Consider the following 121,417-nt stretch of genomic DNA (forward strand, 5'->3'; position numbering starts at 1 on the left):
ACAAGAATAACCTGGATGAAGGGGTCGACAGGGTAGAGCAGCTGGGCTGGGCTGTGAAGACGCAGAGAAACCTGAGGAGAGAAAGGAGACAGAGAGAGGCAAGTGGTTGGGATGAGCCGTTCAGGGGAGTGAGAGGAGCAAAAGGGCTCTCCAGACTCTGGATGTCCACAGGGTGCCCGGCCTTCCCGCATCCTCTGAAGAAAGCCCGCCTTCATCAGCCTGTCTCGTCTGGGCATCTGTTCCCCACAGCCTAGAGATCCAGACGGGGTTACCCTGAGAATGCCTGTCCCCAGGCGGGAAGACCGATCCTCACTGCCTCCAGGCCGAGGGAATCGCCTTCTCTCATCCCTCTCCCTTCCCATTGCTGGGGCCCCTTGACGCTCACTCCCGAGAGTCCTGCCTAGAACCGGGCACCTTCACCAGCCCTGGTGTCCGAGGGGCGGGCTTTCAGGGCAGAAGGACCTTCCAGATCATGACCAGGAGTCACTGGGCAACCACGGTTCGGTGACACCTACAAAGCGCGCTGACTGGGAGTGTCCATGGTGCCCGGGGTCTGGTAAATTTGGAGCCTGGCAGATTAGGGTTTGAATCCTGGCCCCAGCAGCCTCCTAGCTGTGCCGCCTGCTTCGTTTCTTGGCCCTTTTGTTGCCAGTGTCATCCGGGACCTGCCGTGTGCTGGCACCTAGGAGCCTCCCTGGATGGTCCCACGAGTAGGACCCTGTCTTCCAAACAAGGAAGCCATGAGAGAGATTGCGCCATCAGGGACAAGTCATACAGCTGGTGACAGGGGGTCAACCCGGTGGGTCCAATCCTGAGGAGCTGGTTTTGCCCAAAGAGAAGAAAAAAGTCTTGTGAGAAACCCTCATAAAATGCAGTGAACATGCTTCTCTACACAGAGGAAGAGAAGGTAGACCTTCGACAAAACTGTTCTTCCCGTGTTTACAGAGGAGCTACGGCGTCTGGGATCTGCTTCAAAATCATCCACTGCGGCGCGTGGTGATGAAACGAAACTGGATGAGCTGATCGTTTCCAAGCTGGGCATTGGCCCGCGGGCGAACATTACACCGTCCCCTGTCCTTGTGGTTACTTTGGAAGTTTTCATAATGAAAAGTTTCTTTTAAACGTAGCACGTAGGAACTCGGCCAGAGTTGAGAAGCCATCCGCAGAGGATGTCAAGGTGCAGACGGTGGGCACCCACAGCCCAGAGCCCCTCCCCGGCCCTGCCGACCATGCTCCCTCCCCGCCGTCTCCCTGTTGACTCCCATGTGGTCCAAGAACCTCAGCTCTGAGTAATGAATGCACCCCTCGGCGGGACATGTGTTTCCAATCATTCTGCTCAGCAGTGAGTCACCACTGACAGCTGCTGCCTGTCTCAGCTCCCACCCCTCACCTCCGGATCCGCCATGTCGCCGGCCTGGCCCTGCCCCAACTCTGCGCTCAGCCGGCAGGACCCTCCTGGACCTCCTGGACTCTCCTGCCTCTAGGCCCTCACGCCGGCCGGTCCTTCCACCTGGAGCAGGGCTCTGCCTTTATCCGGATAACTCTGACCGACCGTCAGGTGTCATGTATCCCAGGCCACCTGGACCTCGCCGGTGCCCTGGCGCCTCCGTCCAGCCCCCGACATGCCTCGCCATCGTCTCTGTCTGTATTTTCACTAAAGGGGGGGGGTCATGCTGTAGGAGGGAAGAGGCCACTTTTGGTCCATCCATACCCCCGGCACCGGCACGTGCCTGGTGCTCAGTTGGGGCCAATACAAACGCATTGAATGAATGAATGAGCGATAACTTTAAGAAGTAGGCAATCATGGGGAAGGCAGAAGTGAAGACAAGTGACTCGCGAGAGAAAATGCAAGGAGTTTGGGGAGTCCAGGTAATGGGCCGTCTCCGTCTCTGCCCCTCTCTAGGGTGACGGCTCTCCACACAACCCCAGCTGGGCAACCCCGTGGGAGGAAAATCACGTGCCACCTTGGGCTGGCATGGGGAGGCGGGATCTGAGGCCACCTCCAGGCTTGGTGGGGCAGGTGGAGAGCGATGTGTCAGGTGGGGGACTGGTGAGGGGCACTCTATGGGGAATATGAGTGGGACCCAGAGCACCTCCACATCTGCAGGAAGGCCAGCACGCTGGGGTGCCGAGAGGCGCAACCCACCCAGACCCCGCTGCCCTCCTGGTGGGCATCCGAGCAACGTGGCCCCGCAGCTGCTGGCCTTCTCCCAGGGCCAGGGACCGCCGGGGCAGACCCGGCGCTGTGCGGAAGGGGGAGGGAAGCAGCGGGACTCGGGGCAGGACTGCGCAGGTGATCTCGCTTCTACCCGGGGCTGGGCAGGCCCAGAGAGACGCGGGTCCCAGGGAGCGAGCCACGGCCTTTGGGCCCCTCTCCCCCGTGCAGCTGGGCCGCCATCTCCTAGCTGAGGAGAGGGTGTGCGTGCCAATACAGAGCGAACAAGCCAGACCCCAAACTCCAGAAACCAGCTGGAAAGGGTGGTGAGGGCCTGATGAATCACTTTCCAGGGAGCCGGGCTTCTCCTTGCCTTTCCCCCGGCTCTGTATGTCGCCTTCTGACGTCTGCTGGTGACCAGAGCCACCCACACCCTGCCCTCTGTCTTGTCTGGCAACTTGGCTCCCGGGTGAACGAGGGCCTTTAGGAATTCTGTCCCCTCGCCCTCGCCCTCACTCTGACTGCACTGGAGGGCGTCTAGGGGCTGGGACGCACTCCATGGGCTCCAAAGCTGGTCCCGGAGGGAGGGAGGCAGGTTGGAATCTGAAGGGGACAAGTACCTGCACTGGGATGGAAGGAGCTCGGAGCTGCTGCCCACAAGCTGACCTCACTGGGAACTTGAAGCATCCCCAGACTAGTGAGATGGGGGGTGGGGGGCAAAGGGGAGAGCAGGAGGAGGCGAGAAGGCAGGAACACAGAAAGAAAAATAGGACTGGGGAGAGAAAGGAGAGAGAGAGGAAATTCTTGGGCAACGTCCTAATCATAGCCTTGAAATGAAATTTACTGCTGCACTCAGCATGGGACGCCAGCCAGCGCGGCCAAACCAGCCCCCCTTCTGTTTGGATTAGGCGATGACATCATGGCCGTGGGCCGTCACTCCCAACACCAAAGGAAGAGCAGGATGGCGGGTCGGGAAACCTGAGCCTCTTGCCTCTGGCTTCCAAGGAGGGGAACCTGAAACCAGGAAAACTCAGCCCAACCGTCTCCTGCTGAGCGGGGCAGCCGGTTCCCCAGCTGTCCAGCCCCTTGCTCCTGGCCAGCCCGCAGCCCCCAGAACGCCAGCTGAGGCTGCCGCCTGGAGAAAGCCAGGGATGGAGGAGCAGTGGGTCCCATCTCTGCTCGCTGGCCCTGCTCCCTAACCCGCCCTTGAGAGGAAGCACATGACCGCATGCCCAGAGCCAGAAGGAAATGGCTTGGGCATGAGAAAAAGCAGAGCAGTGCCCCAAAGAGAGCCACTGCTCAGAGTCCCTCTTATTTCTCTGTTTTTCATGGAAATGAAGCCTACGGGGGTGGGGGGGGGCTCCGCGGAGAGCCCCAGTTCCGGGAGAGGTGGGAGGCAGACAGGTGGGGACCTGGAGGTGGAGGGGAGGGCAGAGCCAGGTGTGCGGACCGCAGGGACTCCCGGGCCCCAGACTGTGCAGGAGCGGCTCCCTGACCCTCCTCGCTCCTGGAACGAGGGCCGGGCTCTCCCTGAGCCCGCCCCTGCAGGACTGGAGACCCTCCTGAGTCACAGGGAGGCAGAACGTGGCCACCGGGAGAAGAGGCAGTGTCTTCTCAGAGTCCACGCGCGGTGAGGTCCGAAAAGGCTTTCTGGTCCAGGGGTGAAACCACAGCTGGGCCAGAGCCACCTCCCTGGAGGAAGTGTTTATGCCCCGCCGTTGTCTAGGCAGTCTGCTCTGCGTAGTTCAGATGCGGCCATCTCTTCAAGCCAAAGACTTCATGGGCTTCCTGTGCACCCGCAGGACAGCCCCTGTCCCTCCCTCCTTCCTTTCTGGAATCACTCTAGACTGGAGCAGAGCAACACGGGTGGCGTTGGGGTTGCTGCCCGGTCTGTGACGGCTGTGCTCTGCATCGTGTGGAGCAGCAGTTGAGATGCAGGCAGGTTTGCAAGGTGCACACCCTGGCTCAAGGCTGCCTTTACCCGGGGTGGGGGGGTGCCTGCCTGGGAAGGCAGGAAGGCTGGCTGACAGGTGCAGAGGCAGGGAGGGAAGGAGAGAGGCCAGGTCCAGCCATCTTAAAGGTGCTCTATGGGATGGCATAAACGACAGCCACGGACACAGCCAGAGAATCTCCGACGGGAGGCCCGAGCCAGGAGCGCTGTGGGTGACTGCGGGTGCGTTCAAAGTACACGCCTGGAGGAGCTGTGGGGAGGACCGGCTTTAGCAATGCTGTACAGAGAGATAGCCCTGTTTCAGCCCCAGGCGCTGTCTGTTTTAGGGTTAGACCGTCATCTGAAGTCTGCTTTCCCTGTACAAGGAGCAGGATATGACATCTGTCCTTTTACCTAAGTTCCTGCCACCCGGAGACCCGCCACTAGCTTTTTGGTGAAACCTTGTTTACACATCCATCTCCCACTATGAATATGTTTAGTTTCCCATAAATGAAATGTCATGCATGCTGTTTGCTCATGGACACTTTTGTAGGGGCGAGATAATTAGATTTATTTATTTGTTAATGGAGGTGCTGGGGATTGAACACAGGACCTCGTGCATGCTAAGCACGTGCTCTACCACTGAGCTCTACCCTCCCCTCTGCTCATGGAAACTTTTTTAAAAAACATCTTTTTACTATTTCTTTCCTCCTCTCTCTCTGCTGAGAACCAGCGTGGACATCCCACAACCTGTTCTCCGGGGACCACACGGGAACAGCATCCTCTATGTACATCACCGTCTGCTCTGCAGAAACAGAACCTGGTCTCAGCACTGGGTCTCAAGACCAAGGATTTGTGTCAGTTTTCCTAGGTAGGGGTTATCAATAGGGAGGTTGTGCTGCCCAGGGCACATTAGGCAATGTCTGAGGACAGTGTGGTTGTCACAACAAGGTGGGGGGTGCTATCGGCATCTCGAGGGTGGAGGCCAGGAATGTTGCTCAGCCTCCCCACCGTGCACAGGATGGCCCTACCAGAGAAAGATCTGGCCCCGAAGTCAGCAGTGTTGAGGCTAAGAAGCCAGCCCTGGCTGAAGAGGATTAATAATGAAATAAGTGAAATAAAACAAAAAGCAAAACATCCTTTACTGTGTCCATGGCTGAGCAAGAAGATGCTCACACTGACTGCAGTGACCTGTGGCCCATCTTCATGCCAGACATGGCCCACTCTTTCTTACTCCCCCTCTTGTCATCTTCGGGATGTCCTACAGTGAACCCCTGCCACGGAACCTTGGGGACGGATGTCTGGGCTGGGCGGCACCGCCCGCCGCTGTAGCCATGAATCTGATGCCCATTTCTCTCTGAGGGCTGAGCATCAAAACCCCAGGCACATGGGCACATCCCCCACTTCCTCAAAGGGCCCCAGAACTGCCCAAGACACTCCCCCTCTTTCAGGGCCAGATTCCTGAGCCTGTGGGGCCAATTTTAATGCCTGGATATATCGTAGAGCATCTGGTTCTTTGGAAGCTGGGGAAAGCAGCGTGGCAGCTTCCGCTCCACTCCGGCTGTCTCCAAGGAAAGCATACTCCATGAGCAGGAGGAAAGGGCTCTTCTCCAAACTGGGAGAGTGAATCTAGTGAGAAGGGGCGCTTCCAACGTGCGCCCCAGTGCTGGGTGGACACACGTGGGTTCAGCGGGGCCTCCTGCCCGAGGCCAGCAAGGTCACTCTGATTCTGTTGACCTGAGAGGAGGGAGAAGGAGGTGGCAGGGCATGTCCTCCTGGCCCTGGACCGTGTTTACTCGGCCAAGCCCAGCCCGGGACGTGTTTGCTGGGTGTGCTCCTGCATGGGTGGGACCGCTGACAGCTCTGCTGGGCTTGGCCTTGAGAAAGTCTCTCTGGGAAGGAGGCAGGGGCAAGGTGACTGGGCCTGGTGGGAAGTAGTGGCCCCGGAAGTGTGCTCTGAGGGTCCTGGGGACCCCCTCCCCAGCTAGCCTGGCAGATGCTACCCCCTCCTGTCGACCCTGAGTCCTGCCGGGAGCCACAGATATAAACCGCGGTCCGGCAGGCTGTGGTCAGAATGCACGTGGGGGCCGGGCCAGGGTCTCCTGTAGGGGCCTCTGTTGGCCCACCCCTAATTTCAAGGTAGGGGAGGCCAGTGAGGAGAAAAGCCTGCGGGGGCGGGGTCCTCCTTCATCCTTTCCTCTCTTGCCTGGCTGTGGGGCATCCTGACCCCGACCTCCTCCTCGGGGCGGAGGTCGGAGCTGCAACCTGAACTGTCCTGCGTTGTTGATGCTCTTGGTGGTGGAGCAGGGGCGTGTGAAAGCGCATCTGTTGACACTGGAGCCAGAGCCTAATCTGCTTCCTCTCTTGAGAAGATTCCTTATCTGAGGCCCCAGTGCCTTTGCTTTTGAGGTGGGAAACTGCTAAGTAGGAGCACAGGCAGAGGGTGACTGGGAGGAATGGAGACGCCGGGGGAATGAGGCTGGGCGCCCAGGAGCCAAGGCCATCACGGGCACCAGATGGCTGGCCGGCCAGGGTGGGGTGAGCTTTCAGGGGGCCGCTCTGTCCCTTTACCTGCTGTGCCATCATGAGAGTCATTTAACATTCAGCGTCTGAGAGCACCCACCACATGCACCAGATTTTAGAGCCTTTGGGCAGCCAGGCCCAGCAACCCACTAGGAAGGGAATTTTATTACCAGCGTGTGGATGGAGAGGCAAAAGGTTTGGCGAGGCCAGCGAGGTAGCTGGGCGGCGGCGTCTCTAAGTCACACGTGAGCCCCCTGCCCCTCCACCCCCATCCTGCCTGGCCTGGCACAGAGCCCCATCCTTTCAGAGGGGCCTGCTCTGCCCCTCTGCTTCAAACCCTCTGAAAGCTCTGACCTCAGAGTAAATTATGGTCCCCTCCAAGCCCCTCTGAATTTCCCCCCTGCGTCGTCTCCCCTCCTCTCTCTCCTCATTCACCACCTCAGGGGGCTTTGCACCCACCATTCCCAGGGCCCGTTGTCCACTTTGCAGAGGCATGAATGCCCTGCTCTTAGGACAGCGTCCACTGTCGATGCTCCAGTAAGCACGGCTGATGGGAGGAAGGAAGGAAGGCCGGCCCAGGCCCTGTATTTCCTGCCCTGGGCAGCGGGTGTGGACTCCACTTCCCTTGTGCACCACCGTCAACCTGCCTCTGCCATATTTCCTATCCTCACTCATAATTGCTCATTTATGTATCTATCTTGCCTAAAAGGCCGAGAGCCCCTAAGTGATCTATTTCTTTCATACACTGACACATTGATTTTAGCTTCTGTCAAATTCGGCGGCATTTTGTTCCACATGGAACAACAAAGAATGAAAGGAAGGAAAAGGCTATAGGCAGCCAACGTGCAATAATCTTCCGAATGAACTGTACTTAAAAAGTTAGCATCAAACGTCATTTCACGGAGGACATGACTCTATTTTACAGCAACAAAGGCTGAAAAAGTGACTCTGGGTTTGTCAAGGTGCTAAAAATAACTGCTGTCTATTTAACTTTTCTCCAAGTTGTCTGTTTCAAAGTGCAGATAAACAGAAAGAAGCCGTTTTTCCATTCCTTCAGTATTTTCCAGTTTCATATCTCAAGTCAGCACCACACAGTTTAGCAGGCAATTATTCTTTAATTATGTCATTTTGTTTCTCGGTTTACAACTCCCCAGCTAGATTACAAACATCCTGTGGGCAAGAATGAGGCCCCATGTGATACAGTGCCCACCACAGAAGGGGCTCAGAGACAGGCAGACAGGGACCCGGCAGTCACACTGCCCGGGCAATCCACACCTCTAAGACTCTCCGCCTTTCTTGGAACACAGAAGTGTTTTGGGAAAAGTCCTTCAGCTCCCACATTTGTGGGCTAAGGGAGGGACCTGTGAGCAGAGCCCAGAAACTGCCTTCATCCAATCATAGTGCCTCCTGGGCTCCTGGGCCCACCCCCAGGCTCTTGCTGGCTGGTCAAAAATATGGCCAGTTTATATAAAATCCTGTTTTGTTCATAGTAACCACTGTCCCCTCCCCCCTCCAACTCAACTGGTCAAGCACACTTAAAATTCTAAGGCCTCCATTTGAAAAAGGAATCCTCGGTAAGTTTCCCGAGGCCACCCAGCCAGAGAGGGCAGGGAGAGAAGCGGCAGGGAACGACCCCCTCTCCAAAGCGCACATCCTTTGGCTCAAGCGCCGGCTAGAATCTAAGGGACCCCAGGAGTGGAAGGCAATCCGGGCCAGGCTGGAGGGGAAGGGGTGGTGGGTGGGCCGCCTGGTGCCCTGGAGGGGTGGGCTTCGAGACCCAAGCGCTGAGTCAGGGTCCACTGGGAGCTGTCTGCTCCGTAGCGCCTACTCCTCGACCCACCGCCCAACATCTGGGGACCTGTGAGGCTGCGGGGTGCGGCCCCCGGCGGTGGTAAGCCAGGTGCGCAGCGGAGGGCCCTGGCCGTGCCAGGCCGGGTACAACAAAAGCAGGGCTTGGGGGAGGGCCGGGAAGCGCGGGAGGCGCGCGGGGAGGGGGCTCTGGGAGCTCCCGGAGCCGGCATTGGCCGCCCGCCACCAGGGGGCGGAGCCGAACAGCCTCCGAGCGCAATAAAAGGCCGGCTCGGCCCGCGCCCGCGGCGCACGCATCCATAGAAGGCGGTGGAGCAGTCGGTACCCGGGCCGCGGCGCGATCGCTCGCTCGCTCGCCCGCCGCCCCCCGCCCGCTGTCGTCTCCGCGCCACCAGCCGCGCCCCGCGCCCCAGAGCGAAGAAAGTTTGTGTGGCGAGTGCGGGCCGGAGCAGAGGGCGCGCCCGCGAAGCGTCGCCGAGACCCGCGCGGCCCCCGCCGGCGAGAGGGGAGCGCCCCGAGCCCAGGCGGCGGCGGCGAGCCCGAGCCCGCGCCCCCCGCCCCCCGCCCGCCATGGGCGCCGCGGCCCGCAGCCTGCGGCTCGCGCTCGGCCTCCTGCTGCTGGGGACGCTGCTCCGCCCGGCCGACGCCTGCAGCTGCTCCCCGGTGCACCCGCAACAGGCATTTTGCAATGCAGATGTAGGTAAGGACGGCGACCCCGCCCCGGCCCGGTGCTCACCTCCCCCGCGGGGCGCGCGGGACCCCCAAGGTTTCGCCGGTGCCCCGCCCGCCCGCATCTTGCAGGGGGACCCAGCGCCCGCCTCCCAAGCCTCGATGCCTTCTAGAATCCTGCAAGTTGACGCCAAAATCGTACTTTCTTTTTCCCCTTCCTTCTCTCCCTTTCTTTTCCTCGCTGCCGAGATGCTTCTCAACCTCAAAATTCCACCGAAATTCCGCTGCAGCTCCAGCCCCAGTAAAGGGAGCCAGGGAACGGATTGGGTTTTGGCAGGCAGAGGGCCCTGGGATGCTGGCGCCGGGGGCAGGGAGAGTGGGGGACACAGCGTGGGGGTGGGGAAGCCTCGGCCTTGGTGGGTGGAAGGATTGAGGACCCCAGGAAGAAACTTTCACAGGTGAGACGGCAGTTGGGCTGTTCTGGGCTTGGAACTGGGTAGGGAGGGGCTGCTCTACCTGGGCCTCTCCTCCAGCCCCATGTAGGGTTCACCAGATTCCGCAGGGGCAGGATGGAAGCTTCCTTCCCCTGGGCAGGTTCCCCCTAGGCCCGGAGGGGCAGCAGAGCCCCAGGGCAAGCTCCTTGCTCCATGTCCTGCCCAGGAAGCATGGCACACAGGGTCTGGCAGAGGGGTCCTTGAGTGGCGAGTGCTTTTTCAGGACATCCACACAAACAGGGGATTTTGGTGACTGGAGGTTGCAGGTAGGGTTGTAAGACTGCGTAGAGTTCCCCCCAAAATATATGTTAAACCCTCAGGACCCCCGAGGGAAGGAGGAGATGGTTATTTGTCCGGATCCATAGAGGGGCAGGGGACAGAAGTGGGGAGAAGGCAGCAGAAATGGGAGGAACCAGCTGGGCCCTGGAGGTTTCCATCCAGGTGTGACAGTTGCAGGCTTCTACTGCCGCAGTGACAGTGACTATGACTGACTGCCAGGTTTTCCTGGGGGTGGGTTCAGTTAAACCACTAGGACAGATGCACAGCAGGTGGGCCTCTGCAGCTTCCTCTGACTTCCCAGCAGGTTTTCTTTTCTGCCTGTAAGTCACAGCCAACCCATCACCCTGTCTCAGGCCAGGTATGCTGAGTCCCAGCTGCCCTCTCCTGTGTAAACTCAAAGCCTGGGTCTCTGGGTTTCCTCCGTGGCAGCCACGCCCCTCTGATCTCCTACACTTGGCTCCTGGCCACAACCCAGCCTGGCGGCAGGCCTTCAGGTGCTCCTACCTGTGTGCACCCCGGAGCTCAGGCCACCTGCGCTCGGGGCGTGGTGTGTGCTCGCAGGGAGGTTGCCACAAAACCCTGAATCGGGGATGGGGTGGGGTGGGGACTAAGTTCTGTTCTCCCATTTGGGTTCGGCGCTCAGCAGGATTTAAAGGGGAAGGAGAGGTTGCTTCCCGTGGGGGAGCCAGAATGGGCCCGCCCACAGGTGTCCCCTGGGAGTCCAGGCCTGTCTGGGTCCCATGCTGAGAGACTGTGCTTCTAGGGCAGAATCAGGCCCAGAAGGAATCCTTGGCTTAGAAGGCTCCCAGGCTTGGCTCACAGCAGGAAGGGGCTGGGCCTTGGGACCCCCTGACAGCCCTTGGCTGCACAGAGAACGCCCAGCCAGCCACACCCATCCTTGCCCAGCATCCGCGGGGCAGCACTGGGGCTGTTTTTGCTTTGGGTTTGGATCAAGGGCAGCAAAGGTCAGGTTCCGGGAGTGTCCGCAGGCCTCAAGGCTCCTCCTTGCTTCGCGCATTATCCTCTCTCCCCGGCTCCCTGGCACTTGTGCCCAAACCACCAAGATCATGTGGAGACAGAACTTTTAACCCCAGCCCAGCCCAGCCCTGGGGTCCCCCCTTGCAGAGTCCAGTGCACTAGATTCCCGTGGCTGCTGGAACAAGGGACCACGCGCTGGGGGGCTTAGAACAGCAGGAATTGGTTCTCTCTCAGTTTAGGGGCCTAAAGTCCAAAATGAAGGTTCTGGCGGGGCAGATTCCTTCCGGAGGCTCTAGGAAAGAACTGCTCCAGGCCCCTCTCCAGGTCTCTTCCCACAGCTTATAGACACATGGCTCCAATCTCTGTCTTTACACGCCACCTTCTCTGTGACCTCTCTCTCCTCTTATAAGGACACCAGTCCTTGGATTTAGGGTCTACCCAGTCCATGATGACCTCATCTTAACTTGATCGTATCTGCAAAGACCCTATTTCCAAATAAGGCCACGTTCCCAGCTTCTGGGTGGACATGAATTTTGGGGGGGATGCTCTGCAAGCCAGGCTGTCACGTCTTGTTCCACAGGCAGCCCCTTTGTGCTCAGCTGACCGGGGATACCTTGCTGAGACGTCCCAGGGTGCAGCCCCGCGTGGCCGTGGGTAAACCCCACAGCGAAGGCCGCGGCCTTTCCTCGTCCACTTCCCCTTTGGGTGGTGCAGGTCCTTGACTTCCTCGGTAGTGATTCCCTGCTCTGGCTGAGAGCAGAATTGCCTGGAGTCTGGGTCCCTTTGCAGATATAGAAAGTCTGACTCAGACCTCAGCTTTTGTAGTTTTGAAGCCCCACGGGTGACTTTGTGCCGCCAGGGCAGTGGCCCAGAGGTCTGGGGAGGGTGGTGGCCTGGCACGTGTTGGGGTCCCTAAGGACTGGCCTTGAATGCAGCGTGCGGGCTCCTTTCGCTGGCGGCTGGATGAGGCTGGCTGAAGGACTCGCTGTCTGTAGGAGGCAGTTGGCTTAGGAGACAGGCGCAGTTCTGCCTGCCTGCGTGTGGACCCCTGGGAGGCGTCTCCTTCACTCTTGCAGCCAGTAGGACTGGAACTGTGGTTGACAAAGTTACTACAAAGTTACGGGATTTAGAATGAAGGGATGGAGGAGGTGGCTTGGTCTCCTCCTGGAAGACCCTGCTCCGTGGCCTTTTCCAGGAAAATGAGGACAAGAGGGAAGCACTTCATGTCTCAGCGTGGCTCGGATGTGCGGCTGGCCCGTTTCCCTCTCGTCTGATGGCGCCCCTCGCCATCTCCCGCAGGGCTGCACAGCTCCAGTCGTCTGGCTGGAGACCAGCTCTGGGCTGGTACTTCGGGCAGTGCCACGGTGCGGGAGCCTGGAGTAACTTAGCCGACTGAGCGGCTTGGCAGACCCAGGCTGCTCCAGCCAGTTTCTGGAGTCATAAACCCAGGAGCTCTCTGGCCCCAGAGAATAAAATCTCCCCTCCATCCTAGGCGGCGGGGCCCAGAGCCGCTGTGTCCCAGAAGCACACCCGCGATGCCATCTTTCTGGGGGTGGTCCCATCTCCAGACGCTGCTTTCCACAGACCCTCTGATGGTCTCCAGCACCATTTGGGGCAGGGCCCACAGCCAAGGCCACATGCTGGTTGCCAGGGTGCATGGGCTGGCCTTGGGCACACCCTGATGGGGGCCAGATAGTGGCCACCCAGGAATATACGCCACAAGTACTCAGAAATGGCAGCGACCTCAGCAAACACATGCTGGGGAGAAGCAAGGAGGGAGATTCCTGTGAGTTGAGTGAGGCCTTGAGTGCACAGGGGCGGGGGCGGTGCCCTTGAAAGACACTGTTGGCGACTCGTTTTGCAGAGTATGTAATCGGTGTGTGTTTTGTACATCCTGGTCATCGTTATCAGTGTCCCGGTTTCCACGAGCTGTTACGGAGTGGCCGGCTCCGCCCCAGGGGCTGTAAGGAAGGTGTTTTCTACCCTCAGGAAGGAGTGCTGGACACTGGTGCCGGGTAGCGTGGACGCAGGTGTAAGACTGTGGATCAGGTGGGCAGAAGCCCTGCAGACCCCGATCCTGACCGCCAGGTCGTGGTATAAAGCAAGTCAGACACCACATGCTTCTGATAAATAATTAACAAAGAAACTGTGTCGCAAGGTGAAAGGCATTTGTGGATCTGAAGAGAAATTATGGGTTGGGGGGGGGTGGGTGGTGCCGTGGGAGGCACTCGGGTTCCTGGGCTGGGTTTCGGACAATGTCCCCGGAAGATGTATTCTCCAGGGTTGGGAGACAGGCAGAGAGAAGAGATGTGTGAGGGCCTGCAGGCTGTGCTGCGGGCATGACTGTGGCTGGGAGACACTGCTGGTTCCTCCCTGTCTGTGACCTGAGGCCGTGGTGCCAGCCTGCAGCCTGGGACCTGCTCCATCTTCTGCAGCCTGTGGTCCTGGACGCCGGTCCTGGAGCAGCAGCTGGGTTTGGGTCCTGCCTCTCCTCTCCCCCCCTCCTCAGCTGGGTTGCCAGCTGCATCCCACTGGTGCAGGTGTAGACAGTTTGGGCAGGGGCACGGGCTGGGGCACACAGCCACCCTAGTCCTGACGCAGAGCCATGGATCCAGTGCCCACGGGGCTGTGGGAACAGATGAACCCCTTGGGTTCCAAAACAGCTAAGAGATGTGCCTGGGGGAACCCAAGGTCGTCGGAGGATGGGAAAAAAACAGCAAGAAAAAGAAGCATGAAGGAGGTCAGGAGAAGGCAGACTGAAGATGGGGTGTAAGTGCCCCCCAGCTCTTCCTGTTCTGGACACCCTCCACCCTGCAGCACTCACAAACGAGGGCCAAGGGCAAGTGGTCTGCTGCCTAGGGCGGTCTTTCTGGAAAGAGAAAAGCAGAGTTGGGAAATCAAGGTTGGAAGCATAGCGAACCCTAGATTGGAGGACGGAGCTGGGGGAATACGTACCCAGTTACGGTAAAGTGCATTGTTTCCTCGTGCCAATGGACAGGCTGCCGGGAAAGGTGAGAGAGAGTTCTAGGTACAGAGCAGGCTCGGGTGCAGGAGGGCCCGAGGGAGGGTAGGACCAAACTTCTGGTTTATCACGGTTGAGGGGGAGGGGTTCTGCGTTCCAGCCCAAGGGCTTGAGGTGAGGCATGAGGGATGTGAGCCTGTGGGTGACAGCGGGCATCGCCAGGGAGGTGGCTGGAAGACAGGAGTCTGAATCGGCACCCCGTATTGGACCCTGGGGGCCCAGAGTGTGGGCGCTGACATTGCTCAGACTCCCCAGGGGATTCTGATGCCCACCAAAGCTGGCACAGAGCAGTCGTCTCCAAAGGGGGTACCCGGGACAGTCTAGGTGTGAGAAGAGAATGTCACAGATACTTAGTGTCCAGGTTGGCCACTGCGTTTGTGCACAGCTGGACACGAGCAGGCAGGTTTTGAGAGTGCTTGGCTGCACTTCCGTTTCATTGCTGCAGGGTCTGGAGGCCGTGCGGACCACAGGGTGTCAGAGTCGGGGTGGGGGTATAGGAGATGCCCCAGGATGCTGGGGGGAGAGGCAGCCGAGGGAGGGGAAGGGAGGAGGACTTCCACACCGAGTGACGTTCAGGGCCGCCCCCGTGTCTCGGGGTGGGTGGAATGCAGCTGGCTCCCCCTCCCGGGGCCCCGCCCCCCAGGACTCCTGAGGCCGGGGCTGGCTGGGATCCCTGGGGCCTCTGGTACCCCCGTCACCGCATGGATGTGTAGCTCCAGTGGAGAAGTGACAGACCCAGGAGAGCCGCGTTTTGTAGCTGGCAAAATTGAGCCTCTCCCTGGGTCTGTGTGTCCAGTTGGCAACCTAGGTTAAGCTTCTGGAGACCCCAGCAAGGCAGACTAGGTGAGTGTTTGCTATAAAAAAATCAAATTGAGGTGTAATCTCTGTAAAGAAGGGTCTTAACCTGGGATGTATGGACCTCTGTCCAGAGATGGGAGGCACTCTTGAGCCCTGAAACTGTAGGCAAAGCTGTGTGTGTGTGTGTGTGTGTGTGTGTGTGTGTGTCTCTGTGTGTGTTCATGGCCGTGTTTTTCTGGGGACTGGGGCTGTGGGGCTGTGACTTCCCCTAGATTCTCAAAGGGATACGTGACCCCTAAAAGGTTTTGGCCTGTAGTGGGGAGTGGGAGACACAGCAGGAAGGGTCTTTGGAACAAAAGTGAGGGCAACCTTGAGCGCGGGCGCAGCAGCAGAGCCTGGAGCCCGGGGGTGGGGACCAGGGAGGTCTTTGCTGTCTCCCGAGAGCTATTAGATGTGGGAGGGGGCCGGAGTGGGAAGGCAGCTGCGAGCAGAAGCGGGGTTTTGAGGGGCTCGGAGTCATCCAAGTGAGCAGAACAGGCACCTGCACTGAGGAAGGAAGGACCCGGGAGACAGAAGGCAGGAGGGAGGGGGCGACTGGAGGGGCTGCCTCTGGGATTTGACCTCGGTGCCAGCGGCCAGGTATCGCCTCATGCGATCGCTGTAGAGCTGCTGGGATACAGTGACGGTGGGGACTCCAGCTGTAAAGCTACAGCAGACAGTGGGGATGTGTGAGGGGGCCTCTACAACCCCACGACTCAGTCCGAGGGAGAGATCTGGGGCCAAGTGCCCTCTGCCTCTCCTTTTGGAGTTTCTCCATCTCCAAAGAGGAGATGAGCTAGGGGTTATGGGCGAGGATGACAAGAAAGGACAGAGGGGGAAGGCCTCGGACGGTGCCCATGGGAGGCATTCGGGGCCAGAGGTGGCGGGGGGGAGGAGGTGCATCCGCTCTTTCTGTCCTGGAGGCTGTGCTGGACGTGTGGTCCTCGCCCAGCCCTGAGGGCTGACCGTGGTTATCACACAGGTAGGGGAGCTTGGAGAGACACATGCTGGGCTCCGGTGCCTCCAGGGAGCTCAAAGGGAAACCCTGACAGTTCTCAGAAGGGAAAGTGACCGTGACAAATGACATAACAGCAGCTGTCGCTATGAAGCGCGCAGTGCTTGGAACTGTGTTCCACACGTTCCTGGTGTTACCACCTGTAATTCACAGTTGTCATTCACAAAGCTCCCCTTTCTCAGAGGGTCAAACTGAGGCACGGGCTGATGGAGTCACTTGCTCAGAGGCCCACAACTAGCAAACAGAGTAAGAAGAGTTTTAAAATGAGAGGAGGCTTCACAGAGAGGAGGCTGAATGTGGGGATTCTGATCCCCCTTCACTCGGAGGGGGTGGTCTCTGCAGAGCGTAAAGGATGGAGGACCATGGAGGGAAACTCCTGAGAGCTGATCTTGTTTGTGAGGTTTGCCCATCAGCTGGAGAGGAACTAAATAAATTAAGCTCTATCCTGACAGTAGAATATTAAGCAGTCATTTTAAACAGTATTATGGATTCGTGTTTAATGACCTAGAAAAATGTTCAGAGTGCATTAAATTTAAAAGCCCAGTTACAGTCTGTATGCTTCAACGTTTTAAACGCTGTCCAGTATACTTTTTTAAATGCACAATGCGTAACTGTAAAAAGGCATCGAACACATACCCAGGTTAAGAAGTCACTGCCGCCCAGGACCTGTTCACCCTCCTGGCCCCAGCCCCCTCCTTTTCCTTAGAGAGGTAACCACTGTGAAAATTTGCCGGCTTTATGTAGTTTGACTGCTTCTGTCTGTAACTCTGTCCCTTTTTCCCTTAACTGTGCATATGCATAACATGGAGAGAAGAGTCTGGAAGGATGTCTGTCGAAATTCAAGGCAGTGGGTGAGAGCCAGGGTGATTTGTGTTTCTTTCTGCTTGTCTGCATTTTTCTAAATTCTCTGTGATTAACGTGTATTAGTTGTATAATTATTTTAAAGTTAAAAGGTGACGGGGAGATGGGGGGTGAATGTCTTCAGGAGCGGGGAGGCAGAGAGAAGGTTGCAGGTGAGAGGGTGTGAGCCCTGAGCCTGGAGGGAGGGGATCACATCCAGGGCTGCCTAACTTTGATTAGGGAAGGGTTTATTGCTTCTGGGAAAGACTTACCATTTTTCTGCCTCAAAGACTTTTGCTTTTTATCAGCTTTACTGAGGTATAATTCACATCCTGTCCATTTATTTACACTGGACAATTCAGTGGTTTTTAGTGCAGTCATGGGCTTGTGCAGGCATTGGGGTGTGTGACATTCAGAGGCTCCCTGAGCTGGGCGTATCCGATGTCTCCGAGGGGAAACTCGGGGGCGCCTTTCTGACTGGTGCTGCCCCGAGGCCGTGCCCTGCAACGGGGGGAGCGTGATGCAGTCGGCCTCCTGGAACTTTGCTGGCCTTTCAGGGCTTGGCAAACTACTCACCCCCGGCCTCCGATTGCCTGTCGTGGGATGAGCCACGCCCGGTCCTAATACAAAGTCTGCAGCTGCTTTTGAGCCACGAGGCGGCATAGCGTGGTGGTTAGCTACCACCTGGCCCTTCATGGCAGCTTTCCCCACCTCCGAGCGTGCGCGTCCTGAGCCTGGCTCGCCTCTCACCTGGTGGCCTGCCCCTGCTTTCCAGCAGCAAGGATGCTTGCGGGGTATCATTCTCTGAGCCACGGGCCTAAAAGAGGGCAAGAACCCAGCCTTCTGTTGTAGAACATTCCAGGGGGAGGAATCGCTGGGGACCAAGCCTGGCTTGGGATGAGACTTCATTTGGCCTCTTCTGATCTTGGGTGGGCTTCCCGGGAGTCCCCAGAGGGCAGATAGTCTTCAGTTGTGAGTCTCTTAGGTAAAAGCATCGATTGTCTGTCTAGGGCTTCTCAGGGCAAAAGGACTTCCTCGCTTCCCACGAGGCAGGCGGTAGGTCAGGCAGGTGTCCTGCCCTGTCTGGGTGGGGAGCAGTCGGTGACTCACCGAGGTCGCGCAGCTGAGGACTGGCGCCAGGGGTCTAAGGAGCCAGGTCCTGGCTCAGGTCTCTGGAAACAGGTCGGACGTCACAGCTTTGGACTTTCCATTACTCTGTTCCGTGTGGCTCGGAGCCTGGCTGCGCTTGGAAGGGCCGATTCTGGTAGGGATGTTTTGTCTTAACCTGAGCAGTGCAGGAGCTTAGAAGGGCCTTTTGGCAGAGCTGATCAAAGACTTTAAAAATAACGTCTCCCCTTTGGTCAGGCAGCTCTGTGTGCAGGAATTTTTCTGAGGGAAACGAGGCCGCAGGCTCGTGTTACAGGGACCCTCACCTCGTCCTGTTTGTCTCAGGGAAGTGTCAGAAACTCGCGGACATGGCAGCAGGGCACTGGCCACATCACAGCCTCAGAGGCTGTGCGGGGCCCCAGGGGACAGAGTTTCTTACTGAAATGTAAAAGGTTCAGAGAAAGGAGGGGAAATGAGATGTTCTCTTGCAAGTGTCTGTTTTCTGATTTCTCTCTGTTGAACTTGAACGATACGTGCTGTTTTTAGAGTCAGGGTGTGCTGAAGCATGGGGCTGATTGCAGTCAGCGGTGGGAGGGACCCGGACTTTGAAAGCTGGGCTGGTCCTGGCTCAGTGGTGGAGGAGGCCCCGTTGAGCAGACAGGTTAATCCAGAGCGGGGAGCTGCGTTCTAGGAAACCCTGAGGTTTTGTCGGGAGAGCCTGGGCTTGGGAGAAGTGGCTTCGATCCAGAAGCAGCCTGGAGAGGATGGTGGTGGTGCTGTGCTGGGACATTCCGGAATGCCATCAGAGGCCCCAGCAGCTGAGTTTTCAGCCACCATGTCCTCTGTGCCCCCGTTCCCACCCCGCCCCCACTCCAAGCTTGTCCCTTTCTGTGGGTGGGGGTGTACATGGTCTCACTGAGAAGAGGCTAAGGGACTGGGGGACGGGGTGCTCTGGGGAAGGAGAAGTAGACATAAGACTTTGTATCATAGGGCCAAGAAGAGAGGCCCTAAAAAGTGGGGTGAACTGTGGTCGAGAAGTTCCAGTGGGGAGAGCTCCTCCTGCCCCACGCCGGGTCAGGGACCAGGTGACCTCCCTCTGCGGGGCCCTTCCGCCCACACAGGCTTTTGTCCCTGGATCAGCATTGCCCCCTAGAGCTCCAGCTTCCTGCCTCTGACATTCTCCTCTCAGGAAACCAACCCCCGAGATTGGTTGCTTTGGTATCTTGGGGCCAGCATCACATTCCCCAGACTGAATTTCTTAACTGTCAAATTTGTGCAGATCGCCCTCAGCCCTAGACATGAGGTCAGGCATGTCCCATTTCTTATTTGGGGCAGGGACCCCAGGCCAGCAGTCCTCCCCACCTCCCTGCCTCAAGATGGCTCAGCTCAGCAGCGGCGTCCTAGAGGGGCTATGTTCCCAACCCGTTGGGGACAGGTGCTCTCCCTGCAGGAGGAGTGGTGGCCAGCGTCGTTGGAAGCCCTGACCTTGAGGTGTGACAGCTCAGAAGAGCGAGGAATGCTGTCACCGTGTTGCCAGGCTGGGGAAGGAAGGATTTTCTGCCTGCCAGACCGTCTTTAAACACCAAGAGCGCGCATCTGCCAGGCGTCTTCACGGCGCCCCCAAGTCAGCTGTCCCTTTGCTTGTCAGCCCAGCCTTTGCGTCAGATCTCTGTGATGGGTGGACCCACAACCAGTGTCCTGATGGGTGCTTGCCCTCTGGCTGGCTTGTCACTGTCCCTGACTTCAGCCCTGGTGCTCTGATGTCACAGCACCCCAGGTCTGAGGTTCCCGTGGCAGCGGCTGCCAGAGTTCACCAGCTGGGGCAGGTGCTGGGCACTGGCGGAGGTGGGGAGCTGTGATTCCAGCCAAGCTTGGTCAGTGGGCCCCAAGACCCCATGCAGGCCCCTCTGGGTGGAGGTTCCTGTGTCCACCCCCTGGTCCCCTGTAGGGGTGGAGTTCTTTCTGTGTCCAACTGTTTGGTGAGGCTTTTAAGGGACCCTGGGGAAATGGACCAGTTAGGGTGCCCAGGCCACGTGTCCAGAAGGCCAGTTTGAGAGTCCCTGCACCATGGGGCTCTGTGGATATGGTTTGATCTGGAAGGATGGGTGGTGGACACTGGTGGGATGGGCTTGGGGGGGCGTGGTTGTTTGAGGGGTGTGGGGAGAGGCCACTGCACAGCCAGAACAGCTGTTGTTATTGGGGGCCGCTGACCTAGGCAGGGCAGCTGCAGCCGTAAGGTTTGCGGGACAGTGATTGGCATTGTCAGGAGACATCTAATAAGGCACCAGTTGGATCAGTCATAAGCAGCCCCCCAGCTAGCCTGGTGTCGCCCACAAATTCAGAAGGGTCAGTGCCTCGAGTCTGTCTTGATGAAGCTGGCTGGGGAGGTAACAGACACCATGACCTGAGCTTGTTCTCCGAGAAGCTGGCTGCCTTGCCTCTAGAACCTTCCCGGCCCTGGGTGTGCACCAGGAAGATGGTTGAATATGCAGATTCACAACCCCCACCCCGGGATTCAGGTGGACAAACCTGCAGTGGGGTCTGGCCAGGACTTAGTCTACCAGGACCCGCTCCCTGCCAGGTGATTCTGACAGCTCGTCCAGTGCCCAGCCAGCCTCAGGAGCCAGCACTCTGGAACTTAGCTGAGTGAGGATCGGGAAGTGAGCAAAAACAGAGGCTCTGGGCAGCCCCTTGGGTGTCACAAAGCTATTTTTAGAGTCCAGAACTCAGGAAAATGGAGTTTAAATGTTTCTGATGTTTGTTTTTTCTGGGCTTGGCTTGGATGCCTCCAGTGATGGGTGTCTCACTACTTAACAAGTCAGCCCAATGATTTCAAGACAACCCTGTAGAAAGTGCTGTTTTCCACCCAGCCAGTTTCTGCCTCCCTGTAATGTGTTCTCGGTGGTCTAGTCCAGGCATCTGGAGACACGCACAGTAAGTAACCATCCTCTTCCCCAGACGGTTCACCAAGCATTTGGGTGTTTCTAACGGTGATGAGTGCTAGCATCTATGCAGCAGGGTGCTGCTGTTACTGTCCCCCTTTTACAGGTGAGCAAACTGAGGCACCTGGAGGTGAGCTTGCCCTGGGTCACACAGTCAGGACTCTGAACCACCAGAGCACAACGTTCTGGACTTTCCATCACTTGCAAGCCCCACTCCAAGCATTCTTGGTTCCTTAAGGCTTTTCTTCTTATGACCTGTTTTTGATCGTTTTTGCATTCTGCTCCTGAACTCTGAAGCTGCAGTCCCTTCTCCCAGGCCACTGCCTGCCTTTCCGAATCCCATCTGGGAAGATGCGTCTCTCTTATTCAGATTTTCTCCTTAGTGAGTAAAGGTGGAGTTTTCCTTTGCTGTAGGTTTCCTAGTAGGTGAGTTCCTGAGCATTTCAATAGTTCTATTTTGATTTGGGAAACATCCCCCGACGACCTTGTCTAGTTAGACGTTGCTGGATGTGCACACCTCTTCTCAAGTTAGGTAGACACTCGTCTGACGGTCAGCTCCTCCTGCGTGAGGCGACCTTTTGTGTCGACGTCTCTGCGATGCTCAGAGCCAGAGGTGGTCCTGAGCGCTTCCTGGGCCATCCCGGGTGAGGTCTAACCAGCTTTGCGTCTTGGGAGCTGCACTCTCCCACTTGGCGCTTGCAGGGTTGGATTTGGGGACCCACGCACGGATCGTAGGTGTGTTCCCAGCGCGCTTTGCTTTGATAGGCTTGGCCGGGTGTTCAGGCCTGTGAACTAGCCGAGCTGTGGCTTGCGTTCCAGCTGGTTTTCGTCTCCTCGAGGGTGGGTTTGTGCGGAGGGTGTCACATCCAAAGCTGACGCCCGGGATTTAGACGCTCAGGTACTTGACTCCTGGAAAGGCCGTCAGGGCCCCAGACTAGATTTACTCTTTAGACGCGATTTTGAGACGCTTCTTTGTGTGACTGCCAGCCCATAGCAGTTTAGAAGCCATACAAGGAAAGGAGGGGATGATGCCGTCAGACACACAGCAAGTTACAACCAGGGAGGAGGATGTAGGAGGCTCTAAAAATTCAACCTAAAAAAACCAAATTGTGTTCTGAGGTCATTTAGTTTAGAAGAGCTCTGTCATATACATATGTATGATGTGTGTGCGAATATATATAGTATATTCATATATATATATGACAATTTGGAGGGTCCTGCATATCTTAAAAGCCCTTGAAGGCTTCCCTATATTATAGTTTTAAAGATAAGCCAGAGTTCTCCTAAAAAGTTCAAGTTATGTCTGTTCTCTGTGCCCTCTCAGAAGACGGAGAGATGTTTAACTTTACATGTGAAGGAGTGCACTGTAATTATAAGGGAGTGTCCTCTCTGGCCATGCCAGCTGATTGGGAGCCCTTTTGTATCTATTTTTAAATGTTTCAAAGAAAACATGCTCAGCTGTGTCACCGGGTGCGGGGTCCGCGGGCCTCGTTGCTGCAGAAATCGGGACCACCTCGGGAGGAAGGAGGAACCAGACCTGGGCTGGGGAGCTGTGGGTGGGATGGGGGGTTCTATTTGAGGAAGAAGAATGGACATGAGCTCAGTGATGGTACTGGACCTGGGTGGGGGGCCTTCGGGGTGGCAGAGCCTGGCCAGCCATGTCCAGCTGGGATGGTGGGCCAAATCATGAGCTGCTGGAATGTTCCCAATCCTGCAGGCCAGGGACTGCCCGCAGACTTTGGTGAGATGGTTATCTGAGCACGTTCCTGGGCCCCTCCCCACCGAGGCTGGGAAGGGATCGGTGAGGGGCAGGACCCCAGAATCTGCATTTTAACCAGCTGCTCCGGTGACCGGGATGCAGGTGGCCTGGGACTGTGTCTGCAGACTGGCTGGCGTGGACAGCAGGGACCATTGTATATGCGGAAGTGACCCCCTGGCTGAATTAGACAGGTGGCCGTGGCCGCAGTGCCGGGGGGGAGGGTCCATAAGGAGCCTGAGGAGGAGGCTCAGGTGAGACCCTCCGACTGGACCCCAGGCCTGCCTGCCATTGGAGAGCGGGTGCCGCACAGCCTCCATCGTGGTGTGATCGCCGTTCCTCCTTCTGGGCGTGGGGTGCCCCAGAGTCTCCTTAGGGGATCAGAAGCTGCTGTGGGCCTGGTGCCCCACTGCTGCCGGTGAGGAGGGTCTCTCCCTGGCGGCCCTGGAGGGGGTCTGCCTCGGCTGAGAGGTTGTCTGAGCTGCTGCCCAGGTGACCACCACGGGCTGGCTCCTCGCGCCGGGGACGCGGACAGGGAGAGGAAAAAGGGCCCAGTGTCCGCTGGGGGCTGCGGGCGGCCAGCCGGGTGTCCACCTCGCCCTCCCGTCTGCCACTCTGAGTGGGGCTTCTGTCTGTTCAGGGTTGCGGCTTCCCGAGTGGCTCAGGGCACAGGCCAGCCTGGCCCGCGATGGAGGAGCAGGATCAGAGGACCAGAGGGAGAACCCAGGACGCTCAGAACACTCTGGTCTCAAGTCAGCGTGCGGGGAAGGGCTTGGCGGTGAGGGTGTGGGGGAGCTGGGGGCCGGAGGAAGGGTGCATCTGTCGGTTTGTTCAGGGTCCTCATTCCCCAACCAGGGAGCTGACTGTAATTCCTGGGCTTTATCCTCAAGGTCACGATCCAGGTGTTTTAAGTTTTCATCATTTGCATGTCCCCTCGGGGCGTATCGGCGTGACCGAGTGGGTGGGGCCTCCCGGAGCGCGAGAGGCTCCTCCAGGTCTTGCTCATCGTCACCAGTTAACACGGGGCGAGAGCCAGTGGCTCCAGGCGCAGAAATAGACTTCGGCTCTCAAGGTGCAATTGTCCCCGTTCTCTCCAGCTGTCTTGCAAGGCAGACGAAGGGACAGTCACAGCTTTCTCCCTCTCCCTTGCTGGGACTCCCCTGTGGCCATTTCCAGGGATGAGAAAAGCTCAGCCTTGGGCATTTGGGTCCCAGATTCAAACCCCTCTCCTGCCTGTGGGCTGGGACAGTCACTCCGTTTCTGCACGTGTGTCATGGTGTGGGGGCACGCTCCCATGTCTCCTGCTTGCACACTGAGGGGTCCAGTTGCTGGGTCATGTGATGAATCTGCATTCACCTTTTCCTAAAACTACCAAACTGTTTTCCAGAGCGGCCGCACCATCTCTGCATTCCCACCAACAGCACGGGAGGGTTCCGATGTCCCCATGTCCCCACCAGTGCTTGTCACTGAAGCAGTGTCTCATTGTCACTTCATTTTGCATTTCCCTGATAACTGTTGGTGTTGAACATCCTGTTTTGGGCGTTATTAGCCATACATAAATCTCCTTGGGTGACATCTGTTTCAGTCTTCTGCCCGTTTTTAAACTGGATTATTTGTCCTCTTCTTACCGAGTTGTAAGAGTTGTTTATGCAAACTGGGCTCAAGTCCTTGGTGGGGTGTGTGGTTTCCAGACATCTCCCTGGCCACGTCTTGTGCTTTCATTTAGGAATGATGTCTTTTGAAGTGCGAAGGTTTTTAATATTGATGATGTCAAATTGATCCATTTCTTATCTTGCTTATGCTTTTGGTGTTGTATCTCAGAGGTTTTGGCCCAACCCAAAGTCATGAAGATACACTTGTGTTTCCTTCTAAGCAGATTCTATAGTTTAAACCTTAAGTTAAGGTCTGTGATCCATTTTGAGTTAATCTTTGTACGTGGTGTGTAATTCTGTATATGGTGAGATGGGGGTCTGACTTCATCTTTTTTTGCATGTGGATATCCAATTCTCGCAGCAACATTTGTTGAAAACAACAAAGAAACTATTCTTTCCCCCAACTTTCTTGAGTTGCTGTGGCCCTTTCGTTGAAAATCTCAATCAAAGTTTAATGCCCCAACTTTCTCTTTCTCTGTCTTCTTGCTTGTCATGGTGATTGGCAAATGGGTACATATAATATTAACCGCTCTTCCAAGTATGTGACTGCGTGATCAGATTCACCCAAAGCCGGCAGCAGTGTGCCCAGCTGAGGTCGGTCAAAGACACTGTGGTCGACCCGAGGGGCGGTTGCCACTCGCCTGCCGTGTGATCTGGTTCAAGTTTCTCGGTGGTTCTCTGCCTCAGTCTCCCCACCTGTGAACCAGGGGTGCTGACAGCTCCTTCTTCCCTCAAGGGTTACTGTTAAAAAAAAAGGAAAGGATGAGCGGAGCAGTTGACGTCAGCTGTCCCGCTGATGCAGCGGTGCTTTCTGACGACCGCCGTCACTTTGGGTTAGAAGGGCTCAGCCTGGCGCCATGCAGACTGAAATGAAAGGCGGGAAGGGGTGCCCACATAGGGGAGGGGCCTCCGCGCAGGTGGTGGTGTCCAGGAAGCCGCTCCTTTAGCCCAAATCCAGCCGTTTCTGCCGTCAGCTGCAAGTGGCAATGGACTCCATGCCTTCGGGTGGAAATGCAGCCCCTTCTCTAGGACAGCCTGGTGGGCATGTGTTCCTGTCCGCCGCCAAAGAGTCATGAAAAAAAAAAAAAAAACACGACTGGCTTAACCTCCTCTCTGTTGGGTTTGTGTGGGTTCCTGGTACAGACGCACACACTTCTCCCGCACGCACGCACGCACACACCTCTCCACCCCTTTCCCGGCAGGCTCCCTCCACTTCTGCTTTCATCTGTACGTGGCTCCCCGTCCAGAGGGCCAGGCATTTTCATGCCCCACCTGAACCTTAACTTGTCTGCTAAGGTGGGGCCTGACCCTCGGCACTGGTGACATTTGGGGCCAGGTCGCTGTTTGTCCTGGGGCCATCCTGTGCATCACGGGATGTTCTGCAGCCTCCCTGGCCTCTACCCGCTAGATGCCAGTAGCACCCCCTCCCTCCAGGTGTGACAACCAAAACTGTCTCCAGACATGGCCCCCTGGGAAGCAAAACCACACTCTCTTGAGAACAGCTGCCCCACAGGGTCTCGGTCAAGGTGCATGAGACAGAAATTGGGAGCCGGAGGATAGGCCCTCCGGGTGGGTGTTGGGAGAGTGTCTGTTCCGCACTCAGAGCCCGTGTGCCTTGTCTCCAGGACCTCGCTCCCCTCGGAACGCTCTGGGCAGCACTGTGTCCTCCTGCCCTGGTGGGTTTGAGTGCAGCGGGCGTGGCACCCACGGCCACTTGGCCCCCAGCGCCCTTGAACCTCCCCTCGTGGCTCACACCACCTCCCCTCTGAAGCTGTGCCTGCAAAGGTCCTCGACATGAAAAGAAACACAGAGAGAGCCGCTCCGTGGAGCCCCAGCCCCGACGATGAAGCCTCGCTTTCGAGGCAAAAACACAAGTTGCTGCAAGTCCGAGAGAGGGGAGACGTGCCTCTGCAGAGAAGACAGGACCTCCAGCAGCAGGAGAGCCAGCTGCTCCAGCGTTTGGCCCAGGTGTTGGGGGCAGAGTCGCTGGGGGCCCCAGACCAGCAAGTCCAAGGCCTGGAAAGGCTGTGGTTGGCACATCTGCTGGGTGTGGGGGGCGGACGGGCCGAGGACTGTGAACTTGACTTGGAGGGGCTGGCCCAGCGGGGAGCAGCCAGGCCGCCCAGGGCTGGGGGTAAGCCCCGAGCGGCCGTGCGGGCCGAGAAGAGTCACAGGGAAGAGCTGGTCAGACGGCAGCCCTGGCGTTCCGTGTCCCGGAGGGGAGCAGTGGACCAGGAGAGGCCGGGAGCCTCCAGGGCCCCTGGCCTGACTCCTCCTACCCCGGCCCCCCCAGAGAGGAGAAAAGGGAAGCGAGGGCTTTCAGTGAAGACTGGCGGGGGCCACCGTCCCGTGGACCCTGAGCTGAGCAGAGGGTCAGACGTGGGGAAGCTCTTGGCTCTGGCAAGGGAGATCATGTGCCTGGAGAAGTGGGGCAGAGAAGCAGCCTGGGACGGCAGGAGGCTGCCGGGGAAGGGGTCAGCTCTCCCCGCCCAAGGCCCGAGAACCACCTGTCTGCACCAGAGTCCCGAGGGCCCAGCCAGCAGCCCGGAGCAGCTGTGGCCGGCTGGCCGGGCCCACAGGAGTGAGACCTCCTCACTGGCGTGCCCACGCAGGTTCAGCAGCAAGAGCAGGTGGCAGAGAGAGCTGGAGTTTGCCTTCGAGGAGTTGTTTAATACAAACAGAAAGCTGAAAAAACACCTGAGCTTGTACCTGGACCTCAAGCCCAGGACAGAGCAGAGCCCCAGTGAAGAACAGGGCTTCTTGGGGATGCAGTCACGGAGCAGGGAGAGCCAGAGAGAGAAGAAAGCCAGAGACCCAGAGGCAGACGTTGTGCCGGCTGGAGAGCCCATGAGTCCAGCGGGCGCGGACGCCCACCTGACACCATCCAAAACCAGCTTGAAAATGTTACTAAGCACACTGGAGAACCCCAAATCCCATAGGATGGCCAAGTGTGTGGTGCAGAATGACAGTACACAGTCTCCCGAGGCAGGAATGTTGATGGGCAGAAAGAACCTGTTCTCATGTAGCCCGGAATCCGGACAGGAGCTGCCCAGACCCTGTGAGCTTCACCCACGAGGACAGGTGGACAGAGCGGGCCTGATAGTGGCGAGGCAGAAGCAGAAAATGCAGATGAAGCGTCAGAGACCAAAGCAGCTGGAGCTGCTCAAGCCATTCGAGCACCCGAAGGAGAGCTTGGGGGCCGATCTCCAGACGGAGCCAGAAGGTGGGAGGAGGGAACCGAGACAAGCCAACCTGGCCCGTCTGAGGCCCGACTCCCGTCCCGACCCGGGGAAGGAAGGAGCGTATGACTGCAGCCCTGCGTCCCCCTCGGCTGGCTTCGTCGACGATGACGGGCACAGTCAGATGATCCGTGACCTCCAACAGCACATTCTGGAGCAAAACAAGTTGCACAAGCAGTTTCTTGAAGAAGCCAGGAAACGCTTGCAAGAGTTTCAGAGACTATGTTAAAAACGAGAGTCCTGCCTGCAGTAAATACATCGCTGATAACTGGGCGTTCTGCCGGGCCTGGTACCCCCGTCTGTGCTTGTATTCGCGTTGTCCGCTCAGAAACCCATAGCCTCTTTAAAAAACGGGCCATCAGTCGTCCTCCCGTCCTTTGGAGCGAGTTCCCCTGCAGGGATTGTGCCGAGTCCCAGTTCTGCCTTTTAAAAACTAAGTCCTGTTCAGGACGGCTCCTTAGCACAAAAACAGGAACCGTGTGGGGCGCGGTGCCCGGGTCTGGCCAGCGCAGCCGAGGTGTGGCCCAGAGCGGAGGCTGTTTTCATGTGCCACGGGCGCAGATGGAAACTCCAGGTAAAGTGAAGTGCTTCAGATGTTTCAGCCAAATAAACGCTGGACTTTCGGGGGCATCCAAGGTCAGACAGGCACACTTTCAAAAGATACATCATTTATGCTGAGACGTTAGCAGAGAGATTTAACTAAAATCTCTTAGTCTTTCAAGCCAACCTCATCTAATAGAACATCACTTAGTAACATTCGTGTAATTTTAATATTAGAAAATGGGAGGGAGGGAGAAAGAAAGGAAGTGGGGGCTGGGAGGAACAAGAAACGGGAAGTGTTCCCGGTGATCCAGCCCTACAGTCTCCTTCTGGGGCTGGCAGTGGTGGGGGGACTGGGGTGTCTAGTCCTTTTCCGGCCCCTCCCCACCCCCCAGCGTTACCTCTGACCCAGCAGCCTTGGCCGCCAGGAGACCCTGCGCTGGGTGGGGTGTTATCTGTCAGTTGCATACTCAGGGATTGGGATGGGATGGAATGGGATGGACAAATTAGTCTGCAAAGAGCCGATAGTAAACACCGTAGGCTTTGCTGGCCAGATGGTCTCTGTGGCAACAGCTCCCGCCTACAGTTGCAGCTGGAGAGCAGCCACAGGCAGCACGTAGATGAATGGGTGTGACTGAGTTCCAAGAAGACACCTTATTTACAAAAATCGGTGGTAGGCAGGCTTTGGCCCTGGGGCCAGGGTTGGCTGACCCCTGACTTCACATATTGAGCAGAGCTGGTGCCTCCCTCCCTCCCTCCTTTCCAGGACCTCAGATGCACCGAGACTGACCCTCCTCAGTCACGATGCGCTGGCATCGTCGGCCCATGAGTAGCCTTTTGTGATGGCATGTGTATTTTGTAGACAATATAATGAACAACTGAGAGCCCATCACCCAAACCCAAGATCTGGGCTGTTTGCTGAAAACCAGCTTCTCTCTGTGTGCTACTTCCTTTTCTGTGCCCTGTTCCTCCTCAGCGGGATTGCAGACCTGCTGAGCCTGGGGTTGTCCCTGCACTTCGCTACACACACGCATGCACGCATGCGTGCACACACACACACACACGCACGCACTATATTGTTCAGTTTGACTTGTGCTTGAACCCTATAAAAAAAAGGTACCATATAACGTGTGGTCTTCTGGGAGCTCTTCTGGATCCAACATAGTTAATACATCCGTGTCACACGCAGGTGTCATTTTTCCCGAGGTGACACATCATCACGCGACTGTCTCAAGCCCTGTTTCCTTAGCTGCTTCTGTTTTGGGCCTGTTCCCCAAAAGAGAACTACATCCCTCGTGCACTTGGATCAAAAGTGCCTTTGGAAGGTCTGAACACAGCATCTGGGACACGGGTGTGGGAGGGGTCCCGTTCTCACTTTTCTCCCCATTCTCATCCCCCCCCTTTTTTGGCCCTGGGTTGACCATATGCTATTTTTCCTTTACAAATACTGAGTGGCAGACACACTGCCCCACTTGCTGGAGGTGAGCCGTGAACAACATGCACGTGGGAGTCTAGGGCTTAAGTAGAGGATACAGGTGACAAGTGATGCCACGACAGATGGTGCTGGAGGAACACTCGGGGATGTGGGGGCCCTGGCCCGGCTTCATGTCTCTGAGCATCCAGCCCACAGCCCCCAGACGTGTCCACTTGTACGAGACGGTGATGGCGTTCCATGGGTTTTTCTGGTTGTTTTAACATCAGTAGCTTGAGTGAGGAACCTTCCGCCAGCTCACGTCTCCGGCATGTGGGTCCCCGCTGTCTGTGGCCTTTCCATTGTAGGTGGAGAAAATGTTCCATCCTGGCCCGATTTCTTTCTCTCATCTGGTTCCGGAATGTCACGGGGCCAGGGCTGCAGAGCCACTCCGCAGTTTGATCTGAGCCCAAAAAGATGAAGGTGGAAGTCCTGGGGCCAGGAGAGCTCTGTCACTCCCCGGCCGGATGAAGACTCCCGGCAGGGAGAGGTGTTGGCTCCCAGCCAGGCCTCAGCTGGCATTCCCGTCTGTAGCTGTGGGGTCACCTCGGTCTGAGAGGGCGGAGGGGGTGTCGTGGGATCACCAGGTTTAAAACCGTGGCCACGATGGGACCCAAACGTTGAGTAATGAGGTCTTCCTGACTCGGCCTGGAAGCCACAGTCAGATGATGGAACAAGCCTGCCTTTGAGTGTGTTATTTTTGTTTCCACTTTCAAAGGTCGTGTTTGGTGGCCCACATATTCTCGGGGAGGAATCGCCCCTTCTCGGCCACCCTTGAGCTAAAATAAAAGGAGGTGTGGGGGCTGGGCAGTGAGCCGTGGTGGAGGGTGAGTCATCTCTGCCTGGACAGTCGCTCCCACGCTGTCCCCCGGCAGCAGGAGGAGACCCCTGCCCTTCCTACCTGTCCTGCAGAAGGCTCGAGAAGGGTGGGAGGGGTGCCACTTGCCCAGGCCATGGTGTGGGTGATGAAACAGGCCTCCAGGGCACCCTTCCCCCCCGAAAAAGCTGGCCCTCCCATGATTCCCAGTGGAGATATGGCGGGTAACTGCCGTCTCTTGGTGGGATCCAAGGGGTGGGCAGCCCCTGTCGTCACTCCGTTGGTCCCTTTGACACAGCTGGATCATGGTGCCGAGGGCCCTGGGGCTGCGCCAGCTGAAAGGTTCCCACTGAGTCCTGCTGGGAGGGTGAGGACCTGCACGCGGTGGCTCCATGCAGGGTCTTCCGTCTCCCTGAAACGGGCTCTTTCCCTTTGAAACTATATCTTCTAGAACTTTCCCCTGGTTTTGTTGTTCTGCCCCACGTTTGGGGGCAGCTTCCTGTTCCTGTTTCACTCTGTGTCCTCTGCTCCCTTCCTCGCAGGCCTGCCTCTGAGCCCCTCCAGACCTGGGGCCCTCGGGAAGGCCTCCGTGGCCGACCTGCTGGGGGACTGGTCCCATTTGTCCAAGGTGTCTGCTGGGGAAGGCGGCGCTGGTGAAGCCACGAGGTCCGCTGTCCACAGGCAGTGCAGGCCTGCCGTGACCCACAGGTGCCTGGACACGAGACACAGGGACAGCAGTTCACCCGCAACGACGTGGCCACTCGTGCCCTGGCTAGGGCTGTGGGCGCCATTGATCTTGGATGTGACCCCACGTTCCATGCATGCTGCTCTGAGGGTCCTCACACCTGTCCCTTCCCCGCCCAGCCAGGTGTGAGATCATAGTGCCTATGATAGTATCCAGAACCTCAGAAATATAAAATAATGGGGAAATAGGTTTTTAAAGTTGGGTGTGGGGTCAGGGGACCCTCTGACTTGCAGTGGTTTTTCCAGTGAGCAGAAGATGGCCGCAAGGTGTGGGCGGCATCTTGCCTCCACCCGCCGCCCTCTGTGACGGGACGGATGGGGTCCGTGTAGAAGCGCAGCCATCTTGGACAGCTCCTGCCGCAGCCTGGCCGCGGCTGGAGGTGCGGCGCTGGGTGGGCGGCACCCTGCCCGCTGCCCACTCTGAGGGGCAGGTGGGCTGCCACCTGGAGGCCTATTTGCAAGGCTGCACTAAGGAGGAGCAGCTGAGAAACCAGGGCATGAGCCGCCCAGCCTGCTCGCTTCGGTTCCCTCCGCCTTGGAAGCTGGGAGTGTGGGCCCTGGGATCCCGATTGCTCCGTCCCAGCTCCCGTCTCCTGAACAATGCGGTGGGTGGGGGTCAGCCCAGAGACCACAGGCCTCTGTGTCCCATGCCCGGTCACTGCTGCTGCACTGTCCGTGCTGCCTGGGACCTGAGCCACGGGCCCGGCATGCATGTATTCGCTCCCCAAAATGAGGCAGTCTGGAGGGGGAGACCTGCCGGGGTCACAACCTACCAGCGGCAGCATGAGGACAGGACCCTCGTCTGCTGTCCCTCACTTCACGTCTGTCCATCCAGTCCCTTCCGCAGCCTCTGGGTGGGGAGGGGTCCCAGAGGGGTGGCTGGGGGTTCTCTCAGCGCCCCTCCAAACTCCCCCTGTCTCCTGCCCGGCCCAGCCTTGCCCCTGCCCCCACTCCAGGCTCCAGGCCTAGGGTTTACAGGGCTGAGCTTGGCTCCTCTGCGGGGTCTTGGCGGAGAGAGTGCAGAGCAGCAGTTCCCTGCACAAAGCCGCACTGTTCTCAGCAAATCCTCCCAGCATTGGGGTGCATTTTTTTCGAATGATTCAGCAGCACGTGAATGGGAAGGGCCCAAGCCCAGCGCTTCGGAGACCATGACCAAGGCCTCTGGCATGAGATCCCGCTGGGCCCACGGGGAGAGGGGAGGGAGGGTGGCAGGGCTGGAGTTGGGGGTCCTAGCAGGGTCCTGGGGGGTCGGGAGGGTGTCTTGGCAACAGGACAGTGAATGCTGCAGCTTGTCTGCGCCCTGCCAGAGCGCGCTTAGAGACATCTCCTCCTGCTCCCAGGGGGCCCAAGCAAATGGCCAGGAAATGGAGATGGAAGAGCTGGTCTCCATGGAGACGGGGCAGCCAGTGGACAGCCGCTCACATGTATGTGCCAGAATGTGGACTAGCACTGGGCAGGCCTGGCAGATCCCCAGGTTCTGTGCTTGTGGGCTGCATGGCCTGGGGCTGGGGGGCACTGCTGTGTCCTGTTCTCTGTCCTGCAGCCCCCCACGCCCCACCCCACCCTCAACTCCCTAAAAAACATATCTGCTCTGAGCAGTTGTCATTCTAGGCATTTTTGACTCCGGCCTATTACGCTGGCCAAGTCTTGCCCTCACCCTGGACAGCACAGCCCTGCCCTGACCTCTGTTAGCTCCTGGGGTTGGTGGGGAGGTTTGAGGGACCTGAGGGTGGGTCTGGTCTTTCTCAGCTGCTGCGAGGATGGAAGAAACCCTCGGTTCTCTGCCGCATCACAGGGCTGTTTTTAATTACTTCATTTCCCTGAAAGCAGCAAACTTGGAGGAGGTCTGCTCCACCCCTGACCGAAAGGGACCTGGCGTTGAGGCCAAGGAAGGCAGAGCTGAGTGCCTGGGGAGAGCCCCCACGCCTGCGTCCACCAGGGGCACCGGGGAGGGTGGGGACTGGGTAGACAGTGAGACCAGAGGGGCAGGTGGGGCTGGATGCTCCCACGGCCTTCCGGCGCCAAGGCTGATGCCACGCATTCCTTGTGACATCTCCCAGGCTGCTCAGCCACACCCCGTGTCCACGTGCAGTTCTGTAGGGAGGGGCGTGGCCCTGAAACCTGGGGACTCAGAGCGGTCCGCAGTCCATGGGAGCACGACCCGCTTTCCGAATCAACATCCACCTGCCGCCTGCCCCTCCAGCCCATGAGTCTACCCCCGCCCCACCTCAGAGAAGCAGAAGCAGTCTCATCACAAAGGGTCACGTCTTCACTCTGCCCCCCACAGCCCGCTGCGATGATTCAGTTACAGGCAAGCACTAGGGGTCTCTCCGTAATCCCAGGCAGGGCTCTGAAAAATAAAGGCATCTTGTTACAGCTTTCGTAGGGCAGAACTGCAGCCTGTGCATCTGAGGTGTCGCTGCAGGAAGTGGGGCACCCCTCGCTTTCCTGACTCTGACCTTGAGGGTCAGTGGTGGCTGGAAAGGGGGCTCCCCCATCCACCCTTCTCTGGGACTTGGGACAAGTTCATCCAAATTCAAAGGCTAAGGGGCCTCGGCCAGGTGGACCAGCCCTGCCATGTCGCTGTGTCCAAAAGGGACAGGAGACCCTCATCCCAGGTGGCTGCCGGGGGATGTCACTGCACATGTTAAGTGAGGGCTTGGGCAGCACTGTGATTTGAGTGTGTGGATGTCTACACTAGCGGCACCCCTTCTCTGGCGAGTCTAGACAAGGGCGAGAAGCCCTCTAGCACTCCCCCAGTACCCCGGCAGCGCAGAGCACCCCTGGAGGGTGGGCGTCTGAAGTCCCACCTGGAGTGAGTGGGGGCTGGGTTTTATCTGGGGCGACATCGATTCTTATGGTTGGTGTGTGATTCTTCCCAGAGACAAGGACACGGGCCAAGTGACCCTCAGAGGACACTGGCAGTGTGGGCTGCAGTGACCTCATTTGCATCTAAGAAATGGGAGTCCTCAGCCGCCCCTGTAACCGACCATACGCAGTGCCCCCTTCCAGGCACAGTGGCAGAGCGCCCCCCACTCTGGATGGGGGCCAGGAGGGTCTTTGGCAAATGTGCTGGCCAATCAGAGGCCTCCCCACCCGCCCCCCACCCGCCCCCCACAATGAACGGCTTTGAGAGCATGTGTCCCTCACCGGAGGGACCACTGGGCATCTTGCATAGGGCTGTGAGCAGGGTTGGAGAGCGGGGGGCACGGTCCCTGCCAGCACCCCGTCTCTGGGCGTCCCTCCCAGGTCTGGGCGTGGGCCAGGCTCGGAGGGGACAGTGGGCCCTGCTGCCGCTGAGCCAGTGTTGCCGGCCTGAGTCAGTGCGCACACGTGAGGCTCAGATGGTTCGGGGCCGGATTTTGAACTTGTATTTAGACAGGTGTTCTTCCGAATCCTGGAGTTTCCCGCGTCTCTTCTGGGCAGACCCCTGGCTTTCCCCTGCGCTGGGAGCTCTGCCTGGGTGGACCCTGGGGGCTGGGGAGCTAAGGGGGTGTTGGGCATGTTGGGACAAGGCCGTGAATGTCTGAAAGTCAGGGTCCTAATGCCCACGAGCTCACCCGTGCTCTGGGGCTGGGAGCCCAGCCAGGCCGTGTGGCCCCCCGGGGGAAGGTCCTGCGGGATGCCGTCACACATGTAGCACGTGGCCTTCCTCCAGGAGCAGCTGGCCCGTGGCAAGATAATCAGGGTCAGTCGGTGAGCATGAAATACATGACCTTCTGAGAGGCAGTTGTCATTCGTGGTCCAGCCCCCCCATGGGCGATGCTCCTGGCTTGTCCTTAATCTCCGTTGCCTCCCCAGTACGATCCGAAGATACAGGGGGGCCCGGATGTTGGTGGGGGTGGGAGAGTGGCTTGACTCGACTTGGGCTGGTCGAGTGTGCTGCTCTCCTGGGGCGGTCCTGGCCACACCGTGTGCCGGGGACACCCCAGGTCTCCTGCAGCCCCCTCCCCGTCCCCTCCCCCAGCACCGCGGCCCCGCCTGGCCTCCGTGGGTTTGGCATGGGCTGTCGACATCTCTCGGAGTCTGAACGCAGCCTGTGTTCCTCGGACTGCCGTCCGCAGCCTCGACTTTCCACCCGCCCGTTCTTTTCCGTCCCAAATCTGGCGGGGTGGATGAGGGATTGTTTTTGCAGGCTCCTCGCGGGGGAAGTGACATCATCTGGTGTCCACGGCCCGAGGGGTGGGGCCGGGGGCTCTGCGGTTGCGTGTGCTTTGAATTAAGTCGTTGGTTGTGCATTCCAGTAGCCAACATCTGGCGGTGGATTCGTCAGCCAGTGTATCACCCTTGATCTCAAACCCAGATGTTATGTTAATGGCAGAAGGGAGAGAAGGAAAAACAAAATCCCAGCAGCCCAGGGAGAGGCCGTCGTTCTGGGGCGCAGAGCAGACAGAACAGGAATCTCCATGAAGGCTCCCTCCTGCGCTGCCTCTGGTTCCTGAGGGGCGGTGGCGGGGCAGAGCTGCCCGCTCGTGGGCAGAGGGGGGGCGGGACGCAGGCTGCTTCCTCACCCCAGGGCCGAACGCCACGCCCAGCCCGTGGTAGGCGTTCAGTAAACACGAACCCATGCCTTGATTTTAAGTTCTTCCCAGATTCCTGGGGTCTCTTTGCTTCTCACCAGCCCTATCCTTTAAACGACCTGGGCCTCGGAGGGCCCATCCCTCACCTGGCCTCGAGGCCGGAGCTCTAGGTGACGCCCGGCACGCTGAGGGCAGGAAACGCATGTCTGAGCCCTTCCTGCCTCCTCTGTCGGCCACTGGCAGAGAGCAGCGGCACTGCTCTGTTTTCCTGTCCGTTGTCCATCTTCTTGCCCAGGATGGATGCTCCTTGAAGGCAGGGCCTGCTACTGAAGGACTTGCCACACCTCACCCTCTTCTCCCAGTGGGCAACAGGAAGGGACTCATGCTTTTAGGGTTTGTGCTTGAAAGGGAACCTGCCCCCGAGCTCTGAGCTTGGCATGGAAGACAGCCCCCTCTGGCTTATGTACCAGCAGAAAACTGGGCAGCAGGATGTCAGTGGTGGGGCTGGCTGGGGTCCACCGTAATGCTGCCCCAGCGCTCTCTCCCTCCCTCCCTCCCTCATGGGACCCGTGGGTCTGTTTCCCCTCAGGTCTGCTAGCTGCCACTTGCCCGTGGGATCCTCTGGCTGTGACAGGTTCACTTGCCAGCACTGTGTGTATGTGTATGTGTGTGTGTCTCCCGCCCCATGCAGCGTGGTGCTGAGCCCACATGGCACCTTCTGCCCCCAGCAGGCCCGTGGTGTGGATCCCTCACACCTGCGCAGACAGGTGAATGCCAGCCTCTCTCCCTTGTGGCTGGAGGGCACTGATGCTTTGGGGAAAGTTTCCATACAGCTGAGCCTTCTTTTGTCTCTTGCTTCTTTCCTTCCTTCACACGCTCTCTCCTTTTGTAGTGTTGAGGAGGTTCCCACCCCAAAGAGTCTGAATTCCTGCCCTGCATGGCCGAGCCCAGTTGGAGATCCTCCCTGCCCCACCACCCGCTTCCCTGCAGAGAGCTGGCGGCCCAGATGCCGGTGAACATTCTAGTCTTAACGTCATAGGTCAACCCTGGGTTCAACCAATCTCTCCTTTTCTGACAATTTTTAAAAGGCAGGTGTGTGGGCTGTAGCCCCAAAGCAGGTGCATTGGGAAACGGCATGAGACCCAGACCCGGGGTCCGCGCTGCCCAGGGTGGGCTCTCCGGGCCTGAGCGGTGAGCGTGGTGCAGGCGTCCTCACCCTGCGCCCTGGGGGTCGGAGAGCTGGCGCCAGGCTTCTCCGTGGTGGTGCTTCGTTCTGCCGTCCTGAGCTCCACGTGCGTCACAGCCAGCACTGCCCGTCCCGCGCCCCCGTCCAGCAGTCCTCCCCAAACCCGCTGCTGGGCAGGTACTGGCGGTGCGGATGTCTCCGTGCCAGACGCAAGCGGCTGAGTCCCAGCGAGGTCAGGGAGCGTCCCTGAGACCACGTGGCGGGAGGGGCTCCAGCAGGATGTGGCCTCTGTGTTGCCCTCTTGAATAACGACCCAAACTGCCTGGGAGCCTTAAAAGCTTTTGTAAGAGAAAGATACGTGGGCCTCAATGCATGGAATGGAATGGAGTCTCTTGGCTGTTTGGGGTCAGATTTTGCTTATTTTTTCTGACGACCACAGTGTGTTTATCAAACATCTGTGATGTGGTCAGCATTGTGCAGAGTCCTGGGCCTCTGGAAAGCGTGCAGAACTGAGTGTACCGTCATAAAATCCAGCATCTTTGCCTTTCCTGGAACTGTTGTCTCCTTTGGATGCCCCTGGTCTGTTTGATACCATGGGCTGAGGACGATACTGTGGAAAAGCAAACGTGACAGGGCTAATCTGATGTTGGCTGATTTGCATAAACACTTTTTTGTGCCATGTCACAGTGAGGTACATAGATCAGGCAGGTAGTAAGAGGGACCAAAGACAGACCGGACCTGTGCTGCCGCCCAGGTATCTCAGGCTCAGCTCAGCAAATACTCAGTGAGCACTGCCTGTTCTGTGGCAGGAACGGAGCCTCTGCCTGTTAGAAGCTCCCAGGGCCCAGAGCAGACGGGGGTGCAGGTGTTCACAGCAGCACGGACGGGGGCTGCAGAGTATACCGAGCGCTACAAGAGGACAGGACTTCCCAGAGGGAAGGTGGGGAAGGGCTATTTCAGTTGGGTCTTGAAGGATGAACAGAAGTTCTCCAGATGGAGAGAGAGAGGTGGCATTCAGGGCAGAAGAAACTTGCCTGTCTAGAGGTATGGACACCCCGGGCAGGTTCAGGTTCAGGGAGTATTATGGGCTGGTGGAGCAAACAGCAAGAGCTGGGGGAGGGGTGGGGACGTCGAGGCAGCTGAAGTAGTCACGGGCTGGCACCAGTTGCAGAGGGTCTTCTGTTTTCGACCAGGGCAGTGGGCGGCCACGTTTGACCCGGAAGGACCGTGACTGTGGAAGGTGCTGGGGGTGGGAGGAGATGCAGGGAACAGGTCACTGGCTACCGAGGGCGAGGCCTTCTGTTCTGCGCTGGCCCACCGTCTGGAGTTTCCTAGATGTGGCTTTGTAGGTGGGGGCCTGGCTCAGCCGGGGAAACAGGAACCTGCGGCCTCGGCTCGTCGTGACTCAGCTCCGATGGGGGAAGAATGGGTTTGGGCCCAGGCAGGGCGCTGGGCTGTGGTGTGGGGCTCTGGTGCCCGGCTGGGATCCGGAGAGCACTGGGGGGGTTCCGGGGGGGGTCCACGTCCCTGCTCTCCGGGAGACCGCAGCCCTGGCGGGTGGTTCTAAGAGTCCAGCTGCCTGTGTGGGGTGGGGGGGATTGGGAGGCCCTGCTAAGCCTGGTGCTGTCTGTTAGTTCCATGCCCTGCTCACACCCACACTCACAAGACACTCATCCGGAGTGACCCCAAACAGCTAAATCTTGGAGGACAAAGCTTTTAAAGCCATTAAGACAGGCTGTGCCACCAGCTGAGAAGCCTGGAAATGAAAGATAGGGAGGACTCCGCCCAAGTGACAGCGGGAACTGCTGTCAGGTTACGGGGTGGAGCAGAGTCCAGGCTTAATTGCTAGTAGGAAGCCCTGGGGTGCATGGCCCACGAGCAACCTCAGCCTCCGGGGAACATCCCAGAACCTTCCCAGCCCGACCTTGTCCCCTCTCCTTCATCTTGTGTCAAGGTCCGGGGTCATCCTTCTTCCTGTTTGGCATCTCCCCTCGGCCTCTGTCCCTCACGTCTGCTAGTGGTGCCCTTAAATGTCTGCTCTCCCCGTTCGATGCCCTATGGGTTAGCACATCCTGGCCCTCCCTCTGTCGTGGCTCTGATGGAATATGTGTTATTACAAAGAACCATCCCCAAGACGTTTTTCAGGGACACACTGAGGACAGACTAGGAGGCTAGAAGGACAGACATTTTGGATGTAAGACCTCCAAACCTAAATGTGACAGGGCCTCTTGTAGGTGGGTAACCCCCACCCCCCTTGTCTGCCTTCCGCCTGAAAAAGCCTGTTTGCCAACAGGCTATGTATGGGAGGAGGGCGGTGGCGGGACTTCACCATCCTTACCTGCAGGGTCAGGATTGCAGGCCAGTCCTTTTCCTTATCTGCTCCCCAGCCGCTGATCCATATACATCGGAGAGTGAGGATGGGCCCAGAGCCCTCCAGCGTGACATTGGCAGTGAGCTTTGCTCAGAGCAGTGACTGCCCCGCCACCCCCGGGGTCGGGAGGGATACGAGCTGCTTCTGCCCCTGGGCCCGGGCAACAGGCGGTTCTGGTGAGGAGCCCCGGGACTCAAGGAGTCTCGGGGTGGCGCTCCCGGGCCTCCCCGCCCGTGGGATGGAGGCCGACGCCGCGCACGGGGCTGGGGCTGCCGTGCCCCCCTGCCCCGCCGCCCCCTGCTGCCCCCACCCCTCTGCGGAGCCAGGACGGCCCTGCGGGGGCTGTGCTCACCTCCTTGTCTTCGTTTCGCAGTGATTCGGGCCAAAGCGGTCAGCGAGAAGGAGGTGGACTCCGGGAACGACATCTACGGCAACCCCATCAAGCGCGTCCAGTACGAGGTCAAGCAGATAAAGGTGCGGGGCCTTCCCGGGCCGCTGTGTCCGCGCAGCTGCGGGAGGACTGGGAGCGGGGCTGGGCCCCCCAGAGGCTGGAGTCCAGGCAGAGGGATCCCACGGCTGGGTCCCTGGGACACGGTCCAGCAGCCCGTGGGGCAGACAGTAAGGGCGTCAAGCCCCAGGTGGATCCGATGTTCCTTAATCCATCAGTTCCTGAGAAGTTGTGTGGACAGAGTGTGTTCCCATCGGTGAGGTTCAGACATGTGTTGTCTCCATTTTGACGGCTATAAATCGGTGGCAGAGCCTTGGCATTGTCGCCAAGTTCGCAGCATCTGTGGAATGTCCCGTGAGCGCCTCTCCACCTCTCCTTGGTGGTTTCAAAGGCAGTGAGAATGTGGCCGTTTCTTCTGGGAGCCCACGATCGATGTGAGAGTGGGTGCCATAGCTCCCCGCAACTGCCGGCGGGGTCTGGTCTTGCCCGGTTAGCTTCACGTTCTGAGGGGGGTGGGATTTGGAGAGAGGGGGCCTCCTGTGGACGGGTGTGCTGGGGCAGCTTCCTGAGAGAAGGGAGTTGAGGAAGAAGTGGACCTTGTTGCCTAGTCAGTGCTGGAGAAGAAGCTTCTCCAGGTGGGGGAGGGACGGGGCAGGCGCTGGGGGCTGCAGATCGACGGGGAGGTGGCGAGGCGTTTGTTGGTTTTTCAGAATGTTGGTCATGTTCAAGGGCATGTGGCAAGGAGCCCGTGCTTGGACGGGAGGCAGGACACGGGGGAGGTCGGGGCAGGGCCGGGGCTGCTGGGGGTTGTTGGTGGTGACCAGCTCAGTCTACAGGAGGGAAGAGACGCGAGGCTCCAGCTGTGGGGGCAGCTTTGCGACCTGCTTCGTGGTTGTGCCTGCCTATATTTAATTTTATCACAAAAATAAAAAGCAGAGAATAAAAGTTACCAGGGTCAGTGAAACACTAAATCATCACGCCTGTGTCATTTAAAGGGGTGACCTGGTCTCTCAGTACCCGAGTCTCTCTTTATGAAGTGGGAAAGACAGCGCCTCTGCTCTTAGGACACACTGAGGGGTCGTGAAAAGCAGGTGTTGACCCCAAGGAAGCACATTTAGCCCTTCGGGGAAAGATGTCATTTATAACCTCAGCTCTCGCGAAGCCAGTTCATCGTGACATTGGGAGGACCCCTGTTCCATTTGGGCTTGCTTATTGAGAACCCCCGACAAAAGCAGATAACGCTGTTAGCCGTGGTTTCACCAGCACGTGTCCCGAGGCGGCTCCCATGGGATTGCAGAGCCTGTGGGGTCCGCCTTCTGCAGCCCTGTTTAGGCTCCTTTGGTGTGCGGTCCTGGGGTGTGTGTGTGTGTGTGCACCCCTTCCTCTGACCCCCACCCCCGATTCTGGTGGGCTGCACCCCCAAACCAGGCTGGAGGACAGTTCTCAGCCCACACTCACGTCCCCGCCTGTCACTGTTTCCGGCGGAGCAGCAGGAACTCCCTTCCTCCCGGACACGGGAACCACGCACCCCTGCACCTGGGCAGCAGACACGTTCCCCAAAGACTGAGAAAATCCGAAGCTGAGAAGCCAAACTCTCCTTGGCCAGCGCGTTACAATCCAGTTGCTGAGGTGCCTCTCTGCTCTGGTCCCCGTCAGGTGGCCGGTGCTTGATCGAAATTCCCAGAAACAGACAAAGGTAGCTGTCCTCCATTTGGGGTCAGAATCAGCCGGAGATACACAAGCCCCCTCCCCAGATTCTTGATGACCTCGCCCGTGGTGGGGAGAGCAGATGTGCTGTTTGAGACGGGCCCCCCAGGCGACATTAAGTGCAGCCTGGTGATGACCGCCACACCAAGCAGCGGGAGCTACTCCAGGGAGCCCTGTGCAGTTGGAGAGGGCATCTCCGACCTGTCTCACTGGTGCCGCTCCGCCCCCTTTCCGGTGCCGGCAGTGCCCCAGGTGCAGGCGCTCTGGGTGGGGACCGGATTTGCTGGCTGTGCTGCTTACACCCTCATCCTCCTCTTCCCAGATGTTCAAGGGACCCGACAAGGACATCGAGTTTATCTACACGGCGCCCTCCTCTGCCGTGTGCGGGGTCTCGCTGGACGTCGGAGGAAAGAAGGAGTATCTCATTGCAGGTGTGTGTGGGTCTGGGCGTGGGGCGTTCTTGGCGACTGTCCAGGGCCGGGGCGGGGGGCACCGCGAGGTGGAGCCGGGCCCTGAGGATACGTCGGAAGTCTTGGGGAGCCCCTGCCTTTTCCCATCGGAGAACTTGCAGTGAGTGCTCACCTGCCTGTCCTCGACGACCTCCCCTGGGTTAGACCAGCGCAACCCATGTGGCTTGTTGGGAAGGAACCAAGGAAGCCTGTGTTCATAGGAAATTTGAGGTCAGGTGGACACAAAGAGGGTCTTTTGGTTTTGTTTTGTTTTTTGTTTTTTGGCCTTTTGTTCCCGAAAAGGAGGCTCATGTGAGATGCTGGAAGCCCTGGAGGTGGGGCAGGAGAGTTGAAACCCTGTTTTAAATCTTGAAATGGTTGCGCACACTCCTCACTCGCTCCATTGTGCCTCGTAACCCCCTTTTTAAGTTGGGATGAAGTATACGTAACATAAAATTGATCATTTTAGCCATTTTTAGGTATACGGTGTAGTGGCATTAAGCACAGTCACATGGTTGTGGGACCACCACCACCATCCATCTGCAGAACCCTTTCATCTTCCTGATCTGAAACTTCTTTCAGCATGTTTCCAAAGTTCAGCCACGTTGTAACCCGTATCGGAACTTCAGTCCTTTTTATGGCAGAAGCTCCTTGGGTGGATACACTACGCTTTGTCTGTCTATTCACCCCTGCACTGGGGTTGTTCCTGCCTCTCGGCTGTGATGGAGAACGCTGCCTTGAACGTGTGTGTGCACGCGCAGGTTTTTGCCTGGACGTGTGTTTTCATTTCTCTTGGGCAGATGTTGTGGAATTGCAGCACCAGCGCTGGCTCAGTGTTTGACCGTCTGAGGAACTGCCAGGCGGCTTTCCAGAGCAGCTGCACCGTTTCACATTTGCAGGCTTTACTGTTTTTACAATAGAAAAAACAACACTGAAAGAGGAGAGGGGGACAAGGACAAAATCACGACGCAGAGAGCTGACAGCCTGACTCTGACATCACGGTGGCACAGGGGTCGGCACAGGCGGGGAGACGGCCGCCCATGGGGCAGGGACCTAGTTGCCCTAACAAATCAGCGGCTTCTAGTTTCCTGCGTCCTTTTTGTGTGCTGGTCTGTAACAGCCCTTTAAAATGAGAGCCTCAGCCGGCCGGCTCGGCCCCCTGGCACTGCCCTCTAGGGGCTGTCTGGCCAAACTGCAGGGCTGCAGAAGCACTTACTCAAGGAGGGAGAGCCTGCATCCCGTCAAGGGCGGGCTCCTGATGGGAAAGTGACTTTGGTCTGGGCCAGCGCCTGCTTCCAGACACACCCAGATGAATCCACACCCAGCTGAATCCTCATCCAGGCAGAGGCTCTGTCTTAAAGGTTCGTACATCAGGCTTCACCCTCTCCCCATTTACAGAAACAGGAGTGCCCTTTGCCTGGCACTGACATTTTCCAGGTGCTTTTCGTGTGGTTCCACTGAATCCTCACAGTCCCCTGTTGCCAGCCCCATTTGCAGATGCGGAACACTGAGGGGCAGAGACGAGCGACGTGCTCAGGGCCGTGGTGGGGGAGGCTGGCCTGAACACACTTTCACTTTCAAGCTGATTGTTCCATTTTGGTTGGTGTCACAGCTGCGAGCTTGAAACTGGCCGGGGCGGGAGTATTTGCAGCACAGAATTTGGCAGGTGCTACGCACCAGAGCTTTTCCTCCCAGGAGAGCTGGTGGCTGGGCGTTTCTCAGCACACCCCAGCCTGCGTCACACTGCCAGGGGGTGGGCTGCAGTGGTGTGGCCAGAATTTAGACCCTGGTCAGCCTGAGCCCCGGGTCCCTTATACTCTGCTTCTTCCGTCACTTGGTGCAGAGTTAGAAGTCTCCCTACCCCAGCGCCTAACCCAGGGGTCCTCCACCTGCGGTGCTCATTGGAATTTTATGGGGAGTTTGCAAGAATGCTGGTGCCCAGGCAGCACCCCAGACCAATTCAAGCAGAATCTCTGGGGGTGGGGCCTGGGCACGAGCATTTGTAAAGCTCCCCAGAAGAGTCCAGGACTGAGAGCCAGCGTCGCAGCAGAACCTTCCCCGCTCTGGGTCAGAGGCAGAGCTTTTGTTCCAGAGGAGCCAGGTGGTCGGTCTGCACATGCTCAGGAGGGCTCAGCTCCAGCCGCCGAGGTTGGTCACCTCCCTCACACAGGTAGTCTCCAGACAGTCCTTTTGTCTCCTGGGGCCATCTGCGGTCAGTCAGAGAGAGCCAGAGGAGATTGGCACTGCCCTTTATTCCATGGGGACAGTCCAGACTGCAGGGCCCGTTGGCTGGGTTCCGGGCAGGACACAGAGATGGGTCGTGTCAGCAGTCAGGAGCCCCGGCACCCTGGGTCTCCGCTGAGTGTGTGGCTCAGGTCCTGTCCCCGCCCCGCCCACCCCGGGGAGTGTGGGACACCGCAGGGCGGCTTAGAAAGTGGGTCCGGGACAAGAGTGGGGAGGGCGGGGGTGACACGTGGCAGCTTCATGGTGATTGTTTTGCTGGTCGTTGCTTTTAGTTGTCTTGGAGGACATGGTAGGCAAATCAGTTGTGAGCTCCTCTCTGAGAACGTTGATGGTGTCTCCTGTCGAAGCCCAGCCGATCCTGTTTGCCATCAAAGGCTATTTGCTATGTAACACGTGTGTGGCCTGAGCTGTTCTGCACTCAGGCCCGTTAAATTGACCCCCATCTGAATGAGAAGACGATTAGAATAAGATACATTCGCTTGGTAATTGTGCGCCTACCTGTCATCTTGGACCCCTTCACGTCTCACACTGGAAGCCAGCAAGTGACCTGGGGCACGTTTTCCTAACTGGCCGTGGAGCATCCGATTAATAAGAAGCGCTCCCCCTGGTGACTGACCCGCCCTATTACATGGGACTCGCCCTAATCCGGCATCGTTCCCTGGCTCGGCAAGGCAACCCTGGTTCCAATCTGGTGTTTACTTTCTGAAGCACAGAATCTATGTCCTGTTCTCCTGGAGTCAGAACAGGCTAACCAGAAATCACGGGGCACGGTAAACCACTCAGCCAGCGCTGGCTGCGGCCCCACCAACGACCTCACAGCCCGAGGCAGCCCACCTCCCCTCGGGCTGATGACTCAGCTTCACATGCCGCGTTGGCCACCGTGAGACGCCCGTGTCCAGGAGCTGCTGTGGAAAGGGGCCCTGTAATTTTCTCCGACAGGCCTCTCCTCCGGAAGGAAAAGTAAACATACATCCCTCAGTTACAAATTTTAATTAATTCCTGTTTTTTTCTGTATCCAAGACTTTGCTTTTTCCCAAGGCAGGCAGATGCTCACAACATCATACACACTTAGCCAGGTCTTAACACTCTCTGCTGAAAGGGGTCTCCTTCCACCATTCCGAGATGCCGCGCTGTTTGCGCGTGACATTCAGAGTTCACGTTAGCCCAGTAATGAGGGCCATTGAAAACATACCGACTGGAAAAGAATCTGAAAAAAAGAAAGTATGTATTTGTGTAACTGACTTGCTTTGCTGTACACCTGAAACTAACATTGTAAATCAATCACACTTCAATAAAAAATACAATTTTTTTTTTAAAAAGGAAGAAAATACACCACTTGCATTTCGTCTCCATCCCCTGCCTTTGCCTACTCTATGCAGAAGCTTGGATTGGTGGTGAAAAGATTGAAAAAGAGAATGAAGCACTGTTGAACACAGACCCGCAAGTTTCCTCACGAGTAAACTATTTTGGAGCCATTTCTATGGGCTGAAAATGGGTAAAACAGGGTTAAGACACACCCTTACTTTTCGTGCTTGCGATCTGGTTAAGGAACAAGGTGTAGAAGTGGAGATTGGTGCCTGTCACGTGACACAGTGGAAGTTGCTCCAGAAGTTTGGAGGCAGGGACCAGAAGGAATACTCAGCCTGTCTCTAATGAATGCCAGTGCCCGGGCAAGGGAGGGGGGCCCTCTACCTGTACAGGTGGGAAATGCCAGAAGGAACCAGGGTAGAGGAGTGAGGTCCTTGTCCTCTGGCCATTCTGCCCCTTGTCTATTCTGAACTCAGTGGACAATGGCTCCAGGTCTAGAAAAAAAAATCTATTTTTGATGTTTAAGGCCACCCAGATGCATCTCTTTCTAGTTCTTAGGCTTCAGAGGGAATGTTAGAGTAGTCACCCTGCTCCTCGATCCTTTTCTTTGCCTAGAACATCATACAAGGCCAGACAGATATGAGGGGAAAATAGAGCTTCCGGAGGTGAGGGGTGAGGCTGAAATAGAAGTAAGAGCGTGAGAGCTCACACCCTGGGTGTGCGTCCTGCCACCTGCTCGGCACAAAGGGTGTCACCGGTGCCGCTCGCAGCCGTGGGCAAGCCGATCGCATTTCCCCTGGCGACAGGTTTCTGTTGCACTTCCTCCTGATGAGATGCCGACAAGCTGCGTCATTACTTTGCTGAGCTACATCTCCATTAGCGGATGCTCCACGGCCAGGGTTGTGCTCGAGATCATTAAGTTGGATGCACTGCATATCAAGTGGAGGTGCTCAGGGTGCAGCCCAGGGCTGCTGTCTGCCTCTCAAGGAATCCCACGTGGCTCTGTGCCAGGCTGTGGTGTCATCACTGGGCACCGATGTCTCTTGACAAGATGCCACTGTGGCAGGAGGGACGAGGTTTGAGATGCCCTCCCTTGCCCTGGTAAGGGTCTGTCACCCACCAGAACACAGCTATTGGTCTTTTTCTCCTGCTTGACTGGTGCCTGGCTGTCACCAGTCAGAACTCTGCAGTAAGGAGCCAGGAGCCTAAGGTACGAACAGTGTCTTATGGTCCCCGGCAAAGGGAATTCAGGGCAGATTTCTGATTTTATAAAATTGTTTTTACTACTCATAATGGAAAAACCCAGAATTACAAGTTCCACATCACATGGAGGAAATGCTTGTGAGTAAATAGTGAAAACACAGGGAACAGCGCAGTCTACGCACAACGTGATCTTTTGTGTGTGAATACATGTGCATAAAAGGATATTGGAAGGAAATGAGTCAAAATACTAGCTCTAGGTCATGAGAATAAAGGAGATTCGAAGAAGGATTTCCTACATTTTCTAAGTTTTCTATAGTGAGCTTGCATTCTTTTTTTTAAGAAAGTTTATTAATTTTGGGGGGGAGAGGGAAGTAATTAGGTTTTCATTTATTTATTTACTTATTTGTATGGAGGCACTGGGGATTGAACCCAGGACCTCGTGCACGCTAAGCGCGTGCGCTGCCACCTTGCCCTCCCCTCCCACCTGCGTTCTTTTTATGCTCAGGATAAATCTGCAGTGCGTGAATCTGCTCAGGCTACTGGAACAGAAAATGCAGACTGGGGTTCTGAAGCAACAGAAATGTATGTTCTCACAATTCTGGAGGCTAGAAGTCCAAGATCAACCCTGTGTGGGCAGGACTGGTTTCCTCTGAGGCTTCTCTGTGTGGCTTGTGGACGGCCACTTTCTACCCATGTCGCCATGTGGTCATCCCTCTGTGTCTGCCTGTGTCCTCATCTTTCTCTTATAAGGACACCAGTCCTATTGGGTTAGGACTCACGCGCATAGCTTCATTTTAATCAATTCTTTAAAGACCTTCTTTCCTAATACAGTCACATTCCAAGGTGCTGGGGGTCGGGGCTTCAACATCTGAACTTTGGAGGGGGCACGACCCAGCCCACAGCACGAGGCACTGTCAGAACGGAACCTCCCCACGCCCAAGCCGCGCCCAGGTGCAGGAGGAGGAGGAGGACCCGTAACTTGCCCTGACCTTGGTGATCCGTGTCTCCTCAGGAAAGGCCGAGGGCAATGGCAAAATGCACATCACCCTCTGCGACTTCATCGTGCCCTGGGACACCCTGAGCACCACCCAGAAGAAGAGCCTGAACCACAGGTACCAGATGGGCTGCGAGTGCAAGGTAAGCGGCTGCCACCTCCTTCCGGGCTTTTCATCACCACCACCTCTAGGTGGGCTGCCGGGGTTCGACCCCAGGCTTCCCAGGGCCTCTCAATCCACAGGGTCCTGACTTAGGGCCACGCTCTGGGGACGTGTGGCCTGCCCACAGGGTAAGGATGTCTGGCCCTCCAGGGACAGTTGGGAGGTACGGGGAAGCTAACTAACATCTAGAAAGGAAGCCTTCTAGAAGGAGGAGTTTTGGGGCAGAACATCGTCCTCGGAGTATTTTTCTACAAACACACAAGTGCAGAGACTGGTGTGCCTTGTGAAAGAGTGTCCCAGGTGATAGGCTTTTGACAGTGTTCCAGCCGTTTCCACGCACGGTGCATGTAAATGTGGGGTCTGTGTGTTGAGAACCCCTGAAACCCCAGACCCTCCTCATAACAGCCACCTAGGGGCTGTGCCGGGCACAGTTAACAGCAGCGCTGACACTTACATGCAGCCACAGGAGGTGAGAGCTCCTCCGAGCCCTGTGGGCTCCAATCTTGTTCTCTCAAAATCCTTCTGTCACCACCACCAACCCCCAACCTCAGCCCCAGCGCAGGAAGCACCGCGGGGTCACCAGCAGTGAGTCTGGGTCTAGAAGATGCCGGGCCAAGCGTGAGGCCGTAGGGGTTGGCCCGTGCTAGTTGGCGCTGCTTGTGTGGCCCTCTTGCCTGTCCCGGTAGGATCCTCGCTGACCCACCCCTTAGCTCATTCTAAGTGTGAACTTCGACCGACAGCCGCACGTATGTCCGGCAAGCCCCTCTGTGCCCACGTGAAATCAAGAAACAAGTTTCTCCTTTGTCTTTCCGCGGCCCGAAGGTTTTCACCCTCCCGTGGACTTAGGTTCTTTTGCTTAAATGCTCCTTGCTGGTCCCCTCTAAGTCCCTGCATGCTTGAGAGCAAGACACTGTTCTTTTTCCTTGATTTGAACCTGTCCTGTAGATTCAAGACCTTTTATGTTGTTACTATTGTTCAACTCCCAGGAAGGTGGGGCTGAGTGGAAGCCGGTTTGTAATGCTTGGAAAAGGTAGGCCAGATGGCCCCAGGTGGTGGCGCCGCCTCAGGAACTGGAGGTGCAGAGATGGTGTCCCCCTCCCTGTCCCACTTTGTGGGGTATGGGACTCAGGAAAGGCTACTGATGGAGGCACGGTCTCCAGAGCCAGGGGTGCAGAGGTGGTGTCCCCACTGCCCTGTCTGAGGGTGTGGGACTCAGGAAAGCCTGCTGAGGGATGCGCGGTCTCAGCTTCCTCCCTCCCTGCTGCACTCACGGGGTCATTCATCCTGCAAAGCGCCCTTGAAGCCTTCCCAGGTGCATGGCCGGGTCTGGAGAGCCCCCTGAGTGACCCGCCCTGTGTCCCCTCCCCAGATCACGCGCTGCCCCATGATCCCCTGCTACATCTCCGCCCCGGATGAGTGCCTCTGGATGGACTGGGTCACGGAGAAGAACATCAACGGGCACCAGGCCAAGTTCTTCTCCTGCATCAAGAGAAGCGACGGGTCCTGTGCGTGGTACCGCGGGGCGGCACCCCCCAAGCAGGAGTTTCTCGACATCGAGGACCCGTAAGCGGGCCACCAGCACCCCGCGGCCTGTCGAAAGCCTCCCAGAGTCTAGACTGGTCCAGCTCCGACATCCCTTCCTGGAAACAGCATGAATAAAGCAGTCATCCAAGTGGGTCTAAATCAGTGTGATTCTCCTCCCCGCCCCTGTTTTCCTCTTGAACACGGTTGTGGGTCTGCAGGCAGAGGTGGGGCCCACACCCCGTCCGCCAGCCTGGGCACCGTGCGTCTCGATCTCCCACCCTTGGGTGTGGGCGGGGCGGGACGCACGGGCTCCCCTCCCAGGCCCGGCCTTGGCACTGTCACAGACGCTGAGCAGACAGCACTTAGGGGTCCCCTGGCCTGGCAGGGCAGCGCCTGGGAACGTGCATTTTGCAGAAACTTTTGAGGGTCGTTGCAACACTGTGTAGCAGGCCTACCAGGTCCCTTTCATCTTGAGAGGGGCGTGTCCCTCGGTTCCTGCAGCTGCCACACCTCTGGCCCATAGGGTGGCGACCCCTGCCCCCCCCCGTCTCCCCTGTGTCCACCCCGGACTCCCAGTACCTGTGACTTGTGTGTGCCCAGGAACAGCCTAGACCAGTGGCTTGTTCTTGAAGGAGCCCCAGTTAATTGTATTAATCCGCAGAATTCCAGCGGGAGCCTCCCTCCCGGGCCTCACAGAGAAGTGGGAGCGCCAAGCTTTAGCTCCAGTGAAGTCCTTCTAATCGTACCCCTGACCCCTGGCCCTTGGGGGACTCTGAGACGTTCTCCCCCAGGGCAGGCGCCTGAGGGTGCACTCGGCTGACGAGCTTCTGAGAGCCCTCTCGCCCCCCTCCTCTTTCTAACCTCGGGCATCGAGGTGGGGGAGCTTCGCTCGGGGCTGGGTGGGGCCAGGGCACGAGCTGGGTCCTGCTCTGTCCCCCACACACCTCCCAGCCCCCCAGGCAGGTACCAGAGGTTTATAATACGACCTCCCTCCAGGACTGGCAGTCACTGTGCCACACAGGGGATTCCGCGAGTGAAGGTAGCTAAGCAGAGAATGAAGTCCTCCTGAGGGAAGGACGAATTTTGGAGGGAGGTGGCGTCAGTAAAACTCGCATTGCTTTCTGGGCCTCCAGGACACTGTGGCCGGCTTTACGAGACTTCTCATCCTTTTAAAGATGAATTCTCAGATAATATGTGAACCCAAATTGCAGGTGTCCCCACCTCTGCTTCTATTTCTCATGTTACAAAGATCTCTCAGTTAAGAAACTCCATAGGGAATCTATTTGTTCCCTAAAGACGGTTTTCTTATACCAGTTAACATAAGCAGGATTTTCTCAATAACAGTAAAGATAATCTCCTTTTTCCTCCCAAGATAAACTGTTCTGAGTTTATCATGAATGTTATGCAAACATACACCTATATGCCCATGCGTGTGTGCGCACACACAGTGAAACTGAAGTCTGTCAGCCTGGGAGTGGTCCTTCTGCGGAATTCTTCCAAAGTTCATCTTCTAAGCCTGTTCTCTTCTGCAGTGAGCCCAAAGCACCTCTAAGACTCCTGACCCCCAAGTGGCGTGCAGCCCCCATGCCCACCCGGGACCTGGTCAGCACAGACTTTGATGACTCCCTTTCTAGGGCAGACTAGGAGAAGATCCGAGAATCCGCCCCGCTCCGAGGGCCGCCTTCATGCTGTACAGTGATAGGAAGTTTGTAAGATGTCCTAATGGACCAGTCCATGTGATTTCCGTATATTCAAGAACACCAGACCCTCTGATCCATATAACAGCCACCCCCGTCTGCCTCCTGTACGGTGTTATCCGATGTAACATTTACTCCTGTTTCTGCTGATTTTTTTTTTAATGTTTCAGTTTCTGACATCCGTTGTAATCATTCCTGTGCTGTGTTTTTTACTACCCTTGGTAGGGGTTAGACGCGCACCTTTTTTTTCTCAAAGGTTTCTGCATCGTGGAAGCGTTGGACCCAAAGTGCACACGACATGGTAGCTCGCCTGTGACGGTGGTTCCTCCAGAGCTTTTCCGTTCCTCGAGTAGCGTTGCTTCTCTGCCTCCCATCTTTTGTTTTCTGCTTCCAGTTATTACAAAGCAAAGGATCTTTCAGTAGGTTTGGTTCTAAGAGATGGCCTTTATATATTCAATCTAAGCACTTTGGTCTTGTAGCCATGATGAGCAGGAAAAAAAGAAAACAAAACAAGATGAGGTGGCCGAGAGAAGCCACTCAGATACCGTCATAGTAATTAAGTGCCATATATATATAGTTCAAGAAGGCTCTCCATTTGGCGTTAATTTATGTTATATTCTAAGCTCTGCCCTTTCCTCCTGCTAGTCTTGTCTTCATGCCAGCAACTCGAAATATTTAAAATAAAGTTTACATTGTAGTTATTTCCAAATCTTTGCTTGATTAAGTATTAAGAAATACCGGATTTGCCGCCGTAATTTAAAGCTTTGTTGATTTTGTTTCTGTTGGGATTTTTTTGTTTGTGTGTTTGTGTTTTAAATTTTGGGGGCCATGTGTTTTTGCTGGAATATAAAGTCCGAGACCTTCCTGTGCTGGGAACACGTGAGAGTTGTAGAAAGTCGACAAGCAGACAGCGCATGCCCCCGATGCCTTGTATCGTTCGCGCGCGCTCGCTCGGTCCGTGGACAATAAACAGTATTATCAGCGAGAATGCCACGGTGTCCGTGTGGTCCTGTCCGCCTGCCGCTTTCTGGCTTAGGAACGAAGGAGGGTGGGGGCTGGCTTAGTTAGGTATGTTGCTTGGAGGCCTGCGTGGGATGTAGCAGAGACGGGGCCTGACGACAGCCATCGTGGTTTTCTTAAATTGGCCGAGAGGCAGGAGCACAGACGTCACCTTTCACTGTGGATCATCACGCACACCTGCACACCCGCACGCACCCTGCATCTTCCACAACGGATGTCCTCCTTCTCCTCTGCCTGCGCCCCCTCCCCTAACCACCCTGCCCTAGGTTACCGGAGGAAGGGAAGATTCCAGATCTCAAACCGTCTCATATGAAAATGTTTCAGTACATATCTCTTTAAAAAAAAAAAACCTATTTTTAAAACATTTCTGAAATACTTTAATCACACCTTGAAAACGTAATTAGAATCCATGAATGTCATGGACTATCTAGTCGGTGTTTAGAGTCTCACAGGTGCTTTTTTTTTAAATGACTCATCGGTTTGAATCCGGATGCAGGTAAGGTCCACATGTTGCAGCTGCTCCCTCAAGTCTCCTGCATTTACAGGTCCCCTCCGTCCCCCGCCTCCCTCCGCCTCCGCCACCGTCACAAGCAGGAAGAGATGGGCCCATCATGATTTTTTCCTGTGGTTTTATCATATGTTTATTTACTTATTTATTTCTTTGTTTAGTTGAAGTGCAGTCCGTTTACAATGTCGTGCCGATTTCTGGTGCACAGCATTGTGTTTCAGACACACACACACACACACACACACACACACACACATACTCGTTTTCATATTCTTTTTCACTATAGATTACAATAAGATGTTGAATATAGGTCCCTGGGCAGCACAGTACAGCGGTCTCATCATAATTTAAACTTTAACCAAGTCTCATATAAACCAGTAAAGCCTCAGTGGGACAAAGTTTGCACCCGCATCTGTGCCGCGAAGCGTTCGATGCCACCCGCTGCAGACAGATCTGGATTCTTTCTTCATGTGATGAGGTCTGTGGGGAAAGTGGTTCGGCAAATCGTATTCAAATCGTAGAACATTTCTGTGTCACACAGATGAGCTCACCTGGCATTTGTGCCCACCCCGACCCGCAGGCCACAGCTGGGCTCTGCGACACGGCAGACCCTACCGTTTGCTTCATTGAGTTGATGTATGTAGGTCAAATGTGACTTCTTCAAAACACTTCTCGTTCTGGAGATTTTCAAACATCTACAGAAATGCAGATAACCACGTAAGCAACTCCACGCACCCACGGGCCAGCTTCAACAATAATCCCAGTTTTCTTGATCTTTGTAAGCAGTTTTAAATCCCTCTGAAGACCCCCAGGCAGGATAACCAGAGTGTCAGGGATCCTGCCAGACCGCGATTTCCTCCTCAGTCTTGCTCATCCTGTGAAAGAAAAGCAAACGGAGGTCAGCTGGGCTCTCTGGTCAGACCCCCCAGCAGACACACGTGGGTTCAGATGGAAACTCAGCAGAGCAGCAGAGCCTCCGCAGGACCAGCTCTGAGAGACCAGGGCAGGGGGAGGAAGTGGGGAAGAAGGGAGGAAGGGAGGGGGAGGAAGTGGGGAATGGGGGCGCCCCCAGGGCTGGTGAAACTCCTTCAGCTGTCTGAGTGGCACTCTTTTCCCTCCTAATTATTAATGGCTCTGTTTATCTGATCTGACTTAAACCCAAACTGTGGTGCTGCAGCATTTCACTAGGGTCAGCTTTATCCTGGGTGATGGGCCGTTGCTGCAGTTTTGTGTTAAGACTTTCAGGTTCACGGACACGTCTCTCTCTCAAGCTTCAAGCCAACCCTCGGCCCACTCTGTCACAGACACTTGCCTTGAATCATCTTGCAGTGGAAAGCAGTGCTTTGCTTTGGGGACTCATTTAGCTCTAATGAGCAGATTTTCTCCCCCAAGAAACAAATTGTGGGGGACGGTGGGGAGGGAAGACATTCAGAAACCGGAGATAATTCTGCATGTTTTCATTCCGTGACAACTGAGAGGAATATTTCTTTCCAAAAAATGAAACCAAAGTGTGAGACAAATCCATACTGGAGTCTGCAGAATGGTGGGGTGTCAGGTGGGGCTGCAAATCAGAGGAAGGGCTGGGGGAGGGTGTAGCTCAAGTGGCAGAGCCCATACCTTCCATGCATGATGTCCTGGGTTCAATCCCCAGTACCTCCATTAAAAAATAAAGCTGAAAGTTTAATTTTTATTTTTAGGCCCATCAACGTGTCTTGCTTTGTCCTTTGATGTCAGGTGGGCTGAGCAGCAGGAGCAAGATTCCAGCCAGGGAGGTTCCTTAGAGACTCAGCCCGCAGGTTTGTACTGGGTGCTGGTCCCATCGGAGCCGCTAGCAAACCCCCGACTCCCAGAGCAGAGCAGGTTTCAGCACCCACAGGCAGGTGAGTCTTGGGAGCCATTCTTACTGGGGAGTACGGGAGCCTCCTGAAACCCACGTTCCTGGACACCAACCTTGCAAGCAGGCCTCACTGAGGACAGCAGTCTCAGGCCTGCCGCGGTGACTGCTTTGTACAAGTCCTGTCCATCGTCTTTCATGATCTGACCCCTCAAGTCAGGAGACTCTGCTCCTAAACTCCCACGGGCAACCTCTTAGGAGGCCACTCCTAGAAATCCAGTCACTCCATCACAGCTAACGTTTTTATCCCATGCCGTCACTGGTGCTAAGGGTTTCCCGTGTGTTATCTGATTTGACATTTGCCAACCCTGGGAGGTGGTCCTCTCATCTCCCTACTGGACAGACAGGAAACCTGGAGGCTGAGTTCCCGGTCACCCAGCCGGTCAGTGCTGGAGCTGGCATTTGAGCGCAGGCAGAGGCAGGATCCTGGGCCTGGCTCTTCAGTAGAACACGCGCCTGACATCTCTAAGGACCACGGATGAAGCTTCATACAAGGATGAGGCTCGGGTAGGAGCAGGTCACCCTCCCAGCCTGCAGCAGGTGAGGATGCTTGCCTTACACTTGCGTGAAGAGCTTTGTAATGGTCTGGTTTTATGTGTTTGTTTTCAGAACAAAGGCAGACTTCTCTCCCTTTTTGTCCCCATTCAACCCACTACCGGCCGCAGCCCCTCTGCCCCTACCCATCAAGTCCGCAGATAGGTCTGGACATGGCAAGGAGGAGTCTAGGTGGGCCTGGGACATGTTCCACTCTCAGCAGGGCTGGGGGCGTGGGGCCTGAAAGCAAGGGGATGCCGAGACTGAAAAGACAGGATCTTGAAGACCCTTGAAAAGTTTATAAAATCTGGTCCCGAGGGGGAACAGACGCATGCAGTCCGTGCAGATTAATGCCGTGCTGGGAGGACTAGCCGGAGCCGCCAGGGAGGAAAGGAATGAACCAAACCCAACCCAGCAGCACAAGCAGCACCTGGAAGGATAAAGCACGCAGTCGCCTGGGGGGGTTTCGGGGGAGGGGTGGGTCTGCAGCGAGGAGGGGAGGCGTTACGAGGGCCACGGGGATGGGGGTCTGTAAAGGGGAGCCGGTTGTCAGTGTTCGCGAGTAGGGACAGCTGCTCTCATTCGCAGGGGAGATGCACGCCTGTGGCGTGCACTTTGGGTTAGTTTTCTTAGAGGGAAAGCTTTGCCGGGGAGGGGAAGGCAGGGCAGGCCAGTAGCCACGGCCAGCACATGGATCTCAGGCCGGTTGGCTACTTTTTAGCCAAACCACCAAATGCAGGCCAAATCCCATCACGGGCCATCTGTACGCAGAGGAGAGAAGGGCTAACACAGCGCTGGGAGCCCTGCCACGTGGCTTTTCCTTGGTGAGCTCAACTAGACCCAGGTTTGGATCTGATGTAGCAGTTTCTAGGGACCAGAAGTTGTCAGGGCTGTGTAGGCCAGCAGTAGCCACTCACAAAACTCACAACGACTGACGGAAAAGCCAGAAAAAGCCTGATTCATTTACAATTAGAAATGTGTTGTAAATCTGTGTTCCTCTACAGGCCGTGAACCTGGGGGAGGGGTCCGGTCCCTTTTACCTTGACCTCCAAGGTAAGGAGCTGCCTGGTGACTTCTGGGCAATAATGTTGTTAATTTGTTAAGGCACCTCTTTTAAGGTAAGTTCTAATTTGATTCATTTTGGTTACAAGCTTCTTTTTTTTAATTGGGAATATTTTATTCTTTTATCTTCAAGTGCTTGTCTAGTTTTCTCTTTCAAGATTTAGAAATTATTCAGTTGTCTCATCTGTAGCATTTCACCTTCCATTTGGTTGGCCCTCACATTTATCCACAGGGTACCTCCAATGGACCAGGCCCAGGGATGCACGAATGAAATGACACATGATGGGGGAGGGAGGCGAAGTCCAGAGAACATTCCAATTGAACGTATAAGTGGAATGTGCCACCAGCCCAAGGCAGCACCAATCTAATGGCGGGGACTGAGGGAATCCAGGAAGACTTCTTGGAGGTGGTGATTGAAGGATACTCAAGAAAGAGAATTTTAGGCCAAAGACCAGCCTGAGCCTGAAGTAGAGACAGCCTGATTGGAGTCTGGAGGGGGAGCACTTGGATTTAGCTCTGCTGAAGGATCCAGGGCAGGGAGTGACTGGGATGGGGAAAGGCAGGCAGGAACCAGCCCCCAGGGACTACTAGAGACCATGCTAAGGAGCTGGGCTTTCCCATCAGCACCAGGGGACAGGCAAGGGCTTCAGACAGGAGTGCAATGGGTTCAGATAGGGCTTTTAAATATATTACTCTATTTGGCAGTTTGAGCAATGGATGTGGCTATATTCAGATAATGCAGGAGAATGTGGAGAGGGGCTTTACTTGGGCAGTTGGATGGAGGGGAGGGAGTGGCTTGAACATTTGAGAAGTAGAATTAGCAAAATTTGTTGATTGACAATTTACCGGGGAGGGCTGAGGAGGGAGGGAAAGAGAGGAGACCAGAATGCTAGCCAGGCAGGGGATGCTGGGGTCACTGTATCAGTCTAGGTCCAACCAGCATCACCAAACCCACTATGTACAGCCTTTAAAACAGAGGAGATTCAGGTAGGGATTGGTTACATCCTGATGGAAGAAACTCCCTGGGAAGCTGTTAGCACCTCGAGGGTGGAGGGACAGAAGCAGGAGGCTGCCCTACAAGAGCCCAGGAGGGGGACACGTGGGAGGCTGCAGCCACAGCCTGCCTCTCTGGAAGGAGCTGGAGCCACTGCCAGAAACTCCATTCAAAGCAGAGAAGGGAGGGAGAACAGCTTGCTTCTTTCCTCCATGATCCAGTCTCACCAGCGCCCCCACGTGGCCGGACCCACCAGGAAACCAGCTGAAAAGGGTAAGGATTTAGTCTGAACTCCAGCACACTAGCCCAAGTAGGCAGCAGAGCAGGAAGGAGAGGCAGCTTAGGGAAGGGTAGGGGGGGCCACCCGTTTCCGGGCATGGTGAGTTTTGAGTGCTCATGCGACCTTCAGGGGGAGATGGCCTTGACGCACTGGACCCACCATTCCGAAGATCAGGGGAGAGAGGTTCTGTGTCTGCACATCTGGAGCTTACCAGCCCACAGGCAGCAGTTAGTTGTGGTGAAAGCAATGGATGTGCTCATGGGGTAAGTATGTCACTTAAAAGAAACAGTCCATTTTCCAAAATGGTTGCATCATTTTTACATTCCCAGCTGTTTTACAGTCTGCTTGCTCCACATCCTCTCCACCATGTAGTCTCTTTAGTTCTAGCTGTTTGTTCCAGAAAGTGTGGAATGTAACTCATGGTGGTTTTAATTTGCATTTCTCTGGTGACCTTCGAGGTTGAGCATGTTAGGAAAGACTTTTATACCGGCCATGGGAACATACCCCTAGGAGACTACACTCTGAAGGCTCTTGAGAAGGAATTTGAAAGGGGAGGAGGGTGTGAGTGTCATGGGCTGAAGGCTCCTCCTGATTTCTCGATTTCAGATCATATTCTCAAGCAGCAGGTGGGCCTGTCAGGTGACACCTCTGTCATCTCAGAAGAAATTCAGGGTTACCACTGAGGGCCTGAGGTCAAGGTGTGAGCTTGGAGCCTGATAAACCTGGGCTTAAACCACCACTGGCTTCCTAGGACCTTGCACACTCAGTCTTCTCATCCATAGAATGGGGACAAAATCTTTTTGTGGGGTTGCCATAAAGGATTAAATCAGTGTTGGTAAGCGGCCAGCTTGGTACCTGGCACATCACATGAACTCAACATAGGAGCAAATGGCATCAGCATTAATAATGAAGAAGGAAAGACATGCTGGAGATGGTAATTCACAGATGATGACATGGAGACCTGGGTTAGTTAAAAGAAATGTCCAAAACAACCTGCTAATTAGGGCAGAGTTGGGATAAAACTGAGGTCTCCCCCAGACTCCAGCCCTTCCCACCCCCTCCCCCCGCCTTTAGTCACTCGTTTATACATTGTATCAAGCCTAGAATAGTGAGAATTGTCTTTGTCTGAGTGGAATAGTGAGAATTGTCTTTGTCTGCATCATTGCTCCAAGGCGCCCAGAGGACTCAGGGACAAACCCCACTCTGAATCCCTTTAGTTGAGGGTTTTCACAGATGGGGCCAACCTCCGGCTCCTGCGGATTCCTTTACACTTGTTTGCTTTTTCAGAAAAACACCAGGCCCCAAGTGCTAACGACACGTGAATTTTGTTCGTTATACTCATTCTCTCTCCATCGCCGTCCTCCCGTTTAAGGACTGCGGCAAGAGGGCAAGATGGCTCTAGCCTGGCCCGCCCTTCACACTTGTCTGCCAAGGTCACAGCGCAGAGGGTTGTGCACTCCAGGCGTTGCCGTTAGGGAAAAGTCGTTTATTGAGGGAGTAACAATATTCCTTTGCGTCTGTGAGAGTATCAGGCGGTCAGGCCAGGGACAGCACTCTCTCCACCTGCTCCGGGGAACGGGGGGAAAACAACGAAGCGGATTCAGGTGAAAGGGATTTTCTTAAATACCGCGAAAGCAACGAGTGTTTGCAAACATTCAACCAAAACCTTAACGTAATCGTCAAGGGATGGCGCTCTCGGAGGAAGGGAGCCGGCGCAGGGCCCCCGGACACTGTGAAGGTCAAACACCCTCATTCCAGACCCCTTCATCTCAAGAGCCCTCTGCGCCTCCCCGGGCTTTGCTGGGCCTGCTGCCCTCTTCTCGCCCAACCTGTGTCTTGGTCACTAAAGACCCTAGAGAGTGCGGCCAAGCCCCCTGCGCCACCGCCCCGACAGTAGGGGAGAAGGAGACGCGGCCCAGACCGCCGCCCCTGGTGCGCCCGCAGCCCAGCACGCGCAACCCGGAAGCCGACGCCTCACGTACTCTGCGGGAACTCGCCGGGCGCCGGCCAAGAGGGCGGGGCGTCCCCGGCTCTGCGTGCTTGCGTCATCGCGTAGGCTGGCGGGGCCTCGGGATGGGGAGGTGACGTATCGGGCGCGTAAGGCGGCTGTGGGCGGGCCCAGGGAATAGGGCAGCAGCTAGCCCCGCCTCTTAAAGCTGCCGGGGCCTTTCGGTGTCCCGGTGCGCAGGTCGCGAGTTGCGGCGCCTTTAAGCGTCGTCGTGACACGTGTGTGAGGCGCCGGAGGCCCGGATGGTGCGTGTGCGGGGCCCGTGCCGAGCAGACGCCAGCGCTGTGGGCCTGCATCCCGGCCCGTCGAGGGTCGGGTAGGCTGGGGCTGGGTCGGGGCGGCGCGCGGGCCAGGAGAAGGGCTTCCGCCCGGCGGGGCGCGGGAAGTGAAGCCGGACGGGGGGCGCTCCGGGAGACACGGGTGTTCGTCTGCCAGGGACTCCGGAGTCCATGGGGAGACCCTGGAGCTGCGCGTCCGCGAGGGGCTCCGGAGTCCACGGGGAGGTCCCGGGGCTGCAAGTCCGCGAGGGTTTTCTGAGGTCCATGGTGAGGTCCCTGGCTGCGCGTCCACAGCGAGGTCCCGGGCGGTATGTCTTCCGTACGGGCTGGCCCAGGTCGGCGCTCCGCTGTTTCCCTCACACCCGGACCGACCCGTGGTGGAGCGGAGAGCTCCCCGAGGCGAGGAGCCTAGGCGGGGGAGGAGGCAGCAGCCCTTGTCGATGACGGCACGGCCGTTTCGCACAGAAGCATCATTTCTGCAGGAGTCAGACTTTCTCTGTAATGGCTTAAGTCAAAATCCGGGGGAAGGCCTTCTGCTTGGCGGCAGAGCTGAGATCTGTTTGTTTTCCTGTAGTAAGAGATGTGGGAAAGCTCACCCCTGGAGAAAGTAACATTTCTTATGGTCGTGGTCGTGGTCGTGGTGGATGTGAGTTTTTAAAATACCCATTGCTTTGGTCTGGTAGTGTTGGGTCTCCCCTGGGGTTCTAGGAGCTCGAGTTGCTTCCTAAAACAGACGATGAGAGAGGAAAAATCCCAGTCCACCATCTGTAAGGGATGGGGATTCAGGCCTCCCAGGGGAAGGACGCTCCGGGCGCTCTTTCCTGGCTGGTGGTTGCTCTGCAGAAGAGCTCTCTGAAAGGCCCCCGGGGAGGCACCAGCCGTGTGAGTGGGGCTCCTCCCGCCAGCACGTGGTTGACCCTGGGAGTCTTGAGTGCAGTTTATGCTGGGAAAGTGCATTTCAAGGGAGGAGGGAGAGAAAATGTGCTTGAATGGTGATTGTTTGGAGGAAGCCTTGTTTGAGTCCTGAAGGAGACCTTACCACGTGTGTGCGTCGCAGGGCTCGCTGGTGACTTCAAGGACGGCTTTCTCTGGGCTGCTACACCTTGGAGGGGAATCATGAAGTTGCCGCTTAATGTTTCGTGTGGAATTGGTGATGCAGAGGTTTGATCTGTCACAATTTGAAAAGTTGTTCATTCAAATCTCCAACTCCATACTGAGGAGTGGGCTCTGTGGGCTAGGTGTTCCTTAAGTTGTTTATCGCGAAGAAAATTGGGTTAAATCTCCCAAGTTCTGTTTATTCTCTAGCTTCTCTGTTCCCAGACCCATGCCCACTGGTGACATATCTTCACCTGTCCTTGGTGGCATGTGATCCTGTTGGGAAGAGTGGCATTGTAAGGAGCTTTCATAAGACAGACATCTCCACATTACAAGTGGCCTTCATTCTAATATGTTCACTATGCCTTTTTTAAACCCTCGGAGTCAATGTGCTTTGATTTATGGACGTCAGACGTGATATAGCTGAACCTTGTGGTAAAGTCAGGTGGGGACAGGAGAGGTCCTGCGCAGAGATTATTGACACTGATTAAGGGAGCTGTTCTCTCTCCATTTTGTGTGGACGTTTTTCCAGTTAAAAAGGTTTTAAGTGCCTAATTTTCTGTAATCATAGTGATTGTGGATAGTAATTAAAGAAAAAAAAAAACCCAGACTTAAAATAGTGAAAATTTGGCAACTCTCATCTCGCCTTCGATTTTCTTTTTTTGGGAAAATCTTAGTGGCTCATGAAATCTGGAAGCTGGAGAGTATTATCTGTTATCTAGTAGACCTCGCAAATGCGACTTAGACCAGAGTTGACTGGCTGGTGTGGGGAGATCTTTGTTCACTGGGCTTGTTGCTGGTATGAAAGTTAAGATATGGAGCAAAGGTTAGTGTTTTCACATCATGTCCACCGAAATTGTCTGTAGCGAGTTAGCTCAGTTCTCCACACTTCCTACTGCTGTTCCTTCATCCTGAATGCTGACTGTTCCCTGTAGATGGGTGGCCTTCCTACTCCGTGTCCAGGGAGTGGGCTGATGAAACAGTGGGACAAGAGCTGGCCTCATGTGATGCTCTGTTCATCCCACAGATTCTGGACCACACGCCTGTTCTGGACCACACGCCTGTGGTTTTGGCAATTTAACGGGCCAAACCTGGGGAGCACGGGAATTTGAGGGTCTGGCACCCCACCTGCCCAGTCTGGCCAGGGACCTGACCCCATGCTGCAGGAACGGCTCGCCCAAGTTCAGACACCCCAGGTAAGCCCGCACAGGCTGCTGTGTGTCTTCCTTCCCTCGAGGTACCCGCAGGTGGCCCAGCAGCCATTGTTCGGTTGGTGAGAACTCTTAGGTGATCCCCCTTGGGAAATGTTCTTTATTTTTTTCATGTCAAAGAACTTGTGCTTGCTTTCTTAAAAGTAAGTTTTTTACATGTCTATTCTTTACAGAAGTTTTTGTAGAAAAATTTGATCCACGTACAGAATTAGATGCCCCCTAACCATAAGTTTGGATGGTTTAATAAGAGGTGCTGGGGGTGGTCCTTCCACTTGAGCAGAGTTTTGTGTGCACCTGAAGAACCGGGTCAGGCCAGAGACCGCATCCCTGAGGGAGTCTCCATTTTTCTGATGGGAGTGAGCTGTTTCAGGAACGTAGTTTTCTAATGTGGCTCAGATGGTCCTTGAGCTTTGGCTGGATGGTCGAGTTGAGAGCTTGTGGGTGGGGAAGAGAAGTAGATACAGTTGCTGCAGTCAGAGGTGCTGGGGGTTTCCGGTTTGCTACAGTTTCTGCACGGGGGCCCCCCTGGTGTCAGGTCTCTCACTCAGTGACTCTTCCGCAGGCAGCACTCAGCACTCACCCGGTGCCTGTCTTCCTGTTAACCCACAGCCACCTTTGATGCTGTTTGTTCCTATTTCATAAGGAATGGTCTCCAGCAGTCACAGTCATTGTCCTTGGAGTTTATAGCTAATTGGTGATGGAATTACCCAGACCTGCCACGTTCCAGAGGCTGGAGCTGCCGCCACGCCCCCCACCTGCCCCAACCCGCCCGTTTGCTTCAGTTTAGGTGACTTGTGACTACTGTTCTAGTCCTGTTGCTGTCTTTTCTCTCCTCCCTCACTTAAAAAAAATAATAATCTGTACAAGCACCATCCAATAGCACAAGCTACAAGTATAATTTAGTCTTACAGCAGCCACATTAAAAATAAAAAGAAGCAAGTGAGATTAATTTTCATAATATATTTCATTTAACCCAGTACGTGTGAGTATTACCATTTCGGCATATAAGCAGTCTTAAAATTACTGAGGCATTTTATGTACTCAAACTGAGTCTTCAGAATCCCGTGTGTGTTTTACAGTCTCAGCACATCTCAGTTTGGACCAGGTTCATTTCACGTGGTCAGAGGCCACGTGAGGGCTGTGGCCTTCGTTTTGAATGTGGGTGTGAACAGAGAAGTGTCCTTACCTCATGCGCCACGCAGATTCCTTTAAGTGGATTTGTGTGTGCGACCCGAGTGTCTCGCGAGGATTAGTGTTTCCCTGATTTTGAGCAGGTGTTAGGACCACTTGGTAGCCTCTAGAAGGAAATCACACCAAGTGTGGTGTCCGGGGTCACTTGGTGACATCGGTCGAAGAGACGCCGCTGCTGCGAGGGTCTGGCCTCCTTAATGCAGCTTCTGCCTGCTTAGAGGCACTTGTCTGTTTGAGAGGGTGGGCAGAGATGCTGCTCGGTCCCAGGGAGCAGTACCGTCTCCATGTGTTACCCTTCCTTTGTAGGGGTGGCAGCTGACCCAGAGACACTTTTGTGGTGGGCTGCATCTGTAAGGACCCAGAGGGAGCTGTCAGGGAGAGGATGCCCTGTTCCCGGCACCGGCCACCTGTCACTCTGTTCCTTCTGTCCCCACAGTGATGCACCATGCCCATTGTCGACAAGTTGAAGGAGGCCCTGAAGCCTGGCCGCAAGGACTCGGCTGATGAGGGGGAGCTGGGGAAGCTTCTGGCCTCCTCTGCCAAGAAGGTCCTTCTGCAGAAGCTTGAGTTCGAGCCGGCCAGCAAGAGTTTCTCCTACCAGCTGGAGTCCCTGAAGAGCAAATATGTGCTGCTGAATCCCAGGACCGAGGGGGCCGCCTGCCACAGGAGTGGGGATGAGCCGCCGGCCAGGAGACAGGGTACAGACGCTTCGTGCGCTGGAGAAAGGGCCTCCCTGGGTGCTGAGCAAGTGGACGGACGAGACGTTGACTGATGAGTAGGAACAAAACCAGAGTGTGGTCAGCTGTGAATGCTGGCTGGGTCCGTAGGTTTTAGGTACAGAAGTGATGCTACAGGAGGGGGTGTTAAGGAAGAGCTCTGTGTCCTTAGAGGCTCTTAGGCGCCTGTGTGTTAAGAGGCTTGAGAGCTGGGCTGGGAAACGAGGAGGAGGAAGGGGTGAGTTGAGCGCAGGGGCCAGGTTCCTCCAGCTGCTCTGTCTCGGAACCTTGTCCTCTGACACAGGGTCCCTGAGTTCTCGACCCAGGCAGTCAGGAAGAACCACGGACAGGCTTTCTAGAACTTCCGCAGTGGGACCTCAGTTACCCTCGGAGGCCGCGCCTGAGCCAGTGCGCGCCGAGTGTGCGTGGACCTGCGGCGTCCTGACCTCCCCCCTGTCCCTGTCTCCCCCAGGCGGCGAGCACGCTTCCGAGAGCGGCAGCGATGGCGTCCCCGCCCCGCAGAAGGTGCTTTTCCCCGGGGAGCGGCTGTCGCTGCGCTGGGGGCGCGTGTACCGCGTGGGCGCGGGGCTGCACAACCTCGGGAACACCTGCTTCCTCAACTCGACGGTGCAGTGCTTGACCTACACGCCACCCCTGGCCAACTACCTGCTCTCCAGGGAGCACACGCGCGGCTGTGAGTGTGAGCGCGGCGGGGCGGGGCGGGCCGTGCACACGCGGGGCCGGGAGTGAGCGCGGCGGGGCGGGGCCGGGCCGTGCACACGCGGGGCCTGGAGTGAGTGCGGTGGGGCGGGGCGGGCCGTGCCCACGCGCGGCTGTGAGTGTGAGTGGAGCAGGGCGGGCCGTGCACACGCGGGGCCGGGAGTGAGCGCGGTGGGGTGGGGCGGGGCGGGCCGTGCACACGCGGGGCCGGGAGTGAGCGCGGCGGGGCGGGGCGGGCTGTGCACACGCAGGGCCGGGAGTGAGCGCGGCGGGGCGGGGCCGGGCCGTGCACACGCGGGGCCGGGAGTGAGCGCGGCGGGGCGGGGCCGGGCCGTGCACACGCGGGGCCGGGAGTGAGCGCGGCGGGGCGGGGCGGGCCGTGCCCACGCGCGGCTGTGAGTGTGAGTGGAGCAGGGCGGGCCGTGCACACGCGGGGCCGGGAGTGAGCGCGGTGGGGTGGGGCGGGGCGGGCCGTGCACACGCGGGGCCGGGAGTGAGCACGGCGGGGCGGGGCGGGCTGTGCACACGCAGGGCCGGGAGTGTGAGCACAGCGAGGCAGGCCGTGCACAAGTGGGGCTGGGAGTGTGAATGAGGTAGGGCGGGCTGTGCACACTTGAGGCTGGGAGTGTGAGCGCGGCGGGGTGGGCCGTGCACACATGAAAGCGTGGCATTTCATATCAGTTTTTCATGTATACATGTGTCTCCTATTTTAAATAAATGGAACTTGGGGGAGAAATATGTAGGACTTACGTATGGAAAAAATGAGATAGCCTACCCATGTCACAGCATGCTCACACCAGAAAATGGGTTAAAAACTTAGTATCAGGAGTAAAAACCATGCTTTTATGACAAACGTGAGCAAATATCTTTCTGACCCTGGGTTGGGAGATGTCTTGAATGAGACTCGGAAGGCACAAACCACAAAAGAAAAAGATGGATAAATTCAGCTGCATGAAAATTAAGAACTTCTGTTCATGAAAAAACAAAAGACAAACAGGGAACTACAAATGGGGAGATGAAACCTGGGGCACAAACAACAAAGGACTGACATCAAGAATATATAAAGAACCACAGATCCACAAGGAAAAGGCAGCCATGTATCGAACAGATACACGGGAGGAGCAGGCACTTTGTGGAAGACGACCCTCACAGTCAGGAAGCTGAGGCGGCGGTCGCCAGTCACCTAGTAACTGGGAGACGCATCAGAACCACCCTCCACCTTTGTAACCAATGATGACTCCAAAGTCTGCCCAGACCAAAGGTCGGAGGGAATGGAAGGCAGCAAGGTTCTTCGTGACCTCCAGGCCTGAGTCAGCACGGCCACCCTGGAAGACAGCCTGGTGTTATCTTTCTTGTGATCTGTACCCAGCAGTTCTTCTGCAGAAAAGCTCTGCTGCTCGTGTACCGGGACACCTGTGTGACAGCGTCTGCAGCAGAAAACTGAACCTAGGTGCCCGTCAACGGGACAGATACCCGAATTTCGTAGGCACGTGGTAGAGCAGCATGCGGCGGGAGGGAGAGTCTGAATGACAGCGTGGACTGAGCGAGAAAGGCCTGGATGGCTGCAGACAGCATGGATTCCTCCCTACAGAGCTGAAGGACAGACAAGACAGTTTGGTATTTCAGTGTAGCTATATGTGATAAAACTTAAGAAAAGAAAACAAAGACTTTTGAAAGTTGGTAAATAATTAGAAATCGGTAGAACCAGAGGCGGGAACATGGTTGTGATCAAAGTCTGGGATTGTATCATATGTTCAGGGATATTATTTAAAAAAAAAGAATAAAGGAAAGAAAAAAGCAGAAAAGAGTGAAAGAAGGCCGTGCTGTGGAAACCAGTATCTTTTTTTTTAACTTTTTTTCTCTTTTCTTTTTTTTTTAACACCTTTATTGTGGTGTGGTTCCTGTACAGTAAATTATACACATTTCAGATGCACAATTTGATGAGTTTTGCTAGATGTGTGCACCCGTGAAACCACCGCCACAGGCAAGACAGCTCACATTTCCATCCCTCCCAAGAGGTGCAGTTTTCGAATTCCCATTGTTTCCTTCCCACTCACCTGACCCACTGGTAACCGTAAGTTGTTCTCTAAGTCTGTGAGTCTCTCTCTGTTCTGTAGATAAGTTCACTTGTGTCCTTTGTTTTAGATGGAAAACAGTATCTTACATGTCTTGTAATTATAATGGGTTCAAGAAGCAGAGGAGGCGGCCCAGGTTAGTGCATCCAGGTCTAGCGCCTCCTTCTGAGATGAAGCTGGTTGTGAAGCTCCTTGGTGATGCTGAGGTTGTTTTGGGTGAACTCATACGAAGATTCAACTCGGTTCTCTTTGTTTTTTGTCTCGCGGTGTTGGCGGTGAGGTCCTCTCTGCTGTTTCCTTGCTCCCTGGGCGTCTCTGCAGGAATCTTTGAGCCGTTCCCAACTTTGTGAGGGTTCATTTAGTTAAAAGTAGGTTAACGTCTGTAAATCCTTATAACCCGGTGCACGTGCACTGTAGTGTCTGGGGGGCAGACGCACGCGTTGGGAGTGGCCCCCTTCCTGTGAGCGTCACAGGCCGACCCCAGGGAGGTCCAGTGTCGCTCTGTGTCACTCAGGTGTCAGTAAGCTGTAATTCCTTAGCTTTTTTAGAGTAAAACACATCCAGAGAAGTTTCAGTATTTTTTTCCCTGCACCCTGCTAGGTCCCCACGTGACCCCCAGGTGGCCCAGGCTGTCCTCTTCCCCCTTGAATTTGCTGTTTGAAGATTCTCGAGCATCCAGGAGAATATCGCTTGGATGGGACGAGGGTCTGCTGTGTCGCCTGGACCACTTCTGCTCCAGGATCTATTTAGAAAATAAACACTGTGTGTCAAGTGTCCGGTTGGGTTAAACCCTGTCCTTTAGTACAGTCGCCCCCAAGGTTAATCAGCTATGTCCTAGAAGTCATGGATGAGACTTTTATGTCATGTTTTTCTAAATTACCTGAAGGAAGTGTCCACGTGCCGCTTAAGTTAATCTCGCATATTTCCAGGGATTCGGGGAATCCTGTGTCAGGTATTTCTGGCTGAAATTGTTGACCTGCCCTATTTAAGAGTGATGATTTATTAGGGTAAACGTCTCAGTGTTTTACGTAATGATCAGAGGCTTAATTTCCACATAATTTTTATAGTAATATTTTAACATGAATTAGATTGTGTCTGTTTAACATTTGTTAGAGGGTTGTGTTTGTTGTCTTAAGTAACGTCAGTGTTTTGCCTAAATTTGAGCCCCCTCCGCAATTATTGCCCTTTGAAAAATAAAAGCAACCAATGGGTACAGTTAGAAGGGTTGAGAGAACTCTAAAATGAAAAATAAAAGCCTCCCCTTTATGTAAAGGCATTAATCACATGCACAGTTTTTTTCATATCCCTCCAAGAAGAAATTTTTGTGTAAATAACAGCATTTTTTAAAAACAATTTTTCTTAGTATCACGGTGAGTGCAAGTAACAAAATTTGCCGTCTTAAACGTCCAGCCCAGCAGCGTTACGTACCTTCGCCTTGTTGTGCGGCCATCGCCACGTGCATCTCTAGAACTTCTTCAGCCTGGAAGTCTGCGCCCATTAGACGCTAGCCCCGCTCCCACCACCCTTGGGACTGTCCATCCCGCTTTCTGTCTGCGAATCTGACTCCTCCAAGGACCTCGTGTGAGTGCAGCTGCACAGCACGTGTCCTTCTGCGACTGGCTTCACCAAGCGCGGGGCCTCAGAGGGCCTCTTTGTCGTAGCAGGTGTCAGGTGCCCTTTCTTTTTTAAGGCTGAATAATGTGCCATTTTATGTAGAGAGCACGTTTGAATTCATTCATCTATCGATGGGCCACTTGAGTTGCTTCTGCATTTTAGCTCTTGAGAGTAATGCTGTGAATTTGGGTGTACAAATATCTCTTTGAGACTCTGCTTTCAGTGCTTTTAGGTGTTTACCCAGAGGAGGAACTGCTGGATTACATGGGAACTCTACTTTTAATTTTTTGAGGGACTGCCATAGTGTTCTCCACAGCGGCGGCCCCATTTTATATGCCCGCCGACAGCACACGGGGGTTCCAGTTTCTCTGCATCTGCCAAGTTGTATTCCTTTTTGTTTGCAGACACTGGCGTTTTTATGTGCATGAGGTGAACGGGCTGCATGCTGTTTGGTTTCTTACTTTGAGACAGGTCCGAGTAGCTGCGTATCAGCAGTGTTCGGGGGAGCATCATTGGTTTGTGGGGGACTTTGTGTTAGAAGCTGGGCCTGTTTGGGAAGGTGGTGCTCTGTATACGAGACTACAGCATCTTGCAGCGCTAAAGATGCGCTTGCCCGTGGGCCTGGAAACTTTACCTCGTAGGTGTGTGCCTTCAAGAAGTTCACACGCACAAGGGGCCGGGGACAGGACCCTTCACCGCAGCGGTCTGTGGCGGCAGGGAAAGGGAAGGGTCCATGTGCGTGAGCAGGGAGCCCTGTGGTCTAGAGGGCGGATTAAAGAGCAGGTCGTTACAGGTCATAAAAAGTCAGCTTAAATTTGCTGCTGCGGCGCTGTGCATCCTCGTGAGAGCCATGTGTGCGGTACAGCAAATACATGAAAGGGAGCCGTGGTGGCCTAACTGGGCAGAGTGGCCACTGCTGATGAAGGGCATGGAGAATGGGGTTTGAGAGGTTGAGAGAGGAGTTCAATTATCACACCAGCACTTGACTTAAAAATCGGCTACAGTGGGGTGTAGTCTCCACACTTCTCTGCGTTAAAGAGTTCGTACTTGTGAGGAGAGGCGGGAACCCAGCACTGTCTGGCCTACCGCCTGCAAGGCACAAATAGTTCATCCCCAGCTGGGGTGCTGGGCTGCAGCCTGGGCGCTCCGTCAGCAGCTGCTGGGCTTTGTGAACACGTCCCCGCCATTTAGGTGTCATCTGGGGTCGCTTGGGGCACTGCCCATACTCCAGATGGAGCCCATGAGCCCCCAAAGACCCCGTGCCCTGGGGTCTCCCCGGAGCTGTCCGGGTCCTGGTGTCTCGTGGAAGCAGCAGAGCAGAGGTTCCCACGCTGAAGAGCGGGCTAAGGGGGTGTCAGTAAGCCCTGAACAGTCGAGCCTGTTGACCACGTGATGCAACTTGGAAATCAGAGAAAACATTGTTCTGTGCTGCGTTTTGAAACTTAGACTGGTGGGGCTGGGGCTGGGTCGCGGTGAGTGCCTGCCAGTGGAGGGAACGGTTCCCAGGTGCCGTCGGGCAGGCAAGGCTCAGGCCGGGCTGGCGTCCCTCAGCCCCTCGCATCCGCGGCTGCCCTTCCGGCCCGGGCTCCCCTCCGCTGTGCTGGAGGTGCGGGTCGCCACCTGCTCTAAAGTGACCGCCTCATCTGTGCCTACAGGTCACCAGGGCAGCTTCTGTATGCTGTGTGTCATGCAAAACCACATCATCCAAGCCTTCGCCAACAGCGGCAACGCCATCAAGCCCGTGTCCTTCATCCGGGACCTGAGAAGTAAGAGTGGCTTTGGGGAGTGGGTGCTGGGGGGTGGGAGGGGTGGAGCTGGGGAGCCTAAGGCTTCACGTCCCCATAACTCAGCGTACAGGGCGGAGTGGACTAAAGCCGGTCCTGTGGGCCGGTCCTGGGGGACTTGTGGCAGGGCAGTGGTGACCCCGATCTGGAGAACAACTGATTTTTTTAAGCTGTTTTTGGTTTTTGGTTTTAATGGAAGCACTGGGGATTGGACCCAGGACCTCGTGCGTGCTAGGCACACGCTCTACCCCTGAGCTGCGCCCTCCCCTGCAGACGGGTCAGGGTTGAGGCCTGTGTGAGTTGCAGTGGGGTAATCCTCCGTGGTCTGTACTGGCTCCTGGGAAACCGGCTTCATCAGTCAGCAGGTTTCCCGTCCTCAGTGCCTGTGCCCGGCAGCATTTGTGCTTCTGTTCAGTGCGGAGGGTTTAAGCCCTTTGGTCTCAGTGCAGAGATGCAGGAATGGTGGCCGGGTCTGAGGCGGTGAATGCGGGGCTCCTTTTCCTCGCTCGCCTCGCCCGAGGGGTTTGCCGTTTAGCCTCGGGTCAGCCAGGGTCGGCGGGATGTGCAGGGGAGGCAGGTACCCCTCCCTGCCCGCCGGCTGATGCGTCCTCCTTTCCCCCTCCTCCCCCAGAGATCGCCCGGCACTTCCGCTTCGGGAACCAGGAGGACGCCCACGAGTTCCTGCGCTACACCATCGACGCCATGCAGAAGGCCTGCCTGAGCGGCTGTGCCAAGTACGGCCTCGCCCGGCGCGGGCCCCCCGTGCGCGTGGGGCCCTGAGCGGAGGCCCCCACGAGGGTCGCCCTGCTTCCCGGGAGAGGGTCTCTCCTTCCCCCCGACCCCAGGGGCTGGCACCGGTGACCCTCTGTCCCAGCAGCTCATGGAGGGAAGTGCTCTCCTGGATCTCCTCCAGGGCCTTCCGCTCTGACGGGGACTTTTCCCGTCTCTTTAAAGTCTCTTTGTTCTTCTGGGACCGAGGTCGCGGGCAGTAGGACTTACTGTGTCTTCATGGAAGACCTTGAAGGCAGGCGGGGAAACGCGAGGGCGGGGAGGCTGTGATTTTTGAGGCTCCACTCCGCCGAGGTCTGAGCGCTCAGACAGATGCGGGAGCAGACTGCAGTCTGCTGCTGGGTGTTCCCTTCTGTGAACAGCGCCCGTCAAGAATGTTTTTGTGTCCTTCCTGGGATTGTGGGTTCAGACAAAAGAAAATGGGCAGGAAGTGCTGTCTGGGCTCTGGAAATACAGCCCAGGCAGCCGCCCCGGGAGGCCCTTCAGGAGAGCTGGCTGAGTCATAGCCGCGACAGGGGGACCTCTGTTTCTGCCGATGAGACCCATGTAATTAAACCCTGAGGAGACTCCCTGGTTCCCTGGGGTCGTTTCCCTCTGAGCTGAGGTCCTGGCATGGTCGAGGTCACGGTCACGCGTTCTCTCCTGCCCTGGGGGGACGGAAGCCCCCTCCCTCGGGCACATCCTGGGTCCCCTCCCGGGCACCGTCCTTCTGGCCACTCACTGCATCTGTCAGTGCTGTTGCTTCCGGGGAGAGACGCGGGCCTTGAGTGGAGGGGCCCAGAGTGCAATCTGGGAAGACAGATGACCAGCCGGGATGTACAGTGTCTCATAGTAAGTGCTGTTGTGAAGGGACCCTGAGGAAGCCAGCCCAGGGGGCATCTCCTGTGTTCCCCGCCCACGGGCAGCCTCAGATGCAGGGCAGATGGTCAGGTTGTGACCTCCCTGCTGTGCAGGTGGCTGCGTGGGTCTGCCCTGGTTGCGGGACAGAATCGCCTGGGAGCTCCCAGGACAGTCGCTGCCCTGACTGCAGGCCAAGCTGCTAGGCCAGACCCTCTGGAGGCTGGGCCAGAAGGGCTTGGGGCTGTCGGGGGAAGGAGTAGACCCCGGCGGACATCGGTGGAAAGATAAGGGCGTCGTGTCAGGGGAGCCAGGTGCGAGGACGCTTGCGGGACACTTGCCCGAGGGTGTCCCCGTCCGTGAGGACATGAGAAAGCAGGGTGTGAGTGGTGTGCCCGCCAGGGAGCCGAGTTACTCCGCTAATCTGCAGGTGGAAGGGCCTCTGTGTTGATTTTGTTAGTGGTTTGCAGCTGAACTCGCTGTGAGCAGAGGTGGTTCTTACATTCCCCCTTCTGGGACTTGATGCTGTTCCCTTGTGACCTGGTGCCCGCGTGCGGATGTCCCCATGCACGTGCAGCGGGGGTGGGCGGCGCGTGTCCGTCCGTGCTGTGGGCCACGTCGTCTCGTCCCCCGTGTCCCTGCTTGTTCCTCGCCTCAGGCTCTGTGCAGACAAGGGCACAGTCAGCCTCCCGTGACAGGCGACTGTCCCTTGCTCCTCCTGCAGCTTTTCTTCATGAAGGTGGCTGTGCTTGGATGTTCGTAACCATGACATTGTCGCTGAGAGGTGTGGGTCTCGGCATCACACAGTGTCCTTTGTCACGTTTGATGCTTTTCGGCTTTAATTCTGTGCTGCTATCAGGAGCGCAGGCCCTCTTTTCTGAAGGTTTCCTTCCACCAGCCCCGTCCTCTCTGTCCATCACGCTCCAGACACTCAGGCTGCCTACGGTCTGGTCTTGCTTTGTGAGCCAAGTTGAAAATCTGTGTCTTTCACAGGCCAGGCCAGCCCCCTCATGGTGGCTGTTGGGCGGAGGTGTGGTCTCAGCCCTGCCCGGTTACCGAATGTTGTGATTATTACACAGGGCATACGCACTGTGCTTCTTTCTGTCCGGTTTTCCTTTGCTGGTTTATTTTTACACTTGCTCTTTGCAGTTTAGGAAGACCCGAGTCTTTGTTCCAGTGACAGCCCTGTCCCTCTCCCTTCGCGCCCTGGTCCTCGTTTCCGGACTTTGATCTGGTTTGTCAGGTTTTAAGAGTGTCCTTTACACCCCCTCTCCTCCCTCCTGCCTAAACCTCAGCGCATTACTTCTCTCTGTGTAGGACGCAGTGTTTAGTATCCTCCACCTGCCTCTGCATCAGTCTTAGCCCCCAGTTAAGTACTTGGAGGCTGCTCTCCTCCTGCCGGGGCCCTGGACGGCCCAGGCCAGGACGCGGGTTCCGGACTCCTGCGGCCCGTCGCGTTCTCTTGGCCTTGTGAGTTGTTGATCTTTTCACCTAGAGGACTTCCGGATCTTTTTCTGGTCTTTGAAGCCTGATGGTTTCATAGGAATGTCTGGGAGCTGACTGTTGGGGCCAGTTTTCCCAGATACGTGATATCTGACCAGTGATGGCCGGAGGCTGGATCTGTGGCATGACTGACTGTGGGAATGCAGGACAGGAGAATGTCCGTCCTTGTCCACCTTCCACAGCCAGCAGGTGGGGTCTGAACGCTGTCGCTTCTGGACCAGCTCTGCTCTAAATGTCGTGGCCTGAAAATATGCAAAATAAATCGGGGAGACATTGTAAGTAGGGTGTCACACACCGAACGTGGTCTTTCCTTTGTGGAATTTGCAGGATCACTCAGCTGTTGCCCGGGAAAGCAGTCTGTCTTAGGGACTCGTGCTGATTGGAAAGTGACCCTCCCCTGACTGGGAAGTGACTTTCCCCTGCGGAAGCATGCTGCCGTTGGCTTTGCTTGTGCTAAAGGCCTTTTTGGTCTTAATCCCTGGGAATTTTTTTTTCTTTCGGAGCAAGGAGTAACGACTTTATTCTGAAAACCAGCAGGCCGAGAGGGTGGGGGCTGATGTCCTAGAGAACCGTCTTCCCTGGGAGCGGTGCTTGTGTGCTGGTCTCTGTGTTTGGGTACACCTCCCTTTCTGGGTGCCTGGCTGGCGTCTGCCCTGCATCTCGGCCACTGCCCCCGCTGCGCCCCCTCCCCGCTCTCCCCCCTCACTTCTTGCGCCCTACCCTCTCTCCCTTTAAGTCCCTCCTCCCCTGGGCTCCTCCGAATTCAGTCTCCTTCCTTTCCTGAGTTCAGTGAACTTTCTCTCCTTCGTGTTTGCGGGGGTCCCCCACCTCCCTGAGCTCTTGTTTGGGGTTGGGCTCAGCCTAGAGCTTGTGTTGCCGTCTCCTCGTGCTTTGTGCCACTTCAGGGGCTGATCTTCATCAGGTGGGGGTTCGAATCTGTTCAGCTTTTCTCCCTGAAGGTACCTTTGCTGCGTTGACGGCGAGGATGGTGGGGATGTGGCAGTTCGCTGGGGGTCTTTCTTTGGGCGCCCCCTTCTGGCCGCACAGCAAAGCACATGCTGACATGGACGGCTTTTCTTGCAGAGACAGAAGGGGCTGTGGCCTCGGTATTTTTATGTTTCTCTTTTAGGATGCTAGTTTTCCCCTTTGTTCTCCTGCCCTGAGCTCCCCCAGCCCCACAAGGAGCCTGCCTGCCTTCTCCACCCAAGCTGCTGCCTTTGGGGGCTGCCTCCCAGACTCGTTGTGGTGCCAGGACCCTTTGGAGCTCGCCTCACGGGAGTGCTGCCCGCACAGGCCTTGGGGCCCCTTGCCCCTCCCTCCCTCAGCTTCGTCCGGACGACAGCTCGGGTGGGAGCGTTTGGGATAGCTTGTTGGACCTGGCTTTATCATCCTGTTCCAGGTCATTGAATGTCTCTGTTCAGTGCCCTGCAGGCGGGTCCTGAGTGGTCCCCTGCTCCTGTTCTGCCGGCTCCCGGTGAGCTGGGGGCCACCTGGACTTCAGCAGGCACGTCACACCCGGAGGCTTCCCGTGTGCTCTGAGGTTCTGTCCTTGCTAGTGTTTGGAGCTACAGTGTTCGTTCCTTTGGTGAGCGCTGGTAATAGTAGGTGCTGGCAGTTGATTTTTCATTTCCTAATCTTGCAGAATAAAAATCTGGTGACCCCGTGTTGGCTCGCACATACTGGGGAGTTAAATTCCCCAGTGAGTCCTCAGGGTCTGGGCAGTGCTGGCAAGAATAGTTGCAGAGACAGGAGGCCGAGACTGAGGTGCTGGGTCTCGCTCTGCTGACGGCGGGAAGCGGCTGCCACGGAGATAGGAGCCGGGGCAGGATCAGCCCTGGTGCCCGCCGAGGAGGTGGGAGCATCTGCAGAGCCGGGGGGGCTCGTCCCAGGGGAGTGGGCCTTGCTCTGCAGTGCCTCAGTGCTCCATAAACAGACAGAAAGGTCAGCTGCGTTTTTATGTCCCTGAGATCTTGGGGACTCAGGGCAGTTACAGAGGAGTGAGTCACGGTCCAATTCAGCGGTTTGCAAGCGAAACCAGGAGCAGAGGCTAGATGTGGGGTGTTATTTCCAGAACCTCATGACTGAGGAGCCACAGGTGCGGGCGCTGTGCTAAGCGCACCTTGCGGCTCTGCTGAGCGGCTCTGCAGGCTGGGTCCAGCGTTGCCTCAGATCCCAGTTAGTAAGCGGGGCTGGGGTGTGGCTGCAAGTGTGCCCGGCCCTGAGGCCCACACCGTGACCGCTGTTGTCCTGCTGAGAGGGCTCAGAGGTGGGGTTTGTCCCACTTGGCCCCCACACCCCTTCCCCAGATGAGAGGCATATGCATGTGGCCTCAGGAAGGTGACCTGGCAGGTCTGAGGGGCTGAGGTGGGGGGGACCCATCTGTCATCGAGACGGGTGACATACAGGTCTGTTGGGTCTTACTCTCTGTGAAGTGGGAGGTGAGGTTGCCTGCGGAGAGGGACGGGGAGTCACGGGCCAAGGTGGCTGCTGTGGGGACTGGGTCACGCAGGTCAGAGCATGTGGGAGGATCTCCAGGCAGAGCCAGGGGATCTGCCGAGCCGCCCCCAAGCAGGTGGGATGGTAGTAGTGTGTCAGCCTCTCCTGGCATCATGCATCATGCTGGCGGGTGACGAGACAGGCAGGGGTACCGTGCTGCACCTCGGCACCCTGTCCTGAAGGCCGTGGCTTTTCTCCAGGTTGGATCGTCAGACGCAGGCTACTACTTTGGTCCATCAGATTTTTGGAGGCTATCTTCGATCAAGGGGTAAGTGGAGACTCCTGCCCTGCCCCTTCTTGTCCGGGGTTAGCGTGTTGACCAGCGGGAAGGGCAGAGCTCAGCGGTAGAGCGCGTGCTTAGCATGCATGAGGTCCTGAGTTCAATCCCCAGTCCCTCCAGTAAAAATAAATTTTAAAAAGACGTAGAGTATTAACTGGAAATGCTGCCAGTTGGCACCCGGGCATACCTGGGGGCTCTGTCTGGTGCTTTGCTGGTGGGCCCCACTCCTGGGGGGGGGGGAGTTCCCCACGGGCGGCCGTCGCCCTTCATGTGGGAGCAAGCGGCCCTGGGGCGGCCGGCCCGGCCGGGAAGCTGCCGGCCTCTGGCCTCTGGGCCGCAGTGGGCTGGCCCTGCCTCTCGTGAGCTCTCTCCGTACGGGGGCCTTGGGGGGCTGGTGAGCTGATGGTGTGCCTCCCAGACCCAGGACTTGGGACCCTGGGGTGGTGCGCTGGGAGCCCCTGCACCTGTCCCACCGCCTCCTCGCTCTCCCGCAGTGAAGTGCTCCGTGTGCAAGAGCGTCTCCGACACCTACGACCCGTACTTGGACGTGGCGCTGGAGATCCGGGTACAGACCCTGCCCTGCTGGTCTGTTTGCATGGGGACAGGGAGGCCAGGGGGCAAAGAACCCAAAGGACAACACCCAGTTGGGGTGTGTTGTTCAGACAGCTCAGGAGAGAAGCGCTGGGAGTCCTGCTGCCGCGGAGGAGAAGCCGTCCTGTCTGCACCTCTTTTCACAGAGAGGGCGCGGTGCAGTCTCATGCCCTGGGGCGTAGACGCGGGAGGCAGGGCCGAGGAGGCGGCTCCCCTACAGGAGCTGCACGTTCTGGGGGCACCTTCCTTTCTCTGCCGCCCCCCGAGGCTGCGGCCAGGTCCGCCCACCTCGATCTGAGGCTCCGGGCGGCCCCGCTGCCGCAGCCCTGATGAACCTCCCTGGGGCTGCGATGCTGACTCCCCCGAGGCGGCAGCGAGCAGGCCGGTTCCAGTGCCAGTGAAGTTTTGTGATTTGCTGCCTCAGCCTGAAAAAGGCCTTGCATTTGGCGTTTCTGGAATCAGCCTTTTTCTTCTGCTGTTCCACTCCATGTTTTTGTCCTTCTCAGCAAGCTGCGAATATTGTGCGCGCTCTGGAGCTCTTCGTGAAGCCAGATGTCCTGAGTGGAGAGAACGCCTATATGTGTGCAAAGTAAGTTTTGTTTTTGTTTTGCTCACGGCAAAAAGGTCAAGCCATCCGGAAGGACAGAATATGTCACCTAACCTGCCATCCCCTCTCTCCCTCTCATCCTCAGAGGTGGCCACTGTCCGTGTAGACTTGTCTTAAAACTAAAAACTTCTAAACTGTGTGTGTGAAGCAGTAGCCGTGGTCTCCATTGGTGTCATCACATGGCACTTACTACGAGCAGGTCCCTGTTCTGAGTGCCTCCCGTGCACGCACTTGTGAGCTGGGGACTGTTATTGCCCCATTTCCCAGGAGGGGAAAACTGAGGCACAGACATGAGGTGACTGGACATGGCCGTCCAGCGTCCGGGACAAGCCACGTTCCGTTCCTCACTCCTTGTCCTGGGCATTTCTCCATCTCAGCAGACGTGACCCTGACCTGGTTGTTTTGAGGATTGCGCAGTCTCCGCGTGGGGTGTGTCCCTTTATGTCAGGCCACTTAAATGCTGTGATCACCAGAGAAAATTTTTCTCCCCGTGCTTTTCAGGTTTAGGTTGATGATTCTGGGCCTGAACACGGCTTTTTCCCCTCCGTTCACCTCCCGCAGCCGCAGGCGCTGCGCCCCTGCCTGTGTCTCCTCCCCTCATTCCACGCCTCTGGCTTTGCTTTCGCTGGTTTCCTGCCTGTTTATCACCGGGCCACGTCTGCTTGAATTTGTCCTCCCCGTATTATCTCAGAGTTACTGACGTCTTACTGTGTTTCCTTGTTGGGAAATCCTTCTCGTCTTTGCTCTAGAATACGCACCTTTTCTCTGGTCCCTGGTGCCCGGCCGCAGCTCTCCTCTCCCGAAGGGGTGTCGATTTGGTGTTTGGGGCAGCAGCTTGCACGTGTCCCCTTGAAGCAGACCCCGTGTTAGAGAGTGGTCATTACCGATGTTCTGATGTTAACCTGGAGCAAGGCCAGTGCTCCTTGGGGCGTGAGCTGATCACTTTCCTGCTCATCTTCCTCGCAGATGCAAGAAGAAGGTTCCAGCCAGCAAGCGTTTCACCATCCACAGGGCGTCCAACGTCCTCACGCTCTCCCTCAAGCGCTTCGCCAACTTCAGTGGAGGGAAGATCACCAAGGTGGGTGCGTCCCAAGGGCCAGGCTGCCTGGTCAGCCGCTTTTAAAAAATACAGATTCCGGGGCTTCCCAGAGCCCATGGATCAAGTCCCTACAAGACAGGGCCCAGGAGTCTGCATTTTTGCAGAATCCTCACCTGATTGCTATGCAGTCAAGCTCAAGAACCACTGTCTTACTAGGTGTTTGTTTTTTTTTTCCCCCAACCTGTCTGCACTTGGGTTGTTCCTGATGCGGAAGGTCTAGGTTTCCTTGAGAATAAGTAGGGTGAGTGGTGCACTACACAGCTCTCATCTCCCACGTCCTGTTCTGTCTCCAAAGCACGTTGTGGCTTTTTATAGAATAAACATTTGCTGTTTGCATGACAGCATTTTAAGAGAAGACACCTTGGGTCGCAAGAGTCTAGAGATCTGCTCTCCATGGGAGGAGCCTAGCTGTGTGGTTTGGGCCAGGGCACTTGTCTGAGCCTCAGTTTCCTCACTGGCAGTGGTGGGGGGCTTGCTTATTTAGTTCAGTGTTGCCCAGACTGGTGTTCTGCAGGGCGTTCACGTGGTACCTGGGAGGAGGTGTTCTGCGTTCAACCAGGTTTGGGAATGCCAGGCTGAAGTTAGAGAGTTCTTTTTAATTGCAGGCCTTCTCAGAGCCTTTATGAAGCTGTGTTCCATTTTGAATCTTCAGGGGGAATTTATTAGGAAGACTTTCCTGTGCTTAGTTGTTTGGGGAGTCATGTCCTCCTCCCTTTCCTCGTGGCCGTGTGCCCCGGTTGCTCCATCACAACATTGTGTTGACCTGAAAAGGCCACCTGCAAACGGGTACCAACTGGACGGAGCCCAAGGGCAAGTAGAAGTGGTCCCTGGGCACTCGGGATGGAGGCGCCGCCCGGGACAGCAGGGGGTCCGTGTCTTGATGGACATGTGGGTTACCATCAGCGCACACCGGTCAGAACCTCCCGAGGGCTACTCCTCAGAGCCACGCCGTTCACTCTGTGTTGATTCTACTCAGTTTTTAAGGCTGTGTGTGCCCAGGCATCAGTGCAGGCGTGTCATGTCTGTCACCGCGCTTCCCTGTGGAGTGGCAGGCCGGGCACCAGCAGTACTCCCACTGCTATGCCAGGGACCCAGGGACCAGGGGCACCAGTTTGGATGCCTGGCAGACAGGACGGGAGTGGACGATGGATGAATCACTTGACAGGACAATAAAAGAAGAATTTCTTGTGGAAACTCCCATGTACAGGCGCACCTGTCTCCTGCCTTTTTTTTTTTTTTTAATTGAAGTATAGTCCAGTTACAGTGTTGCACTGCGTCCTGGTGTGCACCGCAGTGATGCAGCTACACGTGTGTGCATGTGTTCCCTTTCACGTTCTTTTTCATTGAAGGCTATTACAATTCATTGAAACAGACTTACAGGCATAGAAAACAAACTTACGGTTAAGGGATGGGAGGGGTGGATAAATTGGGATTCGGTGTTTGCAGATACACGCTGCTATATGTAAAGCGGACCAACAGGGTCCTACAGCGCGGCACAGGGACCTGTGGTCAGTGCCTTGTAGTGAGCACACCGCTGCTTTTTTAATCGTTGGCTGAAGGAGGCTCCCGCTGCGTGCCAGCTTGCCCCAGATCGTGGAAGACCGCTGAACCCTGCGCTTGGTGTCGCCGTGCGCTTGGTGTCGCCGTGGGTGGAGCGGGCAGCTTGCCCCTTCCTCTCAGTGATGAGCTGTAACTGCCTGTCCCTCGGCCTTTCCCACAGGATGTCGGCTACCCGGAATTCCTGAACATCCGTCCGTACATGTCCCAGAGTAATGGCGAGCCTGTCACGTACGGGCTGTACGCTGTCCTGGTCCACTCGGGCTACAGCTGCCACGCCGGGCACTACTACTGCTACGTGAAGGTCAGCGGCTGCGCGCCCACTCCGGCTGCGGGGGCTCTGGTGGCGCGCCTGCTCCTCCTGGAGCAAGTCTGCGGTGCCCGTTGGTGCCGGTGCGCGCGCGGCCTGGGCAGAGTGTTCATTCCTTGGAAAGCAGCGTGATGTGTGGCTGTGCTCGGGTCCCACAGTTGCTTCTCCGTGGAGCGCAGAGACGCCTTTAGAACCTGTCTGTCCGGGGCTGTGTGCCCTTGGGCTTGGGACGAGATGCTCGAGGGAGGCTGCTCGCAGTGCCCGGCCCTTAGAACCCTGGAGAAGTCTTGGGAAGGCCGTGCGGATCAGACCTGCCAAAATAGCCTTCGGAAGGGAAAGCTCGCATCTTTGTAGGGGAAGGGGGCTCCAGCACGCTTGGGGCCACATTTAGAGTTAGACTAACACTAGACATTTTAATATGAAATTGTTACTAGTTAATCAGCACTCGGCTGTATGTTGCCACAAGGGAAAAGGATTTGAAAATAAGGATTATGGAGTTGTTGATTGTTCTGTTCTGTTTCCTGCCACGCCCTGTGCTGCTTCAGGCAAGCAGCGGACAGTGGTACCAGATGAACGACTCCTTGGTCCACTCCAGCAACATCAAGGTGGTTCTGAACCAGCAGGCCTACGTGCTCTTCTATCTGCGGTAACTGAACCCCAGCCTCCCCGACGGGCACCCTCCCCCCCAGCCCTTTTCTGGGAGAAAGTAACTGGGGATCCACAGGAGGGGCACTGAGTGGTTCACGGCCAGTCCCGTGTAGAGAGAGCAACCCTGGGAAGGGCACTCTCAGACGCCGTCTGCCTGGCACTGAGTCAAAGCCAGAGCCTCGGGGAAGGTCGGAGCACGAGTCCATCTGCCCCTCCTGGAGGTGACTTTGACCATAAATGGGGCAATTGGCTGTTATTTTATATCATTGCACCAAATTAGATGCGTTCCTTCTGGATATTGGTGGCCAGCTTGGCTTCCTCTGGGAGTGAAGTAGGTTGTCGGGGAGGAGTCCTTGAGGGGGTTTTAGGAGGCTGGTCACCGGCCTGAAGGACGAGAACGCGGAGACAGAGGTCTTTGGCTGCTTCGTACACGTTCTGCTGAGTTGGGATGAAGCATTCGTGGGGTCCCTCTGGCTCTCTGATCAATGGGGAGACTGAGCTTGGAGGAGCGCTGTCGTGACCTGCTCTCTGCTTTCGTGGGCAGAATGCGAGGCTGCGTAGCAAGTTCCCGTGGTTTAAGGGCGGAGTGAGGTTTCAGAGCAGCACGCCGGGACTGTCAGGGGTCTCTCTGGCTGTCCCGCCTTTGTCTGCCCTTTGTTTTTTTCCCACCACTGGAACTGTAACCTTGACGTCACTGTTCTGATGCCTTCTCACACTCAGTTGCACTCAGGCCTCTGCAGCTTTAGTAGGACAGCCCCTGACGGTTCTGTTCCTTCAACAGGCTCCCAGGCTCCAAGAAGAGGCCTGAGGGCTCCATCTCCAGGACAGCCTGCTCCGTCCCCGGCCGCCCCGGTGTGGTTCCGGACCACATCAGGAAGAGCATCGCCAACGGGGCCGCGTCCTCCCCACTGGCCGGAAAGGTGCTTGTTTCAGAGGATCCACAGATAGGTTGTGGGCCTTCACACCCCTGCTGCTCTGGGGGTCACGGGGCCCCCAGACTTCTTCTCACTGGGGACTCAGCCCAATAGACAGTGCAGACAGTTGTTTCCTCCTTCCACGTTCTCTCTGAAGTTGGTCATGAGCCAACATTGATGGGGGGGAGGCAATGATGTGAAAACCTGACTCAGCAAACCCAGACGGAGCCCCCATGTGTCCCTGCCTTAGGGCGGCTGCCACGCAGGAGGGCGGCGGCCGGTTCCCAGAGCAAACCTTGGACCTTAAGCGTCCAGGAAAAAATATTTCATCCTCACATTTTAACACCAGAAGTGTGAGTCGTTTGAATCAGTTCCCTGATTTCAGTAATTGTGCTGTAGTTATGGTAAGAGAAGTCCTTTGTTTTTGTTTAATTTGTGGGAGGGTAATTAGGTTTTGTTTGCTTGTTTGTTTGTTTTTAATGGAGGCCCTGGGGATTGAACCCAGGACCTCATGTGTGCTAAGCACACACTCTACCCCTGAGCTACACCCTCCCGACAGACATCCTTTGTTTTTAGGAATACGTGCGGATGAATTTAAAGGTAAAAGGATGTCACGTCTGAAATTTACTTAAATGGGTAGAGAAATGTACGTGTGTGTCCGTGCATGTGCACACGTGTGTGCGGAGGGTGGAGGACGAGAGCGCTAGTGCAGTAGAGCGCTGACAGTTAGGAAGTACTCTTGAAGTGACTTTTAGCGTATTGAAAATTTTCTAGTAGGAAAAGTTAAGAACTCACTTTTATTGACAAAGTAATAGCAATTTATTTATTACAACGTAACTCAGAATTCAAAAATAGGTCGACCCTCTTTGTCTACTGCATCTGTGACCCTTTTCCTACAGTCTGAAGGTCAAATCCGAAGGCAGGCTGCCAGAGCCCTTCCCAGTCCGCAGGAGTTTTAGTCCTTTATGCAGATGTGTTTCCCTTCCAACATTCAAGGAAATAGAAGCCGAGATAGCAGTGTCGGAGTTGACGTAGCAGTGGTGATTGTCACTGTGGCCAGACCAGGAAGGCCCGAGGACCAGGCAGGGCATGGGGGCGCCTGAGTGTGTGCAGGGGCACAGGGAAGACCCTGGGTCGGGCCACCACAAGGCCGCTTCCCTGACCCTGTGTGTTTCCTTTACAAAGATAACTTCCCAAACACACTGCAGCTGCACAGGAGTCATTTTACTTTAAATACCACTGTAAATTCCGTGTACTGCAGTGCCGTAGGAAGACGTGTTCTCTTTAGAGAGAATGTTAATAAAGAAATACTTACCTAAATGACTTAAAATCACTCTGTTGCACATGCAAAGGATGTGGATGTTTAAACGATTTGAAGTAGTGTGCAGTCAGCACATATTTGGGAAAACACCTGCTGCTGGTGGGAGTGCAGTGGATGCAGTCTGGCGGTGTGCATCCTCATGTAGGAAAGTGTCAGTAGCCTGGTAGTTCTGTTTCTAAAAAATTAGCATGGCATACGAAGTGCAGAAAGAGATTCAATCTTTTGATTGTTCGTTCAACCAGTAGTTTCTAAGCACTGACTCCACTGGACCTTGAGCCGGGTGGGGGGGCCATGACGGCGAACAGCACCCGTGCAGGCCTGAAGAAGCTTCTGGGTGGAGTGGGTGGTTCAGACCCCTTTGTAACGAGCTTTGCAGGGAAGGGCGGGGCGCTTAGCACCATGGTGTTCATTTCAGGGACACCTGGAGCCAGTCTGTAAACGCTTCGCTCAGCGAGATGGTTGCTAGTTAGACATCAGAGACCTGGCTGAGGGTGTGAATGTGTGTCGGCACGGTGGTGAGGCCAGGACGGACGCCGCCGGGTGGCCAGGCCGCAGGGAGGCCCGCAGGGGGAAGCACCAGCGTGTTCATCGCTGCTTGTGTTTAGGTGGTGGAACTTCATGGATTCTTCTCCTTTATGCTTTTTTTGTATTTCTCAAGTCTTGACGTAAAGGTACTGCTTTCATAGCAAAGCTGATTGTAAAGATAGCCACCCCTATATGCACAACTCAAGAGATACTGAAAAGAAGTAACGGTGTCTTTATCACGTGTCCGTGGAAATGGTCTGTCTGGGGCTGCTCGTTGGAGCCCCTGCCTGCCACCACCCTGCAGAAGCCCCGGCCCTGCTCCCTCTGGTTCTGACCGCGTCCTCTGCTTCACTCCCTTAGAGACCAGACCCTGTGACGATGAAAAAGCTGCAGATCCCCGAAGAAGTTGGGGTGCCCATTGCCAGGAACGGCTCCTTGTTGGGGCTGAAGTCTCAGAATGGACATGCTCCTCCCAAGCTGCTCTCGGGGTCCCCTTCCTCCAAACTCTCCAAAACACCCACGCACGCGCCCACCCTCCTGGAGGAGCCTGGGAAGAAGGTCAAGAAGTCCGCCACCCTGCAGCCCTTCTCCCCATCCCCCAAGACGGCTCAGGGGCTCCACAGGACCGGCGACCCGAGCGGCAGCCGGTGTGCGAGCCGCGGGCAGGGCCCCTGGGACGGCAGGGCCGCCCCCGTCTCTACCTCAGCCCGGCCCCCGGCCGCAGGCCCCGCGGATGGGCCCCCGGCAGGCGGCCAGGGCTCCACCGCTGACGGCTGGGCTTCCAGCGCTTCCAGCCCCGAGTCCTCGGCCGGCAGCGGCCAGGCCCGCGCCCCCCGGCCCCCCGGGAGCCGAGCCGCCCCACTCCGTGATGCTCAGGGAACCGACTCTGCCGCTGCCGGCCCGTCCAAGACGCCGCCGCCCCAGGAGGACACCAAGGGGATGAAGCCCAGGGTCCCTGTCCCTAGCAGCTGCGCCCCCGAGCCCACCACCGCCACGTCTCCTCCACCAGCCAAAAAACCAGCCCTTTCTGCCAAGAAGGTGGGTGTGTGGACACTTCGGGCCTGACAGTGTGTTGGGGAGGGTGTCAGAGAGTGCGTTTGGCTTCGGTTGAGGGGGTGGGCGACAGTGGGGGGCATTTGGCCACCCGGGGGCCAAGTTGTCGTTCATTCCTGGGTGTTTGCAGGTGAGGGCAGGGGCTGGCCTGCATGATGCCGGCAGCTAATGGGGCTGGGGTGCCCCGCGGTCCCCCGTCTGGGTCTCTGGACGGATGGCCTCAGGGAGACTTGGGATCAGTCGGGCAGGCGGGGACACAGAGGACACGGGCTGGCTGGCGCCTCCATGTGCAGCTCGAAGCTCCGGGATGGAATGTCGTGCTGAGATTTTTGTTGAACTTCCTTCCTTCTTCCTTTTCGGTTCTAACCAGAGACACTTCTGATTCTTCTCCCGCCACTCTCCCCCCCTCACTCTCCCTTTCTGTTTGTTTTTTCTCCCTCTGTCCTCTCGTCCTTCTTTCTGGGCTCCTTTGTTTTTTTCTTTTCTTTTTCTCTTCTCTTTGTTTTCCCTCTTCACTCACGGCAACCTTTTTTAGACCACCAAGTTTTTATTTATGTCAATAACTACAGGCCAGCACCCTGCGGAGGGCAACCGGCAATGACCTCCGTCCACCTCCCCTCTCTCCATCCTCCGACCTCACCTACCCCAGGAAACCCACTCACCCCGTCGTCGCCTCCACCTGGCCTGTCAGTGCAACCAGGTGAGCGCGGCTGGCCGCCCCTCCCGGTGCTGCGTGTGCAGCTGCGCGGGCACAGGGTCTCCCTGGTCTCTCCAGGTCCTCCTGGTGACATTGGGTCAGAGGCAGCAGGGTCCCCGCAGTCCTGGTGTGTTCATTTTGTCCTCGTCTCCTGTCTGTCTGCCACATGCACATGGCACTGGGTGTGCTGTGAACTGAGCTGCCTGTGGCCCCCCGGCCCCATGACAGGACCCCGAAGGAGAAGAGAAAGGAGGGCGTTCCGAATAGACCCCGCGTGAGCCCAGGGTCCCGCACGGTCCTAGTGTCTCCCAGCCACTCCCCAGGCTTATCTCAGGGTGGGTGGGGCCTGTCGCCCTAGCCCTGCGGAGCCTCCCCTAGTGGGCTCTGGGCCCTTCGCCCTGGCTTCTGGAGCAGAAGGCCTGGTTCTGTGGGAGCTTTTCGGGCTCCTGGGTAGAGGCCCCTCCCGGAGGTGTGGGCTGTTGCCTCCCCACAAGTGCTGCACGAGGGTGCTCACCCTCCTAGTGTGCACAGCGGCAAAAAGCTGAGAATTTCTGATAAATGATGCTGAGGGGCTGTCAAGGTGTTTGGCAGCTGGGGGGCAGGGAGAAGGGAGGGAGGAAAGAAGGAAGGAGGAGGGGAAGGAAAGAGAGAAGGGAGAGAGATGGGTGAGGCCGTGAGAGGTTCGGGTAGGTCTAGTGTTTGCTGTGGTGCCACCATGCGCTCCCCACCCCTCAACTCGTTCTGGTTGCACGTCTGGGGCATCCCCCCCCCCATCGCGCACTCAAGAGGACCCCGCCCTTCCCCTAACCCAGCACCCCACAGCCTCTCCCTCGCTCTCTCCTGGCACAGTGTTTTTGCACGTAGTAGGTCCTTGAACATTTAAGGGATTGATTGGGTATTTTTTCTGTTTCTTTGGCACATAACCTTTTTCTTTTTAAATTCCAGAAAGCGCAGAGTCACGTGACATAGTAGTGCAGCTCGTACGTGGCCGTCAGAGTTTGTTCTGATTTAGATGATGACGAAACAGTCCTGTTTAATTCAGTTACCCTTGGGAGAGGCATTATTGACACTCACTCACAGATGAGGAAATTGTGGCTCAGAGTGGGAAGTTGACTTTTCCGAGGTCACGTAGCTGGCAAGAGGCAGATCCAAGAGTCTAGTCTGATTCGGCCCCAGACCCTGCCCCCACTCGTCCTGCTGTGTGATCTGGCTGTGTTTCCCTGATTTTCCTGACCCTCAGCTTTCAGAGGAAAGTCATAGGAGGGGACCAGTGGAAGGGGTGTGGGCTTGTACCCGCCTTTCTCCTAAGGCTGCCTTCCTGTGCCGGAGCACCTGGAGACTTGTGGAGGCTGGAAATTTATCGTTTAGCGCAGCTTTCCTCTTTGTGTTGGAAACTTAAAACTTTAAGAGTTTGCAAAAATAGTTTAAACTGCCTGGTGATGAGAAACTGATAGATATATGATGACGTTTAGTAACTTTGATCTTAAGAAGGTTTGAACTTTATTGTCAGCCTGTGTTTTCTGATTTCCACGTTATGCGTGTGTATCTGATGTTCATGGGGGAAAACCACTTAAAGTCCTTACCTAAAAGGGAGAGGGCTGAGGGAGGGGAGATGGAAAGAGCTCAGCCCATCCTCACTGCCTGGCTGTCCCTGCAGGGCTGTTTCACCTGCTCCCAGACCATCCAGCCATCTGAAGCCCCATCCTGGCCCCCGCACCTCGTCACTGTCCGGTAGCTCCCAGCCTTTTGGGACATCAGACCCTCAGAGCTGCTCGTCCGCCTCTGCTCCCCTGCCTCAGGTCAACGGGGGCATCAGAGCCCCTCCACACCAGCTGCTAGAGGCCAGCGAGCCGCCCCAGATCCTCCGTAAGAAGAGGAAGAGCCCTGTGGGGGAGACCCGGGGCTCGGAGGTCGGCACAGCCACTGCAGCCCCTCCCGGGAAGAGGAGGAGGAGGAAGAGGAGGCAGACAGGGGACACAGATGCCTCCCCCCGGCAGGAGGGGCAGGTGCAGAGGCAGCCCTGGGGTCCTGAGTGCAGGATGGAGAGCCGGGTAGGGCTGCCCGTGGACAGACTGGAGGAAGAGAGTGGACAGCAGCAAGAGAACAGCCAGCACCTGGGGAACGGGTGGCTGGAGGGATGCGTGACCGATGGCCACCCTGTGAGCAACAGAAAGAAGAGGAGGAGGGGAGCGGAGAGCCTTGGTGGAGAAGAGTGCCTCCCCCAGGACCCACCTTGGCATGGGTAAGAGCAAGGAGGCAGGCAGCCCTGCACCTGCTCTGACAGACACACGGTCCACTCCCAGGCGGGTGGCTGTCTGGAAGTAGAGGTGCTGCCTGGACCTCTGGGACGTGACCATGTCCTCAAGTGTCCCAGTGGGATGGCGAGTGGAGGCAGCGTTCCAGATCCGGCCAGCATCTTCTGTTCCAGGAGGTCATGTGACCTGGCCAGGCAGGGCCGTGGTCAGATCATCCAGTTAGGAGGATTACAAGATGCACTTGTGTGCTCCTCTGGGCCGTGCAGGTGGACAGCTGGCACGCTCTGTCCACTTCGGGCTCTGGTAGTGTCTCCGGGGGGCTGTCCTGCAGGGCTGAGGCACACTCCAGCTGAAGTTCATGGGGTGTTTGGGCCTCAGTTTGCTTGGGGCTGACTGTTGACTCTGACTTCTCAGGAGCGGCTCTCCGTCAGACACCGTCCAGCCAGAGACCCCTGTGGCATCACCCAGGAAAAAGAAAAAGAAAAAGCGGAAGCAGGAGTTGTGGCAGGAAGTAGATGAGAACGAACCTGAGGGTCGGAGGGGCTCTGCCTGCCCTACTCCTGGGGACCCCACAGGTGTGTCCTGGGCAGGGGAGCAGGGGGCGGGCCAGGCCTCTGCCTGCATCTCAAGGCGGGTGTGTAGCGGGAAGGGCCAGTTCAAAGGCCTCTCACCCCTGCCCCACGTCTGCCCCTTTGTGTGAGCCGTCAGGCCACAGTGTCCTCACCCGGCAAAGCGTCAGCCGTAGCTGCCCGTCCGTAGGAAAGATGGGTAACCATAAGCTTGACACATTCTGTTAACACAGATTTGAGGCTGTTCCCGTCTAAACCTTCACACTGGGCTGACTCCTGGGCCGCCCAGCCTGGAGTTTTTGTGCGCTGCTTGAACATGGAGCATTGGGGTCAGAAGCTGAGCCCCTCGGCCCCACTCTGCAGTGGCCTCTCTGAGATCGCGTGGCCCTTGCCATTCAGTTTCCTTGGGCTGCGGCTGGGCTCAGGCTGAGCGGCCGGCTGAGCTCGCTGGGCTGTCCTGAGAGAACGTGTCTGTTGAACGAAGGGTAGAAACAGCCAGCTTCTCGGGAAGGGCCCCCAGGCAGCAGGCCCCGGGGGGTCTGCTCTGCCATCTGCGGGTCCAGTTCTGTTAGTGCTTTGGGGTCCTGCAGGCCCCTGGGGGTTGGTTTATGTCTGTCAGTCTCCAGAGAAAGGAATTTATGGACACACATGGAATTTTAATAGTTGCATCGCGAAGCGCCAGCTGCCAGGCAGTGAGGGGTAAGCACAGCCAGCGGGGAAAGGCCGCACGGGGTGGGGCGCCACCCGACCTCGCGGCCAGTTGCTCGGCCAGCACCCTGGCCGAGCGGGAGATGCGGCTGGGCCACCGGGCTCGGGGGGGTGGGTGTGGGGGACAGGAGCTGCCCTGCAGAGCTGTGGGGACGGGGCAGCATTCTGTCGTCGCTCCAGGTCCCCGCGGCTGAGGGAGCTTCCGTTCGGACCCCCTTTTCTCCTTCCCCCGTCAGACCGAGGACTCGCTGCTGCCTGTAGGGTTTTGTTTTGTTTCCGGTGTTTGGGTTTTCATCTTTTCCACAGTTGATTTGTCCAGTAGTGTCTTCTATTGAGAAAGAATAACTAACTCCCTTGTCACGGGCTGGAAGGGAGAACTTGCTTTTTACGTGTTCTTTCAAGGATTTGTCCTCAGTGGGTTCTTTGATTCTGTTGTAAACGAAAGGTGTACAATGGTTTCCTCGGTGATTTATTTTAATGTGTGTAAGTGTTCCTCGGATTGCAGGGCTGGGACGGGCTCCTCCTGTATCCTGGGACAGAGAGAGAATATCCGACGTGGTCCAGGAACTGCTCAAGTACTCATCTGATAAGGCCTACGGCAGAAGAGGTACTGGTTTTGCGACTGGACTTCTGTCTTCCTGCGATTGGCTCGCTAGGGGTGGGGAGGGCCGAGACGGGTCCTGCTGAGCCTGGTGCCCAGTGGTCACTTGGCTCTGAAGATGGACAGGAAATGGACCATGAACATCTGATGCCCCCCCCAACCCCCACAGCCATTGCATGAAGGTCAAGAGCCCTGCAGGCAAGTGCTGTCTGTGGAGGCACCCAGAGCAGCTTATCCCTGGGGTCCGGGAGCAGGGGGGTGAGCAGGGTGGCCGCCTCTGGGCAGGCCCCCCCAGGGACAGCGTTAATCTGGGTCGGGGGAGGGAGTGGACAGGAAAGCTCGTCCAGCACTTCTGCCGTAAGTTCTCATTTGGAACATTGTTTTTCTAATTCAGACTTGGAGAAGGAACACGAGATCTTGTTTCTCAGATGAGGGCATGGGTTTAAAAAGAACTAAATTTTGTAGGTTGGCGGTTCGGAGAGTTAGTGTTTGCTCTTTAAGAGACAGAATCACTGACCGCCCTGCACACGGGAGACCACTCTGTCCCTCCCCTTTTCCGTCCCCGAGTGTCCTTTCACCAGAGGGTGGAACTCGGAAGTTTTGAGTACCTAGGAGGAGAGCAGCCTGGTTTGTAAACTTCGTCCGTGAAGTAAGTCCCCCGGGCAGCTGGGAGCCCACCAAGGTGCCGACGTGTGCGTCTGTTTTGCAGTTCTGACGTGGGACGGCGAGGTGTCGGCGGTCAGTCAGGACGCCATGCAGGACAGCCGGCTGGCCCGCACGGCCACGGTCATTGACAACTGGGACGAAGAGTTCGATCGAGGGAAGGTGTGGCGTGTGGTGGGGACGGGCGGGGCAGTGCCGGTGGAGGGGGATTTTGGGGACAGTTTGAAGTGGCAGCTGTGTCCCAGGGTGGCCAAGGGCGAGACTGGAGCTGACTGCTCGGGTTCAGGTGCCACAGGTCATGGCCCACGGCTGGGCACGTGTCCTCCGGTTGCTCCTGCTCCTCCGTCAGTGAAGTGGGGCACAGGGACACCCCGTGGTCATAGGGAGAGTGGATCTCCAGCCGAGGGCGCACCCTGGGGCGCCTGCTGCTGCGCAGGAAGCACCTGAAAAGGAGCCGCCAGAAACGAGGGGCTTTCGGGGAATCGTGACACCTGCGGTTCTTGATGCAGGAAAAGAAAGTGAAAAAATTCAAGAGAGAGAAGAAAAGAAGCTTCAACGCCTTCCAGAAACTTCAGAGTAGACGGAACTTCTGGTCTGTGACTCATCCGGCTAAGGCCACCAGCCTCAGCTATCGCCGCTGACTTTGCTGCTGTCGATAGGTCAGTTTGGGGCGGGTGTGTGTGTGTGTGTGTGTGTGTGTGTGTGTGAGTGATGGGGGGTGCACACACCGGTCACTCACAGAGGACCAGGCCGTGTTTCCAGGCTCCATCTGTGTTGCACGTCGTTGCCCGTGTCGGATGCGCCCTCTGGGGTGGGTGGTGAGACTCCCAGGGGCTCATTCCTCCCCACCGAGAATGACGCTCTTGACCCCACAGCCTCTGGAGACAAGGCGTCCCTTCCTGGAGTCTGTCTGTCTGAACCGTACAGCCACTTGCCAGGGACTTGCTGGCCCCTACCGTAGGAGGATGGCCTGCGGCAGCCCTGGGCTTGTTCAGACCAGGACCTCTGGTGACAACACACACTGTGACAGACCCCACAGCGACGTGTGGAGCAGGCGGCAGCAGCATGGCGACCAGGAACCCGGGACAGGGCTGAGCGTCCCCGGATCCTGGCCAGCGGCATCTGGCCTGGGGCCATGGTGGCAGAGAGCCGGGAGGACAGTGGCCATGCCTTCCCAGGACGCCCTCCAGTCCACAGAGGACAGCGAGCGGTTGCTTCCTCTTCTCAGAGGGCCGTCCATCACCCTCCCCGGCGGCTGGTGCTGCAGTCCGTCCTGGCCTCCCCGCTTCCCCTGTCTCTATGCCTTACTGCCCACCCTCAGAAGCCAGAGCCCGCGGCCGGCCCCACGCTGCTGCCTCTCCCTCGCAAGAAACTCCCGACCGTCTCTGGGAGGCAGGTGGCGGGGGCGGAGATGGGCTGACGCACCTGCTTTCCGGGCTGCTCTTGACTCTGCAGTGGCTTTGCCAGACCCTCCCTTGCAGCTGCAGTAACCCGCGGGTCCTTGTCGAGGTGGTGGTCTGGGAGTAGAATCCTCCTTTTATTTTCCTACTTGAGATAAAACCTTTATTTTTGATCAGGCCTGTGGCTTCCATTAGCAATATGTCTCCTTCCCCTAATGTGCAGATCCTGGCTTCGTTTGCTCAATTTTATGAGTGCTTTTGAATTTAGATGATTGTCTAACTCAAGGAGATCACGGTCACTTTTCTATCTCGCTCAAGCTGTGCCTGCAAATTTGTCATTGAATAAATACGGGAACTCCTCAGTGAGGGCGATGCTTTCCAGTAAAAAGAGGGAAGTCCCAGTGGCAGAAAGTGTAGAAGTAAATCCCTCCGCGGGTGTCTGGAGATGGACCGTGTCCGACCTCGCCCTGTCCTGCAAGTGGTCCTCCTGGCCTGAGGCCCGATGCCCCTGTCTGGCCCCGACTTTCTTCCTCGCGGAGCCTTGCCCTTTGCTTTGCCACTTGTTCTGGGGCCTGGGGGGATCTTGGTGGTATGGAAAAAGAGTTATTTTTTTATATGGGGAGATATATCACTTTTTTCATGTGGGGGGTTCTGTTCGTTTTTCTTCCTGTTTTTGTATTTCTCTTTTAAAAGGTAGGGGCAGTAATACCAGCGGCCTGAGCTGGGGCTGCCCTGGTCCCGGCAGGTGAGCAGGGCTTTGCGTGGACCCAGCCCTGCATATCAGCTGCACCTTGTTCAAAGCTGAGGGGTCTGCCCCAGTGCTCTGTGGCTTTGTCCTCTGTCACCTTGGGAGGGAAGGCAGGTGCCTCTACAGGCAGGGTTTTTCCCCCTCTTGTGAGATTGACATTCATTCCTCTACGACTTACATCCACAGCCACGTTTTCGTCATGTTCGGCGGTGGAAAAAAGAAAAATTCAGTAGTTTGCTAGTCCAGAGTTTATCTCCTTTCTCTCCCTCTGCTCCTCCAGATCAGCCTCTTCCTTTCACTGCTCCGTGATGGTAGATCCTTTTCCCAAAGGAAACGTACCTGCTTTCTCCTGGGCAGTGATGAGCACAGGCCTGGCCCTGCAGCGTTCCTCAGTGCCGGGCAGAGTCGAGTCCTTCCCTCCAGGGAAGGGGCATCAGCCAAACCAGGAGTAAGAGGACAGGCCCAGAAAATTAGTCCAAACCCTAGGTGTACATATATAAGTAACTGAAGCTTTTGTAATAGCGGTCACCGGGTTGACTTAGAGTATCGGTTTAATTTAAGTTTGTGTTAGGGGTCACTTCTTCTGGTGGTCCTGGGTCCTCTTGCTCCCTGCCTCTAGGCTGGGGTCCTGGTCCCACCTCTGCCCCATATGTGCAGAGAGCCCGCAGCCCACGACCTGCAGCCCCGCTCCAGGGGTCCAGGGGCCCCAGATGTTGCCAAGATCTCGGTGCAATAAAATAATTTTTGTGAGTCTTGCCTGTGTGTTTTTTTCCCCCTTTGACTTTTAAAAGTTTCACCTCAACCACAGTCCGCCGTCGAAGGTCACGGGAGAGGTCGACCGAGTCTCTGGTAACCCACCCGTGAGCTGGGCGCCTTCTGCAGCAGGAAAGCTTAGAGCGGGTCTCCGTTAAGAGTTAAGGGGAGTGAAGAGGTTTACTTGTGTGTCTTAATGTGTTATTTGAATTTAAGAAGACAGGAATCTTTGAAGTGGCTCCCTGAGCTTTGTGGGTGATTGTCCATGAGCACCAAATTGGAGAAACTTGGAAACAGTATCATTCCACTGAGGTTTGTTGTTTGAATTTGTTTTGACTGAATAATGTTTGGATTTCTGCAGAGAAAGGTGGGGGAGAAATCACACGTTTGACTAAGCTGTGAGTTTCCCTCCCAGCCGGCACGGGCGACTCGGGCCCTCCTGGGCCGAGCGGCCGCGTTACCCGTGTCGGTACAGGGGTGGTGCGCGCTGTTAGGCCCACCCGGCTGGGCGGTGCTGAGCGGGAGGTTGGGATCTGGCCGTAGTGCATCCAGGAAGTCGGGTGAGGCCTGGAGCGGCGCAGGTCCCTGCAGAGTCCCCGTGCCTGGGACGTCACCTGCGGCAAGAGCAGCCCCAGTGAGTCTGTGACAGAAACTAGTGCGGTCCTGGGCGGAGGTTTCCAGTTGGTGGGTTCTGTACCCGAGCCCCACAGCTCCTTACCCCTTCCCTTCAGTGGTGCCCCAGAGCTCCCCACCCAAACGTACCCCTCAAACACAGGGCTCCCCCTACCCCGGTCACCGTGGGGGTTTGGCCAGACAACGAGGAACGCCAAGTACGAACAGGTGAGGCGAGACGATACCCGGACCCAAACCAGAGGGGTCGGACGCTGGTGTTTGCCAGCTTCCGCTGGGCTCTGACTCAGGCGGCCCCACTCTCCCATCCCCTTCACTGGTCACCCTACCCATCTGTGCCTTCCTGCTGCCTTGTGCCCGTTACTCTTGGCAAATGATTTCATCCCATTGCAAGGATTCCCCTGGCACTCCAAAATAGAACAACGAAACTTGAGAAAACCAAAACTGAAACCAGCTCGCTTCTTTCTCCAGCTGTTTTTTTCTTCATCCAACCTGGTGGTTCCAACACTCACAGAGCAGCAGAATCACCTAGGAAAGGTGTGGGTTTTCTTTGATGGAGGTGCTGGGGATTGAACCCGGGACCTTGTGCTTGCTAAGCATACACTCTACCACTGAGCTGTACCCACCCGTCCAGAGTTTTTTAATACTAATTTTTTTATTGAATTGTAGCTGATTTACAATGTTGTGTTAACTTCTGGTGTACAGCATAGTGATCCATTCATACATATATTCATTCATACATGTACATACACGTACATATATACATACACATACTCAGTTACACATGTATTCCTTTGCATATTCTTTTTTCTTACAGGCTACTTCAAGATATTGGATATAGTGCCCTATGCTCTATAGTAGGACTCTATTTAATACTAATTTAATACTCATGTGAAGGAAATGGGAGTCTCCCGGGTGAGGCGTGGGCATTGGCATTTATTGAAAACCTTCCCCAGAGAACTGCTGTTCTAGTCCCAAGTCTCAGGTGTGAGTGGGCCTCAGCATCACCAGGGGGCTGTTAAAAGGCAGGTTGCTGGGCCCCCTTCCCCCCACATTCTGAGCAGGTCTGGGGTGGGGCCTGAGAACTGGCATTTCTAACTCCTTCCGGGGGGTGGTGGGCAGGGGCCACACTGGGAGACCCACAGTTCCGTCCTAACGACTCCGACGTGGAGTGGTCAGTGGGGCCCTCTGTGGAGGCCGCCTCTGTGTCCTGAAGACGCTGGAAGAGGGGCCCCTGCAGGGCTGACACCCCTGTGCTCTCGAAGCCGACCTCTCGCCCCTCTTGGGGGACCTCGCTTCAGTGACGATGAACACGTTCCAGTTCCTGCCATCCTAAAAAAGCCCCCTTTCTTCTGTGTCCCCTCCCTCTCTCTCAACTCATCTTGAGTTTGTCCTCTGTTCCATTCTCCATGGTCCTTAGTCTGCCTTCTGCCCTCATGAATCCATTCAACAGCCCAGTTCCCAAATCTGATGAGTGTTTGCCACGACATCTTTTCAGGACGGGACACTGGTCACCGCTCCCCCTCCCTGGAGAGCTCTTCTTTTTCTGCCCCTTAAAATGTTAAGTCTGTTGGAGCTGATGAGCGCTAGCTACGTAGATATAGCCAAAATCAGTCAGCTCCAATCAACATACCCCGTGGTCCCACCAGTACCTCCCATGGAACATCTATTCCTGTTCTTAGTGACAAACTGGTGGCCCAGAGTTCTTGGTTCTCTCTGCCCTCCTTGCACCTGTGTCCTGCTCCTCCTGTGTCCCTCCTGTGGCTGGGCTCCCACCACACCCCTGTGGCCAAAGCCAAAAACGCGCCCGCCTCACTCAGCACCTCCCTCTCTTTACCGCGGCGTCAGCGATGGAAGTCTGATCCTGCCACCTGGCTGTCGGGAAATTCCTTCCCTCTTTCCATCTCCACTGCCTGGCTCTCAGTGTGAGTTGCCACCAGTTTTCTCTTGGACTCAAATCACTCTCCAGTGCACCTGCTTCCTGCTCTGGCTTCCTGGCCCCCAGGACCATCCTTCAAGACCAGAAGCCCTAACCCAGTCATGCTGCCCTCAGGTTCCCAGCACCTGTCACCACTGTGCTGTTGAAAGAATTGTTAGCCTTCACCATCCCATGCTAACAGTTCAGACTGTTACAATGTAACTTTGTGTATTTTTTTTTTTGCTCTTAAGAAATTAGGAAGGAATTAGAAATGATTCTGATTTCTTTATTCTCCTCTCTTACATGGATTGCTCTGCTGTTTTCTGCATTACAGGGCTCGGTTAGACATGTCCCCTCTGCAGGGACAGGCGGGTGCTGTCTCCAGTGGGTCCCAAATTTCAGGGTCCCGGGAAGTCTGGGTTACAGGGATGAGCTGGAAGAGCTTCCAAAGGAAGTGTGGTTGGTGACTGTGGCTTTGGACTCTGCTCAGAACACGGCCAGCCCACCTCCATTGATATCCCTGGTCCAGTCCTCTTGATGGTGCTCCCCCGAGCCCGAGCCCCTTCCCCCCTTCCCCCCATCCTCCACCACTTTTTTTTTTCCTGCAAGTGAAAACATTCTGGCAGGTTTGGCGGGAACTGGAGCATTCACCCCTCTCTTTGACGTGAAAGCCTGGATTCTGTGGCACGTGGCCAGCTGTCTCTCGGGCGGGCAGCAGGGAAGCAGTTGGTGACAGCTGGATCCAATCAAGTTCCATTACAGACAGATTTGAAGTGCCATTCACACACAGGAGAAATTGCAAGCTTTAGCAAAATAAAATCTGGGGGTTTTCAAAGCAGGACAATGCCCCAGCCTCAGCCCGGGATGGGGAAGCTGCTTGGCTTCCATCTCTGCACGTGGGAAGCATCCTTCCTGCCCCATACCGCCTCCCTCCCCAGGGCGGGCTGGACTGGCAGAGAGCAGGGGAGTGGCCCCTGTCTTGTATTTACTGAAGACACCTGATCAGAATGTCTGTCTAAACCTGGGTGGGGAGGAGTCAGAGGCTAGCTTCTAGAAGAGCTGCTCGGTCTCCGTCAGCATCTCACCTTGGTCTTCAGGAGGACCGAGGGCTCACCCAGCGGCTGGGCATGTGACAGCTGGCTGGCCTGGCTGAGCCCATTCTCCTGTGAAGCAGGCATTATCTGAGGTCACTGTCCCTCACACTCTGGGCCCTAGCCTTGGCAGAGCTCTGAGTAGTGGCTCATCAGGTAGCCAGTGATAATTCTATGTTGAGGGGAGGCCTCACAATGTGGCTCTGTTGGCCCCAGCAGACCATGATCCTTCAGTGCATGGTGGGGTGGGGACAGGAGCTGTTCCTTTTGCACGTGGAGGGGGTGTAAGTGCTCATACAGAAAGGGGACACTGTCCTCCCCTTTCCCATGAGACCCTCCAACCTGAACCACCAGTATTTTTGTTCGAAATGCAAATATACACCCCTGTTCTGTCTTTGCTTTCTCCACTTAATACAGCTTGGGGATGGTCCTGCATTGGTGAATGCAGAAATCAGCCTCAATCTTTTAAAAGCTGTGGGTGCCCCCTTGTATGAAAGCATTGGAATCCAGTAATCTGCCCCTCTTTGAACATTTTTTCTGAAGACTTCTGAAATAACACAGAGTAGGGATGGAGATAGCAGCTCAACAAACCAACCCTCCAAGCCACGCACGTGACAATGTGGGGTCTTTGACAGTGACCCACAGTCAGGTTCGTTGTACATCCCTACCCAGTGCATCCATACACAGCCCAAACAGACATCCTTATGACATGTGGTGGACACTGATTCTTTCTACTTTATTCTATCTTCTCTTCATCTAAGGGTGGTGGTTTCTCAACCATTCAGAGTCCGGACCTGCGATTTGAAAACATTGCTGTCATGAAACAATGTAAGTGAACAGAATGTGTAAACAGTCAAGTACTATGCTAGCTGAAGTGATTAGCATTCACACCAGTATCCCTCCCCATTCAAATGTACTGGGTTTGGGGTTCAGATCATGGTGGGAATTAATGTGTTACCTGAGTGGCTTTATATTTTGGTCACTGAGCAAGAGTTCAGGCACCAAGGGACCATGCCTCGAACCTTCTGGTGAGTGTGGCTTAAAGTGCAGTAAATAGAGAGAGTGTCAAACATCCAGGGAGAGTCCGTGCTCCCTGTGAAGGAAAGAGACTCACCAGACCAAAGGGGGTTGATTCTAAGAGCGTCCTAAGGCCAGGCCAAGATGAGGAAATGACCCTGGATCACTGAGCACGCGTCTCCAAATGCAAGGACACATTGGGGCCAAATTGTGATTCCCGGCTCTAACGTTGCCTGTAAAACCAAACAGTCTGGTGAAATCAGTGAGATTAAGCTCTTAGGTCCAGCAGAATCAACATTTTAGAGGTAAGGTAACAATCTATACAAGCGAAGTGTCAAAAGAAACATGTGCCTAAGGAAATGGAGACCATCTTCTTGGACTTTCAGGAGACATCAAGCTTCTCCACCAAAGGGTGCGTCAGACAGCTCAGGGGAGTCAGAAGGATGCTTGCTTGTGAATGCACGATTTTCTTAGCCACCAGAGGGTGGGCCAGAGCTGCACCCTGTTGTAAAGATTAGGATCCCGTAGGCTGATATGTTGAAGCCCACCTCATCTAACAAAAATATTGTCAGCTATGTAGCAGATGAGTCAAAGACAGTGACAGATCTGTCACCTCAGAGATTAGTTCTGGGCAGAAGCTTGGATTTTACAAGCAGAGGCTGCATTTCGTGAGTGGGAAACAGATTGAGGGGGTTGAGCTGTTTGCCCAGGTCACAAGGCTTCCTACTAAGGAAGCAGATCTGGAAAGAAACCCCAGAGGTTCCTCATTCATGTATTCCTTTTCCATGAGCGGAAATTACTTTTCTTTGTTGTCTAGAACTGTTGAGAAGTCCTGGGAGACATATTTTAGGGTTGGCCAGTGAAACAGGATTCTGAGAGGGATCACAGCCACCACCCCTCTCCACCTATGGAGATATTCCAAAAGAGGTCCTGTGACCTTTCAGGGACATTGCCAGGGCCTTGAGCTGAACTCTTCTCCAGCAGCCCCTGGGTACCACCCACTTTGCTAAGTGTCCGGGTGTACACACTCCAGCCTGGATACTGCCCACTGTGCTAAGTGTTGGGGTGTACGCACACCAGGAGGGCCCTGGACCATCCCTGAGTAATGAGTGATCCTGAGGTCCCTTCCAGCTGAGGTGCTTGTAATTTTTATGGGTAGCACCAAACCAATGAAAGAGTGTATGCATCTAGGAGTGGCTAGAAAAGTGGCACTTTATTTTTCTAAATTAAAAATTGTGGAGTTCCCCATCTTCAGGTGTGGGACTGCTTTCTACGTTCCACAAAGGGCACTCAATTTTACCAGCGGGAGGGGACTGGTCCGCCCAGTGCAGGCAAATAAAACACGTAGGGAATAGTCTAGAAACGTGAATTTAAGAGGTGCAGGAATCAAGGTCACCAAAATCCTGAAATGTTGGGAGATGAGCTACCTCCGTTTGAAACTTGATCCGGGTAAATTCGGAGGACAAATAAAAGGAAGTATAAAGGTAGTGAATTCATGGCATTCAGGGTTCAGACAGCAGAAATGATGAATTAAAGTGCTCTCGTCTTGGCCAAGGAGCGGGCCCTCCTGATCAGTCTGGGGCGGGCCTGACCTGAGAGGCTGACGTCAGCGAGGCCCACCCTGCCCTACAGCGGCCAGACACGACCTTGGGCCTTTGTGGACAGCCTGGTTCCAGGCTGTGTCCCCCAGGTCTGTGCTGCCCTTGCGAAATCCGAAACCTGCTAGGCTCCTGGAGGCGGTCGGGGCGGGCCCTCGGGCTGGGGGCGTGGTCCGAGGCGGGGGCCTCTGGCCCGGGGGCGGGGCCTGCGCTGCGCGCGTGCGCAGGGGCGAGCTGGAGGGCGGCCGCGTGCAGGGGTAGGGGTGCACGCGCGGGCGGGGGCGGGGCCTCAGGCAGGGGGGTGGGGCTGGTGTTGCGCGTGCGCAGGCGCGGGCTGAGGGTCGGACCAGGCCCGGGCGTGCGTGTGTGTGTGTGTGCGCGCGCGCGCGCGGGCGGGCGGCGGGCGGGGCGCCCCGCGGGAGGCGAGGGGCGGGCGGCGAGCACGGGGTCGGGGGCGGGGCTCCAAGCCGGGCCGGGAGAGCTGGGCCAGGAGCGGCGGGCCCAGGGACAAGCGGCGGCTCCGGCGCGCAGCCCGGCGCCGGCACCGGCACCATGGACGAGGACGACAGCTACGGTCAGTAAAGCCAGAGACCGGCCGGCGGACGCCCCCTCCCTCTCTTCCTCCCTTCTCCGGCCCGGCGCCCGGCCGCGCCTCTGGCGGCTGGCGTTTCCCGGGGACGGTGGGGCCGGACGCGAGCCCAGGGCGGCCGGGCCGGGCGGGGGCCTCCGCAGGGCAGGGGTCGCCGGGGGCCCGGAGGCTGAGGGGCGCTGAGGAACGTGGCGTCGCAGAGTCCGGGTCTCCGGGGCAGGCACATGGGGTCGCCGGGCTCGGGTGTCCGGGGCGGGGGTCGCAGGACCTGGGTCTCTGGGCCTGGGTGTCCGGAGCGGGGATCTTCGGGCCGAGGTGTGGAGGCGGGGTCTCCAGACTCGGGTCTCTGGGGCGGGGGTCTTGGGGCGGAGGGTCTCCGGGCCGGGGATCTCTGGGGCGAGGGTCACCGGGCCGAGGATGTCGGGCAGGAGTTGACGTCCGGGGTCTTGGGGCGGGGGTCTCGGGGCCCCGGTTCCGGGGCGGAGGTCCCCGGGGTCTCGGGCGGGGTCGCTGGCCGCTGTCTTACACAGGCCGGGCCGCCCCGCAGCCCTGCAGCGGGCCCCCGCCAGGGCTCGAGTTCCCCCGCGGCGTTCTCCGTAGTTTCCGGCCCTTTCGGTGTTCGCAAGTTGTGTGCCCCGGTCCGTGTCTTTGTTCAGAAACGAAGATGAGAACACACAGGCAGCGAACCCGAAGTGGCACAGGCTTCGACTCGAGGGTGCGGTCGGGGGTCAGGACCCAGGCCACCGGCCACCGTCCACCCCGAGACCGGGTTTAACGATTGCTGGCTGCCAGCGAAGCCCGAGGGGCGCGGAAAAAACCCAAGTTTGCTTTCTCATCTGTGCACAGAGACGCGGCATAGTAATCACACCGCACCGGCAGCGAAAACTTGACAAAACTGCGAGTTTCCAAGTTCTCCTCCAGCTAACCTTATCCTGAAAACTGTTGGCCATCGGGGCAGGCATCCCTTTCTCAAATAGCTTAGGATTGCAGGGGTTGTAGAAGGTTATGTGAAACCCTTTAGTTAATTTATTCAGCATTTTAGTCGTGAGAAATTCAGGCGAGAATGACAAATAGGACAAGTGGTGAACTTTTGTGGTTTGGTAGCAGAGTACAGATTCGGTGGAGTTTGAAATGCTTATGGGGCTAAGTGGAACCAGATCCCGGCTTATTGACTAAGGGACATAGGCAGTGTTTATTTCTTAAATTCTGAGAGAGCAAGCGTTGCCTTGGGGAATGTTAAAATGTAAAAGGTGAAGCACGTTGTTATGGTTTTCTGTTTATTTACCAGTAAGTCGCTGAGGAACTGCCAACCCTTGAAAAGGTGGGTTTCTGACCCACAGCCCTGAGCAGCAGGCAGGGCAAGGGCCTCTCGGGGCCTAAAGTCCAGAGCATGTGAGGTATGGATGCCCGTCAGATGTCCTCCTGTTACCTTCCAAGTAAAAAGCAGTGTGTGTTTTCCTTCTGTGATCGAAAAAAAAAAAAAATCACCCACTGGCTGGTCCCAAAGGGTTCTGGGCCCCTCCAGTTTTGTCTCTTCCTGCTCACCCAGGAGGAGCCTTCTCCAGCTTTGCCTGCTGCTGTTTTCAGATGCTGGTGTCCTGCCCAGCTTCCTTTGTGCCCTCTGCTGGTGTTCTTACCCCTGGGCGAGGCAGGAAGCTGTTGGTCTGGTTACTTTTAACACAGTGACTGCTTTGCCAGCAGGCGTGATGTGAACTTGTACTCGGACGGGGTGAATGGAAGTGCCGGGCATATTTGTTTCCTATTGTGGCCAATTAGCACAAAGCTGGGGGCTCAAAACACCGTTAAGTTTATTACCTTACAGTTCTGGAGGTCCAAGGTCCAGATTTGGTCTCCCTGGACTAAAGGTGTCGGCAAGGCTGCGTTCCTTTCTGGAGGTCCTAGGGGACCATCCGTTTCTTTGCCTTTTCCAGCTTCTAGAGGCTCCCACGTTCCTTGGCTGGTGGCTACCTTCCATCTTAAAAGCCAGCAGGTAGCATGTTATTTCTCTCTGACCCCCTGCCTCTTCTAATTAGGGCCCTGTGATTACATTGGACCCATCTGGGTAAGGATAAGGATCAGCGACCTTAATTCCGCAATGGTAATCCCCCTTTTGCCACGTAGGGTAACGAAGTCACAACCCAGGTTCTGGGGGATTGGGACATGAACATCTCTTGGGGGCCGCTACTCTGCTGACCACACATAGAGATGAGAAAGAAGTTATTCCTCTCTTTCTCTTTATACACTTTTAAAAAATTCTATTCTTTCAATTCTGGAGGAACCAAAAAGGTTGAATTTAAAGAGATTACCCACCTATAGGGTTTACCACATAAAAAGTACCTCATAGGTCAAGATGATCAGACCAAGAGTAAGGTTCCCAGTTCTTTAAGGTTTGCCTCAGTCTCCAGAACTGTCCATCTCCCAGGTTTTACAGAGAATTTACTTTGAAAGACAAGACAGCTGTTGAGATTCCACATTCCAAAAGGAGGTGTGTGCTGTAGACCCCTGGAGCACATAGATGCTGTTCCAGAGGTCCCTTCGGAACCTCTGCTGGTGGTTGGTTCAGGAGCTGGCCTAGGACACGATGCAGCTTTTCACGTTGTGTCTTGGGGGAAGTGGGTTATGGTTTGCCAGCTACCACTTTGGTGTAACAAAACTTTTGGAGCATAACTCATCTATAATACTCCGAAGAAAGAGAATGAGCCTTAGAGTTTCCTCTGTTCAGTTAAAGAGAATTTCAGAAACAAACCGGAAGGTCTTTCTGACCGCGTGCCCGGTGGTGTCCCGCGCACACCCCGTGACTGCACTGCGGAGTTCGGGAGCCCTTTCCCTCTGGGTCCCCGTAGTGCTGGCTTGTTTATCCGGAGGTCCTGCACTCCTAGACGGGGACAGTGTGGCTCAAACTGCACGTGTCGTGTGCTAGACTGTACTGTGAAGACCCGTGTGGGGGCGAGGGAAGGTCACACACAACTCATTTTTAAAGCTTGTTTCCCTTTGAAAAATGTGGAGTTAGTGATTTTCTAAAGCTTAATCGATAGTTTAAAGAAGATGTTCATAATGCTTGGTCTTCACGGCCCCCAGCTGCTTTCCAAACACCGTGAACTAATTGGGAGATGTTTTTCTTGGGTCACATTACCTTCTTATTAGATCAGTCTACTTCCTGGACGTCACAGTTCTCATTTGCAGAAGGAAGAGGTATTTTTGCCTTCATTGGTGCCCTGCCCAAGAGAGGGTTCGGTACTCTGTTCCTCCTGGGGACGTCTGAACTCTGAGCAGATGTTTTTAACCTGCGGTCTGCCTCTTAATGGGTGTCTGGGCCCCTCTGAAACTGTACGTGAAAGTTCTTGTGAATGTGCATTTCTGGAGAGTTCTTCGCTTTAATCGGGTTCCCAGACGGCTCTGACTCGAGGTGCTGCTGCCAGAGGTTGTGGGATGCTGACCGGCTGTGAGGTGGGGTTGGGAGGGCTTATCCGCTGTAACAGCACAACGTTTGTGGTGATGGACGACACGTCCCGACTCTTACAGAATAGTCGGATTCCTGAGCAGGGGTTCTTGGGCTCCTTGAAGTCCCGGTGCCATTCACGGCCTTTACTTCTCGAATCCAGACCGCACTCCTCTCAGCTTTTTATCAGCTTCAGGCGTAGCCCCTTTCTGCAGCGCGAGGGAGAAGAGGCCTTTAAGAAACAAGCCTCTCTTGGGAGAGCGGGGGTGTGGATCTTAACCAGGCACACCTGCTGTCCTGGGAAGACGCAGTGAGGTGGGGGCCGCGGTGCGGTGGGTGCCGCTGCAGGGGGTGCGTGGGAGCCTGCTGCGCCCCGGGAGGGATCTGCTGCTCCGTCTCTGTGTCTCCAGAGCAAGCATGGGGCCTGGTCCCCGGTAGAGGCAGCCCAGCAACTGTCAAGGGGATAATGGATTGAACCAGGGCCCATGGGGCAAAAGTTAACATTCATTGAGCTTGAATTTTTGTCTTCAACCCTCCATCCCAAAGAGAAACTAGAATACTTTCTGCACATGCTTGACCATATGCCAAACCAATTTTCTTCGTTTTTCTATGATATTGATGACTTTCATTGTTCCCAAATGTGGTTCCACACTTAGTGATTTGTTATTTATTGAAAAGAATACAATTATACAGAGTCAGGGCTTTCTTAGAAAATCTGGAACACAAGGTTACCATAATTACACATTTTGTGGTCTTTAAGGTAGATTTCCAGGGGTGACATTAACATGTCAGAGGATATAAACATTTTTAGAAGTCTTCTTGCATCGTGCCAATTTGCTTTCCAAAAGGGCTGTGTCAATCTACCCTGTTCTTAGCGATGTATGGGGGTACTTGTTCCAGTATCACTGCAAATGTGCCACTGGTGAGGATTAGCATTTGAAAGCTGTTTTTTTTTTTTTTTTAAGTAACTTAATGGTTACAAAATGGTACCTCATTATATCTGTTGATCACTAGTTAGATTGGAAAAAATTTCTTTTGCAAATTTGTGTATTATGACCTGGCTGTTCACATAGGATGATGTTTATTTAACTGAGATTAACTCCTTTTTTAAGGCCTCTATTAAATCAACTGACTTATGTTTTTCTCACAGATACTGTAAGCATGGGGAAAGGAGACATTCATTCTGACTGAGTTTGGGTCAGATTTTGACCGTTTGTAGCAGTTGCTTATTTACCTTTCCTTAGGTTTTCTCTTGAAGATTGAAGAATCTCTCAAACCCATGTGTTGTCTTCTGGCCAAATGGAGAAACTGTCTGGTTATAATGCATGGGATGTTAGGATTCCTTCCTGCTCCTTCCTAAATGCCTGCCTCATGTGTTAGTCAAAAGTCTTGCCAAATAGAATTTTTCTCGTATCTCTCATGCATTCAGGTTCAGGTAGTTCTACAGTAAGAACTGGAAGGAGAGTGCCCTCTCCTTCCAAGTGTGAGAACAAACATATAGGTCACTGGCGGGGGAGAAGGGAGGGGGCATGCGCGCGCATGCGTGCCGGTGAGGCCGAGGTTGGAAAGCTTGAGCCTGAGAGCTGTGTGGCCGGCGGCCGAGTCTCCTCTCCTCTAGGCCTCTCCGCCCGCTCCCTGCTCACCCTCCAAGGTGGAAGTCCCAGACAGTGGACTCCCAAAGAAGAGCGCTCTGCCCGAACCTGTCCAGTTGCTCCGTTGCCACACGGCCTCTTGATTGTCTCTCTAATTATCGCTGCTTAGTTTCAGTTGCAGTAATAGAGGCATGGAGGAGGTGGAAAATTATTTAGAAATGTTCGAGAAGCGAATCCCACATCCTCTGAAACTGCTGGTGATGATGTTTTGCTTCTCTCTTTGCACGGCCTGAAAAACTACAGAAATGCACAGAGGCTAAAGGCTGCCTAGGGGATTTTTGTTACTGTTCATCGTCCGAGGTGGGGCGACGCCCCGTCGCTCTGCTCTCGTGGTAGTGAGGTGGCTGTCAGCGGCTTCCTGGCTCCTGTGCTGCCCAGCTCCCTTAGCAAGGGCCAGCACACCACCTGCCTTATCCGAGTGCTTTCCAGGCTTTCCACTTTCCTTTTTTTTTGAGTCTTCAAGGTTTCTGTGTCAGAGGCAAGCCTTTGGCATCCTTGCAGTCTCTGTTGTGGTTACTGAAGTTGCGTGTGAATGGTGGAATCGGTTCAGTGCTATTAGAAAACTTTCTCCACCAGTAGTCCTGTCACAGGTTTGGTTTGTGTGAGCAGTTTGTAAAGGCTTATTCAGCCAACCAGCACCAGTGAGCGCCCCGCACCGCCAGCCGCTGTTGCTGCAGATGCCCCGAGCCTGGAAGCAGAGACGAGATGGACACAGAGGCCTGTGGAGGGGGTGTCAGAGTGCATGTGGCAGGTGTTCATGTTCACGGAAACTTCGGCCAACAGGAGAGCACTTCTACCTGGAGTCAGGTGGAACCAAATTGGGCAGAGGACAGTTCACGGAAGAGCTGGCACTTGAGCTGGACTTTGAAAGATGAGTTGGTGCTAACTAGGTGAAAATGGCAGAGAAATAGGCTTCAGGCCGGGAGAATGAGCAGAGGCCAAGCGGATGGGGTCAACGCCCCTCTGGGAGCTGCAGGTGGTTCTGTGTGCCTGGAGGGCGGGCCTGGGGCGGAGGCAGGGAGGGTCCTGGAGGCTTCTGCATGTTACCAAGGCCTTTCTCCTCTGGGCCACGAGGAGCCAGAGGGTGTCGGACTGGGGTGTTCCATGGTGATTATTTTGCCCTTTGGAAAGATTCCTCCGTCTGGTGTGGGCCAGCCGTCCAGGTGAGGCGGAGGCGGAGGCGGAGGCGGAGGTGGATGGCCTGAGTTGAGGCAGTAGGACGAGGAGTTGAGGGGAAACAACCACCACACTGGTTCAGGGCCTAAAATAATGAGGATTTGGTTGGCAGGGCTTGGGAGGGACAGAGCATCCGGGGAGACGTGGACCCAGGGTTTTGGATGAGTCACGGGGAGGCGGCTTGGAGAGTTTCTAGACTGAGTGTCGAGTTGAACTCAGGAGCTCAGGTTAGGACGCAATGAGTCCTTATAGACTGAGAGCCCTACAGACCGTCCCCTGGGAGAGGTCCGCATAGGCAGTGGGATTTGGAACTGGAACTCGAGCAATTGCGAGCACGTGAGTGGGCGTGGAACCAGGGAAGGGGTGATACGTACGACCTGGGGACGAGGTCTTGGGCACGTCACCAGCAAAGGGCCGGGCAGGGAGGCCCCACGGGGAGACTGCAGGCAACAGTGTAGGTTACTCTTCTAGGAAGCTAGCCTGAGCGGACAGAGAGGGCACAGAGCTAGAAGGCGCTGCAGAATGGAGTCTTTTGTTTTTAATTTGCAGATACTTCAGACCGTTTATAGACTCTTTATGTGCATTTTGAAAACTGTTCTGAACCAGTCTTGAATCAAGGTATTCATGGACCACGCGCTGTAGACCCCAAGTGTGTCGGGGCTCACGTTTCATTTTGTCTCTCTGGGCTTTTCTGCACAGCAGCTGCCCCACTGCATGTGTTCTGCCACGTTCTTAGCTTGTGTTACTTTCTCTCTGCTTCCCTGAAATACTGTTTCCAGCAGTCCTAGTGACTGAAATTTGGGTGCTGTGAGTTCTCGCTGTGCCCCTGCATTTTCTGCTGCCGGCTGGATGTTCCCCTGGGATTCTGTCTTCACCTGGAATCAGCGTGTCCTCAGCCTCTCTGTTCCTGTCTCCCCTCCAGGCTTCCCTCTTTTTTTTTTTTTTTTTTTTACTTTTGTCACCATTTACTTATCACCCTAATTATTCAGGCTTAAAAAAAGTTTGATTCCTTTCTCTTTCCTGCCTTCTAACCTGTTTTCTGTCCATCCGTCTGTCTCTTCAGCCTGTTTTCCATTGTCTTCTTTGTCAGGGCATTTGCTTGATGCTGGAATTACAAAGGATTTTAAGATTAAAGGCCCTGTTTTCAAGAGGCTGACAGTATAGGGGGGTTAACAGGTTGAAAAATGTCAGAAACAGATGAGAAAGGCTCTGACGGAGACGTAAACACCATGCCGGTGTTCAGCATGTTTTGGGTGGGGTGCGTGCCTGAGTAAGCCGCCTAGCTTTGGGATCAGATGAGGTGGGAGCCACGCTGAGCACGTGTTACCACGCCGCTTCACCGCTTGGGCCGCACTAAGTTCGCTGCTGCGTGTTTTCCGTAAGTTCTTACTTAGTCCTCCCAGAATCCTGGGTGGGAGAGACAGTGGCCAGGCCCACCTAGCAGGCGAGGAGATGGAGAGGAAGAGAGTTTTATTCATAAAAGGTGACCCGGCGGATGAGGGGGGAGCTGGCGCTGGGACCGGAGCGCTCAGGCCGCAGCGCCCACGGTCCGTCACTTCTGCCGTGCTCCATCACTTCGCACCCGTCTCTTCACTCCGGGTGCTTACGCTTTCATGTGCTTTCAGTGCTTTTATCCAGTTTCCGTCCTTCCCTGGAATTGGGAGTTCCACTTCTGTGAGTTCTGTGTCTTGAAATAGTGTGGATAGTTCTTGGTTAAAACTCACGTTGCAGGTTATTAAGCAGGTTTATGTTGAAAGAGCCCGTTGTTAGTTTCAGGGTCGAGGTTGGAGGAGCTTGTCGGATTCCTCAGGAGAGCCTGCTTCGTTCTGCTTAGTCTGTTGGGCTGCACTGGTTCCTCCCCAGGGCCTCTGGTGAGTGGGGCTGGTGTGGTGGCCTCAGAGCCATGCTGCCTGGTCTGTGAAGACTCCCTGGAGCCAGGGCCCACCTTGTGGTTGGGCAGCCGGAGTTTGTACGAGACACGCAGGTAACCAGGTGAGGGTTAACACAGGAGTCCTGCCTCTTGGAAGTCCGCGCCGATGTGGCCTCCCAGCTGCTTGCAGGGACCTCCAGTGTGGCTCCTCGCCCTTTCACCCTTACGGCGAGATAGAAAAGCCCACTGAGAGAGGAAATCTAGCAGCGAGACCAGAGAACGCTGGAGGCTTCGTGTTTCTTCAGGGGAAGGATGGCGTCTTCCAGCATCTCCCTGCCCCAGGCTCTGACTCTGCAGCCACACCTCTGGTCAGGAGGTGTCTGGGCAGTGCCTCCTCTGCCGTCAGTGCCCTGGTGGGGTGGCCGAGGACTCTGGTTCAGGACCTCTGCTGTGTCCGCAGCTCAGACACAGACTCGGGGACCCAGGTTCTGGAGGGCGCGTGCTGATTCATTATGGGGTTTGAAGGAGCTCTTAAATACAGGCTTCAGTCACTTGGCTGCTTTGGGCCTTGCACCTGCAAGGGGACACCAGTGTCCTCATTCTCCTGCACCTAGGTCTCACCTCCCGGGGACCGTGGCTCTTGCGTCAGGACAACACCAACAGCACCGCGGAGATGGAGCCGCTCCCGAGCGCCCGGGGCGGTGGTCTTGGGGTTGCAGCCCCTCCTGGGCACCCAAGTGGCCGCATTCCCCCACGGGCGGCTCTCCTCCTCCACGATGACTTTTATTGGCTGTGGAGGGGCGACTTCTTCAGCCTGTGCGCGGGGAGGGGCTCCCCGGCGTCTGCTGGTCCGGGGGAGGCCCCCACCGTCTGGGCACCTCTGCTGCCCCCACGCGGCACGCTCCCTGCTCGGATGCGGATGCAGCGCGTGCCCCGGCCAGCTCCTCCCTCCTCAGCCTTTGCTCAAATTCCCACTCTCCCGGGAGACTTACCCACTTCTCCCAATTAATTAAGCAGCTGCACTACGCACCCCTCCCCTTGCTGGTACCCCCTCAACCTCTGCTTGACTCCCACCCCCTCCCCAGGCACCCGTTGCCTGATACCAGTTATTACCTGTGGGGGGTCTTCTGAGGTCCCAGAAGGCAGGAATCTTCACGCTCCGTTATCAGAGACAACAGAATGCCTGAGGCTGGGCCCTGCATGGTGGACTCTCAGAGTTTGCTGAGCGGTTGAGGCCTTACTTCCTCCTGCCCATCTGTTTTTGATATGGAAACTAACATTTCTTTGAAATTGCTCCTGTCAACTTGCAGGTTGCCTTTGAAATTAGAATTTAGCGGTCTTACCTCACACATGTTATGTCCTGTTTCATTCTCCTGTTGTTCTGTGGCTTGGGGGGTCCTGGGTCTTGCTGCAGCTGGTTGTGGTGGTAGCCAGTTGGGACGTGCCTCGCTGCTGGCTTGCGGGAGGGCTGCGGGAATGCTTTCTGCGCATTCAGAGATTTCAGTACAAGGTTTAAAAAGGGATTTTCAGACAAAACACATGATTATTCTAGTCTTTTAAAAAATTTTTAATTCTTTTGAGGGAGGAGGTAATTAGGTTTATTTGTCTATTTTTTTTAATGGACGTACTGGGGAATAAACCCAGGACCTCATGCATGCTAAGCATGCAGTCTACCACTGAGCTATACCTTCCCCCCGAGTGTTTTTTTTAAATGATTATTCTATTCTTGCAAGATGAGTGTGGCATAGAAATTCTCTACGAGAACTAAAATAAGCAGCAGCAAGGTGACTTGTGGTGTGAGCCTACTTTATTCTCGGAAGTATGAAGGTATTGGACAAATGCGTTGTTTCTTGACAAGGATTAAAAATTGATAACTGACTTCTTACTGTGATTTTTAGAATGAGGAAAGCAACTGGACATCTTGGTAGGGTGCTGCTTTGACTTGGGTCTCTTCTGGACGTGCCCTCAGCACCACAGAGAGATAAGCAAGTGACTTCACTGTATCAGTTTCTTGGGGCTGTTTTAACAAATTATCATGAATTTCATGGCTTAAAACAATGCAGATTTAGTTTACTGTTCTGGGGGTCGCAAGTCTGGAATGGATCTCATGGCCAAAACCAAGGTGTTAGCTCTGCTCCTTCTCCAGAAGATTGTCTCTAGGGGACAATGGAGGTCCTGGCCTTTCTACCTGCTAGAAGCCACCTGCATCCCTTGGCTCGTGGCCCTGTTGTATCTCTTTTGTTTGTTTTGTTCTGTATCTCTCATTACACCCTCAGAGCCAGCAATGGCCAGCCAAGGCTCTTGTCCCATCTTATCACTCTGATGCTGCCTCTGCCCCACTGCCACTTTAAGCACCCTTGTGACTACCTTGTGCCCACTCGGCTGATCCAGGATAATCTCCCCATCCCTGGGTCAGCTGGTTAGCACCTTAATTCCATCCACAGCCTTAATTCTCCTTTGCCATGGAATTTAACAGATCCACACGGTCCAGGGACTGGGGTGTGGACACCGCTGGGGCCATCGCCCTTCGTTCCTCAGCTGTTTCTCGTTGGGAGAGACTATCTCAGCCTCTGTGTGCCTCTCTCTCCTTGAGGAGGTGCTGCCCGCGGGTCGAAAGGCCCACGGCATCGTGCAGACATTTCCTCGCGAAGCAGTTCTAGTCCTAGAGGAGCGTTCGCAGTGCGGAGGCGGTGCTCGTGCGGAGCAGCAGCCGCTCTGACCCGCCCTTGCTGTTTCTGGGCCCCAGCAGCCCGGGGTGTCCTCAAGCTGCTAGAGCAGAGAATGTCTTCAGTCGGAAGGCTGTGTTGTTGCTGCCTGTTCTTACGAATGTTTTTGTACTTACTTTGGTAGCCAAGAGAATTGTTTTTGGTTTCAGGTACTGGAAAAATCCCTGAACAATGGAGCTTGTTAGGGAAAATGAGTTCACTGTTCTAGAAGATACTGGCATGGTGTTACTTGGTAGTCGTTTCCCCAGACATCGGCCTCTTTTCTTCTGTCACGCGGTGGGCATCTCGTGCAGAGGAGGCGGGCCAGGTGCGGTTACTCTGTCATGAATTTGTGTTAAAGGCCCCTTTGGTTTAATTTCCATCCTGAGGAGATTTCAAGGAAACACAACAGAATTTTTGACTAAACACTACTGTTCTTTCCCTTTTTTGATCTTGCTGTAATCTCTCATTTTCTTAAATACAAATATCTGTATATATAGCATTCTAACAAAAGGAATTAAAACTTCTACTTTAAAAACATTACAAGAGTACCACATCCTTATAGTAAAAATGCAATTGATGGAGAAAAGCATGCAGCTAAAAGTCATTTTTGATTTTTAAAAGGGTTTTACTTGGCTCGAGGAAGTTTGTAAGATTTTAGCTCTCTGCATTGTCCCCAAGGTCAGTTGATTTCCACACAAAAATAGGTCCCGCACCACCCGATTCCCACCTGGAGCAGCGGGGCTGAAAGAAGCAGCCCACGTGAGGCTAAATGGTACTTGGAGATCTGCAGGTCAGAGGAAATGAGAACCTCAGAGCCGTTTGGACTGAAAAGTCAGAGACTCTCCAGTGTGGGGGAGAGAGCGCGTGAGCAGGGACGCGTGCTGCCTCGGGGCTGCAGGAGGCGAGGCGGAGAAGCTGCTACATGGTCATCAGAATGGAGGTGGTTCAGCATATCGTTGTAAATTCATGTTTCAGAATGGTAGGTGCCCCTTTAAAGAATGCGACCTGTGTGTGCAGGAGAGTGGCCATGTGATGCTAATGAAAAAACAGATTGCTCGTGTAGTATCATGTTTATTAAAAAAATATGTATTTATCAGCTCACATTGGTGTGTGTGAAGAAACGCTTCTATAACCTTCATAAGGATTCAAGTCAAATCCTGAAATGAGAACTAAACTGGGTTGGCGGGGTTGGGGAGGGGTGGGAGTGGGCAGGGGTGTCCCTGGGTTTCACAGATGAGTAGAAGGGGCAAAGGAAAGTATTCTAGCCTTTGCCTTGGCAATGAAAATGACAGTGGCTGAATAATGGCTATATTTGGGGTGAATTTTGATTTCAAGAAGTGATGCCATCAGACTTACTTGGTGTCTGTAACTTTTGGAAAGATCTGCGTGCTTTCTGTGTAGAATTGCTTTCTACTTCTGTTTAAACTCTTAATATCTGTTGTACTGGGATTTTTGTTTGCTTTAAAAAAAAAGCATTTTAAACATTGTTAAACTGCAAAAACCTAACTATTTGAATGAGAGGCTGGGATGAAAACATCAGTGGTCAAAAAGAAGGAATGGACTGTTACCTGGGTTTTGTTTGGGCTTTTGGATGCCCAAAATAACCGTGTGCTTTCCAGGTCCAGATGGAGAAGTTGGAGCAGTCGGGTGTCCTGGGCAGATAAAATTACAAAAGTAGTTTGTTTAACCTGCCTACCTGAAGTGAGTAATCTAATAAATTGGGATTAGAATGGTGGTTTCCATACCTGGCTAGTCTACGAAATCACCTAGGTGTAGGTTTTTTTAATAAACAGTTTACTCTGGGGCCCCCTCCAGCTGTACCTAATGAACTAGGACCCTCCAGGGCAGGGTCCAGGAATGAGTGAGTGAACACAGATACACATGTACACACACAGGCACACACACACACACACATATTTTCAGAGCTCCTGAGTTCGAGGAGCCCAGGTTGGAAGACCCGCCTGCAGGAACCTCGCACTGCTCTCCTCGGGATCACGTGGCCTGGCCCCGGCTTGGGTCAGAGGTGGTTCCCTTCACTTCCTGGGTTTGTCTGAAATGGTGGTGTGAGGATCTGTGTCCAGGATTGTGGGAAGGGTCAGCCGAGTGTTAAAAGCATTTCTCCGACTGTGACCCTCTAATTGATGTGGTTTTGCTTTAGGCCGTTCAGAATTCCCCTTAGAGGGTTCTGAGCTTTCAAGCAGAGGTTTTTAAAGAAGAGGCTCAGTGGATCAAAGAAGCAAAAAATAACCAAGCTTGGGTTTTTTTTACTCCTTTATTGTAGCTACCAGGTTTATCTGCCTCCCCACTTCAGCTTCCCCAGCGTCTGTGTGGTTTCGGTTTTGCTCCTTTTAGAAGAAGACACCTTCCCTTTGTGTTGCTAGTTGCTAGGCAGCCCCGGACGGGTGCCAGCCTGGGTCTGGTCTGCACAGCAGGGGACATGACCCGAGAAGAACCTTCCCGTGTCCCACGCGGGTCGCGGATTGCCAGGCCCGCTGGGCCCAGTCACCTGCCGGACTTGTCTCCCACTGAGAAGCTCTCGGTCCCTCCTCGGGGCTCGCTGGTGGATGGTCTGGACGTGCCGCCCCTTCAGGCGGCGCTGGGCCTGCCCGTGACTGTGTGTGTCCTCCCTGCTGGCGCCCCTGGGCAGCCTTTGAAAAGTTAGTCTTACGGAAAATCTCAAGCACCTGCAAAGGTGGGGGGGAGCGTGTAACAAAGTGCCGGGGACCCGTCACCGTGAACATTTTACTGTAGTTCCCTTTTGGTCTTTTTTAAAAAAATATATATTCCTACATGCCCACTCACCTTAAGTCCTTTTTTGGAAAATGTAGGATTAAAGAATAAGCTTAAAAATTAGTTCCAGTCATTCTGTGGAATGTTTTGTAGCTTAAAAAAAATAAATGTTTTCTTCTGCCATTAAGTTTGTTTATGGATGACCTTTTGGTGGCATCTGCCAGGGAAGGACCCTGTCCTCACAGAAACCAGGAGGAGCAGGACTGCAGAGGGGAGGCCAGCAGCCGCTGGCCCCCCGAGGGGACAGGTGAGCCCAGACAATGGCCACGCTTGAATCGGGTCGGCCTGCAGCTGAGGAACCAGGGGCCAAGGGCTTAACACGTCCGGGAGCAGCCGCAGACAAGCCGGGCCCTCCCCTGGGAGCCAGCAAGGCGTGCCGGGGGCTCCTTGACCGACCGAATGTGACAGCAGGACGTGCCGGAACGCTCGGGCCCCATGGTGGCCTGCCTCAGCCAGATCAGCGTGACATGGTTGGCACCGTGGTTTGATTCATTGTCCTCTCTTGTTGGTCATCAAGAGGTTTCCTCTCTGTTCCTGTAACAGATAGCCTTGTGACATAATTGTTGGTAAAACTTTGCCCACATTTCTGATTATTTTCTTAGGCTTGAGTCCTGTAAGTGAACTCACTGGGCCAGTGACCAAAAACTTAGCTTTAGCCTCTTGATATGTTGTGCCAAATGACTTTCCAGAAAGTTCTGTCACATTCACATTTGCAGTTCACAGTAGGATATGAAGATATTTGTTAATTTACCCTTCCACACATTGAATTTTTTTTTTTAATCATTAGTTTTTTGACGTAATGTTTGAATGTTTTTTCTCTCGCGTCTCGGTGTTGGTGGGGCGGTTTTGTTCTACGACCTTGCCTACTGTTTGTATAAATCAGGAGGGAACTAGAGCAGCTTCTCTCCCAGGTCTCTTCTTGTTGATTTATTCAATAGATTCTTACTGAGCATCAGTTAGGGGCTGAGCACTCTGGGTCGTGGAGGTCAGACATGAACAGGGTTCTCAGGGACCTTACTTTCTAGATGGAAGGCGAACTTTGGCCTTGAACCAGAAGGAGCTAGTTTTTCTGGATGGTGTATGTTTTGTCCGATTGTTTCTCTGCTGTGTTCAGATGAGGGTTTCTTCAGAGTTAGAGTTCAGGTGAGAACCCAACTGCTTTCTGCCTTGTGTTTATTGAACTTTGTGTCCTCACTTCTCAGTGATCCTGTGTCCCCTTGCAACTGACCAGGCCTTTTTATAGACATCTGTGTCCCCAGATTGTGTTAAAGACTTTTTAAAGTAAGGCCACACAAACCATGATTTAGTTCTGAAAAGACAGGTCTTCGAATTCTCTTGTTGAAGAAGGAGGAGACAGCGCCTGTTCAGGGACTTCCTGCTGGAAGGAAGCTCACACTTTGCCCAACGGCTTTGTCTTTGGAGTCTCTCTCCAGGTTGCATTGTTCTGGATCTTTCATCAGTCACCCTTAATTTTTACTCTGGCCACCTTGTGTCTTGGGCAGGTTATCTGTCTTCTCTAAGGGGTGCAGACTTGGGATCAAGACTTCCCCTTCCTGTAGTTTAAAAAAAAATTACCTTTATTGAGGTATAATTTACATCAAATCAACTGTATCCGTTTAAAGTGTACAGTTTGGAGGAAGGTGTAGCTCAGTGGTAGAGCTCATGCTTAGCAAGCACGAGGTCCTGGGCTCAATCCCCAGTGCCTCCTCTAAAAATAAATCTAATAATAAAATAAAATGAAGTGTGTAGTTTGATGAGATATATTTGGCAGATTTGTACACCACCAAAACCACCATCCCAGTCAAGATGGAGAACACTCCCATTGCTCTGCAAAGAGTCTGCGAGTCTGTTTGGAGCCCCCCAGCCCAGGCCCCTGTGCATCTTTTTGTCCTACAGACAGGTTCGTGCTCCTCAGAATTTGACATAAACAGAGGCACACGATGTAGTCTCTGTGGTGTCTGGCCCTCACGCAGTGTGAAGTGTTTGAGGTCGTTGTTGGGGGTCAGTCTCTCCCTCTCATTGCTGAGTGCTGGCCCCTGGTCCGGATGGACCGCTGCGCATTTATCCGCTTACCTGTTGCAAGCGTGTGTGCTGTTTCCAGTTTGGGGATGTGAATAAAGCTGCTGTGAGCCCTCGTGTGAAGGCATCGTGTGGACGTGTTTTCACGTCTCTTGGGTCAGTACCCATGGATCGAACGGCTGGGCTAGACGGTGGGGTTTTCCTTTTCTCCTAAACAAAATTTTATTTTATGTAAAATGTGATAAGGAATGGTGTGTACAAATGGTATGTGACTAGTTTTTTTTAAATTTTTTGGGGGGCAGGTAATGAGGTTTTTATTTATTTATTTTAAATCAAGGTACTGGGGGTTGAACCCAGGACTCATGCGTGCTAAAAGCACACTCTACCGCTGAGCTAGACCTCCCCCCTTGGTATGTGGCTAGTTTTAAAATCAGTCTTAGAAAGGCTTTTATTTAATGTCAGTATAATATGCAAATCAGTTAAAGAATGTTTTAATGTTACCACTTTGCATCAATCCAAAAAAAAATCTGCATTTGCCTGCGGAAAAAAATGACATAAAACTTGAAGCAGTCACAAAGTAAATGAAAACTTTTTTTTTTCTATTCTTGCACAAAAATCACAATTTTGTACTTCCTTAAAATTGAAGAGAAAGCTTCGCACAAAATTTAGAAGTGTAAGTTCTTGTGGGTGGGCAGAGCCCCGCAGACCCGGGAGGGGCGAGTGGCCCTTAGGGCCTGTTGGCATCACGGGCACGCGTCTGCTCTGTGCTCCCCTTTCAGATTGCTCTGTGTCTCTGGGCACGCTGCTCCCTGGCAGCTCATGGCTTATGTCCATGACATCTGTGGGACAGACACAACATGGATGAGCCTGCAATGGTCACTTTATTTCTCCCCACCCCGCAGCATAGCCAGAGGACGGGCGCGCTCTCACGGCGTCAGATCCAGTGTTTGCCACCCCTAGATTGATTGCACTGCCGCCACTCAAAGTCGGAATCTTTTAAAAGAGGGGGAGGGGTGTTAATATTTTTTAAGAAGGAATTATTCTATGAAATATTTTTAGAACAGTTCTGTTGTTTAGGGTTTTTGGTGTTTGGACTACCAGGCAATAATCTTCTGCTTTGGAATTAAGGTATTCATTAAAGGTTATAATAAAGAATCAGAGATTTTTGTCTCCAGACAAGTTAGATGGCAGGAGTTAAGTAATTTAACTTAATTAAAAGTTGGGGAAGTTGGTCTTTTCATAATTGCAGTAGGGTGAACCATCTACTTAGGCCACTTAGTACCTTATTATGTACTGTCTTCCGTCCTAATTGTTGGTACTGCTTAATTTGATGGCTGTGATCTCCTGCAAGATTCCCGAAGGTCAGCGTGCAGAGCTCAGGGACTCCCCAGCCCTCTCTGGGGAGGGACGGCAGGCTCGGCCCCAGGGCCCTCGTGCTCCTGAGGAGCCTGGCCACTCGCTCACTCGTGCAGGTGCCCGAAGACTTCCAGAAAAGACGCGCGGATCTTTGGGGGAGTTTGGGTCATCCCTGCATGCTCCCTTTTCTCCATGTATTCTTGGGTGTCTTGCTTCCCAGCCAAGATTATGCATGACTTTTTGGCAGGAGTATCTTGTACTGAACAAGAAGTTTCGTGTTCTTCAGAACTGCCGATAGCTTTGTATTTAATTAGGCATTTTACACTTTCAGTATAGGATTTAATCTGTACCATCACTTTGTGATAAGAGGTTTGTGACATTATCTCCATTTACTCGGTCAGAGCTACAAACTCATTGACCCAAGTGCTTCTGCAGCGTTCTCGGCCGTGTCTTAACCACTGACAAGGGGGAGGGCACAGCTCAGCAGCAGAGGAGCGCGTGTTCAGCATGCACGCGGCTCTGGGGTCAATCCCTGGTACTGCCACTGAAAATAAATTAATTAAGTAAATAAATTACGTTCCCCCCAAAAAAAATAAATTAAAAAAATTTAAAAATAGATTATTAGAGTTTTCTTGTCTGTCTTGTATTTTACTGAAACCACCTGCCTTCTAAAACAAGGAGATTAGATTTTAGACAGAACTACAGTTTCTGCTTAGTTTTTAAAATCAGTGACAGATGCCGAGAAGAGGTTCGTACGGGCTGCTTGAGAGCTGCTGCCCTCCGCCTCCTTTGCTCGCCCCCGACACAGTGCGGGCACGACTGACTCCTTACGCCCCCCTGTCGTGGGAGGACTTCCTCTTCGGGGCCTGGCTCCTTTCCACCGATGCAGCCTGCTGTCTGTCAGCTGAGAAGGATGGGTGGAGTGCACCGATTTTGTAACGTTGGTCTTGCGGTTTTACAGAGAAAAGTGGTGATGTATAATTAGTAAGGCAGAAAGGGAGCCCAGGAAACAGGAAGGGGGTGCACAGTGCTTGTGCCTCGGAGGAGGTGTCCAAGGCCAAAGGGCAACAAGCCCCTGCGGCCCCCAGCCCACCTGTCCTTACTCTGAGTCATCGGGGAACTTCGGTCTCATAGACACACTTGCATTTCACACCATGAAGTCAGTTGTTTTCATATTTATCGAAGGCTGGACAATTTTTTTTCTAAACATTATTAATTGAATTTGGTTTAGAATTGCACAGAAAACCCAATGGATTAATTTGGTCATCCCCTCCCCCCACACTAATTTTGTATTCCCCTAAGTAGTAAAAGTACCAAAAAGATCATTTCTGGAAATATCAATTGAATTTTCACAAGTGCCTGGTACTTGTATCACTTTAATCCAGTTAAAGAATGAACTTAACTGATAGCTTTGTCACCATTGTCCCCTACAGAACCGTTAGGCTTGTTTGATCCAGAAACATTTTCCTTTTGACCCGGGACAGTGTTGAAACCACCCGTTCATCATACGGTGGGGTGAGTGTTTACACTGAGCTGTGGAATACCTAGCGGGTCTCCCTGTGACTACCTGAAAGCATATAAAGCTGGTTCCGCAGGGACTTTTCATCTTTGAGAAGGGGAGTCTTAGTTCATAGAATCATAGACTGTTTAGAGGTGAAACTTAACCATAAATCTGAGTCAACACCTTCCGTTTGTTTCTTGTACGTGGGGCATGGTGGGTGACAGTGAGAGGACCGTGGGAGGAGGCTCTGGAGCCGGACTTTGAAGAACAGGTAGGGTTCAGATAGAAAAACAGGAAATATTTTAAAATTTATTTGGTCACAGTGGCATACATACATAGTTTAAAAGATCATATGAAGCGGGAAGCCCCATAAAAAGACCAGCAGGACCCCCAGGCAGGGCCACTACTCTCCTGCCAGCACCATCTGGTTCCCTGAGGGGGAAGCTCTATCTCAATTTTTTCCTCTGAAACGGCTTACTTACCCCTAAAATTCTATTGGTTCCCTGAGCTCACTCCTGATTGGTTATTTCCCTCACTCCTGATTGGTTGTTTCCCTCACTCCTGATTCTTCCATTTCCCTAACTTCTGATTTGTCCATTTGTAGTACTTCATTTGCATGGAGCTCACTCCTGATTGGTTATTTCTCTCCCTCCTGATTGGTCTATTTCTACAAAGCTTGTTCCTAGTTGGTCAACTTTTGTTATACTTTATTTGCATAAGATGTTGCAAAGTGTAAACTGGCAGCCTGTAAAGGCCTGTGTAAATCTACGGATGGGTTCCAGAGCTTGGAGTGTTAACTCTTCTGGGCCTGCTGGTGTGATAAACCTGAGTTTTCCAACTCTCTGAGCGCTGCTTGGTCTCTTGCCTGGATGCAGGTTGCCATCACAACTGAGCTGTAACACATTTTTCTGCAAGAATACACCACATCAAAATTTACATGCAGGTATATAACAGCATTATTCATAATAGCCAAATGTCTATCAACTGATGATAATAAAATGAAATACAGCCCTACAATGGAATATTATGTGACCCTGAAAAGGTTGGAAATGCTGGCACATGCTTCCTACAATGTGACTGAACCCCAAAAACATTCTGCTGAAGGAAAGATGTACAATGCAAAAGGCTACACATTGCACGTGGGCAAATCCGTAGGGAGAGGAAGTGGGTCAGTGGTTGCCCGGGACGTGGTGGGTAAAGGTGGGGGACAGCGAGTGACTGCTCATGGGTGTGGGATTTTCTTTTGGGGATGATAAAAACATTCTCGAGTTAGGAGTGATAAGTTCCATAACTTTGTGAATATACTAAAAACCACTGAATTGTATACTTTAAAAGAGTGAATTCTATGGTTTGTAAATTATAGCTCAATTTAAAAAACTTCTACCTTAAGGAAATTCAGCATGTCGATACCCTATTTAGGTTAAAGTAATTTTTCAAATATTGTTAAATCTTCACATAAATAGTGGAAACTTCAATGTAACCAACACTAATTCCATTTCACCTTTTATGTTTGGAAGCACTGCATTGATTTCAGCCCCCCCATTTAACGGTTTATCTAATATATAAGTAAGTCTTTTAAATAACAAATACAGACATTTGCCATGTTGGAGAAAAGAAGAGTATGTTCTAGAACTGAAACGGATGTAATGAAAATCACAGTTCCCTGCCCACCTTGAGGTGTTTTTCTTAGGGCCAGCCATGTTGAATTTGTTTAGCTGTTTGTCACATGATTTGTCTCCACATTTAAAGTGGTCTTTCCTTGCTTCTTGATTGCCGGCTTCAGACATGTGCCGTGGACCTTCTCTTGACCACGACACTGCTGAGCCCCGCAGTGCTCTGTAATCATTGCTGTCTTCCTGGTACAACTCTTTGTTTTCCCTGGAGCTGTTAATTGCCTCGGTTTTCCCTTTGCCTGCTTTTCTTTGGAGTGATCACTTGCTCTCTGCAATACTGCAGCTCTGCCCCAGCCCATCCAGAGTGTTTTCTGTCTGCTTGAACCCTCCGTCAGCCGTGCCCCCGCACGCAGCCTGTCCTTTTCCTGCTCGGATGTAGGTTAGTTGCTCTTAGGCCTGTGCGTGGCCTTTGCATCCATCTCCCGCCAGAGTCATTTTCGGAATTACCTCTCTGTCGGATCACCTTTTCCTCGTCTGTGTCTTTCCTGATTTTGGCTTACTTTATGTTTGTGGAAGCACATCTCTAGAAGTTTCCTAGGAAGGGATACATGGAAGGCCTGTGCTCTGTGTCTGCACGTTAGAAAATGTCTTTGTCTGTCCGTAACACTTTTTGGATTTGGTATGAAATTCTTCCAGTACAATTTCCTTCTGAGTTCGAAGGAATTTTATTTGCCTACCATTAGTCCGTGAGATTTATCCATGTTGTTTCTTGTAGCCGTAGTTTGGTCATTTTTACAAGTGTGTGGTATTTCGTCATTTGAGTATGCCACAATTAAAAAAAAAATGTTTCACTTTCCATGGACATTTAGGTGGTTTCCAGTTTGGGGCTAGTGCTACAAATGCCACTGTGACCGTCACATTCATGTTTCCTGGTATTCACGTGGAAGGTGTCTCCCCATGGGCATTTATGGAAAAATCAGTCTGTGGTTTTTTCCAGCTCTGTCGTGTGTCAAGTGTTTTTATCCATCGGGAACTTCTGTGGGCTCTATATTGTGTTGTGTTGGTCTGTCCCATGCCAGAATCACACCTCTTATAACCCTCAAAGCAGACAAGTAAAACCGACTGGCGTTGTGATTTGCGTGGCCTTGAACCTGCACGTCCCCTGGGAAAGCTGACATCTTCAGTGTGCTGGGTCCTGGGTGCACTTTCTCTCTCCGTGTATTTAGGTCCTCTTCAAAGGCTTCCAGTGTAAGTTTAGAACCTCTTCCCAATAAGCTCTTGCACGTTGTTGATTGATGTATGACCAGGTAATTGATTACTGTTGGTGCCGATGTACACGTGAGCTTTTAGTGTTGACTTTGTAACCAGCAGCCTTGTTAACCTCTGTGAATGATTCTAACATTTACCTTTGGGTTTTGTTTTTTTTTTTTTTAGCCTTTTCTATGTGGACAGTCAAACCACCTGTGATATAATTGCTTCATTTTTTTCCTCCTTGCAATGTTTGTGCCCTTTTTCTTGCCCCGTTGCGTTGGCTAGAGCCTCGGGGCCGGGTTCTCCTGGGGCTCCCTGGTAGAGAAAGACTGGACCTGGAAGCCCCCGGTGCAGCACCAGTGTAGCTGCTGAGAGTGGATGGCCGTCATTTTCTCCCCATCTTAAAGGAAAAGCTTTCACCGTTTCCCCAAAAAGCATAAGCTTACTATAAGTCATAAATACCCTTTATCATGTTAAAACAAGATTCCTTCTGATTCTATTTGCCAAGAGAGTTTTCTCAGTCGTGGCTGGCTGTTGGGTTCTTTTAGCGCTTTGCTTCCAGGTACACGTGTGCTGTGGTTGCAGGAACTGGTCAGTGGACTGGTCCAGCCCTGCGCCGTCTTGAATGGCAGCCGGTCCTGCGTACTTGAAGTACGTT

At 55.0% G+C, this 121,417-nt stretch overlaps 3 protein-coding genes and 1 long non-coding RNA gene across 11 annotated transcripts; 3 read left to right on the plus strand and 1 right to left on the minus strand.

Moving 5' to 3' along the window:
- Window positions 1-8,709: 8,709 nt before the first annotated feature.
- On the plus strand, window positions 8,710-51,621 carry TIMP2 (TIMP metallopeptidase inhibitor 2). Of its 4 annotated transcripts, none has more exons than XM_064495440.1 (5): window positions 8,710-9,117; window positions 39,270-39,370; window positions 41,374-41,482; window positions 47,268-47,392; window positions 48,782-51,621. In XM_064495440.1, exons 1-5 carry the CDS (start codon window positions 8,988-8,990, stop codon window positions 48,977-48,979), a joined length of 663 nt encoding a protein of 220 aa, XP_064351510.1. In that variant the 5' UTR covers window positions 8,710-8,987; the 3' UTR covers window positions 48,980-51,621. The 4 variants fall into 4 exon arrangements, with proteins under 4 accessions (XP_064351510.1, XP_010997924.2, XP_064351511.1 ...); XM_010999622.3 differs by lacking the exon at window positions 8,710-9,117 and adding an exon at window positions 27,794-27,821; XM_064495441.1 differs by lacking the exon at window positions 8,710-9,117 and adding an exon at window positions 37,485-37,569.
- On the plus strand, window positions 24,119-41,482 carry CEP295NL (CEP295 N-terminal like). Its single transcript, XM_064495437.1, has 3 exons — window positions 24,119-27,821; window positions 39,270-39,370; window positions 41,374-41,482. The coding sequence occupies exon 1, from the start codon at window positions 25,803-25,805 to the stop codon at window positions 27,474-27,476; it is 1,674 nt and encodes a 557-aa protein (XP_064351507.1). The 5' UTR covers window positions 24,119-25,802; the 3' UTR covers window positions 27,477-27,821; window positions 39,270-39,370; window positions 41,374-41,482.
- A 6,775-nt stretch (window positions 51,622-58,396) lies between the features above and the next one.
- Window positions 58,397-59,112, minus strand: LOC135323237 (uncharacterized). The gene is made up of 2 exons (XR_010384540.1): window positions 58,908-59,112; window positions 58,397-58,488 (listed from the first exon to the last, which is right to left on the minus strand). It is a non-coding gene; the product is annotated as an uncharacterized LOC135323237 (long non-coding RNA).
- Window positions 59,113-59,125: 13 nt separating this feature from the next.
- USP36 (ubiquitin specific peptidase 36) lies at window positions 59,126-92,538 on the plus strand. 5 transcript variants are annotated; one of them, XM_064495443.1, is made up of 22 exons: window positions 59,126-59,249; window positions 61,334-61,502; window positions 62,161-62,304; window positions 63,145-63,406; window positions 63,897-64,118; window positions 69,489-69,599; window positions 70,249-70,351; window positions 75,443-75,510; window positions 76,017-76,087; window positions 76,620-76,702; window positions 77,687-77,798; window positions 79,540-79,680; window positions 80,232-80,332; window positions 81,116-81,254; window positions 83,455-84,132; window positions 84,717-84,847; window positions 86,502-87,086; window positions 87,514-87,674; window positions 88,882-88,983; window positions 89,687-89,802; window positions 90,150-90,299; window positions 90,516-92,538. In XM_064495443.1, exons 4-21 carry the CDS (start codon window positions 63,154-63,156, stop codon window positions 90,279-90,281), a joined length of 3,309 nt encoding a protein of 1,102 aa, XP_064351513.1. In that variant the 5' UTR covers window positions 59,126-59,249; window positions 61,334-61,502; window positions 62,161-62,304; window positions 63,145-63,153; the 3' UTR covers window positions 90,282-90,299; window positions 90,516-92,538. The 5 variants fall into 5 exon arrangements, with proteins under 5 accessions (XP_064351513.1, XP_031325084.2, XP_064351512.1 ...); XM_031469224.2 differs by lacking the exon at window positions 62,161-62,304; XM_064495442.1 differs by lacking the exons at window positions 59,126-59,249; window positions 62,161-62,304 and adding an exon at window positions 59,290-59,478.
- The last annotated feature ends 28,879 nt before the right edge of the window (window positions 92,539-121,417 follow it).

This window comes from Camelus dromedarius, chromosome 16, assembly GCF_036321535.1.
Source record: "Camelus dromedarius isolate mCamDro1 chromosome 16, mCamDro1.pat, whole genome shotgun sequence".
Taxonomy (NCBI): domain Eukaryota; kingdom Metazoa; phylum Chordata; class Mammalia; order Artiodactyla; family Camelidae; genus Camelus; species Camelus dromedarius.

Excerpts from the sequence above, each read along its gene's own strand:
- TIMP2 (XM_064495440.1), top strand. The coding sequence starts at position 8,988 with ATGGGCGCCGCGGCCCGCAGCCTGCGGCTCGCGCTCGGCCTCCTGCTG. Across the intron at positions 9,118-39,269 it reads ATTTTGCAATGCAGATGTAG|TGATTCGGGCCAAAGCGGTC; the intron begins GTAAGGACGGCG and ends TTCGTTTCGCAG. Across the intron at positions 47,393-48,781 it reads AGATGGGCTGCGAGTGCAAG|ATCACGCGCTGCCCCATGAT; the intron begins GTAAGCGGCTGC and ends TCCCCTCCCCAG.
- CEP295NL (XM_064495437.1), top strand. The coding sequence starts at position 25,803 with ATGAAAAGAAACACAGAGAGAGCCGCTCCGTGGAGCCCCAGCCCCGAC.
- USP36 (XM_064495443.1), top strand. The coding sequence starts at position 63,154 with ATGCCCATTGTCGACAAGTTGAAGGAGGCCCTGAAGCCTGGCCGCAAG. Across the intron at positions 75,511-76,016 it reads AGGCTATCTTCGATCAAGGG|TGAAGTGCTCCGTGTGCAAG; the intron begins GTAAGTGGAGAC and ends GCTCTCCCGCAG. Across the intron at positions 80,333-81,115 it reads TACGTGCTCTTCTATCTGCG|GCTCCCAGGCTCCAAGAAGA; the intron begins GTAACTGAACCC and ends TTCCTTCAACAG.